A 144,179-nucleotide genomic window follows, 5' to 3' on the forward strand; every position below is an offset into this window, starting at 1 on the left:
ATCCACAAGGTACACGTTTTGTAAACGGCCATAGGAGCCGTATTTATTACCGGACAGACATAAAAAGCACTTCCACGCGTTCGGTAGAGTCCTGGGTCTCATACAAACGCCGTATTTTTTAGATAGCTGTTATAGTTTTTCGCTGGTTCCCATTTGTCTGAGGTGTGGATTCTGTGTAACTTGCTGCCATGTCTCCCCTTTTGCAGCCGCACAGGTGCGGTGTTGTCGTGGTTACGAGCACTCACACGCTGCAGGATCTGTCTGTGGCTCACAGCTGCTTCTATGACCTGATTAGTGGAGTCACATGACGCAGCTATGCTTTCTGTCAACAGACCAATATGATAAAGACACTGGCCCCCCCTCCCCCCTCCACCCTGACCTCTTCTCACTGTTAATCACTCAGTCAGTCAGTATGTCTAATTCTCCTCCTCTCTCTCTCCCTCTCTCTCTTCCTCACCACCATTCCCTTCCTCACCCTCTCACCCTCCCTCCCTCTATCTACACCCCCCCACCCCACCCAATCCAATAGGTGCGCCGTTGTCGTGGTTACTCGCTCACACGCTGCAGGATCTGTCTGTGACTCAAAGCTGCTCCTATGAGCTGATTAGTGGAGTCACATGACGCAGCTATGCTTTCTGTCAACAGACCAATATGATAAAGACACTCGCCCCCCTCCCCCCTCCACCCTGACCTCTTCTCAATGTTAATCACTCAGTCAGTCAGTCTGTCTAATTCTCCTCCCCTCTCCCTCTCTATCTCTTCCTCACCACCCCTCCCTTCCTCACCCTCTCACCCTCCCTCCCTCTATCTACACCCCCCCAACCCACCCAATCCAATAATTTCAAAATAAAAGCCCCATGGAGGGAATTTTTACTGTAATGTCTGTGATGAGGCCTATTAATTAAAAACTTTTAAGTGTGAATAACAAACATTCTGTCTCCCACTACGAATATTACTCGTACTTCTAGTACTACAACTGATACTTCTACTACCATACTACTAGTATTTCTACTGCTATTAATACTACAACTACTACTAATGTTATTACAAATACTACTATGGCTAATAGTATTACAGCTGTTTCTACTGCTATTGATACTAAACCTACTATTACTGCTTATACTGCTAGTACTACTAATACCACAATTATAACTAATACTACTACTAATATTACTACAAACAATTTTAAACAAATTTAAGCTCCTGCAACTTCTGTTTTTAGAAAATCTATTGAAATTCAGCTTCCCCACTTCCTGTATTTTCAGCAGTTCTTTAAAATAATTTCAGCTATTCTTATGCCTCTATCAACAGCAATTTCTTAATATTCATTTCTGTATTTTTTTGCAATATTTCAAATTTATTTCAGCTGTTTTCATTTCTGCTTTTTCAGCACATCTATTGAAATTCCTTTCAGCTTCTCCCATTTCTGTATTTTCAGCAATTTCAAATTCATTTCAGCTTTTCAGCAAATGTATTCAATTTCCCTTCAACTTTCTGTATTTTCAGCTATTTTTAAATATTCAGTGCAGCTTTCAGCTTTTTGCATTCCAACGCATTTTCAGCAGGAAATGCCTTTTCTAGTTCTTCAACTTCATCTTCTTCTATTTCTTCCGCGGCACCTTTCAACTCCTTCACACTTTCAGCTATTAAAATCCTTCAAATATTAAAATGTTCAGCTCCTTTCTGGCTTGAGGGCTATGACTTTTCAGCTTTCTACCTCTTAAGCTTGAATTTATATAAATCAATAATCACTAATATTTAAACATGGTTTTCAAATGGAGATTGTTTTCAAATCCTCCTTAAACTTCTTCAACTTTCAGATATTTCAGCTCCGCCAATCTTTCAGCTACAGACACCATTTCAACTTTCAAATGTTGACACAGGTCTCAACTATTTTATGAAAAAAACTGCTTCTTGATATCTATTGTACTTTTTTCATAATCACTGATTATGTTTCACTAGTTCTTCGCTCCGTTTCTGACTTTTACATGAGTGTGTATTGCGTCTGCTAGAGTGGAGAGCTCGCGGGCTAGAGTGTGGGGCATCGCAGGAATCTGGTTAAAAAAGTATGGAACTTCTGTCCTTGCAGCCAAAGTATACACTCTAGAGGCTTCATTTCTTCAGATTAATGAGGGTATGGTTGTGCTGATTGGATTAATGTGTTTATGGAATCCCAGAGTTTTTTAGTTTTGGCGCAAGGAGTGTTTGAGTGACACAACCTCTGCCAAAAGCCCCATAGGCTCCAATACAAATCTGCCGACATATTTCTCACAAAAATCCACAAGGTACACGTTTTGTAAACGGCCATAGGAGCCGTATTTATTACCGGACAGACATAAAAAGCACATCCACGCGTTCGGTAGAGTCTTGGGTCTCATACAAACGCCGTATTTTTTAGATAGCTGTTATAGTTTTGCGCTGGTTCTCATTTGTGTGAGGTGTGGATTCTGTGTAACTCGCTGCCATGTCTCTGTCTTTTGCAGCAGATCGTTAATGATCACAGGTGCAGCGTTGTCGTGGTTACGAGCACTCACACGCTGCAGGATCTGTCTGTGGCTCACAGCTGCTCGCTCCTATGACCTGATTAGTGGAGTCACATGACGCAGCTATGCTTTCTGTCAACAGACCAATATGATAAAGACACTCGCCCCCCCTCCCCCCTCCACCCTGACCTCTACTTACTGTTAATCACTCTCAGTCAGTCAGTCAGTCTAATTCTCCTCCCCTGTCCCTCTCTTCCTCACCACCATTCCCTTCCTCACCCTCTCACCCTCCCTCCCTCTATCTACACCCCCCCACCCCACCCAATGCAATAGGTGCGCCGTTGCCGTGGTTACTCGTAAACACGCTGCAGTATCTCTGTGTGTGACTCACAGCTGCTTCTATGACCTGATTAGTGGAGTCACATGACGCAGCTATGCTTTCTGTCAACAGACCAATATGATAAAGACACTCGCCCCCCCTCCCCCCTCCACCCTGACCTCTACTTACTGTTAATCACTCTCAGTCAGTCAGTCAGTCTAATTCTCCTCCCCTGTCCCTCTCTTCCTCACCACCATTCCCTTCCTCACCCTCTCACCCTCCCTCCCTCTATCTACACCCCCCCACCCCACCCAATGCAATAGGTGCGCCGTTGCCGTGGTTACTCGTAAACACGCTGCAGTATCTCTGTGTGTGACTCACAGCTGCTTCTATGACCTGATTAGTGGAGTCACATGACGCAGCTATGCTTTCTGTCAACAGACCAATATGATAAAGACACTCGCCCCCCCTCCCCCCTCCACCCTGACCTCTTCTCACTGTTAATCACTCAGTCAGTCAGTATGTCTATTTCTCCTCCTCTCCCTCTATCTCTTCCTCACCACCCCTCCCTTCCTCACCCTCTCACCCTCCCTCCCTCTATCTACACCCCCCCCAACCCACCCAATCCAATAATTTCAAAATAAAAGCCACATGGAGGGAATTTTTACTGTAATGTTTGTGATGAGGCCTATTAATTAAAAACTTCTTAGTTTGAATAACAAACATTCTGTCTCCCACTACGAATATTACTCGTACTTCTAGTACTACAACTGATACTTCTACTACCATACTACTAGTATTTCTACTGCTATTGATACTACAACTACTACTAATGTTATTACAAATACTACTATGGCTAATAGTATTCCAGCTGTTTCTACTGCTATTGATACTAAACCTACTATTACTGCTTATACTGCTAGTACTACTAATACCACAATTATAACTAATACTACTACTATTATTACTACAAACAATTTTAAACAAATTTAAGCTCCTGCAACTTCTGTTTTTAGAAAATCTATTGAAATTCAGCTTCCCCACTTCCTGTATTTTCAGCAGTTCTTTAAAATAATTTCAGCTATTCTTATGCCTCTATCAACAGCAATTTTTTAATTTTCATTTCTGTATTTTTTTGCAATATTTCAAATTTATTTCAGCTGTTTTCATTTCTGCTTTTTCAGCAAATCTATTGAAATTCCTTTCAGCTTCTCCCATTTCTGTATTTTCAGCAATTTCAAATTCATTTCAGCTTTTCTAATCTTTTCAGCAAATGTACTCAAATTCCCTTCAACTTTCTGTATTTTCAGCTATTTTTAAATACTCAGCAAATGTATTCAAATTCCCTTCAACTTTCTGTATTTTCAGCTATTTTTAAATATTCAGTGCAGCTTTCAGCTTTTTGCATTCCAACGCATTTTCAGCAGGAAATGCATTTTCTAGTTGTTGGAATGCATTAACGATGCATTCCAAGTATTGTTCTTCGAATCTTTATTGTTGGAATGCATTGAGATGCATTCCAAGTATTGTTCTTCGAATCTTTATTCCGACTTATTATGTTTCTTCTATTTCTTCCGCGCCGCCTTTCAACTCCTTCACACTTTCAGCTATTAAAACCATTCAAATATAAAATTATTCAGCTCCTTCAGGAGAGGGGTGCTATGACTTTTCAGCTTTTTAGCTCTTATGCTTGAATTTATATAAATCTATAATCATTAATATTTTAACATGGTTTTCCAATGGAGATCGTTTTTCAAATCCTCTTAAACTTCTTCAACTTTCAGATTCTTCAGCTTCGCCAATCTTTCAGCTACAGACACCATTTCAACTTTGAAATGTTGACACAGGTCTCAACTATTTTATGAAAAAAACTGCTTCTTGATATCTATTGTACTTTTTTCATAATCACTGATTATGTTTCACTAGTTCTTCGCTCCGTTTCTGACTTTTACATGAGTGTGTATTGCGTCTGCTAGAGTGGAGAGCTCGACGGCTAGAGTGTGGGGCATCGCAGGAATCTGGTTAAAAAAATATGGAACTTCTGTCCTTGCAGCCAAAGTATACACTCTAGAGGCTTCATTTCTTCAGATTAATGAGGGCATGGTTGTGCTGATTGGATTAATGTGTTCATGGAATCCCAGAGTTTTTTAGTTTTGGCGCAAGGAGTGTTTGAGTGACACAACCTCTGCCAAAAGCCCCATAGGCTCCAATACAAATCTGCCGACATATTTCTCACAAAAATCCACAAGGTACACGTTTTGTCAACGGCCATAGGAGCCGTATTTATTACCGGACAGACATAAAAACACATCCACGCGTTCGGTAGAGTCTTGGGTCTCATACAAACGCCGTATTTTTTAGATAGCTGTTATAGTTTTGCGCTGGTTCTCATTTGTTTGAGGTGTGGATTCTGTGTAACTCGCTGTCCTGTGTCTGCCCTCTTGCAGCCGCACAGGTGCGGCGTTGTCGTGGTTACGAGCACTCACATGCTGCAGGATCTGTATGTGGCTCACAGCTGCTTCAATGGCCTGATTAGTGGAGTCACATGACGCAGCTATGCTTTCTGTCAACAGACCAATATGATAAAGACACTCGCCCCCCCTCCCCCCTCCACCCTGACCTCTTCTCACTGTTAATCACTCTCAGTCAGTCAGTCAGTCTGTCTAATTCTCCTCCTCTCTCTCTCCCTCTCTATCTCTTCCTCACCACCATTCCCTTCCTCACCCTCTCACCCTCCCTCCCTCTATCTACACCCCCCACCCCACCCAATCCAATAATTTCAAAATAAAAGCCCCATGGAGGGAATTTTTACTGTATTGTCTGTGATGAGGCCTATTAATAAAAAACTTTTAAGTGTGAATAACAAACATTCTGTCTCCCACTACGAATATTACTCGTACTTCTAGTACTACAACTGATACTTCTACTACCATACTACTAGTATTTCTACTGCTATTAATACTACAACTACTACTAATGTTATTACAAATACTACTATGGCTAATAGTGTTCCAGCGGTTTCTACTGCTATTGATACTAAACCAACTTCTGCTAGTACTACTAATACCACAATTACAACTATAACTACTACTACTACTAATATTACTACAAACAATTTTAAACCTCTTTTTATTCATCTCAGCTTTTGTTATTTCTGTACTGTTTTAAATTAATTTAAGCTCCTGCAACTTCTGCTTTGCTTTGCAATATTTCAAATTTATTTCAGCTGTTTTCATTTCTGCTTTTTCAGCAAATCTATTGATTCCTTTCAGCTTCTCCCATTTCTGTATTTTCAGCAATTTCAAATTCATTTCAGCTTTTCAGCAAATGTATTCAAATTCCCTTCAACTTTCTGTATTTTCAGCTATTTTCAAATATTCAGTGCAGCTTTCAGCTTTTTGCATTCCAACGCATTTTCAGCAGGAAATGCCTTTTCTAGTTATTCTATTTCTTCCGCGCGACCTTTCAACTCCTTCACATTTTCAGCTATTTAAACCGTTCAAATATTAAAATGTTCAGCTCCTTTCTGGCTTTAAGGCTATGACTTTTAAGCTTTCTACCACTTATGCTTGAATTTATATAAATCAATAATCATAAATATTTTAACATGGTTTTCCAATGGAAATTGTTTTCAAATCCTCCTTAAACTTCTTCAACTTTCAGACTTTTCAGCTTCCCCAATCTTTCAGCTACAGACACCATTTAAACTTTCAAATGTTGACACAGGTCTCAACTATTTTATGAAAAAAACTGCTTCTTGATATCTATTGTACTTTTTTCATAATCACTGATTATGTTTCACTAGTTCTTCGCTCCGTTTCTGACTTTTACATGAGTGTGTATTGCGTCTGCCAGAGTGGAGACCTCGCAGGCTAGAGTGTGGGGCAGCGCGAAAATCTGGTTAAAAAAATATGGAACTTCTGTCCTTACAGCCAAAGTATACACTCTAGAGGCTTCATTTCTTCAGATTAATGAGGGTATGGTTGTGCTGATTGGATTAATGTGTTCATGGAATCCCAGAGTTTTTTAGTTTTGGCGCAAGGAGTGTTTGAGTGACACAACCTCTGGCAAAAGCCCCATAGGCTCCAATACAAATCTGCTGACATATTTCTCACAAAAATCCACAAGGTACACGTTTTGTCAACGGCCATAGGAGCCGTATTTATTACCGGACAGACATAAAAACACATCCACGCGTTCGGTAGAGTCTTGGGTCTCATACAAACGCCGTATTTTTTAGATAGCTGTTATAGTTTTGCGCTGGTTCCCATTTGTTTGAGGTGTGGATTCTGTGTAACTTGCAGCCATGTCTCTGCATTTTGCAGCCGCACAGGTGCGGCGTTGTCGTGGTTACGAGCACTCACATGCTGCAGGATCTGTCTGTGGCTCACAGCTGCTCCTTGTGACCTGATTAGTGGAGTCACATGACGCAGCTATGCTTTCTGTCAACAGACCAATATGATAAAGACACTCGCCCCCCCTTCCCCCTCCACCCTGACGTCTTCTCACTGTTAATCACTCTCAGTCAGTCAGTCTGTCTAATTCTCCTCCCTTCTCCCTCTCTCTCTTCCTCACCACCATTCCCTTCCTCACCCCCTCACCCTCCCTCCCTCTATCTACACCCCCCCACCCCACCCAATCCAATAGGTGCGCCGTTGTCGTGGTTACTCGCTCACACGCTGCAGGATCTCTGTCTGTGGCTCAAAGCTGCTCCTTGTGACCTGATTAGTGGAGTCACATGACGCAGCTATGCTTTCTGTCAACAGACCAATATGATAAAGACACTGGCCCCCCCTCCCCCCTCCACCCTGACCTCTTCTCACTGTTAATCACTCAGTCAGTCAGTATGTCTAATTTTCCTCCCCTCTCCCTCTCTATCTCTTCGTCACCACCATTCCCTTCCTCACCCTCTCACCCTCCCTCCCTCTATCTACACCCCCCCACCCCACCCAATCCAATAATTTCAAAATAAAAGCCCCATGGAGGGAATTTTTACTGTAATGTCTGTGATGAGGCCTATTAATTAAAAACTTTTAAGTGTGAATAACAAACATTCTGTCTCCCACTACGAATATTACTCGTACTTCTAGTACTACAACTGATACTTCTACTACCATACTACTAGTATTTCTACTGCTATTAATACTACAACTACTACTAATGTTATTACAAATACTACTATGGCTAATAGTGTTAGTATTACAGCTGTTTCTACTGCTATTGATAATAAACCGACTGCTACTGCTAGTACTACTAATACCAAAATTACAACTATAACTAATACTACTACTAATATTACTACAAACAATTTTAAACCTTTTTATTCATCTCAGCTTTTGTTATTTCTGTACTTTTTAAAATTGAATTAAGCTCCTGCAACTTCTGTATTTTTTAGAAAATCTGATGGAATTCAGCTTCCCCACTTCCTGTATTTTCAGCAATTCTTTAAAATAATTTTAGCTTTTCTCATGCCTCTATTAACAGCAATGTTTTAATATTCATTTCTGTATTCTTTTTTTGCAATATTTCACATTTATTTCAGCTGTTTTCATTTCTGCTTTTTCAGCAAATCTATTGAAATTCCTTTCAGCTTCTCCCATTTCTGTATTTTCAGCAATTTCAAATTAATTTCAGCTTTTCTAATATCTTTTATTTCAGCTAATGTATTCAAATTCCCTTCAACTTTCTGTATTTTCAGCTATTTTTAAATATTCATTTCAGCTTTCAGCTTTTTGCATTCCAACGCATTTTCAGCAGGAAATGCATTTTCTAGTTCTGATATGGATGACGTTTTGAAATACCAGCCCACGAAGACTATTATCAGAGTACTACATTATAAGGGTAGCGTATTAACATAACTATTATGTATGTACTGTATTATCTGAGTTTTTTATTCACAAGGTTTCCGCTTGATTGATAAGCAGTGCTTGATAACCCCTAAACAGAAGAATCCTCCCTCCGCTCAGTTTTCACAACGTCCGCTAGAGAGCAGCAGCGAGGCGGCAGGCGGGGATAGAGGATCCGGGCGGGCTGGAGCGCCGCTGCGGCGGGCGGAGACGACTGACACAGTGCTGAAGCGGTAGAGGGAGGAAGGCTGCCTCATGCCGCCGGGGTTCACCGGGAATTATTCACCTGATGTCCAGCGGGCTCTTTCTGTTCCGGAAAGGGGGAATTATAACACAAAACCAAAATAATGCATCTTTTGGGGATTTGGATGCTGATGGCGGCTCTGCAGGTAAAAAACTGTTTTTGCAGCGGATACGGATACGCAGCAGAACGCGGAGAGGGAGACAATGCCTCATGCTCAGTCCATTTGTACTACGTTATTTTTATGTATTTGCTGTCCGCAACTGTCGCGATGACAATGGGCCGACAGAATGAAATGGCGTGCTGCTTATCCAGACCTGCACGATGAGTAATTTATTAAACAAACAACGAGGACGGGATGGGCTTGTGGTATATTGCGTGATCCAATCCAACTAGATGCAGGCTGTATAGAAGGCCGATGTGAGGGAAGAAATGAACGTTAACCTACGATGAGCGAAGGCCATGCTATTCACGGGGCTTTTCAGCTCCAAACAGGTGCTTCACCTTTGGTCGCGATGTAGTCGACTTTAACCGAACTATGCGCAGCGCATTTGTCTCTTACGGTGTCCTCTGCCGACGTTAACCAGGGGGCACGCGGTGGTGAAACCCGTAGAAGTCGTGTCCGTTCTTCATTTGGACGTCTTGTGCGTGCAGCGCGTGTGCCCCGCTGTGGTTCCACAGTGCATAGAGAGACGGGGCCCTAAGAACCCTGCTGCAGGGGGTTGTGCCAACCTACTGGTGGCCCGTATTGAGCAAAACAGGTTTTTCTAACACTTGGTTTAAAAAAAGACAGCGACAATATTAAAAGCACAGTTCAGGCCCCAAAAGAAAAAAATAGTTTTCCTCAAACCGACATACATTTGAAAAACGTCAATGTCTCTTTCCATATATCTGACTCTGTTGGAGATAATCCATTGACCTCATTGTAAGCAGTTGGATGGAGGTAGGCTACTATCAGTAAGAGGGTATGTGAAGTTTGCCAGTACCATTTGCTGAAAAGCAGCCCCACACCATGAGTTCCCACCTCCAAACTTCACTGTTGGTATGGCGTTCTTAGGGTGATGTGCAGTGCCATTTCTCCTCCAAACATGGTGTGTATTATGGCATCCAAACAGTTCAATTTTGCTCTCGAATTTGAAACGGGCGGCGCGAATGACGCGGCGCGTGGGACACGAAAAAGCGAAACGAGCGAAGTGAATAAATCGCTCTTTCGCCTAACGCTGTCTAGTGAAAGCCAATCAGCGTTGAGATGCTCTGCTAGTCATCCCCGTCCTGTATGGCGTTATATTTGTGCCACAATCCCGAGCGCGTAATTTTAAGTTTTGAGCACAGAGAACTATATTTTAGCAAAGAAAAACATATTCCGTGCGCGCAGTTAACTCAGGTGCCCTCTCCACAAACTGGTTTTCTGCGCGCAGGCAGCCGTTGCTGCGCTCTCTCCACCCCATCACTCTGCGCTCGCTCGAAGGTTCACTCACGCGCTCGCTCGAAGGTTCACTCACGCGCTCGCTCGACGGTTCACTCACGCGCTCGCTCGACTTGCAGCAGCGTTACATTTGTGCCACAAAACCAACCAATCAGAGAATTAAAGAAGGTCAATTGTGATTGGCTGTTGGTCTCCAATCACAACGCTAGTAGAACTACCTACAGCATCGCGGAAGCTCAGCGAGTTGCTGAAGTTTGCAGCATTTGTGCTAAATGCTAATGGCCTGGATTAAAACACTTGCTGTTCTCATCATTTGCTTCGGTCATGTCTGATGGTGGCTAGCCGGACTTCTAATATCACTCGTTTTCGTCTTCTTTAGGAAGCGTTGTGATTGGAGACCAACAGCCAATCGCAATTGACCTTCTTTAATTCTCTGATTGGTTGGTTTTGTGGCACAAATGTAACGCTGCTGCAAGTCGAGCGAGTGCAGAGTGAAGAGGTGGAGAGAGCACAGCAACGGCTGCCTGCGCGCAGAAAACCAGTTTGTGGAGAAGGCACCTGAGTAAACTGCGTGCACGGAATGTTTTTCTTTGCTAAAATAAAGTTCTCTGTGCTCAACTTAAAATTACGCGCTCGGGATTGTGGCACAAATATAACGCCATAGTCCTGCTGCCACAGCGTGAATACACTTTATTAAAAGGCTGCCCAAGTTAGTTTGTGTCTAACCGAGAGACGCCGGCACCGAGCCAGCACAACAGGTCATCAGACCGGCAGCTGGTCCGCCTGAAGCAGCGCTGGAAGCCGCAGTCATCCAGACGCACTTCCTGGAGGAGTCAGTGAAATTCAAGCTGTGTGCGGCGACGGATGATGAATCAGAAAACAACGCCGTTTGCGGTTCCGAAGTTTGTGTAATTCACACAACATGAGCAGAAATTGTGGTTATTTATTGCCATGGTGGATAGCATAAATGATTATAACAGTCTTTACGGAGACACGTAAAAGGAGAGACAGTCGCGAATGAAGCAAAAAAAAATGGGACGCAAACTAGGCGAAATACTCGCGCGAGTAAAGCGGGGTGAAAATTAGCTTCGCTTTTGGTGTGAACGCACCATTACTGTTTTCTTTGAGACAACAGTACCTGCTAATTGCAGGTCTTTTTGAAGCTCTCCAAAAGTGGTCCTTGGCTCTTGAACAACTCTTCTGATTATTCTTTTCACTCTGTCAGAAATCTTGCGAGAAGCACCTTGTCGAAACAAATTTATGGTGAAATGATTGTCTTTCCACTTCAGTATTATGGCCCCAACAGTGCTCACTGTAACATTTATAAGCTTAGAAATGCGCCTATAACCAATGCCATCATTGTGTTTTGCAACAATTAGGTTGCGAAGGTCTTGAGACAGCTCTTTGCTTTTACCCATCATGGGATATGCCTTGTGGGACACCTTGGCAATGAGACCTTTTTGTAGGCCATCAGTTGGGACTGAACCAGCTGATATTAATTTGCACTGATAAGAGTCTGGATTGCTTTTTAATTACTGATAGTTTTCAGCTATTATCTTGGTTTTTCCATACCTTTTTGCACCTCCCTTTCTTCATGTGAATACTTTTTCCCCGTGTCATTATTACACATAACTTTATTTCTGAACTTCTTTGTTTTGGTTTCTTTGTATGTATGTATTACTCAGGTTGTTATCAACATCTGGTGAAAATATCATGTCAATAGCTCCTTTGGAAATATTATTTCCTGAGAAAAATGGTGACGTGTTCAATACTTATTTCACCCGCTGTATGGTCGATATATGTAAAATATTTTGGGTGATTGTCCACTTAAGGAGGCATTATTCCTATTCATCCAGAAAAAAAAATACAACAGAGGGTCTAAGTCAGGGATGCCCACACCGGCTCACAAGCTACTTTTTAACTGACCATGTCATGGCGATCTACATTAAATGCCTCCGTTAGTAAGCAAGGATCGCTAATTAGCATTGGTTTTCCATTAGCTCATGCGGTCGACTGCGCATGCGTGACGTGATCGGATTTAAAACAAATAATGGCAGGCGATCGACCGGTCAATCGCGATCAAACTATTGGGCACCCCTGGTGCCCCTCAAGTAGGATCCAAAGTCGACGGGTTATCCACACTTTGTGGAGGAATCAATGGGGAGGACAGCCCTTTGCCAGGGAGGGTCAAAGGCCAGGTGCTAGATAAATCCCATCACCAGTGCCCTACTATACCTCCAAAGTCAGCAGTCTTACAGGCCTACCTAAACTAGCTTTTACAATGGATTTTATTACAAGTTGTATACGTGTACCTGAAGGCACGGTTACCGTCTGCCACTGTATATGATTGTGGCTCGATTGCATTTCAGGTGTGGTGATAAGGTTAATGATTGTGCTCTGTATATCTGTATAATACAGAGCTTCTGTAGAGATAACAATCCCCCTGTCAAATATAGGGAGGATAATGGAAGTTGATTAGGTATGTTCACTATCCTCCCTTAGTCACGAAACGGTTGGAAAAACATTTCCCCCATTAGGTGGCGTTGATTTCTGTCATTTGTGTATCCTGTTCATGATATTAATGCCGATTTATATTGATCTCAGGAAAGTGACATTAATTTGTCTTACTGTAACAAATTTTAACATCTGTCCTTTTTTATTATGTCTGCTGCAATTGATCAGCCATATAAAGAAACATTACATGTCATTTAGCTGACGCTTTTGTCCAAAGCGACTTACAATGAGTGCATTTCAACCATAAAGATACAAATTCAAAAGATACGGATGAGGTCTGGGTATGCAGCTGGACCAGATGTCCAAGTGTGTTTAATTCACTCTCTGCATAAGGAATGCCCTTTTTATATAGTCAGAAGGAAAATCTGCTAGAGCTCTTGGCTTCCTCCGTAATATGTAGCACTAACAATGATATCAGTAGCTTTTGACATGAAAATCATTTGGTGAGTAGTTGTGATATATATCTTAAATTATCATAATATAGATTTTTTGAGGATATGAATATGATCATAGGCATTTCCATTCCATATAATGGCTGAAATATGATGTAGGAGCAGTTTTAGGGGGAATTTTATATAAGAAAACTGACACTTTTATCCAAAGCAACTTAGAATGCAGTTTTCACCCATGGTTTTTACATTTTTGCCCAGGGAGCAATTAGGGGTCAGATGTGACCGGTGTGACACTTCGGCATGGGACACAGCAGCCAGGGTTCGAACCGCTAACCTTGCGGTTCCCGTCGCACCCTCTCTGCTCCATGCGCCACCGTCTACATTCTTAATGGATTGAAGTGTAAAAAATAACAAAGCATGTTCCAGATCATTTTTTAAGTAAACAGTTAAAGGAAGGCCTTCCTTTAACTTTCAGCGACAGATTCAGGTTTTTACACAAGCCATGGTATAATTTATAGATTTTAAAATGTTATGGTATTTTAATGGATTATATCCATGGTTATAAAGATGTAAAATCCCTCGAGATTGACCATGATTTTCACCTAATTGAAATTAGTGTTGCACGGTGTACTAGAAAGGTATCGCGGTACCCATACGTTGAAAGCAACACAGTTTTGAATATTTTTAGTACCAGTACTTTAACAAAAAGCATGTAATTGGAGTGCACTCACTGTTCCGCTTCATGTCAGGCTGCCTGCACACATTGACTGCGCAGCTCTCACACATGCATAACTATCAGATAACCTGATAACTATCAGGGGAGACGCGCCCTCATGTAGCAGGCTGCTCACCCATATACAGCCTAACACGATTAGCCTTAGCCTAGCTTAGCTCGGGTGACCAGACGTCCTCTTTTACCCGGGCACATTTTTTAGGTCTCGAAAAGAGGAAATGTCCTTGGTATAAGAGGACGTCTGCTTTGTCTTGTGTTGCACTTGCTTGATGTTTGACTGTGTTTGGAAAATTGTTGACTTGCTAGTTTGTCATAAACAAAGTAAGTTTAGCCGCTAGCAGACATCTCGTTAGCAATGTTAGCAAGCTTGTTATAAAACGCTTGCATATTAATGCTAGTATTAAGTGCTCTCGAGTCGGCTTCTTTGTGATGTTATAGGGATACTTTTCACTAAACCTTGGAGTTAGACGTTGGGGGTGAAGCTACGGCTGACGGGGGGTGTAAGTTACGCTACGTGCAGCAAATCGGGTTATAGATGAACCAGCGCAGATTTTTTAGATATTTTTTTTTTTTAGCGTAATAAATTGGATATGTGGCGCGAGTGCGTGTGAAAACATGGAAACACGCGTGTCACACGGGGAAACCGTGAGAGTTGGCAGCCCTGTAGCTTTGTTGGCTAGCTTGACAACAACTTTCCTAACACAGTCAAACATCAAGCAACACAAGACAAAGCAAGACCCCAAGTTAGTTCCTGAATAGTCCAGCAGAAATATATACATGCAAAATAACCTACAATTTCACTCAATGTGGGCCTATATGATCATGAGGTCAGAATGCACACAAAATTGTACCAAATAATACACACTTGATGCAATAGACTACATGCTTGTGGACCCTGAGGGTGGATCTTCACCTAATCCTTTTTATTTTTAGTTAAGGAAATATGAATGTGAGAATATCAAACTATCAAAGTAAATAAAGCATTGTTCATCCCAGACAGTCAGATACCAGGTAAAAAAATGAACCTTACAGATGTTTTATTTATTACTATCATAGATAAATATATTCCATTATCCTATTTGTGGTATCGTATCGTAAGTATCGGGTACCGTAATATTTTGGCAGGTATAGTATCAAAGTCATAATTTTGGTATTGTGACAACCCTAATCTAAATATTAAAGGTGCGAACCGCAGGGTTGGTGGTTCAAACCCTGGCTGCTCCATCTCCCATGTTGAAGTCTCCCTGAGCAAGACACCTAACCCCTAATTGCTCCCAGGGCAAAATGTAAAAACCATGGGTTAAAAAATGCAATGTAAGTTGTTTTGGATAAAAGTGTCAGCTAAATTACCTGTAATGTAATAAAGGAGGATTAGTACAAACCCTGTAGCGAAGAAGCATGGGTCTGGGAGAGGCGGCTCTCACAGTATTTCAACACTGGCTCATAGTTTACTGTGGAACTGAACTGGTGTTTGGTTTGTCCCCTCTGTGCTCCTGTAGAAATATGGCGCACATCACTTCATGCTCCCGGAAACACTTCAAACTATTCTTAGTTTTAGTAAATAAATGTGAAAATGATATTCTATTCCAGACATTTTATCTTCTTTCTGACATTTCATGCTGAAACTATTAATCTTTTGATCAAAAGAAAGGCATCAACATTATAGATAGTAAATAACAATTTTACTTTCACTAACTTAATTCTACAAAAACAATGTTTTACCGCATATGTAAAATTATGACTTCCTCTTCTATTCTAATAGATCAGAATAAATAAAAAGCGTAGGGATTGGGTTAGTCCAACACTCCTTAGTTATACAGTACACAGTGACAGTACATGTAGATCATTGTGAGTCATGAGCCTAGTCATTGTGGAACTCCGTCCTCTTGGATCAATGGGACTGCCTGTGTGAGGATTTGTTTGTGGAACGTCTTCCCAAACTGTTCTCCCTGGCTGTGTGTGTGTGTGTGTGTGTGTGTGTGTGTGTGTGTGTGTGTGTGTGTGCGCGCGCTCCATCAGCTGTACCAGGAGCGGGGTCAGGGTGGGATTCTCAAGTCATGCACAAGGGCCCCCTCCCCCTGTTCATTCTCTTATCAGGGCATGTTGGTGGGAACCTTTTCTTTTTAAAGAAGAGGTCAGGCCAAAGCTCTGTAATCTGTGTTTTCCTCTCCACTCCTTCTGCTAATAGGGGAAGAGATGAAAACCAGACGTGCTAAGCCACCCATCCCCCTCCCCCTTTCCCAATGCCCTCCACCCCACCTCCATCCAAACATGTCAGACTGGGCTGCTTTTTTTTAGGTTAAGTAGAAGCAAATCACAGCACCCCCTTTGCTTCATTACTTTAATCACTGGATCTCCCTCCATATCCACTCATCCCTTCCACCCAACAACACACACACACACACACTAACAAATTGCAAGAAGATGTCTTCATAAGGAGCTGGACTAGTGCATGATGGTAAGTGATTTGACCCAGTTGTCTGCTGCTCCTCGTGGTGATTAATAATGCCCATGTGGTTGGTATTTTAGCGTTCCTTTTTTTTTTCCCCTTATCTCTTTGTCTTCTGCTTCACACATTGCAAAGTTTGTACAACAAACACAGCAGACTAAATCAGTGAGTCGGATTACTGCTCTTGTCCTTGTGTTAAGCTGCGATAATATCCAGCCCTCAACCATGAAATCAGTTTACAAGGATTCATTGACAAAGGCGAAATGTTATTAATGGAGGCTTAAAAAAGCCTCAACAATCAAACAGTCTCAAAAACATCCAAATCAAGTGAAAAAGGGTCATCAGGTCGCTCTCTAACACATGGATATCGTCTCTCTCTCCTCCAGCTCACTGCTCTGGACAGAGTAGCCCAGCACCAGTCAGGCGAGCAGGGGTTATTGCCATGCACAAGAGGCTTCCCTAAGGAGGAATACGTCATCAAAGTGGACCAGGAGCTGGCAAAGGGACAGCCAGTCTTCAACGGTCAGTTCACACACACACACACACGTAGTAATCCCCTGCTGTTCGGTGGGGGTTGTTAAAAAGGCTTCCCGATATCTGAACATTAATGGAGTTTTTCTGAGTCTGCGTTGACCCCCCCGGTCGCCGCAACGTCCGCGCCGTAGCGTCCACCACACCCCCGTGTAGGATAGTCAGCGCCACCCCTGATCAAAGTGGGCAGGATCTGGCCCAAACCTGAAATGAGTTTGACACCCCTACTTTAGATATTTCAGTGACACATAAGATTCACCTAGAGTTAGGGGTGTAATGATTCATTTTAACGATTCGAATCGCGATTGATGGTTGCTGATTCGATTCATTGACGATCTGGGTTAATTTAGAACGATTCGATTCAGTGACTTTACTGGACAGTGCAGGCAAAGTTTCTGATATCCCTGTTGTAAGTGTGTCTTGTAAGGAAATCAGGTTTAAATTAATTATGGATATTATAAATAAGCAAACAATTAATGGCAAATGTATTAACCTTTTATTTGAATCAAGTGCAATTTTCAATGTAAACATTACACAATTACACAATGTTCGGATCAATTCACAGAACCCCGGATTTTCAACCACATTGTAGGGTTGCATTTCTTTACAGATAAACTTTGCAATTGTTACTGTGAGGAGTTTCGTGCTGGCGAGGCCTGAGGTGCCTGCAGAGCTGGAGCTACCTTCTGCTGCTGCAGCGGTGACGCTGCCTGACTGTCGGCGTTGTTTAATCCCATGGTGCCTTAGTAGATGGCCGGAAAGATTCGCCGTGTTTCCGTAGTTTTTTTATTTGGCTTCTACATATTCTACAAACAGCGACCGACTTATTTAGAACACCTCAGTGTTTGCAAAAGCCAAAATGTTTCCACGCGCTAGATCGATAAGTTGGTTTGTAAATGTCTTGCTCGCAGTAGTCTCCTCCATGCGGTGTTTTGTTCTAGTTAAACAACGCTCGCGCGGCTGCGTACTGATGACGTCACAGACAGGCAGACTGAATCGAGTAATGTTTAACGTGTCTAAAGTGCTAACAAACACATATCCATACCGTTGCTGTGCTTAAATCCAAATGTGCAGTTTCCAAGTATCGATACAAATCGATTCAGTTGGATCGCAGGAATATAAATCGATTAAGTGGATGAATCGTTACACCCCTACCTAGAGTGTCTTTGGCAAAACCGCTGATGAATTCAGTCGGTATCAGCAGCACGCCGATCAAGCAATAGGTCTGTAGATACACACACCAGGATTTTACTTTTTTGCTGTTATTGTACCTACACAGTAATAGAGCAAACCACATGGACAAGAAACTATTAACAATTCAATAAATTTTATTTTGTATTGCCCAAAATCAAAATGACCTCATAGGGGTTTACAGTTTGTACACGAGACATCCTCTGTCCCATAACCCTCACATGGGCACAGGATAAAATCCCCCAAAACTGAAGGGTAGAAACTTTATGGAGAATGGCAGAGGACGATCCCTCGCCCGGGATGGACTGCAATGGATGTCATGTGTACAAAATGAATAATGTTCATTCGAAGATGTACAACACTTGCAATGCATGACAGATTATTCAGATATTGTGAGTAGTAAGCCAGGTATGAGGCAGGGCCACTGTAGGGACAACGGCTATCAGATGTAACCACCATCAAATAGAGCCACCATCACCCGGACTGAAAGTGGAAGCCTTAAGATGACAGTGCCTGGCCAGCTAGTGCCTTGTAGATAAGGAGAAGCACCTTAAATTCTATTCTTGCATTAACAGGGAGCAAGTGCAGAAAAGCTAATACAGGAGTAATACGATTCTTAGTTCTTATAAATACACGTGCTGCAGCATTTTGAATCCACTGAAGAGGCTTAAGGGACTTCTAAGAGCAGCCCAATATTAAGACATTGCAAAAATAGTCTAGAAGTACCAAATGCATAAACTAACTTTTCTGCAACACTTACAGACAGACAACATAATAATGTAGCGGCAGGTTAATAACTACTATATATAAAGAGTGTGGGTACCCAAACAGTTGTCCGCTGACGTTGCAGGCCTGTTTGCAGCTGGATTGGCGAATGGGTCCTTGGGAACAAAAAACGGCGGCTTCGCGCTAAAGCGGCAAAAAAAAAAAAAAAAAAACACTCGTCATCCTCACGGTGTTGGCGAGGTGGGCGTGGGGCTGTCGTGCCGGCCGTTTCCCGCTGGGTTGTGTTCTCGAAGTCTGGGAACCGATACGGACTGAGTGGCCGGTTTGGCTATTCGCTGGCGGGGCGTCGTCCCCGCAGCCCACCGCTGTGTTGAGTTATCAGAGTCCGGGGACCGAGTTGGCTACTCGCCCACTCTCTATATCCTCGCTTTTCTCCGCTCCACCAAACTCTTTTTCTCGCTCTTCACGTCCCGCGTCTTTTTTCGTCCCCCGGACCCCTCTCCCAGTCCCGTCCTCCCCCCAAAGTCACTTCCCCTCCTGTTTGATTGGACTATGGTACCAACAAAACGTTTTTTCAGGGAACTTAAATGTTAAATGTAGTTGAGAAAGAGAATATGCAAGCCTAGCTCCTTTGTACTTGATGCAGCTAGTTGGTTGGGTTAGCCCCTAGCAATGCTCGTTTAAGGGGATATCTCCATAACGAGTACAAAAGGTATTTAAGAACTGAAGTGTACAATGAACATTTTAATTAAAAAAAAAAAAAAACACGAATGCGTTTCCACCGCAGTTGGAGCTCGTTCGAGGTGGGGAACGTAAACGCCTGTGCTTGCTCACCCAGTGTAACCAGCGGTGGACGGTGAAGTAGTGGGGTGCAGCTGACCAAAAATAAAGAGGCATGACAGCCGAAACTCACTTTTGGTCCTGGTGGGACATTTAGTTAAACAAAAAGACAAAACACAAAAAAGTACACACACCCAAGGAAGGGAGGAGATGGGGGTTTAGGGACTGGGGTAAAAGTAATGCAATAAACAAAAGGTCCCTTTTCTTCTACACACCTATCCCTAACCAGCTTACCTCTCTATGGCCAAAACTACAGGGGTGACCCCCACCCAGCTGTGTGTGTAACAAAGATTTACCTACGTGATGCAAATGTACACCCGTGGGCAGAACTACCTACCCCTTCTCCAGAACTCCGGTAGAGCATAATGGGATCTCACCCGACAGGATTCAACACAAAACGTCTTTGACAGGCCATACAAAACACAAGGCCTCTCTCCCTCCTTTCTCTTTTTTCTCTCCAGCAACCAGGCTGGTTTATATAGGCAATCAGCTCGTTAGCCGATTACTCCCCAGGTCTTCACCGGCCACGCCTCCTCGCCAACAACCAACCAGCACCGCACACCTGTGAACCGAGAAAGGGGCACTCTCCCCCACTCACACAGTTAAAGGCACAGAACAAAACATGGGACATGTAACACAGCTGTAGACTATAAAATCCGTGAAAATTCTTGATAGATCAGACTTTGCATGAGGTAAAGATATCAGAAATCTAGCTTGTTTTTAATTGCTGGTTTTGTAATGTGTTTTCCGGGGAAATAGTATTTTACTCTCGCTCCATAATACTTAAAAGCGGATGGTGTGTTTTGATCATGGGGTCTCTCTGTAACGGGATGTGAAGGAGTCAGAGCCGCTTCAAGATCATCAGGGGACGGGCACGGGCTGTTTTAGCAGGGTTACAATCTGATGGCTGTGGGCGCTGATAATTATTTAATTGGCGCAGAGGAAGATTGAATAATTAGTGAGGATGGGGAGGAGATTGACCTGTCTTCTCCATGCAGTCTTTCCTCCTTGCCTTTTTGTACCACCCTTGAGAAGATGAGGTCCAAGTGTGTCTCCTGGCACATCTGTTCTTGATTCCCCAGGGTGTACGTACGGGGTGGGTACGTCCGAGCGAGAGAGAGAGCGGTGAAGAAGGTGGTGGGAGGTTTTTGAATGGTGTGACCGGAGAAAAACCTTGTACTGAAACAGTGTTAACCAGTGTGTAAATAAATCCTCAGGAAATAATAGTGGGCATTTATTTGCTAACCAGCAGCAGGAAAGAAAGGGGATCAACCCCGAAGTTACGAACAGGTAAGAGTTCGGCCCTGGAGCATAGAACGAAATCTCCAACTACGGTCAGAGACGGACAAGCAGGAAAGGTCAACAAAGGCCTTTGGCTGGAACATGTAATATTTATGTGGCACATGAACAGAAAGTAACATGTAATATGATGGTTGCCTCCCACTGAATACTTCTCTGCTCACTCAGAGGTAAAGCCAAAGGAAACTTGTGGAAGAGAACATGAAGGACTACTCTGGTATAAGAGGCATTCAATTCCAATTCAGCAAGGTCCATTTAGAGAAAAATGAACTCCAACCAAAGGTCCAGAACATCACAAGAATGTCCAACTTGCACCACGGCTTAGTCTCTTCTCTACATATTAAAGTTGCAAGAAAACACAATTTTTTGATTAACATAATCATTGCCATATTGCACTTGATAAATAATTATTCGTAGAAGTGTGCGCATGCTCCCTCTGTAGATATAAAGCGCTTTTTCAAAATGTCTAAGCAATTATGAAGCTACTTCCACCCATTTAAAAGTAGAACTTTGGCTAAAAGAAAAATATAAATGCTTTTTCAAAAAACGTTTTATTCTTCAAAATATTTGGACATTAGAAATTGAAAAAATGTGTTCACTTCGAGACGCTGCCCAAGCCTCGCCTCCGTTTTTAACAAAGAAAGACAAGAGGCACAGCGATCGACTAATGTGGGTAACATTTACATATAAAATTAATATATTGCGGCAACAAAAATTAAGTGAAAATAACGATTAACACGTTATATAAACTATATTAGCCTATGAACATCCTTAAAGCGGAAAAGGTTTGTGTTTGGACCCAAATGCACTCACACGACATCACGACTCTGAAGACAGTTGTACGTTGTAAACAGGTTTATTGATGTAAGAAAGCATGAACTGATTTAACAATTGTAACGAAACAGTAAGACAAAGGGTGGGTAGGTTTACCAGGAGTTGGGCTGGCAGGTTAAACAGGGACAGGCAGGATCGGCAACAGGCGCTCCATCTGAAAATAAGCACTCGATAATCTGGCATGGAAGCAGAAGACGAATCTGGCAGTGTGTGAATAAGGCAGGAGACTAAATAGGACTTGAGTAGTGATCACAGGCAGGTGTGTGAATAGGTAAAGGGTTAGCAGGGCTCAATGCTCTGCCCTTCCTATTTTCCCATTCACGAACCCGGCCGTCAAAAATCCTGATGTCGATTGACGAAGAGTGCAGTCCTTCCCCACGTCGCCTAAATCCCCCTCTTGTTTCTCCCTCCCATTTTGTACTCTTCTCATGTAATGCAGGGGATTGCCCTACTTTATTCTCATATATCACGGTCTCACCACGCTGCCGCAGTCAGTAAAAGAGAGGCCAATATCTCTCTCTCTAACACCCACCCACCATCTGAATCAGTTGCACTTATTTCCCCCTGTCAATTGTCTACTGCTGTTGCATTTTTCTCAGAGGGGCTTAGCAGTGGGATGTTCGTTGCTACTATGTTTCCCATTCTGCATCTAATGGAATTTTCTAGCAGAGAATACTCAATTTGCTCTCCAAGGTGGCAAATCATTCATTTGATTGATTGATGTATGTTCTACGTCAACACTCTTTCAGGTCAAAAGTATCTTGACTACTAGTTTAGTGGTGGGCAGTAGGGATAACAGGTTACAGTTTATTTTTTACAGTTTGGCAATTCTGTGGATTTATAGGTAATGTAACCAGATATACATCATATCTGATACAGGTGGTATATCACGTAGATGCTTTTAATCCAGTAGTCAAAAAGGTCCAACTCAATAATCTATATATGTGATCAAACATTACTCACACAACTTGTAACTGGCTCTACTCTCCCCAGTCTGTATCTGAGCCGGCACACCGTAAAGACATCCTAGAGTCTAGGATGGGCAAATTAAATGGTGCAGGGGGCCACCATTTTTTATCAGCGCTACCAGGGGGCCACACAGGACAGCGCACTTCCTAACCAGATTTATAACAATAATAAATAAATAAGACCAAAATATGTGTATGTAGCCGGTCTGGAGCTACCACCGTCGCGTTCCTTCAAGGACGCACGGACACACGTTGTCAGCAAATTGTCTTTTATTTTGTCAGAGGGGGGAGAGAGCAAGATTGAGGCCACTCGTTGTTTCGCTCGGCTTGGCTTAGTTCAGCTCAGCACAGCACAGCACAGGTCCGATCCGATCTGGTCTGGTCTGGTCTGATCTGATCTGCTCAGCTCGGATCAGCTCTGCTCCCGTCATCTCCCCTCCAGATCTTGCTCACCGTTTTTAACAGAGAGACAATCAGTCCAAATCACATCCTCACGCACCTGCCGGCACCGTCCCCTGAACCACTCCCCCGCTCCCCCCCTGCAGCTGAGCTAACCGCACCCCGTTACCAGTGTATATGTCTGTATGTTTATTGAACCAACATAATCACAGCATCTTAATATATGTCATGCTCAAATGCAATAAATAACCAGATACTATTTTTTTTCAGTGCAAAGTGCTGTCATACATAAAAATCCAACTCCATTTTAACATTTTCCCTGCATACCTGCTCTACCTCACCCCATTAGCATGACTGGTTCTCCTTTAATGAGGAACTCAGCTTTGCCTTTTGGCGCACAATAGAGTGGATATCATATCAATGTCAATCTTTGTGCATCCAATTCGCATCAGATAAAAAAAGTGTCATCCGTGAGCCTGTTTCTCTCTTTCGACTTGATGTGTTTCATTGTCGAAAAACTGCTCTCACAAATGTATGTGCTCCCAAACATACTGGTAAATTGAGAGAGCAAAATTCTCAGAGGAGTGGGAAGCGGCATTCAGGCAGCAGACCCCAAAACGTAATTCCCTTCTCATTGTGCATCGCCTGAAAAAACGCAGGACAAAGTTCAAGCCGTAATTCAGAAGGTTGCTCGCTGACAGCAGCGGAGAGGGGGTCCACATAGAGCTCTATGTGGCTGCATTGCGTGAAAATATTGGAAACGATGCTTGAACTGCTCCTGCAGTTTCTCGATATCGGTCTTATATTTGTGAAGTACGCATTTGCACTCTGGGACACTTTTTCCCATCTCCTCACAAGCAGGAAAGTATGTCAAATTCGGAAGATGGGATGAAAATCCCTCTTTGAATAGGTCTAATTTGCGCTGAAATGCGTTGATGTGTGCACACAGGTCACACACAGTTTGGTCTCTCCCCTGTAACTTTGTGTTCAGGTCATTGAGGTGTGCAGTAATGTCAGTAAGGAATGCCATGTCGCACAGAAACGTTGTGTCTTTGAGTTTCCTGCAGTTAGCACTGGAATTTCGGAGCGCAGCGCAAAGAAACACTCAAGACACGACTCATCCATGGGACTTCGGTGTGCATTTGTAAATCCCCATATGCAGCGTCCACATCTCCTGTGACTGAGGGATCTTTTCCCTCCTCGGATGAGAAGTTCAGTGTCTTGGCGCAGAGGGATAAATAAAGTAACCGTTAAAATGTCCCTATGTTTGTCGTGCATGTCACCCAAAATCAATAGGACTACTCACGCACCTGGTGTATGATACAGGGCAGTATAGGGCAGTTCACTCCGCTTTGTTGAAGGAGCCCTGCGAATCCGGCGTGTCTCCCCTGCATCGCTGGTGCGCCATCCTTAACAACAGCCGATAGTTTGTCCACGCCACCATAAGCGTTTGCAACACTATTAACGGCGTTGAATATATCCGTGCCCTTGGTGGTATCATGCAAAGACACTATCTTTAGTAACTCCTCGTGCACTTCAAACGAACTGTCAATGGTTCTTGTGAAAATCAGCAGCTGACTGACATCCATCACATCTGTACTTTCATCCAAGGCCAGGGAGAAGTACTTGCAGTTATGCATAACTTCTTTCATCTTCTCCTCGACATGATCATTAATGTCAAAAATTCTACGAGTCACTGTGCGACGAGACAAAGAGACCGTATCAAAATTTGTAACCAGGTTAGCATCACCCAACGCTCTGGCCGTTTCCACGGCACATCTCTTCACAATCTCGCCATCGGACAAGGGCTTCTTTGCTTTAGCACGCTCAAGTGCAACAGCATACGACAACATGAGTGCAGCCTCCTGTGTGGTTGTGGCTCTGGTAAAAAATTGTGGCAATTTAGGGTGAAATCTTTCATGGCTGATAATGTCTCCAAGCAAACTAGGCACATGGGTTTGCCTTTAAATTCAGTGAACAGATAATCCACTTCCCATTTCACCTGAAAGACACGTTTTTCTTGATAGGGTTTTCTCTTCGCGTTGCTTTTTGCCATGGCTTGACCTCTCTTCCTCGTTGATGGAGAAGACCCGGCGGAAGCACGTAGGAAGCTGCGTCTGCATAGGAAGCGCCATCTGGCGGTGGACTCTGATATTACAACTTGAAAGTGATCGGGCGCTGTAGAGCAGTGGTCCCCAGCCACTGGTCCGCGGACCGATACCGGGCCGCACCACAGAAAGCTTATATATTTTTTTTTCTGAAAAATGTTTTATTTTGAAAATTGACCGGATTTTCTCCTACTTATGTGCGCTCTTCCCTCTGACATATTCCCCACGCGGCGTACCAGGCGTTTTTCTTGTCCTTTCGCCGACCAGCGGACACAGACTACTACCCACCCCCCGTCGGTCGTTCCGCCCGCAACGACTACTACTACGGTCCGCAAAATATTGTCTGACATGAAACCGGTCCGTGACGGAAAAAAGGTTGGGGACCACTGCTGTAGAGGACACGCTTATAATTTTCAGAAAAGAATCTAGGGGCCACTCCGAATGAGAGCGAGGGCCTGCCAGTTGCCCATCCCTGTCCTAGACCGATATTCTGAACGTCCCAATCTATGAGGAAGGAGCACCCCATGTTTCATATCGTTTTGATACTCATCCATTCACTGTTTCCTATTTAATTTGCGCTTGATGGGGGTGGGAGGTTGACATCTCAAGTAAAACAGGAAGATTTAAGTGGACACTTCTGCCAAAGCATGACAAAAGGATAGAGTAAGTCAAAGTGAGTGACATGTTTCTCCACTGATCCCTCTGGATGTTTAAAACCGCAGTGAGAGGTCAGTACAGGTCCGAGAGGATGTGTGTGTGATGGAGCATTGTGGCAACCCGAGGGACGTGGAGGCAAGATTGCAGAATAAAGTGAGAGCGCCAATGAGAGGGGTGAGGTGATGGTGTTACCTCCTATTTACAGGTACTACTCTTAATCCCTTGAGCGATCCCAGCGTTCTATCTAGCTTCCCCCATGGTTCCCTCTAACCGCCCCCCTCCTCCTCTTTCTTCTTGGTGGATTACAGCGATAGTAGCGTATACCGCCACCTACTATTCAGGAGTGTGCAAAGGGATTTATGGCAAGGCTAGACTATTGTTCACTATATATATATATATATATATAAAAATAAATAAATAACTTAAATTATTCATTAGGCCTGATTCATTCAGAAACATAACTAAAGCTTTGATTCTGTCTCTTTGCATCCCTTGTTCCTCTAAAATATCGTTTATCAGCCTATCATTTCCAGCTTCGAACTCTTGCCATTTCATTCTGAACTTATTATTTTTATTACAGTTAAAAAGAACATGTTCAACATCTTCTTTAACTACATTCAGTACATAATCCATCACCTTTTCCTATCATTTTTAGTGTGGAATTGAGACGTGTATGACCTAGTCTTTTTCTGGGATATACCACTTCCTCTCTTCTGTTAAGACCCAGTGCGGAGACTCTTTTCCCTCCAACCTGGCTTTGTACTTTATGGTATTGTCTAGCTTTAGGGTCAGATTCCCATTCACCTTGCCACTTTTGCATGGTCTCGATCTTTATTAAACTTTTAGCTTCCCCTTTTCCTAATAGAACCTTAATGCCTATATGTTCTTTCTCCAAAGCCTTTTTTGCTATTTTATCAGCCATTTCATTTCCTTTTAATGCAATATGTGCTGGGACCCAGCAAAACTGAGCTATGATCCCTAGGTTTCTAATATTTGCTAACAGGTATTTTATTTCTAGTATAAGGTCATCTCGTGAGGATGTCCCCTCAAAACTTTGCAATACTGACATGGAGTCGGTACATATAATTGATTTAAGGGGTTTTATTTCTTCGATTCACCTCAATGTGGTTATAATTCCAACCATTTCACTTGAATAAACAGATAAATAATTAGTTATTCTAATGTCATACTTTATTTTGAATTTGGGATATAGATTCCTATACTAAAGTGACCGCTGCTTGGGTCTTTGGATCCATCTGTGAAAATTTTAAGGAATCCATAGTATGAAGAATTCAGATAATTTTGGGAATACGCTGCAAAAAAACATTCACCTGGAAGTGCTTTCTTTTGATTTAACAGTTAATGTCCATGGAGGAACACTACTCAGTGTGGCTCCCTTTCGACGCCCATCTCCCGCCCAACAGACATAGACCGGTTGCAGGATCAGTTTAATGGTGTGTTCTCCCCCCTGCCAGGTTGCACAGATCTCACAGTGCATCACATTGAGACGTCCCCGGGCGTGACGGTGCGGTCGCGGCCCTACAGGTAGACTATTGCAGGGTGAATGCGGTGTCACGCTTTGACGCGTACTCGATGCCCCGGGTCGACAAACTCCTGGACCGCGTTTTGGGATTTGACCGAGGGCTACTGGCAGATTCCCTTGTCACCAGAGTCCAGGGAAAAGACTGCTTTCTCCACTCCGTTTGGGTTATACCAATTCACCATGCTTCCCTTTGGGTTGTTTGGTGCCCCGGCCACTTTCCAACGCCTCATGGACCGGGTGCTGCATCCGCATGCTGCATACGCTGCCGCCTACCTGGATGACGTCCTTTGACGAAACCCAATGGTGGTAGCTCCATCTCGGCTACAATTTTCTTTTGACCCGTTTTTGTTTTGCAATTTTTTGACTGTCCTAACACCATAAATATTTGCATGGGTTTGGAAAAAAGAAATAAACAGACTTTCGTAGACAACCTGCATCTTCCCTGACTCCGCCATCGGTCATCTTTCTTTCCACAAACATTAGTTTGATTCTTTTTACTCAGACTAATTGGGATACTTTGTCTTGCTGCCATAAGTATAAAATTGCTTACATTATTGTTAATTTCGTCAACAGTTTGATCTGGCTCAGGAACCTGGTTTACCATACCATCACAAATTTCTATATATTTCTCCCAGTTAGCTTTTTTGAGGGCCCATTTCTGATGAATGTACTTTTGTTCAGTCTTAAATTCAATATCTACTTTACACAAGAATGATCACTTCCAATGATTGTGTTATGATATATTTCCCATTCACATCTACTAGCTATTTTCCTGTCAACTATAAAATCAATGCAGGACGTTTTAATTTAATTATAGTACCAGCCCCATTGTTCAAACATACCAGGATCTCATCAGCTTGTGTTCTAAATCCTAGTGTGGTGGCGGGCGTGGTTTGGCTCAGCTGCAGAGGGGACAGAGAAGGGAGTGGCTTGGGGAACGGTGCCTGGAGGAGGCATGATTGGCCTCAGGTGGAGCTAATCAGTGTGTGCGTGTTCTGCATCAAGTAGGGGAGATCCAGCGAGAGACTGAGCAAGGCTAAGAAGCTGGAGCTGGATGCATACTGTACGAGAGCGTAAAATAAAGACTATTACCTGAACCTATTCGCTGTTTCCTCGTCATTCCGCGTCCCCCCAGAGGACTGCACGTTACACCTAGTAAGTCATTTGCAATGTCCACAATTAATTTAATTTATCACTTAGGATATTCAATTGTTCTATTGATCACTGTACAGATACAGGCAATGAAGCAATTTTTCTTAACCAACAGTGTTTCCTCTGAGATCTTGACTTTTAGAAGTCAGGGATACTAGGTCTACTGACCTGAGTTCTTGCTTTGATGGGATTCCTATCATTCATTCTGCTTGTTCTTGACTTGCTGGTGTATGGTTTCAGTGTAGATTGCTCTGGTAAACAGGAAGCAACATCTAGCCTTATTTATTCTCAATTATCTTTAGGAGCCTCAGCACAAGACACTTTGTTTGTTATCTTATATTTCTCAGCTTCCCCGGCTTCTTTTTGTTTCTCACATCCACCATATGCTATGATCACCTCCGCAGTTGCGGGATTTTAACGCAGCATCATTCCCACATTTCCGATATTTGTGTTCTCCACATCTAGCTTTTCCTCTGCATTGAGCCGCTACATGTCCAAATCTTTGGCATTTGTAACATCTTAGTGAAGGTGGGACATACCGTCATACCAGGATATACTGTATAACCATCTGGACTCTTAATAGGCAGCTCCTTTATAACCAGGAATCAGGACACATTTATTGCCAAAATATGTCATACATACAAGGAATTTGGCGGTTGGTGCGTGACAGTAGACAGTGTAACAATAGACAACAGCAGTGCACAAGTAATAAAATAAAATGAAACGCTAATGCTAGGGGTTAGTAGAATAAAACTATGGGTTAGTATAAAGTAAGATAATAAAGTTAAAAAACATTAAAAAATAAAGTGCACTAGCGAACAAGTGACAAAAGACAGTAACGTGATGTGTGCAGCATGAAAGAAAGTGACCGGTGGAACGTCCGAGTCAGTCAGTGGGGGCCCGGGCTCTGTTGATGAGCCAGACGGCCGACGGGAAGAAACTGTTCGCGTGGCGGGAGGTCTTAGTCCTGATGGACCTCAGCCTCCTGCCAGATGGAAGGGGCACAAACAGATTTTGTCCGGGGTGAGAGGGGTCGACTACGCTCTTTTTAGCTCGCTTCAGAGACCTGGAAGCTAACAAGTCCTGCAGGGACAGCAGATTGCAGCCGATCACCCTCTCTGCAGAGCGGATGACACGCTGCAGCCTGCCCTTGTCCTTTGCTGTGGCTGCAGCGTACCTGACGGTGATGGAGGAGCAGAGGATGGACTCGATGATGGTCGTGTAAAAGTGGACCATCATCGTCTTGGCAGGTTGAATTTCTTCAGCTGCCTCAGGAAGAACAACCTCTGCTGAGCCCTCTTGGTGATAGAGCTGACATCCAGCTCCCACTTGAGGTCCTGGGTGATGATGGAGCCCAGGAAATGGAAGGAATCCACAATAGTGACGGGGGCACCTTCCCCCATTACAGGGTAATGGGGGAAGGTGGGGCTCTGTTCCTCCGGAAATCCACAACCATCTCCACTGTCTTTAGAGCGTTGAGCTCCAGCTTGTTCTCGCTGCACCACAACACCAGATGGTCAGACTCCCACCTGTAGGCGGACTCATCCCCACCAGAGATCAGTCCAATGAGGGTGGTGTCATCCGCAAACTTCAGGAGCTTGACGGACTGGTGACTGGAGGTGCAGCTGTTGGTGTACAGGGAGAAGAGCGCAGCCATGGGGGGGACCGGTTCTGATGATCCGAGAGGCTGAGACATGTTTCCCCAGCTTCACGTGCTGCTTCCTGTCAGACAGGAAGTCTGTGATCCACTTGCAGGTGGAGTCGGGCACGTGTAGCTGAGAGAGTTTGTCCTGCAGCAGAGACGGGATGATGGTGTTGAAGGCAGAGCTGAAGTCCACAAACAGGATCCTGGCGTAGGTTCCTGGGGAGTCCAGATGCTGGAGGATGTAGTGGAGGGCCATATTGACAGCATCGTCCACCGACCTGTTGGCTCTGTAGGCGAACTGCAGGGGGTCCAGGAGGGGGTCAGTGAGGGTCTTCAGGTGGGACAGGACTAGCCGTTCAAAAGACTTCATGACTACAGAGGTCAGGGCGACGGGCCTGTAGTCATTCAGTCCTGTGATCCTGGGCTTCTTGGGAACAGGGATGATGGTGGAGGCCTTGAAGCAGGCTGGTACGTGGCATGTCTCCAGGGAGGTGTTAAAGATGTCAGTGAACAGCTGGTCAGCACAATGCTTCAGGGTGTGAGGGTAGACGGAGTCTGGGCCGGCTGCCTTACGGGGGTTTTGTCTTTTAAAGAGCCGGTTAACGTCTCTCTCCCGAATAGAGAGGGTCGTTGCTGGTGGGGGAGGGGGAGGTGATATAGATGTAGAAGCGTGAGCCCCTGATGGGCTAGGGGAGGGAGGTGTGGGGAGCTGGTGCAGGTTGGTGGAGCTGTGGGGGATGGGATTAGGACATTGTCTATCGAATCTGCAGTAGAACTCATTCAACTTGTCTGCCAGGCGGAGATCATTCATGAGTGGTAGGTTTTTGGCTTGTAGTTTGTGAGGTGTTTGAGGCCTCTCCAAACCGAAGCAGAGTCACTTGCTGAGAACTGTTGATGGAGTTTCTCAGAGTACAGTCATTTAGGCACGAGACAGAGATTTGCTCGGGGATGTTTGATTTACGAGCGCGCATCAACCTGATTTGCGCTCCGAATTTTGACAGTGATTTGCCGCCATACACGGACCCCTCTGTTATTATTTGTTATTTGTTGAAATTTGTGGCTAAATACAATACACACACAACTCCATCTCACACACACATGTACACATGCTGTGGCAAACCGGGGGGGGGGGGGTAAACCAATGCTGCCTAAGTTGGCCCAAGGCCAAGTCGGGGAAAGTAACATTACATGTCATTTAGCTGACGCTTTTATCCAAAGCGACTTGGTATAAGTAATATGTGCATTCAACCATTGGGTACAGACTCAGAAGAACAAGAAACAAGAAAGTGCATTTTCCTCAAATAAGCCAATTTACAATTTGCTATAGATGAGTGCCGTTATAAGTACAATTTAAGTGCTACAATTTGTTAGTCTTTTAGTCGTGGTAGAGTCTGAAGAGGTGTGTCTTTAGTTTGCGGCGGAAGATGTAAAGGCTCTCTGCAGTCCTGGTGTCTTCAGAGAGCTCGTTCCACCATTTCGGAGCAAGGACAGCAAAGAGTCATGATCTAGTCGAGTGTTTGGCTCTCAGTGAAGGAGGGACGAGCAGTTTTGCAGGGAGACCCGCCAGGAGGGAGTTGCAGTAGTCCAGGCGTGAGATGACAAGAGCCTGAATCAGTACCTGGGCAGCCTTCGGAGTGAGAAGAGGACGTATTCTCCTGAGGTTGTAGAGCGTGTATCTACAGGATTGTGTTGTCGCAGTAATGTTGGGAGTCAGGGAGAGTTGGCTGTCGAGTGTGACGCCGAGGTTCCTAGCGGTTAAAGTGGGCGTTATCACAGAGATCTTAAACTCGGCCAAACTGCAGGAGCTCATGCCTCACCTAGTGCAACACGGTTTATCACTGGGTTGACACCCGGGACGGCAATTGATTTCCTCCAAAAACTGGACTAGTCATTAAATCCTCCAGGGTCGTTCTCTATGAAAGACCACACAGAGTTTTATACCAGACCGCTTAAACGCCTCGCTATCTACCTCAGAGATCTCCTGCGGGTCGTGTCCCCCCCAATATTGAGAAAATACCAATCTGTCCCCCCCAATATACAGCAGAAAATGTGTGTTTTCGACCGTAGCGTCCAGCGGACCCCCCCAATGTCTACACCATGGTTACACCCTTGCCCAGCTCTTTATGCAGGGCCATGTAGAAATTCAGGAGGTGCTTCAGGGGCCTTCTGTAGGGGAGTAGAGGGAGCAGACATGTGAATAGCTTTATTAACACAGACAGCTTCATTAACACGCTCATGCCCTGCTGAAAAGGACAACCCCACTGTTAGACTTGAGAGGAACACGGCCTGGTACGTGTATGTGTGTATTTTGGCAGCTGAAGTAGGTGATAATTGGTTGTTGTCATTTGTTGGCCCAGGCACAAATGTAAAAGTTGAGCTCTTCACGGTCTCATTGGCTTTGAGATCCCACATCCCCCCTTGACTGCCTGTGTGTGGTTTTCTTTTTTTTTAATCTCTTCGTGTCTCTTTTGCTCTTGTGTTCCAATGGCTTAGTTTGTCTCTCTGCTGGGGGCTCCAGGGACTTGTGGGCTGCATTATAACTGCTAGTATGTGGCATGGTCACAAAGCCGAGTTGATTAGTCCATGAAAAAAGCCAAAGAATTGCAACAATTTTGATTTTAGATTAATTTTTTGAAGCCATTAATGAGTTGACGGTTTGCAAATAAATGTGGGGCTGTAATTTGAGTCTACAGTAGGGCTGTCAAAATTGCTGGAAAAAAGGACGTTCGAATATTTGCTTTAAAAAAAAGACAGATATTCGAATATATTCGGTTGCGCATTAGACATAACTACTTGTATAGGTAATTTATTTAAAGTTTAAACCTATTTAACAACATATACACATATGTGCACAAAAATAAATAAATGAACTAATGGACACGACCGCAGATCTCTCTCTCACATTTAAAGGGGTTTAAATGAACAACAACAATAAACAAATGCTAAACAAGAGTTTTGTGCAAGCAATTTAATGTCGCGATTCTTGTCCCAAATATGGCAGGCTTCATTCAGTGATTGAAACTGAAAGTTTTACCGTACCGGCATTGCACGCTCCGACCGAACTTTTCCTTGGCATGAAACGGCGAATAAGCAGGGCATGAAGCTGTTGTAGCCGAATATAGAATATTCGTTGACAAAAAGATAAAAATATTTGCGTAATCTGTTTCAGAGTAATTTATTTATTCATTGATATGAAGGAAGGTTTGGTTGCACCCTCGTTGCATTGCGATTCATACTGTAAAAACTCTAAAGCTATCAAATGATTTAACATCAGAGTCGTGATGCATATGCTTTTTTTATACTCAGGAAATATTTAAGTTGTTACCAAGAAGTGTTGTGTATTTTTTGATCCTGAACCTTAATTCTTCTTTTTATTCGTAAACCAGATCCCTTTGATCCTTCCTTGCATCTGTGTGTTTGGGCTTCAGGTATGCCAGCTACATAAATAAGGGGAAAACAATCATAATATATATTAGTCCTAATTAAAGGACAAGAATAACAGTGCTTTATATGATTATACACTAAATTTCCTGTGCTAGTGTCTTGTGCTTACACATTACAACACTATAGAGGTGTGATTGGCATTTCTGCAGATCTGATGAGTGGTGAGCGGACACCACTGAGAGCTGTCAGTGGGACAGGCAGAGATCCGTGCCGCCACCTGAGTGTCCGAATGAGGGAAGGAGAGAATTAGTTGGGTGTCATAGCTTTGGTAGGAGAAGCCATGCAAGCAAATGACAGACCGAGAGAGTTGGTGCAGAGAGAGAAGAGGAGGAGACCGAGGACGGAACCCTGAAGAACTCCAGTAGTAAGAGGACATGGTTCCAACACAGATCCTCTCCAGATTACCCGGTAGGTGCGGCCGTCAAGGTAGGATGAAAGAAGGGAGAGAGCAGAACCTGAGATACGAAATTCCTGAAGGAGGAAATAAGGATCTTATTCGATGGTAGTGCAAGGATTCACTAAAATGCAAATCAACTTTTATGCTTGCTTGAGTTTTTTTTTTACCTCTGTCAAAAAACTGTCAATTTGCTATATGGAATATGGAAATTTCTGTGCTAAATAAGTTCTGTAGCAAACATAAGTCCCATGACTGATCAGCTGTTTCTGGTGTGGATATTCCCATAACTAGGGAATGTTTCCTTTCGTCGTGACATGGCCAACACTAACACAATTGAAACAAATGCTGAAACAAATGATGTCTAAAGTCTGCTAAGCACACTTTAGACATCCTCTTCCTCGACTTTGTTTACTGTTGTATTATAGCGATGTGTTGCATATAGCTCCAACTTATGACCGAACTGCACAGCAGCAAGGTGATTTGCGCTATCATGCACTGTCTACTTTGCATTTCCTTTTTGCTAAATTGCTATAATGACCTCATAATAAACATGTGATTACGATGGGTATTTTTCTGAATGCTCCGTCAGACTTGGGTTGGAACTGTTTAAAAAAGAAAACAAATGGGTGTTATTCAAGGTAAATAAAATCCAAATGTGAAAAATTTATTGTTATATTCTTAATATAGACTATTGAAGAAAGAAAACCTGCGGCAGCAATATTGAGGCAAAATGAGCATTTATTTTGCTTGACCTGGCTGGAGCCTCTTATTTAAATTTAAATTCATGCAAAATGATCTGCACTATTTTCTGTCTGCTTGGGTTGGGTTGTCAGAGGGAAGAAGGCCTGTGGCTTTGCTACTAGACAGGAGTTTATCTAGCACCCAGCTGTCTCTGTGAGACACACACACCTTATAAATACAAATAGTGACACGTTTGTTTAAATGAAAAATGCCGGAAGCCTTAAGGTGCGTTCACACCAAAAGCGAAGCAAATTTTCGCCCCGCTTTAAAGCGGGTTATTACGCTTCAATTGCGTCCCATTTTTTTCGCTTTATTCGCACCTGGAAGGGGGCGTGGCTTATCCCTGTTACGTGTCTTCGTAAAGACAGTTATCGTGTCCGCTATCCACCATGGCAATAAATAACCACAATTTCTGCCCTTTATTTGTTGTGTGAATTAAACAAAGGTCGGAACCGCAAACGTTGTGTTTGGGTTCATGACCTCATCCGTCGCCGCACACATCTTGAATTTCACCGACTCTTCCAGGAAGTGCGTCTGGATGACTGTGGCTTCCAGCGCTGCTTCAGGCGGACCAGCAGTCGGTCTAATGACCTGTTGTGTCGGCTCGGTGCGTCTCTCGGTTACACTCAAACTAACTTACAGGCGTTCAGTCTCAGCTGTGTGCGTGTCTCCGGTGAGCGGCCGTTTGATAAAGCGTATTCACGCTGTGGCAGCAGGACGGCGGTGATGACGAGCGGAGCATCTCAACGCTGATTGGGTTTCGGGCGAGTTCTTTGCCAAAGTTGAAATATTTCAAAAGAGCGATTTATATCTAAATTGTTATACAGCCTTGTACAATTTTCAAAGGAAAAATAAATGCTGAATATGTTGTGGGTCCACAGTGATGTCAGCACTTCATATTCTACATACATAAGAAAACATATTTTAGTACAGATCACTTTTCAAAGAAACTAACACATCATGTTGCAGTGGCAGCATTAGTCAAAACACCCCAATAAGTCATTTTCTTCAAAATTGCTCAGCATTTACGCACACCATCCATTGAAGTATCCCATAATCCAAAGCCAAAAGGAGATACTTCAGATCCGAAGTTTGAATAATTTATAAGGTCAGTCTCTCTGGGTGTGGCATGTTATAGATAAGATTCCTTTCAGCAGTTAATCAAGTAAAGATTTATTAGTGATTTAAATGAAATGGGCAGAGAAATGGAAGAGCTTTCTAGAGCTTTGAGAAAGTCCGTTGTATAAAAGATCTGACCGTTTAATTGTCATGATTCTGTCAGCTCATGTCTTTGAGGAAAGTAGAAGCGGGGCTTCACACATGCTTCTCCGAGGCTTTGCTGAACTGACACAGAATTGGAGCTAGCTTTTGTTCTTTCTGCGTGGAGCCGGCAGAGTATTTGTGTCCATCCTCTCATACTCATCAGAAGAAGCGGTTGGACAGAAACCAAGCTGCATCCCTGTCCGGCTCCAGCTTCTCGGCCAGACTCTGCCCTCTCGCTGTCGCCGGATCTCTCCTTCTTAAGAGGCAGAACAAACACACACTGATTAATATCAGCTGAGGCTGATTATGCCTCCCCCAGCACCATTCCCCGAACCACTCCCTTCTCCGTCCCCTCTGCAGCCGAGCCAAACCACGCCCGCCACCACATACCCCACCGCCCGACTTGGCCAGGGAGCCATCTGGCCGAACCTACTCCCCCCCCTTTCAGGAGCGGGAGAGGAAATCGGCCACAGCCATCTGCGCCCCCGGCCTATGGACCACCTTGAAATTAAAAGGCTGTAGAGCCAGATACCACCGAGTGATCTGGGCGTTGGCATCTTTCATTCATAGGTCAAGTATCAGCGCTGCGTTTGCAAAGGCAGGAGCAGTTCAGGCAGCACACAGGCCGGAAGAACAACTAACTAACATCAGCAAGAACATCATGTTTTATAACCCTTGAAAGTGTCACACCGCGGTGAAATTGTCTGTTTTACTCTGTGGGGCATTTTGTCTTGTCATTTACGGTTTTATTTTGAAATAATAACTCCTCTCGTTTCAGGTCACTTACCCTTCCTCATGTGTCACCAGTCTGATTGTCTTCCCTGATTCCTGATTGTGTCCACCTGTTCCCCATTCCCCTCCATGTGTATTAATAGTCTGCGTCTCCCTTTGTCCTGTGCCAGTGTGTTCGTCATTACCCATGTGTTCTACCTCGTTCTGCCACGTCACAGGTTCCTTTTTGTTGTTATTCAGGATCTTCGATCGGCCCAGTGCCTTCACCTCCACGCAGGTTGTTTTTTGGTTTTGCTTAAGTTTTGTATTCCTAGGTTAGATGCAACATTAATCTTTCATAGTTCTTTGTTTTTCCTCCTATAAGGAGTGATTTTGTTTTGAGACGTTGCCTCCGTCAATAGAGTGCGTTGGTTACTTTGATAAATTTAAAAGCCTTTTGTTTTCCTCCTAGAGCGGAGTGATTTTGTTTTTTGATAGTTTTATAGCCACACTTCTTCCTGGTTTATTTTATCGGAAGAAGTGTGACCTAGGATAATTTCATAGCCCGCTTTAGACTCTGTCTGGAGGACCTTCGCTGCATAAATAAAGATCTCCTTTCCTACCTGAGAACCCTGCGCCTGCTTCCTATCTTCCTCTCGGGCTGACAGTACACACTGGCCAGTATGGAAGCAGCAGGGGAGGACCTTCTCGCGCAGGCCCTAGCCTCTCAGGGGGAGCGTCTCTTCCAGCAGGAAGAGCAGATGACTTCACTGAGCCAGGGACTCAGAGGCCTGGCCCGTAGTCAGGAGGACTTCAAGGCTGCTGTTTTTGACCAGATAGGGGGTCTCGCGGGTCAGCTTCAGCAGCTTCTCAGAGGTTCTGAGAGGAGGGACCCGGCACCTCCTGCACCTGAACCTTCGCCCCCTCCCACCTTCCCCTACGCAGGAACTGGGGTTCGGCTGGCACCTCCCGAGCGATATACGGGAGACCATGGACAATGTAAGGCATTTCTCATAGACTGCGACATGCATTTTGAACTCTCGCCTCAACACTTCCCCACAGATCGAGCCAAGGTGGCTTACGTAATCTCCCACCTGTCGGGAAGGGCGAAGGCGTGGGCCGTCGCAGAATGGGAAAGCGGATCCTCAATCTGCGACTCCATTCAGGATTTTAAAGAAGGGCTCCGAAAAACTTTTGATCCGGTCACAACAGAGCGAGAACGGGCAAGAGAGCTCAGTGGGCTGAAGCAGACAAGAGAATCCGTCTGTGACTACGCCATTCGCTTCAGGACTTTGGCGGTGCAGAGCGGCTGGAATACCACAGCGCTTTATGACGTCTTTCTTAAAGGATTGGCTGCGCCCATCCAAGAGCGATTGCTGCCTCTGGACCTTCCTCCAGACCTGGACTCCCTCATCGCCCTCGCTATCCGAACGGATAATCGGCTCCTGGAATTTAGGGCTCTCCAGGGACAACGCCTGGACGCTCCACATCGCTCACAGCACTACCCCGCCCCCTCCGGGTGGGCTCCCGGCCGGGCGCCACCAGATCAGCGCCGGTCTTCTTCCCCGGTTGGCGGAGACGAACCTATGCAGCTGGGTGGTGCTCGGCTCACCCCGGAAGAACGGCAGCGCCGATTGAGGGAAGGTCGGTGTTTCTACTGCGGGGAGCTCGGTCACCTGGTAGCCGCATGTACGGCCAAGACGCCGTGGTTAGGCAACCGACCCACGGCTCCAGGCTCATCGACACGGGTTTTGACCTCCATTAAGGTACAACACAACACCACAGTCATGACGTTGGATGTTTTAATTGACTCAGGGGCTGACGAGAGCTTAATGGACTGGGGACTAGCAAACAGACTGGGGTTAAAGACAAAGACTCTCGCACGTCCCATCAGGGCTAGTGCTTTAAGTGGGGAAGCATTATTCACCATCACACATGTCACTGAGCCTGCTGTACTTTCCATAGACAATCACACAGAACTGATGAATTTTTTTTTGTTTCACTCACCGACAAGCACCCTAGTACTGGGGTTCCCATGGCTTGTTCGCCACAACCCCCACTTAGACTGGCCTACGGGCAAGATCATGGGATGGGGAAAAGACTGTGAAGGGAATTGTTTGCGGGAGAAGCCTCACCGACCCATCACCACTTTAATAAACACTGTTTCTGCTCACCCCGTCACAGAGCCCCAGTACCCAGATCTGACCTCCGTTCCCCCCTGCTACCATCATCTCAAGGAGGTCTTTAATAAAACAAAGGCCACGTCTCTCCCTCCACATCGACCGTATGACTGCGTCATCGAGCTCATCCCCGGCTCCACCATTCCTAAGGGTCGCTTGTATTCTGTGTCGGGACCCGAACGTCAGGCGATGACTGAGTACATTGATGCATCTCTGAAATCGGGGCTCATCCGGCCGTCATCGTCACCTGCGGGTGCCGGGTTCTTTTTTGTTAAAAAAAAGGATGGGTCTTTGAGACCATGTATAGACTATAGTCCACTTAACAACATCACAATAAAGAATCGCTACCCACTTCCCTTGATGACCTCTGTTTTTGATCAGCTCCAGCAGGCCACAGTCTTCACAAAACTGGACTTGCGCAACGCGTACCATCTGGTCCGAATAAGAGAAGGAGACGAGTGGAAGACTGGGTTCAATACACCGAGCGGTCATTACGAATACTTAGTCATGCCTTTCGGCCTCACCAATGCTCCTGCCGTATTCCAAGCCATGATTAACGATGTCCTCAGAGATTTTCTTGACCACTTTGTTTATGTTTACCTCGACGACATTTTAATCTACTCACCAGATCTAGACACACACAAACGCCATGTACACCAAGTCCTTGAACGTCTTCTCTACAATCACCTGTATGTGAAAGCAGAGAAGAGTGAGTTTCATGCCGACACCATCTCCTTCCTGGGTTTTATTGTAGCCCCTGGAAGAGTCCAGATGGATCCGGCTAAAGTAAGCGCGGTGGCTGAGTGGCCTACGCCCGATAGCCGCAAGAAGGTTCAGCAATTCCTGGGGTTTGCTAACTTTTACAGGCGGTTTATCAGAGGCTTCAGCGCGATAGCTGGTCCCCTTCACGCCCTGACATCCCCCCAGGTGCGGTTCAACTGGTCCCCAGATGCAGAGGAGGCGTTTCAGAACCTCAAGTGTCGCTTCACCTCGGCGCCCATCCTTACTCTGCCAGACCCACAGCGCCAGTTCGTGGTAGAGGTTGACGCTTCCAATGAGGGGATCGGGGCCGTCTTATCGCAACGGTCAGCGGCCGATGGCAAGATGCACCCCTGCGCCTTCTTGTCCCGGCGACTAAACTCTGCACAGCGGAATTATGACGTGGGCAACCGGGAGCTGCTAGCGGTCAAGGTGGCCTTGGAGGAGTGGAGACATTGGCTGGAGGGGGCACAACATCCGTTTATCGTGTGGACAGACCATAGGAACCTCGAGTACATCAAACAAGCGAAGAGACTAAATTCACGCCAGGCCAGGTGGGCATTGTTTTTCAACCGCTTTTGCTTCACCTTGTCTTACAGGCCGGGGTCCCGGAATGTTAAACCAGATGCCCTGTCACGCATCTACGACCCGGAACCAGTGGCCAAAAAACCAGAACCCATCCTTCCACAGAACTGTGTGGTTGGAACAGTTTCCTGGCCGATAGAACAAGAGGTGAAGCGTGCGAATGGGGGGGCGCCTCCACCTCGTGGGTGCCCAGAGCATTGTTTGTTCCAGTGGAATTGCGCCCAAACGTGATTCGGTGGGCCCACACCTCGCTGCTCACCTGTCATCCAGGAGTCCGGAGAACAATGTTCGCCATATCTCAGCGGTTCTGGTGGCCATCCATGGAATCAGGGGTCCGGGAATACGTCGACGCATGTCCGGTCTGTGCTCGGAACAAAACGGCCACCGGGGCACGCATGGGACTGCTGCAACCCCTACCCATCCCATCCAGGCCGTGGTCGAACATTTCGATGGACTTCATCACGGGGCTCCCGGCTTCAAAAGGTAACACCACGATTTTAACCGTGGTGGATCGCTTTTCCAAGATGACACATTACATTGCCTTGCCTAAGCTACCTTCAGCTAAAGAGACTGCCCAAATCATGATGCAACACATCTTTAGAATTCACGGATTTCCCAAGGACATCGTGTCAGACCGGGGGCCCCAGTTCATCTCACGGTTCTGGAGGGAGTTCTGTCAGCTCATCGGTGCCACAGCCAGCCTGACTTCAGGTTACCACCCGGAGGCCAACGGCCAGACCGAACGTCTCAACCAACAGCTGGAGACAAGCCTCCGATGCCTGGTGTCACAAAGACCGACGGCGTGGAGCTCCTATCTGGCCTGGGCGGAATATGCCCACAACACGCTGCCCACCTCTGCCACAGGTCTCTCACCCTTCAAGTGTGTATACGGTTACGAGGCTCCTGTATTTTTTTACTCTGAGCAGGAAGTTGTAGTTCCCTCCGCCCATGCCCTGGTTCGTCGCTGTCATCGCATCTGGGCCGCCGCCCGTCAAGTGCTCATCAGACAGGGGGACAGAGTAAAGAAGGCAGCCGACCGAAGACGCCGTCCCGCACCAGAATACAAACCGGGACAACGGGTTTGGTTATCAGCCAAGGATCTGCACCTCAAAGTCCCTTCCAAAAAACTAGCACCGCGGTTCGTTGGGCCCTTCCCCATTTCCAAAGTAATTGGCCCCGCTGCCGTCCGTCTCCGTTTGCCCAGGTCAATTCGGGCGTACCCCACATTCCACGTCAGTCAGGTCAAACCCACCAAGGAAAGCCCCATGGTTCCTATCGCTGAGCCCCCGCCGCCACTGGAAGCAGCCGACGGAGGCTTACTCTATAAAGTCAAGAGACTATTGGCCGTACGCAATAGAGGCAGGGGTAAACAGTATTTAGTGGACTGGGAGGGATACGGTCCTGAGCACAGACAGTGGGTCCCGCGGCGCCACATAGATGACCCTTCCCTTATTCAGGACTTTTACAGAGACCACCCTGAGCTGCCTGGACCGTCAGGTGTCGGTCCTAGAGGGGGGGGTTCTGTCACACCGCGGTGAAATTGTCTGTTTTACTCTGTGGGGCATTTTGTCTTGTCATTTACGGTTTTATTTTGAAATAATAACTCCTCTCGTTTCAGGTCACTTACCCTTCCTCATGTGTCACCAGTCTGATTGTCTTCCCTGATTCCTGATTGTGTCCACCTGTTCCCCATTCCCCTCCATGTGTATTAATAGTCTGCGTCTCCCTTTGTCCTGTGCCAGTGTGTTCGTCATTACCCATGTGTTCTACCTCGTTCTGCCACGTCACAGGTTCCTTTTTGTTGTTATTCAGGATCTTCGATCGGCCCAGTGCCTTCACCTCCACGCAGGTTGTTTTTTGGTTTTGCTTAAGTTTTGTATTCCTAGGTTAGATGCAACATTAATCTTTCATAGTTCTTTGTTTTTCCTCCTATAAGGAGTGATTTTGTTTTGAGACGTTGCCTCCGTCAATAGAGTGCGTTGGTTACTTTGATAAATTTAAAAGCCTTTTGTTTTCCTCCTAGAGCGGAGTGATTTTGTTTTTTGATAGTTTTATAGCCACACTTCTTCCTGGTTTATTTTATCGGAAGAAGTGTGACCTAGGATAATTTCATAGCCCGCTTTAGACTCTGTCTGGAGGACCTTCGCTGCATAAATAAAGATCTCCTTTCCTACCTGAGAACCCTGCGCCTGCTTCCTATCTTCCTCTCGGGCTGACAGAAAGACAGAGAAGGAAAGATTTCTATTGGCCCTAAACTGGCGTAGAGGAGGACCTTCCACCCCCCGCATCTAAAGATCCGGTCATATCCAATGTCCGGACTCCTGACTTAACGTAAACATCAACGAACAGAGTGTGTATGTTGAATAGTGTTGGTGTGTCTCTAAACCCCCCTTTGGCTGGCACATCTTCTAGTTGACCCGCAGACCTTGCATTCCTCAGCCAGGACAGAAACTGAAACCATCCTGTCAGACTCGTGTCTGCCTGCTCGGCACATCCTACTTCCCCCCCCTTACCTAACTCTTAAATCAAGACAAGACAGCGAACCCCCAACTAAGCCCATGAAAAGAATTTTTGATTATCAAAACGGCCCCCAGCCCCCTGTTTGACGCATCGGTCTGCAGAATAAAGGGGAGAGAGAAGTATGAAGGTATGATTATGAAGGTGTGGTTCCCCACAGAGAGCCTGCCATACCTTCTCAAACGCCTGCTGGCACTGCTCCGACCACTGGACCGGATCTGACGCACCTTTCCGGGTCAGGTCGGTCAAGGGGCTGGTAAGGTCCGCGGGCCTGCACTATGAGGTTGGTCCGGCCTGGCAAGGGAGAGAACACATTAGCAAAACGCTCCTGCAACCTGGCAACGTCCGCCCTCTGGCTCTCGGAGAGATGAGACTCTCGAGGGAGCGAGGTATGATTACCTGCTTTTGGAACCTCCGGCCCCAGCTCCTCCCTTTCCGATACCGTAGAGACGGACTCCACCCCCGTCCAGGCTTTCAGGAGGTTCAGGTGGTATATTTGTTTACCCCCACCCCTGTCAGACCGCACCACCTCGTAGTAGACGTCCTCCACCTGCCGTGTGACCTCAAAGGGCCCTTGACACTTGGCTAGGAGTTTAGAGTTGGAAGAAGGAAGCAATACAAGTACCTTTTCTCCCGGTGTGAATCGCAGCCTGGCCCTCTGTCGTACAGCCGTTGTTGTCGCTCCTGGGCCTGCAGCAAATTCTCTCGTGACATCCGGCCCAGTGTGTGGAGTTTTGCTCGCAGGTCCAGGACGGACTGGATCTCATTCTTGCAGGGACTTGGACCTTGCAGGACGCCCACTCGGGCGTCCTGCCAAACAAAAGTTCAAAGGGAGAAAATGGCGTGTACCCCCCTGGATTCTTACTGGAAGGCGGTACGTCGCTCCCGGACCGGGGGAGGGTGCCGGAACGCCGGCAACTCGGATCACCTGTCCCACCTCCATCAGCGGACACTCTCTCCGGAGGAGACCGAGCCGCCCGCACCTCCAACACTCCTGCCCCGGCGCTTGAGAACCTCTCTGTGGGTTGGGAAGGGTGCCTGGGTTCCCCGGGGTCGGTGGGTCAGGGACTGGGGGAAAAGGCGCCAGCCGTGGAGGCGGTATGGGTTACTCTCCCGGTCCCTCTGCCCGCTGGGATGCACCGGCAGGTGGTCCTCCGCCAGGGTGATGGCCGTCTCCAGGATCGTTGGTCGGTGGCACCGGACCCACACTGCTGTCCAGGCCGGGAGCCCCTCCCCGAACTGCTCCAGTACCACCTTCGCCATCACGCCGTGGGCCCCTTCTGCGCCGTCCGGCTGCAACCACCTTGCGGCGGCGTCCTTCAGCCGCTGGCCGTACGCGAATGGTCGGTCTCCAGGGCCCAGCCTGGCCTCGCAGAATCTCCGGCGGTGGTCCTCCGGCAACAGCCCCAGTCTATCCACCACGGCCCTTTTTACGTCGCCGTACTCACGGCGTGCCGCAGGAGGCAGCCCCATGGCTGCGGTCTGTGCCTCACCGGCCAGTAGAGGCAAAAGCCCGGTGCCACTCCCCCGCCGGCCAGCCGCACGCCTCCGCTGTCGCCTCGAAGGCCTCCAAAAATGCCTGGATGTCATCCCCTGCTGACATTTGGTGGAGCGTGAGACCGGCGGGCCCCTGCGTCGGCGGCACAGCCACGGGCCGTGCGGCCAGCTGTTCCAACGCCTGGGCTTGTCTCCCCACCTGGGCCTGGAGCGCCCCCAGGAACTGCCGGTTGGTGTCCGCCTGCTCCCTCAGAATGGCCGCCAGGTCGCCGATCATCCGACCAAGCGCCACGATCGGCTGGGCTGTCATCCCCTGCTGATGGTTGTCGTCCGCCGTTTCCATCCCCCCAGGTGCCACTGTAACGTGCGGTCCTTTGGGGGAACGTGGAAGGACGAGGATACAGGTAGCATTTTAACAGATTTTTTTGTACACTCTTATTTAACACGCGTCCAGCTCCAGCTTCTCCGCCAGACTCTGCCCTCTCGCTGTCGCCGGAGCTTTTAGGCGTAGGCTTTGTTCTGCTTGGGTGTGCTGCCTCTGCCCAAATCATACCACAGGAAATCCACAAGAGATCCTATATGCTTTCTGGGAATGCAGTTGCAGTGCTGCAGTCCTCCAACCCCTCCCGGCACCAAAAGATATTTCTGCGATCCACTGCGATTGGTGGAAACAAGGAAAGAGGAGAATGTCAGGTTTAAAATACTTTTTTCTTCATCAAATTCTTTTTGCTTATAACCATTTAAAAGCCTTTTTAGAACCCTTAAATGTCCCCATAAGCAGCTTTAGAAACTAAAACTCGTGACTGCTGCACACATTTCATCATGCATCTGTGCATTCCATGATGGCATTCTTGGATTCTGTCTCTGTTGATTTAAAAAGCCAGCATGGGATGCTAAATACAGCGGTAGCATGACTGCATCCAGCTAGCCAAACCTTCAGTGTGAACCAGTCTGTACAAAAGCTCTGCTTGTGTGGCTTCCCTTTCACGCCAGTCCATTGTCTGATTGTGATATCAGGTGGATCTGGGCCTAGTTGCTTTACTTGTAGTTTCTCCGCCAAAGTTCTTCTCTCAACTTTACTCTCAACGGGTGAGTGAGACTTTACCAAGTTCGGGTTGGGTCTTCTTGGAAGACTACTGCTCGCCTTTCCAGTGCCATGTCGCTAAAACGCCACCTCGCAAGACTAGCCCTGACGAGAATGCAAACTGGCGCCAGCCCTATGATGAGTAGGGCTGAGTAATGGGCTAAAATGCTTCTTAGACCTGCCTGTTTTGGGCCTGGCCAGAGCACAGCTGAGGTATGCAGACGGGCAAAAAGGACGTGCAGGAAAAGCATATATTTTGCTCAAATATCTTATTTTACAAATATTACTGGGTTTATTCCATATTTTCAGAACAGAAATATTGACTACTTGTAAAATGTATTTTTGATGATAATACTATTTTTATTTTTTGTGGCTCAAGGTTGGGCCAGGCTCCATAAGAGACTTAAAGCAAGTCCAGTACCCTTCAACTTCATAACTCTAGACAGACAATAGAGAATCTCCACAGGTTGATGAAATGTTAATCCCACTGCATCCAATGCCATTTCTTTGTGAAACGGTCTTTTCTTTAATTTCTTCGGAATGAAACAAAAGAATGCACGATGATCCATCCATGATGCGTTGAATTATTGAAACCATAATTTGAATTGTTAATGGCACAGCTGTGAATATTAAAACCGTCTTTGTATCACTAGCAACTCCGTTCACATAAATGTAGCCTCACATGAGTTAAATCTCGACAAGTTTTAGTCAGATAAATGAAAAACACATGAGGCAGGGTATTGTTGGATTGAAACCCACTCGTTCTGATCTGTCTCCATCTCTTCTCTCTCAGTGAGCTTCACGGACTGCGGCAGAGGGAAGGTATGGTTCCGCGTTCGCAACTCTACTGATTTCAGGGTGAGTGAGGAGGGTGCGGTCTACACTCTTCGTCGCCTCGCTCTGGTGGGAAGTGAAGAAGCTGTGGATGTGGTGTACGCCAGAGACCCGCGTACCAAACAGGTCTGGAAGACCAGAGTGCACCTCTACGCCCGTTCAACTGGAAACAGCATGGCACCTGATCAGGTAGAGCAGCAGCAGCTGTACAGAGTAGATCTCTCAAGGTACACATAGTATGGTCTTTTGACTCTTTTTATATATTTTATACTGTGGATTAAATTAATAATTGGGCCTGAGCCGACTGAAAATTGGGCGAAGCCCTATTGTGTTTCAAAGACTTATTATTTTGCCACTTCAATCGCACTTTTGAAGCCTTTATCATATTCAAAAACCCTTGAATTTGGGTGTACGCCTCAGAAGTGTAAAAAATTGATATTTTAGGGGTTGCGCATTTCGGGATAAAAAAATGGCTCTCTAGCGCCCCCTGGAAGTGCTCCCTCTGTGGAGATTTTTGCCCAGGTTCACCAATTAACTTTATTTTGCACACCGGTGCTCTTGGATATGCTCTACAAAATAATTCAATCATGGTATGCAAATGCGTCTGTAGCAGGCTCGAGGTACCACCTTCGGGGTTCGCTTTACGGACACACGGTTCTTCTGGGCAATAGGTTTTATTTTATTTTCTCGCAGTGAGTAGGTTTCAGTTGGTTGTCTTCCTCGGCTCCACTCCTCGGCCTTGCCCCTGAGCGTCTGCTGCCAAGTCTCCCTCTCCAGGTCCTGCTCACTGCTTTTCAAGAGATACACAATCAGTCCTCATCACTTCTACCTGTGCTCCTTACTCACCTGCCGGCACCGTCCCCTGAACCACTCCCCCGCTCTCCCCCCTGCAGCTGAGCTAACCACACCCCGCCACCACAGCGTCTAACTAGATTTTGCACGTTTTTGCAAACTCGCTGGATCCAATTCTCAGTTTTCAGGGAATGACTATTGGCTCAAAGTCATCTAAAGTCATTTATCAAAGTTGAGAACCAATGAAGTTTGTAAGGGGTGTGATTCTAATAGTTAAAGACCTATAACTTTAAAAGCAGTTGCCATGTCGTCATCAAATCACTAGGATATGTTGGGTCCCTGAAGATACCTCATTTTTTTTAAACATTTGAACATTAGGGGGCGCAGCAGTCAATTGCTGAATATTTGCTTGTTTTTTTTAATTCCCATCGGATTTTGGATTCATAAATGAACAAACTCCTGATCTATCCGATCAATTTCAAGTTCGGTCAAATTGATCCTGATAACCTGTGTTGTCAAAAGACTTCGTTTTCGTGCAACTACCCGGCCGAGGCCCGGCATCCATTTTGGTTGATTTTCTTAAAAATGCAAAAAAGTATAGCGCCACCTATTGGCGAAGGGAAATGCAAAGGTTTTACAGCCTTAAGACCTGACTTGATTGTTCATGGTGAATTTTGGGAGTTTTTGAAAAACTTACCATGAGAATGCGGTCTTCGCATGAAGGTTCAAGGAGATATTTCGGTGACTTGGCAAACTCAAACTCATAAATGTATGTCAAGTGTCCTAATTAATGATATTACAGAGCGCATGTGTTGGCTCAAAAGTGGTAAATTGCCTCCATAACGCCCCCTGGCAGTTTTCAACTAAGTAGCCCCAGCGCCGTTTGACCTACATGTATGATGATTTTTGGACATATGTACAACAGGGAGACTTAAAATGGTCTTGGGACCATGCTGTAAAATTAAATTTTAGTGGAACTAGAGCTAGGCGGTGTGGCCAAAAATCCATATCATGCTATTTAGAAAGATTCTGGCGGTATCCCGGTATATGACTGTAGGCATATGTCCATTTTTGGACATATGTATAACAGGGAGACTTAAAATAAAGTATCCTGGGACCACGCTCTAAAATAAACAGGAAGTCATAATTTTCTTTTGTGTGAATATTCCCTCCATTTTTTGCACTTTCTAGACGCTAAATTTGAAAAACTCCTCACTGGGACTTTGTCACTGCCACTACACATTTTGGTGGAAAACACATTTACAGTTAAAGATGTAGTTACTTCATATGATTTCAATGCTTCCAAATATCTTTTTGGCTCTATAGCGCCCCCTACACGTATTCATAAAGCAGCCCCAGCAACTGCTTTGATCCAGGTGTGCAGATTTCTCCCCCATATCAGCAGAGTAGGCTTGAGAATAATGAATGAAGTTGGTAGAAGCATTTATGAACAGCAAGGCCAGTAGCCTAGTGGTAAGATTTTCCCTTTATGATGCGACAGTCTCGTGTTCGAATCCCACACCCACCACCACCATTTTTTTGTCTTTTGTCTTTTGTCTTCCGGTCGGTAGCCGGACGGCGACCGGCTGCCCCCCCCCCACCCCCCGACATGGAAGGGGAGGCAAAGGCCTGTTCATCGCTGCTTGCACCTTTATTTTATTTTTTATTAATCTATATATACATATGTGGAAGTTGCGTTTGGAATGAAAGGCAATTCCGTGAGTTAAGAACAGCAGTGTGTGTCTCGTTTATTTTTACCAAAACAACCAACTCTCAAGATGGCGCAGCCCTGTAACCTCACAAGCAAGGGTCTCTACGTCACAACATAACAAAACATTTAAAAGGGACCGTGATCCCGGAACAGTCGCAATTGCGTGTACAACAAAACAAGAACAAAGGTGAATTATGCAGTCACATTCACTACACATACATTAATAAATAACAATACAAATCCGTGGTTCCAGTTCTGAATGTGGTCATTACTTTCTATTATACTTATTGTTGTTGTATGTAATGACTATGTTTATAATGACTATGTTGCTTTTAATAAAAGCTAGGCATTGTGACTCTCTCACACTCCCAGGTTAAGATGGATAGTCCAAAGGCGCTGAATACTCCTAAAGCCATATATCAATATATCCCACAAATTTACACATCGTGTATCCATCTGAATCGAGTGTGCGTGTCTCTTAGTAAATATACAACACACACACACATCAAGTGGCTACAGTAAATATATAGGGCACGCACATCTAGTGTCTGCAGTGAATATACAGTGCATCCGGAAAGTATTCACAGCGCTTCACTTTTTCCACATTTTGTTATGTTACAGCCTTATTCTAAAATGGATTGAATTCATTATTTTCCTCAACATTCTACACACAACAACCCATAATGACAAAGTGAAAACTGTTTTTTGCAAATTTTTGCAATTCCGCCTTTTTTTCATTGAGCAAGGCCCGCCTTTGTTGAGCCTGCGAGCGGGTCACAGTAGGTGAAAAGGTCGTCTGGCTGGTGTTGGAGGTTGAATCTGGCTTCTCTCCTGGTGGGCTGTTGTCAAGCCGAGGAAGGTTTGCTTGCTGCTTCCTGCGTGCATGCTGAGCTGCATTGTTCTTCTCCTTTTCCCTCAGTTGCAATTCCAACTGTTCCAAGTGATTCTCAAACTCTCTTTGAAGGAAACTCCAATTCGACCCATTTCTGTATTTGATTCAAACTGCCAGGATAACACTCTGACATAAATTTACACAATAGTGGCAGGATATTAGTCTCATGGTTATCACCCGTCTCCCCTTTACTCTGAACACTACCCATTTAGTTATCTGTATACCCGGAGTGTGCGCGCCTATAAAGGTGCATACAAACAAAGAAATACCACATGCATAACTAAGGCAAGTCAGTGACCGTTGCTTTCTCTGGTCACTCAGTCTACTGCATTTAAGTTGGCCTGTGAATTTTCAGGAGACACAGGATATGCAACTCGAGAAAATACTACAGGTGACCCAGATACGTCTGCCTACAACACTCGTTGTGAGATAGGCCTAAAACCCTTTTGTCATGAGTCTGTCTGCCTTAAAATAATTTTGATCTCTCACCGCGTGTTCTTTGTTTCTTTTCTTGAACTGGATGGATTGGCAATCCGGGTCTCACCTTCAGGGAGGAATCACCTATACTATATGGCCTTCTGTCCGTCCGTCAAGTCCAGATCACGCAGCCATCCCATCCTCGTCGCCAAGTTTGTGGTGGAAATTTGTGGATTTAGCCCTTGTGAGAAATCAAAAGTATCTTGAGCTTGCTTTGTGATTAAGTATTTGTTACTAACTAGAATATAGAAAAATGATAGAATGAAAGAATACATAAATCATCAGCACAAGCCATAAGCACAGACAGAAGCACTGATCCAAGATGGCGCCGTTGATGGCCGCCTCGGTGCTTCGGTGCGCTTCGTTTTCTGGTTGTGGATTTCCGGCGGAACAGAGCCCCACCCTCCCCCATCACCCTGTGTGACTCCCCCGTCACTATTGTGGATTCCTTCCGTTTCCTGGGCTCCATCATCACCCAGGACCTCAAGTGGGGGCTGAACATCAGCTCCATCACTAAGAAGGCTCAGCAGAGGTTGTTCTTCCTAAGGCAGCTGAAGAAACTCAACCTGCCAAAGACGATGATGGTCCACTTCTACACGGCTATCATCGAGTCCATCCTCTGCTCCTCCATCACCGTCTGGTACGCTGCAGCCACAGCCAAGGACAAGGGCAGGCTGCAGCGTGTCATCCGCTCTGCAGAGAGGGTGATCGGCTGCAATCTGCCGTCCCTGCAGGACCTGTTCGCTTCCAGGTCTCTGAAGCGAGCTAAAAAGATCGCGGCCGACCCCTCCCACCCCGGACAAAAACTGTTTGTGCCCCTTCCATCTGGCAGGAGGCTGAGGTCCATCAGGACTACGACCTCCCGCCACACGAACAGTTTCTTCCCGTCGGCAGTCGGGCTCATCAACAGAGCCCGGTCCCCCACTGCCTGACTATAACACTCCACCGGTCACTCCCCTTCATATTGCACACGTCACTTTAACTGCAATTCATCACTTTGTCACTTGTCACTTTGTCTCTTGTCTGTTACTTGTTTGTTAGTGCACTTTATGCTTAATATTTTTCTTTCTAACGTTTTAATATTTAAATTGTTTTAACTTTATTCCCTTGTTTTATACTAACCCATAGCCTTTGCCTTATTCTACTAACCCATTGCATTAGCATTTCATCCCACTTTATTTTATTACTTGTGCACTGTTGTCTTATCTGTCTACTGTCGCGCACTAACCGCCAAGACAAATTCCTTGTATGTTTGACATATTTTGGCTAATAAATGTTTCCTGATTCCTGATTCCTGAGAAGTCAAATGACTACAATTCAGCCGAAAAGGGACAGAATGTTCCTTCCCCCAAAAGGAGCAGGAAGATCTGACAACGTTTCTAGAGGAGACCAGGAGCTTTTATACATCTCTGAAGGTTCGAGAAATGGTAACCAGTTGTCGTTTGTGAACCTCCGTGACCCTCTCTTAGTGGGACCTAGTCAATCATATTTGACAGATAGACACAGACGGAAAAGGAGAAGAACATAATACAGTCTGTCCAGGCCTCATTCGGAAACCTGGATCGTGGACAAGGTCAGGTCAGAGTTTCCCAAGAAAGGTCACATAAGAGTTCTTGAGACACTCAAAACATGCAACTCAACAAATTCTCCCCCAACAATAACATGTACATAAGTATTCACAGCCTTTGCTCAATACTTTGTTGAAGCACCTTTGGCAGCAATTACAGCCTCAAGTCTTCTTGGGTATGATTCCACAAGCGTGGCACACCTATTTCTGGGCAGTTTCTCCCATTCTTCTTTGCAGAACCTCTCAAGTTTCATCAGGTTGGATGGGGAGCGTCAGTGCACAGCCATTTTCAGATCTCTCCAGAGATGTTCAATCGGGTTCAAGTCAGGGCTCTGGCTGGGCCACTCAAGGAAATTCACAGAGTTGTGCTGAAGCCACTCCTCTGTTATCTTGGCTGTGTGCTTCGGGTCGTTGTCCTGTTGGAAGATGAACCGTCGCCCCAGTCTGAGGTCCAGAGCGCTTTGGAGCATGTTTTCATCGAGGATGTCTCTGTACATTGCTGCATTCATCTTTCCCTCAATCCTGACTAGTCTCCCCGTTCCTCCCGCTGAAAAACATCCCCACAGCATGATGCTGCCACCACCATGCTTCACTGTAGGGATGGTATTGGCCAGGTGATGAGCAGTGCCTGGTTTCCTCCAGACATGTCGCTTGGCATTCAGGCCAAAGAGTTCAATCTTTGTTTCATCAGACCAGAGAATTTTTTGTTTCTCATGGTCTGAGAGTCCTTCAGGTGCTTTTTTGCAAACTCCAGACGGGGTGTCATGTGCTTTTTTACTTTAGTGGCTTCCGTCTGGCCACTCTACCAAACAGGCCTGATTTGTAGCGTGCTGCAGAGATGGTTGTCCTTCTGGAAGGTTCTCCTCTCTTCATAGAGCAACGCTGGAGCTCTGTCAGAGTGACCATCGGGTTCCTGGTCACCTCCCTGACTAAGGCCCTGACTGATACCTTATATAGACAGGTGTGTTCCTTTCTCAATCATGTCCAATCAACTGAATTTAGCACAAGTGGACTCCAATCAAGTTGTAGAAACATCTCAAGGATGATCAGTGGAAACAGGATGCCCCTGAGCTAAAGTTTGAGTGTCATGGCAAAGGCTGTGAATACTTATCTACATGTTATGCTTTCGTTCTTTATTTTTAACAGATTTGCAAAAATTTGCAAAAAACAGTTTTCACCTTGTCATTATGGGTTGTTGTCTGTAGAATGTTGAGGAAAATAATGAATTTAATCCATTTGGAATAAGGCTGTAACATAACAAAATGTGGGAAAAGTGAAGCGCTGTGAATACTTTCCGGATGCACTGTACAGTGCACACACATCTAGTGGCTGCAGTAAATATATAGTGTACAAACATCTAGTGTATCTTAGTAAATATACAGTGCACACACATCCAGTGTCTGTAGTGAATATACAGTGCACACACATCCAGTGTCTGTAGTGAATATACAGTGCACACACATCCAGTGTCTGTAGTGAATATACGGTGCACACACATCTAGTGTCTGTAGTGAATATACGGTGCACACACATCTAATGGTTGCAGTGAATATAAAGTGCACACAGATATGTTCATGAATCACTATATATTTGAATAATCGTGGGTTCATTAACACATAGAAAACCTGACCACGTTAGCACATACATGAATCTGTGTTTGAGGAGGACGTGATGTGTGACGTAATTCTCTGACAAGCTGAATCATGAGCCAGGCTGAGCCTGACTGGCTGTTATTCCCCCTGAGGTTTTAGTAATGTTGGATGAACTATGTGCAGATATAAAATCGGCTTTTCCAGCCCAGCAGGCGTCTATGGTTGGCCAAGCGCTGATTGCAGAGACAAAGTGAGTCGAACAGCAATCTGCTAGTTTATTTCATGTTCGTCTGCGATAATAAGGCCCTCTGCATGTATTCAGACGAGACGCTGGCCTTTTGATTGGCTGTTCCTCAAAACGCGGCCGAGAAACAGCCAGCTGGCAGATGCTTTTGCTGCTCTCAACCGTCAGCAAGGCGGAGAATCCCTGAGAGTGAAAGAAACTGTCAGTGATCCTTCATGAGGGGAAGTTATTTGCAACTGAAAGGCACAGCCAGGGTTATTATCAAATGAGGCCAGGCGACATATTTTCATCTCATCTCAACAGATTACCTTCTTCTACATCAGTGTTTACCCTAGGTTTACAACTTCAGGGGGGGGGTGCTATGTAACAAACACTGAGGCCTTCACAGAACAGGTGTATCTATACTGAGATTAGATAAATTGACAGGTGGCCCCATTTTCAAATGATGTGACTTGCAAATGTGACTTGTGAAGGTGATTGGTCACACCAGATGATGACTTTAAATTCTTATTTGTACATAATATTAAAATACATGTAAACTTTCAGAGATGATGGAATATTTTGTGTTAGTCCATTACATAAAATCCCAATGAAATACATTTGAATCCGTGGTTATACCATGACAATGTGGAAAAGTCTGCAAGGGTGGTAAATACTTCACCAAGGTACTGTATATATTTCGGACTTACCAGCATCTAACGGTAGAGCCACGGGATGGACCAGAAATATTATTAATATTATTATTAACGTGTGTGTTGTTTGTGTGTAGTCCGCTGAAATCCTCTTCAATTTGTTGTATTGTTGGAGGAGTGCCAGAAATCTTGGGAAACGAGCATTAAAACAATCCAACCACCCAGCATAGTGTTGCAGATTCTTTTCAAAAGTAGCAGTAGTTGATCAAAAAGGTTCTGAATCTAACATGGAAGTAGTCATGTCGGCAACACTATCAACCCTTTCCTTTGGGGCTCTCTCCAAAGCTCCACATCAGATATTATTTATTCACAGCAAAAAAGATGAAATTTGATGACAATGACTACTTCCTATAGAATTGAGTCAAACAGAAATACAACGTGGTGAAGGTACTCAGCCTGTCCCCTAAAGGTCAGGGACTGAACTCAGAGAGCCAAGTAAATGACAACCTCTTCCTTTTTCTTATTGTCCTATGTGGACCCTGCAGTGTAACTGCTCACTGACCAGACATGCAGATCTGTGGCTGCATACTACACACACACTGACAGGTTGTGGTCATTTACCAGACAGGCTATAATGGGAGCATTAATCCAAGTCAGTGGAATGGAGTCGAAAAAAGTGAGTGAGTCACCCAGCCTACCCGGCCAGGCTGGCTCTATATCACAGCTGTGTGTGGATGTGTGTGTATCTTTAGCCCAGTGCATAATGCTTGTTTACTGTCTCTGCAGGTGAAGCCCAGTGATGCAATGCTGACTCAGCAGGTACCAGAGATCTTGTTTCCATGGCGCAGCTTGGATGTCAGGGGTGATGGCACTGTAAGGCGGGTGAAGAGGGACTGGGTCATTCCACCCATCAACGTCCCCGAGAACTCACGAGGACAGTTCCCAGAGGAACTAGTCAGAGTAAGCCACACACACACAACACTCACAAAAGCAAGTACACCAGCTCTGAGGACTTTTTGCTGACTAGCCCCAAAGCACGGAAATAAGAATGCTGATTCCAATGGAAATACAATGAGCTTCACACAAGAGCAGATAGAATTAAAGCATCAACTGTAGTGATCGGCCACAACAAGACAAAGCTTATCAAATGAACAGGAGATAAGTAGGATCTCGCCGGCCTGCTTTTAAATGTTAACAGCGAGGCGGAGCGGTTTTAGTCTGATCCAACTTTACATTTAAACTTCACAAAACCCCCAAAGCCTGCACAGGATGAGCTCTAGTCTCACAAAGCCTGTCAGTGGTGTGTTGGGAGCAGAAGGCCATCCAGGTCTTTTTGAGACAAAAAAAAAATACAAATAAAAAAATGGCCTTGTGAAGTCTTGCCTCTGAGAAGCCGTATAAATCAAGGACATGTTTTCTCTCTTGTTGAGACGCCACAAGTGTCATTCTGAAAGATTTGTCGTAGTTTGAAAAGTGCAATAGAAACTAAGGCATATATTCTGATACAATCCATAATGAATGTAGTCCTGGCGATCAACGTGTGAGTTCGTAACTGCATAGTTATTAAAAAAACACTGTTTTTGGATGATCATATAACTTAAATGAACTAAAGAAGTAGATGAAGCATCGCCCCCACATATGATAGTTTATGTCAGGTGTGTATGCTAACCTCCACTGATACGAAACCGTCAGTTTCACTTAGCTCTTACCTCTGTTTACTATATCAACTCTGTGAGCCATTGGCTCTGTTCCCCAAACATACCACCCGGGACTCTAACCACTTACTAGCTCTCCTTTCCACCCTCATAAGAAAATGTGCTCCATTAAAGATAGCGCTCAGTTGTTTGTCATTAGCAAACGACAGTTATGACAATAAAACACATAACACATTTTACACACATAAAAAGATGCAATTGTCATACCCCGTAGCAAGAGACTAAACAGAAGCTTTTGTTGATTATCAGAGTGAGAACCGTTTACCCATTGGCCGCTTCAAATAAGTGAGGAGTCAACAATCCTCACCATATTAAACAGTCACTAGAATATTATTTCCAGAAGTTTGAATAGCTGTATGATCAAGGATCTCTTGTGGTTTTAGTCATAAATGAACACTCAAAATATCAAGTCTTTTTTTCTGCAGATCTGTCCATAGTAGTGGTAGACAGACGCAGAGACACACACATGACCAGATACTTGGTCTACCCAACGATGTAGCAACTCATTTTTAACATGAAAATGGAATTTCATTCCAAACCTCAGTGAACGGTATACAGGTATGTAACAAGATGATCCAGCAACTAGCTTTTTGAGCTCTAGAAGTGAGCTTACATTATTTAGGTGGACAGACTCCTCCCACATAATGACACACTGAAATACGGTATTGCAACTAAAATACTATTCTTAGTTAACAGGTGCAACCTCCACTGTCTGTTTTGTTGTGTTTGTGTGGAGCCCCACCCTGCATCACTGCAATCATATGGACAGCCCATGGGATATTAACGGTGCACCAGACATCCCAGTTTATTTTCGATTACTTCTGTAATCTTATAGCAGTACCCCCAAGCCTTTGCTGAATGTTTCCTGGGGACCTAAAGTCCAACTGACGTACAAGACACATCCATTTCAGTTTAGATTCTCTTGTATATTATAATATTTTTAAACAGGCAACTACATGTACTACTAATGAGTTACCACTTTCCTTGTTTCAGCTGCTTTTTTAAGATACTTTTCCTACGCCGTTTGTCATTCCTCAGATCCGCTCGGACCGGGATAAAAACCGGCTTCTGCGGTACAGCGTGACAGGCCCTGGGGCTGACCAGCCTCCTACCAGCATCTTCATCATCAACCCAATCTCGGGCCAGCTGTCCGTCACCAAGCCTCTGGACAGAGAGCACATCTTCAACTTCCATGTGAGATTCTTCAGAACGGTCACCGCTGCTGGCGGCAAACCTTTTTACGAGTGGTCACAATACAAACATTGGTTGAAATACTTCACTTTGAGCAAAGCATTATAATTCACGGTTTTCTTCCAATCATCACTGAACTGCTCACCTTATTGAATCAGAAATGGCTGAAAAGAATATGATCTTGAGCTCATCGACAGGAGGCTATACAGTACGATTAATCTATTCCTTGCAGTCCAATCTCTAAAAGCAATTTATTTTGGGTCCTTTCCGTTGTAATAAACCAGACGACATGTGTCTACCACAGTGAATTCTTCTGCACTAAACGAATGTCGATGATAGAATCACGTTTAGTCTCCTGACAGATCTGGGAACAGTTTCAAAAAAGGATTCCCCATTTCCAAAGTGACATTATGTTCATTGAAGCTGTATAAATCGCTGGAATATCCCAAAGCTTGTTTTCAGTGCTCTGCTCTTTTGCAATATATTTAATGATTTAAATATTCCAATCTGAGCTGAATTCAAAGGCAAACAATGTGTTACACTATATTGTTTTTTGTAGCACTCATGCTCTAACGTGCAAGGGTAGGTAACAACACACCACGAGGAACAGACAAGTCCAACTTGAAATATTTAACGCTTGCAGTGGATGAATCCTACTGAATATTGTTGCATTGGTGATCGCCTGACTCCAGCAGGTCTAAATACAAGGAGTGAAGGGGGTCACTACCACTGAAATCATGTACTCCATCTCATTGATATGTGTCTGTACCAGTGATACCGTTTGACTAAATATTACATTACAGGTCGTTTAGCTGACGCTTTTATCCAAAGCGACTTACATTACATTTTTAACCCATGGCTTTTTACATTTTGCGTGACTGAGATAGTGTTTGTGTGTGTGTATAGTTGCGAGCCCACGCGGTGGACTTGAATGGGAATCAGGTAGAGAACCCAATCGACATTGTCATCAACGTTATTGACCAAAACGACAACAGACCAGAGTTCACGCACACCATCTTCAACGGTTCTGTACCTGAGGGATCCAAGCCTGGTAAACCCACAAACACACACAAACATGCTTGTGTATTGAATCCTTTGCCACTGACATATCCGTGTTGGATTCCGCTTGCAGGGTCCTTTGTGATGACTGTGACAGCAGTCGATAAGGACGATCCAAAAACTGCTAATGGGATGCTGCGATACAAGATCCTCTCCCAGAATCCCCAAAGCCCCTCCTCCAGCATGTTCACCATTAACAACAAGACGGGTGACATCATCACCGTGGCAGCAGGCCTCGACAGGGAGGTGTGTTTGTCTGTGTGTGTGTGTGTGTGTGTGTGTGTGTGTGTGTTAGGTGGTCATTTTGTAAGGCTCATCCCTAAACATGGAGCAGCTGCTTCTCAGCCTATGAATGTCTTCCCAGTCTGCAGTGTTTCCTAGTTGTAGCACTAGTCTTAAGCTTACTCGTTTTTGCCAAGGAAATAATAGTGTTTTTCCTATTAAAGGTATTCAAAATGGCATTAAAAGACAGCGATAATTAATAAATAGGGTAGATCTAATAATAAGACTTTAAAGTGTGCCCACAATCTAAATGGCTGAGAAGAGGTATGGAGGAGATGGGCTCACTTGACGTTTGGCGGGATCTTCACCCATCAGAAAAATATTACACTTTCTACTCCGCACCTCACCCAGTTCTCTCAAGAATAGACTATATTTTTATGTTTCAGAATGATAGACACAGGATCCGGAAATGGGATTTAGGAACTAGAGATCTCTCTGATCACTCTCCAATATGTTTAGTACTTCATCTGGACGGTAGACCAAAGAAAATATCTGGAGACTTAATAATCAATCAGCAATACAACAAATTAAGACTTTTCTTTATCTTAACGACAATGTAAAAGAAAGCCCAAATTTCTTACGGGCACCTTAAGAGCAGTTAATAATATCTGTCAGCTCATCTATATAGGAGAAAGACATTTTTTTAAACAAAAACTACCTTGAAAGATCTAGAAGAAGCATATTATGAAATTACAAGAAACCCCAAATTTTGGAAATGTATAAAGAAGAAACAAAAAATATAGGTTTCTAAAGCAGACCTATTATGAAACAGGCCAGAAAGCTACAAAATGACTTGCTAAATAGGGAAAAAAACAGATCTCCCACTCAATATATAAAATAATTCACCCACAATCTGGCCAAATAAGAAATAATTTAGATGATATTGACTCCTTATTCCGGACATACTACAAGACCTTATATTCACAACCAGAGCAGGAATCTAAAGAGAATATAAGATTATAGCTCTTAAAGGCTATAGACCTAACCTCAATTAGAAAACATCAGAATCCCAACCTGACCGCAATGAAGAACTAAATACTGTAATGAAAAGATGAAAAAACAATAAGACACCAGGAACGGACTACCAGCAGAATGGTACAAAGCCTTTCGGAAAGAATCGACTCAGTACTCCTGAATTCCTTTAATTGGACACGCGAGAAAATGTCAAATCCACCCTCCTGGAACGAAGCTATTATCTCTGTCATCCCAAAAGAAGGCAAGGACAGAATACTTTGGCCTCAGACGGCAATTAAAAACTTAGGGATAGTGATCTGTATAAAAAAAACTACGACATTGTAAACTATGAAATCTAAGAAGATCTAACTAACTGGTCAACAAGCCTAGGGAGTTTACGTACAAGAATAAAAATCATAAAGATGTCCATTTTGCCTATGGCATTATCGTCAAAATTCCAGGACTGGGACAGACAAATATCCCAAACACAAATACAGCACAAATTTTGTAGCACTCATATAGGTAATGGTTTATGTGTTTGGTGTGTGTTTCCCCTCCCTGGTCTCTGCCAGAAGCGTTTTCTTGTAGAGGCCAAGGGAAGTCAGGCTTCCTCACTTTTTTCAGAATATAACTTGTTTAATCATCATTAATTGATCCCTCTGTGTTGTCCTCGTCTCTCTTCATTCATTATTGAGCGTTTTATGATGTGTAAAAAACAGCGCCCCTCTAAATGTTACGTGGTGAATGATTGTTGAAAACATGGTACCGCACCCTGTTTTCTCAGACAAGTTGCAGTTGTGTCCGTGAGGAAGCCAAGCGGAGTTGGCCTCCCTCGAATGAAAAAAAAAAAGATTAACCAATCTGGTGAGGCTATTGTGATGACACTGCTCCCCTGTGATTGCTCACAACAGTGTCAAGGGAAGTCAAGAAGTCGTTGGCATCACACCAATCAAATCACAGTATGTCATCAACGTCATTGAATGAAATAACAGAAGTTTTATGGTGATAGCTTGGTAAGCTAGCGAAAGTATTAAGCGCAATGATGGAGATTTGCAGTATTTAGTCAAAACTATACTTACTAAACTGCTTTTACAGCAGCAACTCCGAATTAAATCAGACTATACCAAAACTATAGCTCCTTAATGAGAGGAAGTAAGGTTCTCGGACTTTCAATGGAGGAGAATTAATGGCATAAATTAATGAGATGTTTAAGATGGCCGAGTGTGTGTGTGTGTGTGCGACAGAGAGAGAGAGAGAGATTTTTGATTTTTCAAGCATCTTTATTTCCACAAAACCCCACAAAGTACAATAAACCATCACGATGATGCCACAGTACAAAAAGAAAAAAAAGACGTAGATCATCTCTTCACATTGTCCCCGTGTTCACTATTGAAAGCCTGCATGGTGGTCATACTCAGGCCTTCAGCTCTAGAAAAATAATAACGTAGCATAAAAAACAACCACAAGCCAGAAACCGGTCGGTGGAGTCAGGAGTCTCTGCCCCTACGTTGTTTCTCCACCTCGGACAGCCTCTCCGTCCTCCCACTCAGGTCTCTCCCGTTCAGCCAGATAGATTCCCGCCCGAGAAGAGTCCACTTCAGGTCCAGGATTTCAGGGTGGAGCGGAGGAGGACGTCATGCCGCCGAGCCCAGCGGTCCGTGTGTTTCTCCTCTGGCCTTCAGTATCAGCTTCCGCAGCCTGAAGACCTCCCAATCAGTGAGACCTCCTCTCCCTGCACTGCTCATGTGTGATCTGACAGACTCGGGGAAGGTCTCTTTGTCAGAGAAGTAGTCCTCTACTCGAACACCTCTTATGCCTTTAGAGGTTTTCCGGAAACACTTTATTTTCTCCACACTGTAGACTCCAGAGTTCCTGCTACCTCCGTCTTCACAGGACTCACTTTCAGCAGGAGAGTCGTCCTCAATGCAGGACCTGGAGTCGCCCTCCTCACTAGAGTCAGATACGTCAGCATCTCGACCTTTTGTTGTAGCTTTCTTAGCTTTCAACTTGCCACCTTTTCCCCCCTTCTTCCTTTTCAGCTGAGGGTCTTTAAGCTGCTCCTCACAGCCCTCGATGTCCCCCCCACTGTCCGTCTCCACTGGCCCTTCAGCATTCACCCGGGCTGCATCTGTCCCCACCACCCCCACCTCCTCAACCACAACCCCTTCCCTCACCTCCTCCACCCTCACCCCTGGGACCACGCTCGACGCCTCCTCCCTCACCTCCTCTCGCGCCTCCTCTACACCTGATACCTGCTCTCTCGCCTTTTGGACTTCACCTGTCCCCCCCTGTGCCTCCTGTCTGTCTTCTGTGTCTACCCTGCCCTTCTCAGTTCCTAGCTGGTTCTGGTCTTTACAAGACCCTGTCCTCTCCGGACATACTTTATTCTGATGTCCCTCTTTTCCACAGTTAAAACACCTGAAGTCGTCAATTGACGCATAAACAACATAATCAAACCCGTCCACGTCGATTCTGAACATGACGTTAAGCTCCCTGCTGCTGTTGTTCAGAGTCATGAGGAGCTGTCTCCTGTGAGACACCACGTGTCTCAACAGGGGAGACTTACATCCGGAGGACACCTTGGTAACCCGAGAGACTACCTTACCGTACCGAGACAGTTCCCTAGTTAACACCTCGTCTCTGACGAACGGAGGAACGTTTGACACTGTGATCTTAACAGCTGATCTTGCGAGCGGTAGTACGGGAAAGATGTGGTAGTTCACCTCGACCCCGTTCTCTATGACGAGGTCTGCGTCTTCCACGCTGCCGACAAATATGACCACAGCCCCGTTCATCCGCGCTGCGGACTTCACGTTGCTGTGGCCGACCATCTCCCCTACCGCCAGGCCGCATTCCTCCGAGCACGGGAAGCGCGGCGGTATTTTGAAGCCGTGCTTCCTCGTTAGCTCCTTGAGCGTCATGTCAGCATGTAGCGCAAACTACCCACAATCACCCAAACCCCTTTAATGTGCACTAACACCACGAACCCTGCACCCCACAACACTCATGGTACACCACATTAGCAGCAAAAAATAACAAACGGACTATCAGACGCTCACAATCACGTTCCACAAGCTCAACACTCCTTCCACTCACACAGAGAGACAGAGAGTGGTGCTCAAAGTGTTTGTTAGATAACAAGCGTGTGTAAGTCCTGGTAAAACGATGTTGGGCGCTGAAATAATTGACCCGACTGAAATAGCAACATACGATTTTCTGCCCCCACCCCTGTAAAACATACAGCTTAGAAGTTGTGTCTTGGGTTCCTCGGAAATTTTCCCCACGGCACGCCACTGGTCCTCACCCTTTTGTTGTTTTTGTTTCCGTTTCCCTTTTTTTCTTTTCTTTGTTTTTTTTCCTAATGAAGTATTGTTTTCCCTCGATAACCCCCCCCACCCAATTAAAATGCTTAAGTATATAAAAAGAGAGCAGGAGGTGTGTTAAATGTAGCAGTGTTTAACTCTCTGAACACTGTGGTTAGCAAACATGATGGTAAGTCATCAGATGTAATATAAGACGTGCCACTTCTTTAATTACATTAACATCCAACTCCGATTTGTGCTCCAATACTGAAACTGTGCCCAGTTTGACATAGTTTGAGTTATTGGGTCAGCTGTTGATCAAATACTGTAAATTCCGGACTCTAAGGCGTTACTTTTTTCCCACGCTTTGAACCCTTGGAATGGTGCGGCTAATGTATCATTTTTTAGGGGCTAACACGCAAAAGCGAGACAGACAGGTGCAAGTTACGGGCAACCAATGGCTGCCGGAGAAGAAAACAGGGCGGCTGCACGTAAACTTGATATTAATAAATCAAAAGTGAGACGTTGGAGACGGCTATGTGAAGAACTCCAGCACGGACGACTCTCCGTCAGCAGTCGTTTTTCGGCTGCGTGAACCAGTGACGTGCGGTGAGCTTCGTGGCTGGGGAGGCACTGTCTCTTTCAAAGTAACATTCACAAATGTATTAATTCAACAAAGTAGCATACATTCACCATTCAACTGGCTCTTCGCACTTCGACTACTGGTTATGTTTCATATCCCGTTGAGCATATATTTTATTATACGGGGCAGATGAAATCAAGTGTTCTGATTGGTTGAGAGTGAGTCAGGGGGTGTACTGAATTGAGCCATAATGTAATATTACCTGTTTAAATTGACCTTAGCGTCTCTCTATTCTGGAGAGAGACGTTAACCGGCTCATTAAAAGACAATATCCCCGTAAGGCAGCCGGTCCGGGCTCCGTCTCCCCTCACACCCTGAAGCATTGTGCTGACCAGCTGTCTCCGGTGTTCACTGACATCTTCAACACCTCCCTGGAGACCTGCCACGTACCAGCCTGCTTCAAGGCCTCCACCATCATCCCTGTTCCCAAGAAGCCCAGGATCACAGGACTCAATGACTACAGGCCTGTCGCCCTGACCTCTGTAGTCATGAGGTCTTTTGAACGGCTAGTCCTGACCCACCTGAAGTCCCTCACCGACCCCCTCCTGGACCCCCGGCAGTTCGCCTACAGAGCCAACAGGTCTGTGGACGATGCTGTCAACATGGCCCTCCACTACATCCTCCAGGATCTGGACTCCCCAGGAACCTACGCCAGGATCCTGTTTGTGGACTTCAGCTCTGCCTTCAACACCATCATCCCGTCTCTGCTAACAAACTCTCCCAGCTGCACGAGCCGGACTCCACCTGCAAGTGTATCACAGACTTCCTGTCTGACAGGAAGCAGCACGTGAAGCTGGGGAAACATGTCTCAGCCTCTCGGACCATCAGCACCGGTTCCCCCCCAAGGCTGCGTTCTTTCCCCTCTGCTCTTCTCCCTGTACACCAACAGCTGCACCTCCAGTCACCAGTCCGTCAAGCTCCTGAAGTTTGCGGATGACACCACCCTCATTGGACTGATCTCTGGTGAGGATGAGTCACAGGTGGGAGTCTGAACATCTGGTGTCGTGGTGCAGCCAGAACAACCTGGAGCTCAACGCTAAAGACAGTGGAGATGGTTGTGGATTTCCGGCGGAACAGAGCCCCACCTTCCCCCATCACCCTGTGTGACTCCCCTGTCACTATTGTGGATTCCTTCCGTTTCCTGGGCTCCATCATCACCCAGGACCTCAAGTGGGAGCTGAACATCAGCTCCATCACAAAGACGGCTCAGCAGAGGTTGTTCTTCCTGAGGCAGCTGAAGAAATTCAACCGCTGCAGCCACAGCCAAGGACAAGGGCAGGCTACAGCGTGTCATCCGCTCTGCAGAGAGGGTGATTGGGTGCAATTTGCCGTCCCTGCAGGACTTGTTCGCTTCCAGGACTCTGAAGCGAGCTAAAAAGATCGTGGCCGACCCCTCTCACCCCGGACAAAAACTGTTTGTGCCCCTTCCATCTGGCAGGAGGCTGAGGTCCATCAGGACTAAGAACCTCCCGCCACACAAACAGTTTCTTCCCGTCAGCAGTCGGGCTCATCAACAGAGCCCGGTCCCCCACTGTCTGACTATAACATTCCAACGGTCACTCCCCTTCATACTGCACATGTCACTTTCACTCGTCACTTGTTCGCTAGTGCACTTTATGCTTAATATTTTTTAACTTTTTTAATATTTTAAATTTTGAACTTGTTTTATACTAACCCATTCTACTAACCCATTGCATTAGCATTTCATTTTGCTCTTTTTTATTACTTGTGCACTGCTGTCTTGTCTATTGTTACACTGTCTACTGTCACGCACCAACCGCCAAGACAAATTCCTTGTATGTTTGACATATTTTGGCAATAAATATTTCCTGATTCCTGATTCCTGATATCAGTGCGGTGGTCAAAATAAGTTAAAACATAATATTGTACGCGACCGTGGCGATCACTGAAAAACAGCATGAATGAATGAATGAATGAGGTGCACAAATTAATGTCGATCTCCTTGCTAATCATCAACTAACTTCTGGTGCTAGGCTAACAAACGTGAAGTTCCCAATGTTGTTTGTCTGTTGCTACTGAAATGCGATACAACATTTTGGTGGCTACAACTTTTTATGCTGAAAGGCAGCTATTTACTTACTAATAATGTCACGGACGGGCATTATTGACGTACAGCCTAACCCTAACCCCCTTAAATGGTTTTATATATTTTTTAAATTATTAAAAATAGAGCTGGTCTTTTATTTTCGGCATGTACAGCAGTGCATGCATGCTCTTACCTTTACCTTTTAAATTACGTTAAGTCCATTCGCCTATCCTTCTGGAAAAACATCTCTATGAAGTCCTCTTTATCTTCTTTTAGTTTCAACAGTCTCAATAGACATTGTTGCTCGGGGTCTTTGGTCGGTCCGATTCAGACCATATGTTTTCAGACTGATAATGTGCACTTGACATTTGCTACTTGACTGCTTTAGCTAGCACATGCTAACTATGCCATCATTTTGTAATACGTGAAAAAAAAACAATAGCAGAACGAGCCTGTGTGCTCACAGCCCCCTTCAGGCAGGCAGAGGTACTGCCTCTGCAGCAGTTACAAGCAGGAAGGGAGGCTGCCAGTCCATCTGCCCCCTTACCGCTGTTTAACTGCGCCATTGTGCGCAGCTGTGGGCTAATCTGCCATGTCAGATTAGCATGACTAACATACGTGAAATACAGGACCCAGATTATGTAATGTGAGGACATGTGATAAACAGATCAGATCAGTGGACAAATATACATACTGTATATGTATATTCAGGTGCGCTCTATAGTCCGGAATTTACGGTAAGAACTTTGTTCTCTGTTTCCAGAAAGTCACCCAGTACACCTTGATCATCCAAGCTACGGATATGGAGGGGAACCCCACCTACGGCCTGTCCAACACGGCCAGCACTGTCATCAGGATCACCGACATCAATGACAACCCGCCTGAGTTCACCACCGACACAGTAAGTCCGCACACCGGTACACACAAACAGACACATGCACAGAGGAGTGCTATGTGTGAGGGGTCAGGACTTCGACTCAGGTGCAGAGCAATAAGGCAACAGAAAATTCTTTCAAGGTTTGGAATCTTTTACTAGGAGAGTAAACTAATGCAAAACAAAGGGGGCACAGGCAAAGGCGGAATCCACACGCTCTTGTAGAAAACAAAAAGGAAGAGAGCCTGGCAACAAAGTAGAAACAAGATTACAAAAACAGCACTGGGAATTTAACAACAAACATGTACCTCTAGGAACGACAAAAGATAACCTGACACAGACAAGTGGGGAGCTGAGGCTTAAATACAGGTGGGGGTGATTACAAACTAAACTCAGCTGTGGGGGGAAACTAGATACAGGAAGTGCCGTGGTTACAAAAATAAAACAGGAAGTTAATCTTCAGTCTCTTCGAGTCGTCACACTATGGCTCCAAAACCAAGTGATTCTTCTTAACCCCGTGCAATAGGTTTAGGTTGGACAGCAAGAAGCAGGGGTTCTTGGAAGCAATCTTCACTTTTGACTTTGTTGGTCATATAAAATAATCTTTTATTAAACCCGCGACGGGAAAATGTGAAGGATTACGGCAGCACAGTGAGAGTGGAAAAAGAAAACAAAATCTAAACAAGTAAAATGTATTGTTATTGTGAATTGTTAGAACATGGATATAAACTCGGTCTTTTTGTCTGCGTTGCAGTTCTTCGGGGAGGTCCATGAGAACAGGGTGAACGTGATCGTGGCTAACCTGACTGTGACGGATAAAGACCAGCCTCATACTTCAGCCTGGAGCGCTGCGTACCGCATCATCACCGGAGACCCCACCGGACGCTTCTCCATCCCTACTGACCACACCACCAACGAAGGCCTGCTCACTGTGATCAAGGTGTGCTTTTCTTGATTTATTTAGTTTGCCATTTCACACCTTAGATGACTTGGGTTGTAGTGATTTCTCTGCTTCCGCCATGTGTTTCAGAACAACATTACGGGTCTCTGCAATAGTTTTATCTCTACCTCCTCTCTTTTTTCTTTTATCTGCTCTGTGCTCAACTCAACATTTTTTATACTTAAACATTGTGTGACTTATTCAGTGCCGTATTAGATAGGCGAGACAACAAATCAATAATTAAATTTGTTTCCAACTCTTCTAATAATCAAATTTGATTGATTTTACAGATTTGTTGCTGCGGCCCTAATATGCTTATGATGCTTCCCGGCTTCATGTTTTGGAGGTTCAAATTGTTTTTTGTAACTAATTATGGAAGCAGTACTCAATATTGGACTGATCCGAAAGTTCAGGGGTTCGCGATGAAATCTGGAGGGCAAAAATTGTATTGGAACAAATCTAGATCCATACCACTAATGTTTATCTGTTTTACATTTCCTAATTGTATATTTATATCTCTTGTAAGATCAAACTATATTTTTATAATTAGTAAAGGACTTAGACACCTAATTGTATTCAGCGTGACTCGTTCCCAAGGGGTCACATGTAGATTATTTTGGACATTCAGTGTATCATGTTACTACCATCCTGTCTCCCTCCCCTCTCCTGTCCAGCCCATAGATTTTGAGTTGACCCGTTCCTTCATGCTGACGGTGGAGGCAGAGAACGAGGTCCCGCTGGCCCGTGGAGTCCACCTTCCTCGGCAGTCCACGGCAACCGTCTCTGTGCGGATCTTGGACATCAACGAGAGTCCAGAGTTTAGCCCAAATCCCAAGTCCATCAAACTGGAGGAGGGTCTGCCTGCGGGATCACTGCTCACCACCTTCACTGCCCAGGATCCCGACCGCTTCTTGAGACAAACTGTGCGGTAAGCTAACACCCGTTGGAAACTGAGACCATAGTGAGTTCAATGTGTTAACGTTGTATGTCTCATTAATAAAAATAATTTAACTTTTAAAATGTTGAGCTGGGTTGAATTGAGGTTAATATATCTCTCACTTAATAAGAAGAAGAAAATTTGAAAATGTTGCTGTCACAACGGCTTTACTAGTCATCAATTCCTGTGTGTAACAAATGTTTGAGAAAATGTTTTATACCTACAATATCATCAGTGATGAAGAGCACAATGGCCATTAGGGCTGAAATTGATATTTACTATTTAATAAATCTTCTGAAGATTTCTCTTCACACACCTCTTTTATCATATATTATGTATCTGTACGTGTATGAGAAAGAAATCACTTTATGAAGTAAGGAAAAGGCAATGCAGAGGTCAATTTTGCACCTATGAATTTATTTTTCTATTACCACCGTGGAGGCGATACAATGATATCCTCGCACTGTGGTTCTCTTGAAATAAAAACCTGAGTCCTCTTTGTTCGAAACCAGGTGACTCAAAATGGTAAATGGACTGTACTTGTATAGCGCTTTTCTAGTCTTCCGACCACTCAAAGCGCTTTAACACTACATGACATCATTCACCCATTCACACCCATTCATACACTGATGACAGGAGAACCATACACAGTGACACCTGCCATCAGTAACTAACATCCACACACTGTAGTCGCAGCTACAGGAGCAATGTTGGTTTAAGTGTCTTGCCCAAGGACACAATGACATGCGGGCCTGGGATTGAACCGACAACCCTCTGATTGGAGGACGACCGTGCTCCCCACTCACCCACAGTCGCACTGTCGTAAAATTCTGTCTGTTCCATGCCAGGACAAAAAACTATCTTGATCACTGCAACCGCATCAAGCGAGTGTGATGTTGCATTGTCCGTTTTTTACAGAAGTGGTCAGTCTGATTAGTATTCTGCTCTATTAATATTTTCCCTTGGTAACAGCACAATTGTATTTTCTGAGCAGGGAGAATTTGTTGCCTTCTCAATTAGCGAGGGCAGCCTGTATTTCTCAGTCGCAACACCAATTCCAGCTAAAAAGCTTTAATGACAGTGTGGTGGAAGATTTTGCACAGACAATCGTTAAGTAAGAAACAAAGGCTCTGAGTCAAGTATGTCTTTTCTCCGTTTATTTCCTTGCAAGGGAAAAAGGGTCACAACAGCTACGTGGTCAGTAGACTGTCAAGAACCTCCTTTTCTTCCCCCAACACATCGAGGCAGTTCTTATACCTAAGTTTAGATATCGGTGGCGTCAACAGAAACCTTTGACCATCTTGTTGAGTATCTACAGCCAGGGTACTGGGAACATCTTATCCATGTAAAACACGTCAGTTCTTTGACCGTGTCCTTGCTCTCCCAACATGCTAAAACAAAGGTGGTCATAGACATAACAAACACTTTGTTCAATCTCTACAGCTATGACGCTGGAAACATCAAATCCAAGTGGGAGACAGCAGTTCTTATGTCAGGGCCTTCGTGATCTAAGCACTTGCAACTAATAAACTGGTTATACAAATGAAGCATTTAAAAGGGTTACATATCATTTTCCCATTACAACAGCTGTATATTTCTTCCCACAAACATCTTGACTTGTTCCTGCAGCACCTATAAGCCACCAGCACACACACTAGAGCGTCAGCCCAACTGCTGCTTCTTTTTGTTCTCGTTCCTTTCTTTTTACAACCCTGTATTTGCTTCCAAATGTAGTGCTGAAGTCTTCGTAGCCTAGCAACAAGCAATGCTGGATGCACTCTGTGTTCACAAAATGAAACAAACTTGGAGCAATCATTGCGGGCCGGGGAGAGCATTTTTTCCGTTGCTTTGTGTTCTGCGGTTGGGGATGTTAATAGCCATGCATTTCAACTCATTTCAACTTATCTCTCCAATTCGAAATATAACAAATTCCTCATTCAGGGAGAGGTTGTTGGTGGCTTGTGGGCAGCTCTGCTCACCTATGTGGGAAGCGGTGCTATTTTCCTGTTTATTAACAATATTTCTGGACTGTGTGCCCTGGTTGATACATGACCATCTGCTGTGGCAGCTATGCAGATTCTGGACTACATTATGTCAGATAAAAAATAAATATTGAATCAGCAACTCACAGGGATTTGCCAATCCTTATTCTCCTTCTAGTTTGTTTCCATGCCCAGAACATACAGTATAACACATTTCCACTGACCAATCACATTTTGAGGTAATTTTTGGATCTGTTAGAGGTAGAATCCTGCAAGAACAAATGAGTGACTTGTGGTTGCATCTTGAGAGTGCTGCAACCTCCATGAATCAGCTACCTAGTAGCTTCTTGGCCCAAAGCCAAGGAGACAGCTAAAGAAGTCTCTCCCTCTCTCTCTCTGAATCCAGGTACTCCAAGATGTATGACCCTGCTAACTGGCTGGAGATTGACCAGGTTAACGGTCGCATTTCCACCATCGCCATTCTTGACCGAGAGTCTCCCTATGTCAAGAACAACTTCTACAATGTCACCTTCATGGCATCTGATAACGGTGAGATGCTGGCGCTGCATAAGTGTCTTGCTGTATACGCATCACATTTTTGATAGTTTGCACACCATTGAAATTTTTTTTGGAGTGTTGGCAAAAAGTGGATCTACACCTGCTGATATGAATTATCAATGACACATGTATCCTGTTTCACACCAAGAGTCACTTCTGTGTCCTTGTTGCTGAACAATTATGAAATGAACTAATTTCTAATGATTTTTTTCCCTGAGAAAATTAAATATGGCGATGTAGCATTTAGCTAAGCTACCTGCTAAAATAGTTCACTACTGGAAACATGTTGCATAGGTATGGCTGCCACTTAAGCCTTGGATGATCTCAATACCCAATATTTACATTGTGGCTGCAAGAGAAATGCGTTCGGTGATCGCAGTGCAAAATACCTTTACTCATGAAACTATGACAGTTGTAAGTTGTACTGTGTCTCTTCAGGCTACTTCTTTGCCACACAATCCAAAGCTTCTAGAAAGGTCGTCGGCCAGATTTAATGATTGTTTACTGAGTAACTTGTCAGCTGCTCTGATTGACATAGAGATGGACAGTAGGGGTGTGCAGTATACCGTTTCAACCGGTATAAGATTTCATTACGGTATGAATTTTTCACGTACCATCATACCGATTAAGTTAACGTTAAATTCATTTTTGCACATTTAGCCCTAATGAGCACTATATCATTCATACAGCCACATACCGTTGGATAGCTAGTTTAGCAACATTTCTAATGATAATTGAGGTTAGCCAGAGCTGTAGAAAATGTGTGAAGATGGTGTTTCTGGAACAGCAATCATTCTGTGTAGTAGAACATTCATCACTGGCATCATAATTGTATTAACGGAGATGGATGGATAGATGGTTTTTAGAAAAATGGCTACCGTGGAGCGGTTGTAGCGGTAATAGACAGTATTATATCACCAACTCTGTGATGCACAACCTCCTAACAATGCTGCTAGTGTCACACACATCCTTTTCTTATAGAATCAAGAATGCCTTAGTTTTAGGGACCAACATGTTGGGCCTCAAGTCAATCTCTTATTTCACATATTGGAAAGAGGAAGACTGTTCCCGTAGACAACAAATTGTATTGTCCACCTTCAATTTAATTTAATTTAAATTACATTGTTGCATGGTTGCAAAATTGTCTTTGGGACACAGTACTTGCTAGTAGAGGTTTTTTCTGCTTTTTTTCTGCCAATACGTGTCTTTAGTTTTTCAGCGGTCATCATCTGTCACCCGTGGCCTACTATTGCTTAGAATAGAGTTCTTAACCAGGTAGCCAAAATGACCTGGCCCAGATTTAAGCTCACCACCCCGAAAGAAACACGTCGGGCCGAGTACGTTTGCCAACTCGGCTGAAATTTGGGATAAACAACGCCCTAGAATTGGGCCAAATAAACTGGCCAGATTCCGGGCGTACGACACTGCCGTCACTGGGCCATAATCAAAGATAACCGGGGCCAGCATTGGCCCAAACCTGGCAATACAAAAGAAACGCGTGGGCCGCGTTGTGGCCCGGCCCTGGGTCCGGTTGCCGACCCGCCGTGGTTCGGGTTGCCAACTAGACTCAGTATAAATTAATATATTCTTTATCACTGCATGAAAAGTGGGATTTTCGGCAGTATGCGGCACTGTAAATTGTCGTGGAATTTCAGGTTTGCGGCAATTTGCGGGCAACGCCGAAAACTGCCGTAAATTGTCAGAAATTGACGTGGGCCTCCCTTGGCAGTTGTCCCCCCATCACCCCCATCACCCCCCTCCTCCTAATTCTAGGGGAGGCTTTGACATGTAAATGAAAATGCTGTGAGCTATACAAATGCAAATCAGGGTCGCAGAGGGAGTTTTAGCCCAGGTGACATTTTTTTAAAAGGTAAGAAAATCTCTGGTACAAATAGATCAGGCTCAGTAGCCTAATTATAGACTCTTACATTTTAGCTTGAATTGATTTATTTAATTCAAATATGCTAGATTACTGTGTACGCCATTAGCAATGGCAAATGCTATGTAAAAAAGATACACAAAATAACTTCTTTAAAAAATTAGTTTTAATCAAGGTAAAATGAGCATTCCATGCAGACAACATTTGAATCAGCATGAGGGGTCTGCAGAGATCAGTCTTCTAGAGCTCAACTACAGTGCATAGTGGCAGGACTACAGTGACCTTTTCTTTGGTCCTACTTAAATGCACAGAGGATGTATTAACCACACATCTTCTAGCAATGCGCTCAACTGGCAGAAATGATGCTGGGTATGACGTGTCTGTTCCCTGCAAGCCCCAAATTTCTATTGGATTTCCATAAAAATGTCTGTCCGGGTGGAGATGAAGCCAGGAAACTTGTGCAAGAACATGTTTCAATGCCGTACCCCTTGACACAACATTAACAACTATAAACTGCTTTATAATGGCTGGTCGTAGTTCTGCTAGAGGGTCAAGGACGGGTTCCTCAAAACTGTTGTGTTTCCACACCACTTAGCATGAACATATGCTGACCTTTCTGCTCTGCATCTATCGATTGAGTAAGTTACATTCATATATGTTACCCGTTTACATGACATGGCAAAACATTCAACCTCAGTGACACAAGGGTACATGTGATGATACATTGTCAACATTGCATGTCTGTCAGACTCTAGATTGTCTGGTGGAATGGAGAAAGAGGCACCACTGTACAGTTTTCTAGGGAAAGTCGTTCTGCTGACACCAAAACACTGCTTTACATAAAGCATATCAGCTGTTTCAAAGTCCCAACCATTTGTCTTCCTAAAATACTGGTCCTTCCGTATAACAATAACCTCGTATGTGATTGGAGGACCCTTAGACTCCTCGTCCAATCACGTGTGAGGTCATAAGCATGACTGATACAGCAGTACTTGCAAGACGAGCATACAAACAGACACGTGTGTTACTATATTCAGAAGAACTGTATCTCCAGTTCCTTTGTTTGGTTTGTGCTGCTTCGTGAATAATGGCGGGACGACGTCTCGCGTTCAACTCCTCTCCGCGGTCACCAACTTTCGGCCAGTCCGCAGACAGACGAGAAGAAGCTGCTGAAAGCTCTCAGTGGATCGTCTCGTCAACTCCAACAACAAACCGCCGATATCAACGAGTGGTTCGCTCCACTGGAGCATTCGGGACTCTGCGGGTTTCTGTCCATGGAGGAGAGGAACCGACTCAAAGAAGAGGAGACGGGCGCACAATCCCACGATAGCGGTAAGAATACGATCGATGACTGCAAGCTAAGCTAAAAGTAGCGTAGCCTCAAGCTAAGCTAAGAGTAGCCTAGTAGCCTTACAAGTGAGCAGAAACAGCTTTATTAAAGTGTGTTTTCTTTGCCGTGTCGTTTACAGGAAGCGGTGCGCCGTCTTCACAACTCCGAGACGAATTACAGGCGCTACGAACCGGAGCAAGGGTCAGATTTACAGAATATGCTTTCATTCTGCGCTATAAGGGAATATATACGTATTGATACCGATCATAACTGTACATTTTGTTTTCACAGACTAATCTCGCCTCATAATGAGGCGGTGACCTCGTATTTGCTCCGGGAAAAGTCCAGATTTAGACGACGTCATTGTGTGTAAGTGACACTGTTTCTCCTTTCTTGTTAAATGTTACTGTGACTTGATTTTGATTTTTTTTGTATTCATATCACACTCATTTAATTGTTTTCCAGACGCCTGTGAGACGTATTTTGAGACGGGACGCAGGAGCTTCAGGTTCAGCCGGAACACTCATTGCGGAGTTCAGCGCGGAGTCGAGCGAGAAGCGGGTCAGAGTTTATTTGCTGACTTGTTTCAAGTGCATTGATCGATGTGTTGTGTCCGTACGCGTCGCATCGCACAGTACTGATTCATTATTGTTTTTACAGCTGCTGGAATCAAGACAAAGTGTGCTGGCTGATGACGAGGTGGAACTCCGCCACCGTGGAGCTCACGTCGGACGGAGGGGACGGCGTTGTTGGCGGGGTCTCGGGTGGATTGTACGGTCGCCACACGCACACGAGCCGCCTGCACAACAGACCTGCCTCGGAAAACACGGCGCCAGTGACGGTCAACAACCCCGAGGAGGCAAACGGACACTTTACTGAGCTGTAGTTTTCAAACCGCCGTTACCCAAGTGTGGGCAGATCCTCACTTTGTATGTAGTTGTTGTTTGTGTGTTGTTAATAAAGCTTTTTCTTTGCATAAACATGTGGCAAATGTTCATTTTCTCTATAAATTCATTGATGTCCTGGTTGGTATCCTAATAATAGTGTAGTAGCCTGCATAGGATAACCATGAAATGAATATACAGCATAATATGAATATATAAATATATATAAATAAAATGAGGCGGGTGACCAATAGCGACAGATCTGCCAACCAATCACGAGTGATTGAAAGTTGTGTTTTCATCCAATCATGAACAAGGAAACTCAAGCCTGGTCAGCCCACGTGTGGTTTTGCTGCCAATCACGAGTGATTTCATTTGTTAGTAAGTTGTGGTTTCATCCAATAAGAAGTAAGGATATTCAAGCCCGCTCCGCTCGGCCACCCGCGGCTTCGCTGCATTCATATGCTAATTCGGGCCATTCGCACCTCCGCCAGCTCTCCGCCTACGTCATGGTTCGTTTCCGACAATTTGTGGCACAGACAAACGCGACGTGCGCTGGTTGCAAATTGTCAGAAATTGTCGGAAATTAGGGAGATTTCCGGGCGTTTACGGGGACGAAAATCTCACTTTTCATGCAGTGTATGTCACAAAAAAAAATACAGGTTTTGTTTTTATGTCCAGAAAAGATAAAATAAAGAAAGGTACATTGTTTTTATTTTGAGTTATTAAAATAAACATTTGACGTTGCTGCAACTACAAACAAATGCCAAATAAGATGTAATAACATTATAATTTATGATTATAATAATTTTATATTATTAAAAAATAAGACAGACCAAAAAGTTAGTGAATTTGTAAAAAGCACACTGTTAAAGGGGTCAAATTATATTAAACTAAAATCATTTAAACTCAAACGGCCAAACATGACCAATGGTACCGACCTTTCACTCAGGCCAAAATATAGAGGTTGCAGCCTGGTAGAAACAGAGACAAGAAAGAGTTGTGACATCTCACAATTTACAAAACATAAATGGTAAATCTATAAATATTATTGCTAACCATTCTCAATCCTTTTGTCAACATCTGTCTTTTAGGTACACAGTAGTAGTGCTCTTCATACTGTGTGCCGCACTGGGTAGATGTTGAGATGGAAGTAGCCTAGCTGTGCACAGTGATTTTTTTGCGACTCATCCCCCTTCTGTTTGGCACGTGGAGGAAATCCTCTGCACAGTTCTCCGCTGTATGTCGCACCTGTTTGTTTTATTTTATGCTGTACTGTAATGTCATTCAGGAATCAGGAATCAGGAATCAGGAAACATTTATTAGCCAAAATATGTCAAACATACAAGGAATTTGTTTTGGCGATTAGTGCGCGACAGTAGACAGACAAGACAACAGTGCACAAGTAATAAAATAAAGTGGAATGAAATGCTAATGCAATGTGTTAGTAGAATAAGGCTAAGGCTATGGTTTAGTATAAAACAAGAGAATAAAGTTAAAAAAATTTAAATATTAAAAAGTAAAAAAGAAAAATATTAAGCATAAAGTGCACTAACAAACAAGTAACAGACAAGAGACAAAGTGACGAATTGCAGTTAAAGTGGCATGTGCAGTATGAAGGGGAGTGACCGGTGGAGTGTTATAGTCAGGCAGTGGGGGACCGGGCTCTGTTGATGAGCCCGACTGCCGACGGGAAGAAACTGTTCGTGTGGCGGGAGGTCGTAGTCCTGATGGACCTCAGCCTCCTGCCAGATGGAAGGGGCACAAACAGTTTTTGTCCGGGGTGGGAGGGGTCGGCCGCGATCTTTTTAGCTCGCTTCAGAGACCTGGAAGCGAACAGGTCCTGCAGGGACGGCAGATTTCAGCCGATCACCCTCTCTGCAGAGCGGATGACACGCTGCAGCCTGCCCTTGTCCTTGGCTGTGGCTGCAGCGTACCAGACGGTGATGGAGGAGCAGAGGATGGACTCGATGATGGCCGTGTAGAAGTGGACCATCATCGTCTTTGGCAGGTTGAATTTCTTCAGCTGCCTCAGGAAGAACAACCTCTGCTGAACCTTCTTGGTGATGGAGCTGATGTTCAGCTCCCACTTGAGGTCCTGGGTGATGATGGAGCCCAGGAAACGAAAGGAATCCACAATAGTGACGGGGGAGTCACACACGGTGATGGGGGAGGGTGGGGCTCTGTTCCGCCGGAAATCTACAATCATCTCCACTGTCTTTAGAGCGTTGAGCTCCAGGTTGTTCTGGCTGCACCACGACACCAGATGGTCAGACTCCCACCTGTAGGCGGACTCGTCCCCACCAGAGATTAGTCCAATGAGGGTGGTGTCATCCGCAAACCTCAGGAGCTTGACGGACTGGTGGCTGGAGGTGCAGCTGTTGGTGTACAGGGAGAAGAGCAGAGGGGAGAGAACGCAGCCTTGGGGGGAACCGGTGCTGATGGTCCGAGAGGCTGAGACATGTTTCCCCAGCTTCACATGCTGCTTCCTGTCAGACAGGAAGTCAGTGATCCACTTGCAGGTGGAGTCGGGCACGTGCAGTTGGGAGAGTTTGTCCTGCAGCAGAGACGGGATGATAGTGTTGAAAGCAGAGCTGAAGTCACTATCACTATCATTCGTTTAATATGTAATAAAATAAACTGGATTGAAATGGCTAGAACCGATCTTTGGAGATGAGGTGGGATTTCGTCAAGTCAAGTGGTTTTTATTGTCGTTCAACCATATACAGTGATTACAAGACACAGCAAAACGAGACAACATTCCTCCAGGACCGTAGTGCTACATAAAAACAACATAGGACAAACACAGGGCTACACAACTAAATATAATACCTTTATAAAATATCTATATACAAGATTGTACACAATAGTGCAAAAAGATGACAGTTTCTAAAAACATATACATAACATACTATGAGATAGTGTTCTATGTGCAAAGCAGTTTTGAGGTAGCAGACAGTTATAAAGTTACAGTTAATAAAGTGCAACTCTCTGATAGCCCGGGACAGTTTGGCCCTAGCTGTTCTCAGGGCTGCCTTATCTGTCTCGGGTCCTCAGCAGTGTGCGCAGCAAAGTCATCCACGGCTTCTGGTTGGAGCGTGTGGTGACGGTCTTGGAGAAAGTGACATTATTGATGCACTTGCAGATGTAGCTGATCACTGATGCTGTGTATTCCTCCAAGTTGGTAGAATCACCATATGTTGCAGCCTCCCTGAACATGTGCCAGTCAGTACACTCAAAACAATCCCGAAGAGCAGATATGGCACCTGCTGGCCAGGTTTTCACCTGCAGTTGCAGTTTTTTTGACAAAAAGGCAAGATTGAGATGGACCACAAGGTCCTCAGTCTAACAGGCTGGTATTTTGGGTTTTTTTCGGCCTGTTAGGCTGACGACCTTCTGGCCCATCCAGCCCAGAGAATGGAGGTCAACCTGGTGCGGTGATGGCTAGCAGAGACCAACCCAGGTTGGCTATCTAGACAGAAAGATCCCGGCATGGTAAACAGGTGGACTCTGCCTAGCAATGTGGCAGGCAGGTATGAGAAGACTGGCCGCTGTGGATCAAACCTGGTATTGTACTGTACTGGTAAAGTACTGTGGCTAGCGGCCTAAATACTCTCCCGAGCTCAGTTGTAAAAGCTTGTAGAGTGTTGAAAAGTTATTCCCTTGTGATTGCAACCAGAGAGCTAAAAATTTCTAAAAGCATAAAAAAAATACTAGACCGCAACATCTAAGATGCCATCCACAGTCATCTTAGATTCAAGAACAGTGCACACTGTACTCAAAAACAAAAATCTGTCCCTTAGCAACCCGACAGACAAAACATTTTCTTTTTCTCAAAATGTCTCGGCCAGTTTAGGCCCGCTTCTTCCAAGATTTGGACCAGAGTCAGCAGCCATCAACAGGCCAAAGCCTGTTTCAGTGCCGGTTGCCGATAAGCTAATCTCTACAGCTGGGGCCACAAGGACCTGGACTCAAAAGAGTCCAGGTCCTTGAGCCCAGAGTCAAGGCAAGGTAGTCAGGGTCAAAAAACAATGTCTTTACTTTAGGCAGGGGTTTGGTACACGGGTAGTCAGACAGAGCAGGCGGATTAATCCAAATAGGCGGCAGCCGGGGCTGCCCCATGTCAAAGTGTCCCCATATCCAAAGGATATGCGCTTATTTCACATAAGTAATCTTGTAATCTAATAATATGCAGTGCAGAAACGATGTGCATACTCTCTACACTTGAGTAATACTCATTGCGTTTTAATGTTTGGGAAGAATATCAAAGCCAGGGTTGGTTGGGTCATGTCATCGCCAAAGTAGGCTTTTAGCTATATGTAGTTAAAGACACGTTTTGTACATTTTCACTGTTAAAAAATTGTGAAATCATCAATATATAGAAAGAATAGAGAAAGAAGAAGAAAGAATATCTTCATTTTGTCTGTCCAGGTATCCCTCCTGCCAGCGGGATGGGCACCCTTCAGATGTACCTGCTGGACATAAATGACAATGCACCTCACGTGTTCCCCCCTGAGGTGGAAATGTGTGAGAAGCCAGATCCAAACGCCATCAACGTCACAGCCAGTGACCCTGACCTCACCCCTAACGCTGGACCCTTTGCCTTCGAACTCGCCAATCGTCCATCAGATGTACGCCGCAACTGGACGCTGAATCGCCTCAATGGTCAGTGTGGGATAATGTGTTCGCTTTGCTATTAATCTTGAATGAAAGGAGGCAGGAGTTCATCAAATAATTACGTTTTATTTCAGAAAAAAAGTTAATTTACATACAACTTCTATAATACAAATACGTGTGGATTTCATATTGACCACATTTTAAGATATAGTATGGTTTGTAAGTGCTGGCGCCTTTCGACTTGTACCCTATAAATAAAAGGAAGGCCCACTGGGATGTTCCTGGGGGTCCCTGAGTATTCATATACAGTCCGGTTTTAGTTTAAAAGATATTCTCATTCTCCACTCCTTGTACCCATTGGCTTGGAAGGCCCATCGGTTTTGCTACCTCCCCCATCCTCCTGACTTAAAGTAACTTACTTTAGTCATGTGATGTTACGCAAGATGCCGCAATGGGTGGCTGCCATGGTGTTTCACCAGAGAAGAGCTCCTAAACATAAGGGGAACAACGCTAGCAGATTTACACCCTACTTTTTTCTGTTCTCTTCAGTTGAAGTACTGGACATTTTATCAAAAGGTGCACTCAACTTTACATATGCAGTGAGTAAACAGGGCACTGCACTACAACTTACTGGCTTCCAGCCATTCAGAGGGGACCGCCACACGGATCTGTCCGGCAAAGCAAAGGTTGGAGGTATCGATTTTTACCAACCGCTGGTGCAGCGATGTGACAGTGGTCCTGCGGCACTGCTGTCTTAATCTGGAATAACTCATCATAAACTGCAAACCCTTTTACTCCCCACGTGAGTTTGCTTCATACATAATCGTTTGTTTAAGTGTCACTGCAGGGCAACGTGCAGCAGGCACAGCGCACACCCACCCACCAGATAATGTTTTTAGCAGACATACCCGTCTTCTTAGTTATAGTTTTCCAGTACAACAACTGGAGAGAAACGTCAATAGGGTCTTCTAATGTCTGAACCCCGGAAAGGCAGCCAGCCCTGACTCCGTCTCACCTCGTGGACTGAAGCCTCGTGCGGATCAGCTGTCTCCAATGCTCAGACATCTTCAACACCTTCCTGGAGACAAGTCGACGCCTGCTTTGAAGTCAATACCATCTCTATTTTTCGCTTCTAGGACCCTGAAGCAAGCAAAGGGGATTGTAGCCAACCCCTCCTTCCCTGGACACAATTGGTTTATGCCCATGAATGTGCAACATACTTGGCAATAAAGTTTAGTATGAAGTTTATGTTCCTGCATGTGATTCTATATAAAATATACCCATCAATACATTGCTTTCCACTGTTAAAGGGCTTTTTTGTGTGCGACAACCAGCATAACGGAGTGGATGAAGTCTATAAGTGAGGGATTACCATCTTTGTCCATCACTCTCTCCATGTTTTCTCCCCTTCCATCACACCCCAGGCGAATATGCCCAGCTAAGACTGAGGATTGGCTCCCTGGCCAGTGGGATCTATAAGGTTCCCATCATGATCACAGACTCCGGCAACCTTCCCATGTCCAACACGTCCTACCTGAAAGTCAAGGTCTGCCAGTGTGATCATCATGGCGACTGCGTTGACATGGAGCGAATCATCGCCGCTGGACTGGGGACCGGGGCCATCATTGCCATCCTCATCTGTATCATCATACTATTAGGTGAGCCTCATATAGATACTGTTTCGGTAGCACTTTGCTGACCTAACATAATGTAAGACATTTTACACATTATATAACATACCCTTTGAATTGAATCAACCGTACAAAACATAAATGCATAAATTATAGCTGTTTTATTGCAGTAATTTATACAAAACTTGCAGTGGCAGGGTCTGTGAACATGCTTTTCTCAGTAAAGTGTGAACCTACTGGACTGAAACTCTTTTATAAATGTAAATGAAGGTGGACAAAACAATAGAAACAACTCTTCCCATGGACAAATGACTCAGCAGTGATTTTACATGACACCCTGGTGGACATTTTCCAGCATCTCAGCAACAAAATCAGTCTAGATTTTTTATTCTTTATGTCCAGTGTGTCACAAGCGCTACAACAGCGGTTATAGTCGCGCGCTCTCTGTCCGCTGGTTGTCAGAACAACCGCGCACAGCGAGGAGTAGACAATTGTAAATGTGAAATAAAATAAAAACGTTTTTCAGAAACAAAAGTGAAATGACAAAATAAAAGTTATATATTCTTTCTGTGGTGCGGCCCGGAGTTCCTCGCTCATTTTTTGCATGATCATTTTGGTGGAACCAGAGTATAACTTTTGACTCAAAATTAGATCCAAATTGAAGTCACCACTGACTCAACAAACATCTATCCTGAGTTAAAATGACCGAAACCCTGTCGGTATGCTCCTGACAGCAAAATTATGGCCCAGAGTGCGTTAATACAGCCATGGCAAACTTTTCTGCCATCAGAAGCATTGTGTTGTTTTTCATTCAACGGGAAAAAAATCAACACTTTTAATCTCTTTGTAGCTCTGCCCATGAGTCTTTGTGAGTGTTTGTAATTGAAATTGAACTTGAATTGCATTTCAAATGTCAGCAAGTTTCACTCGTGATTTGCTTAATGAAGTGTTTGTGAAGTTTTACATTTATGTGTTTGCAAATTGGTTGAAAGATCAGTTTCTGAGAAATTGCTGAAATGGTCGAGACTCTTTATAGATATAATTGTTGAAATTGTGTGACTTTTTGAGTGTAAATGCTGAGGCAAGTTGTCAGCTGAAATCAAGGTGTTAAAAGGAGTACTACTGAAGGGAGTTGAAGTTTTATTTGAATTATTAGTGAAAGTGACATAGATGGGAAAGATTCAGTTTAGTAACTCTGGTTTGACGGATGAATTTCACCAAGGCTACGTAAATTCCTTCTTGAAAACACGTTTGGCACTACAAATAATCAAAATTCCTCATTCAGATTTTTAAGATGCTGTACAACAATTTGGAGCCGACTACAGTTTTTTTGGCAGTGTTTGACAGACTTACTTGGGCAGACGTTTTCAGAAAAGTAACAAAGCTGTATGTTTCATTAATGAGCTGTCAGCACAAATATTTGACACCACCATTAGCAGCTGTGTAGAAATGTTGAGTATTTGGGATAATGTACAGCTTGTGTAGGGGTCAGGAAGAGGAAAGAGAAGAGCAGCAGAAGTAGTGAGCTACCGGCCCTCGGCTCACTATGTGGCAAATTGACTAGCTTCTGGCATGATGCCAACTCTGGAGTCGGGCACCGTCGGTTTTACTGAGAAATGTTACTAATGGTGACAGGCCTTTTTCCAAATCGCTTTCTGTGGTTTTACTTAGGATTTCACTCTGCGTGCTAAGGTAGTTTGGCTCTTGCAGGTACAACAAACACACACACACACACACAGCATGAGCTCCCCTGTCTTGTAAATCCACCAGAATTCATTTGATCAAAAGGATAAATATTTACAACATGTTAATAAACCCACCAGTTGTCTGCAAAATAAGAGCTTTGGGTTCTTGTATCTCCTTAAAATACTTTGTCCCATATGAGGGGATTTCAGTTGCTGTTGAACTATAATCTTCTACAGGAGGCTGGAGATAATGGAGGCTTTGCAGCTGTGATACAAATCTTGCATTAATGACAGTGAACCAGATTTCTGGAAGAACTGTGAGTTGATTGAGTTTGAATGTAGAGTTCTGTAGCTCTAGAGAGATGCCATGTGTATTAGGGCTGCACGGTATGGCCAAAAATCCATATCACGGTATTTAGAATCATTCTGACGGTACACCGGTATCTGACAGTATTGCGTTTTCAGTAAAGACATTCATTCATTGACCCCGAAAAGGACCGCCGCCACCCAAACAGCTGTTCGCCGCCCACTGGCCATGTCGCTCCAACTGGCCGGCAAGTTAGCGTGTTAGCTTGTTGTGGCTGCTAGTGTTGCCACCAGAGAAAATACCAGCAGCTCAACCAACTTTGCAATAAATCGTTTTCTGATCTAGCGTAACTTACGTCGGATTTTCCAAAACCAAAAACCCTCCAAACAGACACAGCTCCTCTCTTGTGAAGTTGTGTTGGTCTCTCGTTGTTCCTCCTGTATCGCTCTTTTCCATGTTTTCATGTAGCAACAGAGTTACTTGTTGTTGTGAGCTGTACCCAGCATGCAGTTCGGCAGGGTAATTTTTATGAATATACCACTATTAGCATTACAAATTGTTTATGTGTCACAAGCTGTTGTGTCGTGGTGTTTTACCCTGTTAAAGAGTGTTTGTTGTGGGTTATTCATTGTCGTTATAAAGTGAGCATGACTCAATCTCAACACACGTAAGACAAGTAGCTCCGACCGCTGTAATAACGTGTAGAAAGAAATTCTGCTGCCGCTGAAGAGCAACGTCAGTTGTTATGGCTTAACACTTGTATGAACGGTGCGTGAGAAATTAATACCGTACGGAAATCTTATACTGGTATACAGTTACCATGCAGCCCTAATGTGTATTTAAAAAATGTGAAACATTATGACTTAATGAGGGAGCTGGGTTTCCAGATGTTCAGACTTTATTGGTTGTAAAGTTGGTTTTCTCCAGGCGTCACACGTTGTCGCCCTTAGGCAACACAACCAATTTGTTCAAGGTGAAAGACCCTAGTTTTGCATTACTAATGAAGAGTACTTTGTCTTTATCTTCTTTCGTTGGAACTTATCGCGCAGTGCTGGTGCTGCTGTTTGTGATGTGGATGAAGAGGAGGGACAAGGAGCGTCAGGCCAAGCAGCTCCTCATCGACCCAGAGGACGACGTACGAGACAACATCCTAAAATATGATGAAGAGGGGGGAGGAGAGGAGGATCAGGTACACGCACACACAGTAATACAAAGTAAAAGCTATTCACCAATACAGCCTTGTTTTCTCTTGATTGTTTTGTGTTATTTCTGATCTGAGCTGAGCTGAGCTGACCATACGTTGGCGCTACATTTCCTGCGATTGCTGGTTTTCGTTGTAGTTTCACATTAGTGATATTTGTGGTTGACAGAAACAGAAATCCCCTTTGATTTGCATGTGCGTTTTTTTACTCCCATACTCCCATCGAGTGTGACTACACTCGACCACACATATATGGACTGTACTTGTATAGCGCTTTTCTAGTCTTCCGACCACTCAAAGCGATTTAACACTACATGACATCATTCACCCATTCATACACTGATGACAGGAGAACCATACACAGTGACACCTGCCCACCAATAACTACCATTCACGCGCTGTAGTCGCAGCTACAGGAGCAACGTTGGGTTAAGTGTCTTGCCCAAGGACACATGCGACATGCGGGTTAGCCGGGCCTGGCATCGAACCGACAACCCTCTGATTGGAGGACGACCGTGCTCCCCACTCACCCGTCGTAAATATATCTTAACAGCAGCATTTTCTAAACTTTTTAGGCCATTTACCCCCTTCTACATCCCAACTGGGTTATTGCACCCCCAATCCATCCATCCATTGTCAAACCGCTTATCCTGCACACAGGGTCGCGGGGGGGCTGGAGTCCATCCCAGCCAACTTCGGGCGATAGACAGGGTACATCCTGGACCCCCAATCCCCAACACAAAAAAGAAACAGGGCCTAATTATAGCTGCTTTCAAATTGGGCCAATGACGGAACACGCTCATGCGTGGTATTTGTTTGCAATATTAAGTCCGCTGTTATATGTTGCAGTGTGAACACAAACTGAACAAACTAACATTGTATCGTGTTAATCGGAATGAAGAAACTACAGGTGTGAAAATGCCTTGAAACACTGCAATGTTTCAATAAATTCCAGCTACGTCCCTTTTAACAGCAATAAGGATGGTGAGGGCAGAGGCTAAGAGGCAGATTGCATTATATTTAATATATAATTAACCATAAATAGTGGTTACATTTTTTTTAAAGCTACACATTACACACAGACTGATTGTCAGAGTTAGGGGAATTTTATATTATCTAGGCAGAAAACTATGTAAAGAAAAAATAGTGGCACATGTATAGTCTCAAACAGATATGAATATAAAAGGGAGGAGTCCATCTGAGGATTTCACACGCAGCGCAGGGGGCTTAGGCTGCAGCGAGGGAGAGAAGAAAGGGTAACGAGTAAGAGGCACAAGTATTAAATCTCAGTTTCTATTGCCTCCCAATTGCTCACTCTATCATAACTGATTCAGATTTCCACAGTTTAGCATATTTGTATGAATGTTGCTGAAAGAAGTTAGCAAGTGTGTATATAAAAGGAGGAGCTGAAGTGCATTTATTCATTAAGTTGTAATCTTACAATGGGCATTTTTATGATTTATGTCTCTATTTTGTGTAAAAACCCACTTTATTTAATATGTCAGCATGCTAATATATTTATATATATATACTTTCTTTATAATATACTTAATGTTCATTATTAGTCCGTTAGATCACCATTACATTTATCCTCTCTCGCATCCCCCAGTGGTGCCCGCATAACACTTTGGGAATCAATGTTATACCGGAAACACAGTATTATACACATGACGTTGCCAAACAGACCCACTCTGCTTCCCTACAGTTTTCAATCATCTGTCCTCGGCTAAGATTAAGTGTACAACAAAAGAGGAGCGAACCAAGATTAATTTTTTGTTGAACAATTTCCTGTCTCTCCACACAACTCATCTGCTGGTCCCAGGCACATAAGCTGCTCTCGACTTCTGCAGGAAAACGTGGTTAGCTCTTTGTAACTTGCCCGGTTACAAACATACAAAAACAGGGTTACTGTAGGTAATACGATTTCAGGATTTTGGCAGCAGAATCACGCTTCTGTCCATCAAGCCTCTCGGCCTGGGCTCTCTCTCTCTGTGCATGCTGGGAGTGTGTGTGTGTGTGTGTGAGTCGTGAGATGTTGAGCGACTGGCGTTTTTTTTTTACTTTTGTTCTTTTCCCTAGTTTGTGTATTACTTTAATGTGGTTAGTTAGTTTGGTTTCACATTAAGTTTGGTTTAATCTTTTTTGGAGGAGTTTGGTTTGTTTATTGGCTGTTTTTTCTCCTGCCGGTCGGCGTCCTAGGACGCCATGGTAAATGGCGAAAATCTGTCCCACCTCACGCAAAAGCACGGCATCAAGATCAGTGCCGTCTTTCCGTGTAGCGTAGAGGACATCAAGCTGGCTGTGGGGGAAATAGTCGGGCACAGCAGCGTGAAATCGGCCGCTCGGATGAACAGGGCCGGAGTCATTTTTCTGGACCAGGTGGGGAAGTGAACAGTCGTCGTCGAGGAGGGCCTCGCGGTTAATGACATGTTGACAAAACTGGCCACAAAGGTGGTTCTATCAAACGTCCTTCCGTTCATCACCGACGAATTTCTCAGCAGAGAACTTTCTAGACACGGAAAGTTGGTGTCACCGATCAAAAAGCTCAGATCTGGATGCAGGTCTCAGTTGCTGAAGCACGTAGTGTCTTACCGCAGACACATCATATAGACCGGAATGTGGAGCTCAACCTCCGCTTCCATGTTAAGATAGATGATTATAAGTATGTGATTTTTGAATCATCCTCGGCGATGAAATGTTACGGTTGCGGCGAAGAGGGGCATATGGTGGCTGTCTGCCAGACGGATGGTTGAGGATGGAGGGGAAGAAATGAAAAAGGGTGGGGGGGGGGGGGTAGCGTGGAATAGGAGCCAGGTGCGATAGAGGCACAGTTGGGTGGAGCAGGCGGAAGAGGTTGAGATGGTGGAGGAGGAAGCAGGGGAACCAAAAGCTGCAACCAAAAAGAAAAATAGAAGCAAAATACAGGCAGCGAGGCAAAAGCCTGCAAGGTTGGGGAGGAAGAGGAGACCGGTGCGGGTCAGGGGCAATCTGACAGCAGCGAGAATGAGGACTGTGTCAGACAGCAGCGACATCCACAGTGCCTGTCTAACTCACAGCCAAAGGGAAAAGCTCTACTCTGCAGCGCAAATAAAAACGTTTTTACAAAAAGTTAAAAATAAGAGAAATCTTTTTCCCAGACCTGGTGTGTTTTTAAAACTCAACCAGACTCTGCATGACCCATAGGGAGGAGTCTGGCTTCACAGATCAAGAGGGTTTTAGACTGAAAAAACTGAAAAAAGCAAAACGAGCAATTAACAATGATCAGGAAAAAAGCTCCAATGTGTGTTTTGATTGATTCATTGGTTCTTATTTGTGTTTTAATTTTTTTTATTCATCATGAATACTTTTAAATTAGGAAGCCTAAACGTGAGTGGAGGCAGAGAGGCCCAACCTGTCTAGATATCCTGAGGCTCTGTCCAGGGTGCTGCGCCCGTGGGTTGCCACAGTATGCTCCAACAAACAGTACAGAGAGGAAGCTGTTTTACAGAAAGTTAATGATCTTCTAGATGGCTGTGCCTCAGAGGATTTTTTTTATTCTTGGGAGGGGATTTTAACTGTACAGAAAACGCGTGTACAGACCGCAACCACGCAGAGCCATATCCAGCTTCCCAGCACGCTCTGAGGCAGCTGGTCTAGTCTCACGGCCTGGTGGATGTGTGGAAAAGGATGCATGCAGACTGCCGGCAGTACACGTGGTCCCACCTTAGAGAAGGTAGATTCTCCTCAGCCAGGCTTGATCATTTTTATGTGTACCATTGTACCGGCTGTTTTCACAAATCATTCCCTGCTGGTGTGTAATGTTTTTGTTAGGAACATTCTGCCAAAAAGCGCATACTGGCATTTAATCATCTCAGTTTTAACCTTAGATAAGAATTTTATAGAGGTCCTTTTATATTTATGATATTTCTGAGTGTTTTTAGGCTGAGGAAGAGCAGAGGGGAAAGAACGCAGCCTTGGGGGGAACCGGTGCTGATGGTCCTGGAGGCTGAGACATGTTTCCCCAGCTTCACGTGCTGCTTCCTGCCAGACAGGAAGTCTGTGATTCACTTGCAGGTGGAGTCGGGCACGTGCAGCTGGGAGAGTTTGTCCTGCAGCAGAGACGGGATGATGGTGTTGAAGGCAGAGCTAAAGTCCACAAACAGGTCCACAAATATTTGCACCGGACATCCTGGAGGTTTTTAAGGAAAGTCTGGCCTTTTTAAGGAAAGTCTGGCCTGGTTCCATTTACTGCCAAAAAGGGGGAACCTGCAGGACATCGGCAACTGGCTCCCTGTGTCTCTACTGTGCGTGGTTTACAAGCTTCTGTCCAGGGTCTTTGCCTCCAGGCTGAGGGAAGCTATGGAGCAGCTCATCCATTGGGACCAGACCTACTGTGTGCGGGTTATTTTGGAGGACTCCAGCTCGTTGGGTATTATTACTGGTCTGATTTCTCTAGATCAGAAAAAGGCTTTTGACCGCGTTGAGCACAGCTTCCTCTGGAAGGTTATTGGGTTCAGCGCTGGTTTCATAGCTAAGTTCAAAGTGTTGCACAGGGACATTGAGAGTGTGCTGAAGATAAACTGTTGTCCGGCAGGGTTGTGCTCTGTCCGGGATGCTTTATGCACTCTCCCTGGAACCCCTTCTCCTCAGAATAGGCACTAGCCCAGAGGGCTTGGTTTTACCTGGTTTTAGTAGAAACATGAGCTTATGCAGATGACGCTATTGTTTTTATTAAGGACCAGAGGGATGTAGACCTTTTAAATATCATTGTGGAGGATTTTATCAGAGCACCAGCAGCAAGGGTGAACTGGAAGAAAAGTGAAGCCCTCGCTGTCAGTAAATGGTGTGACGGTGTCCCATTTCTTTCACAAAGATTAGTGTGGAGAAAAGACTGTTGTAAATATCTGGGGATTTATCTGGGACAAAGAGACATGGTCCAAAAGAAGTGGGAGGGCGTCACAGAGAAGATAGAGGGAGAACTTTTCAAATGGAAATGGATGCTCCCTGAGATGTCTTTTAAAGTGTGTTGGTTTTAAACAACCTCATAGCATCCCCAATTGTGGCACCACTTAACCTGTCTAGACCCTCCCTTGGGTTTTCTAGCCTACATACAGAGAAAGATAGTGGATTTCTTTTGGGAGGTTCGACACTGGGTGCCACAAGGGGTGATGTTTTTAGCCAGAGAGGAGGGGGGACAGGGCTTCGTCCACTTGGCCAGTTGGGGGAGAGTGTGAGAGGCTGGTGGTCTGCCTTGATGGCCACCTCTTGATTGTCCTTTTTGAAGCAGGCGTTGAAGCTGTTCAGCTTGTTAGGGGAGGAGGTCACTGCTTTGGGGGTAGAGTTGGTTGGGTTGTGGTCAGTGATGGCCTGGACGCCTTGCCACATGCGTTGGATGTTGGAGACACTCTTGAAGTGTCTTTTTGATGCCCCTTTTCAGGTCAGCCCTGGATGAGCTGTAGACCTGAGCATCACCTGATCTGAAAGCAGTGTCACGTGCCTACAGCAGTAGGCAAACCTCTCTATTCATCCACAGCTTCTGATTCTAAAAAAATCAAGGTCATCTGCCTTTGTTACGGTTACAGATTCAAGCATTGGATAAAGGGCACATTCTGACTTTTAGCATCATACACACACACATACTTTTATTGACAGTAGTGTTATCTCGCTTCTTGCATACATTACCATAACCTGTAACAAATACTTATTTAACTTTGCTGGTTTCTTGCAGCAGTCACATTGGTTGAAATTGGTCCAATATTGCTGACGTAAACTGACTTAGGTCATCCAAGCTCTAAATTGCCTTTTTTGGATTGATGCCGTATACAGCAACTAAATTGGGTGACCGTCTCTGGCCATTGAGCAAACAAAATATTTTGACCCTAGAAGGCAACCCTCTCAAGTTGTAAAAAGAAGTTGTATGGAGTTGTATTTGATTAATAATATGTGCGTTCTGACAAGACATAAACATTCACTTCAAGGATATTGATATATTCAATATATGTTTCTCATTGTCAAAAAAATCCAGAGACCGAAACGAAAGCATACATACATTCTAACTTCCATCTACAGACACAAGACATTGATTAATTGATGAATTAAATTTAGACCTATATATATATATATATATATATATATATATATATATACCTCAATCTCCCTCCTAAACCATCAGGGACTTAACTGACGTCACCTGATAAGTGGTTGCATGTGAGAAGCCTGTGAGGGCTTTAGATGACGTATTTATATGAATCCGACAGCACTTTGCCGTCCCATGTCACGTGACGCAGATGTAAAGTATTGTGATTTACAATTGAGGCTATTTATCTAATACCTTTTACTCTCCGAAATGAACGTCTTTCAGGCTCTTTCCGCATAAAATGAAAGTAGTGTAAGCCTCTCTCTTTGAAAAGTGTTCCGTTGGTCAGCCATTATTGTGAACAAAACTCAAGGTTAGGCTGTTGTTATTGTCTTACAAAAGGTTGCTTTAGTCAATTTCCCTAGAGACCAGACAGCACAACATTTTGTCAAGGTGGTTGCTGTGACGACTCTAACTACTAACGTTCAACGTGAAGAGATCGGGGCCGGGACCCCCCCTCTGCACTAACTGCACCGCGCTGCTTTGTGTGAGAGAGGGACTCCCTAAGCAGATGTTAATGAGAGAGGGAGACTGATACCCAAGTTTGTGGTACTGCAGAAGGAACTTGATTTGCTTACCACGATCCAAAAATGTGAGTGAGTTGTTTTGTGTTAAGGACTACGACCTGAGTCAGCTGCAGCAGCCTGACGCCCTGGAGCCAGAGTGCGTCAAGGTGGGGATCAGACGGATGGATGAGAGGCCTCTCCATCATGACCACCAGTACCCCCTCCGCTCTGCTGCACCGCACCCGGGAGACATCGGAGACTTCATCCACGAGGTACGGCAACACACAGGTCGTAGAAAATATCCATTCTTTGCCATCCTCCCTGATTGAGATTCAACCTGTTTGCCAGGATTAAATTACGGCAATCAGGCACACAAACTTTTCAGCGGTGTCGAGCTGCTCCGATTATTTTCGTTTTGTCTTTATTTTACAAAGCAAAGCATCAACTTAATATACAATTAATAGATTCTGTCACACGGTAGATAAAATATATGCTCTCGTGCCTAATGCAGCTCTTCTATGTTACACCTACTGCAATCATGAAGTCAATACATCGAGACACACAAGAAGCGTCAATCCAGCATGAATACTTTTAATATATGGTACATATCTTTAGTTCCTGCAAAATGAGCATGAATTAAATGATTAATATTCCCAAAATTCCAATGAAGTAATACATACACTTCCAGCTCTTACAGAGACTGTAAGTATATTGTAAACTGTTAACCGTTCATAAATTGTCCATAATTTGAAGTTAAAAAAAATTGGTTCAGGCACTCTTTAGGCATCGGGATGTTTTAAAAGTATCGTTTTAGCACTGGTATTAGGAAAAACCCAAACGACACTCATCCATAGTTGATAATTGTAAACATAAAAAACACTGTATGCCTTGGACTTGTCATTGTCAGTTCACTTTTTTATGTATACACCGAGATTTCATGAAATCTTTGGTCATGGAAATTTTGTTTGAAATCATGTGTTCCGGTGTTATTCTTAATTATCTTGGTGGGGACAACGGTGGGGATTAGCGGGTCCCCGAACTGGATGAAGCCTGTCCCTAATTAGTGCTAGTCACACAGACAGTCTGCCGGCCGTCCATGACCCCTTTAAAGGGGCTGTTGCTGGAATTATGTTCTATTTTCTGGAATTATGTTCTTATTGAACTATTGAACTATTTTCTTACACACTTGTTTGTTTTATGTTTTACTGTTCCAGCAGAAGAGTGGCATGTTTGGACTTGATGAAATGGATTCGATGAACCTAATAGTAAACAGCATTCGTCATATGCTTATCAACATCATTGGTGTGTTCTGTGTCCAGAAAATCATAAAGTTGCGGGCAACATATCTATAACTTTTTGATCCCAAATACCTAGTTTAGTGTAGGACCCAAGACAGAAACGAGAAAGGGGCCGGGCTGTCCTGTGTCAAAGAATTGAAGTTCACAGAACCACCAAGACACCACAGCTATGGCTCTTTAACTACGCCACATGAACTCCCCAAAAAAAGTCACCGTCTCTGAAAAGTTAAATAAGTCATATTCAGGCTTTGAACAAAACCCCTTTTTATTGGGGGAACAGTGCAGAGACAGTGTCAGTAATTTTGGCTGATACTCAGCCGCCAATATCTGCTATTTATCCTTTTATCAAATACTGTTGAGTAGTATATTGAGCATTGGTCAGACAGGAGCATTCAAGCCACGTTCAAGGTAACTCTTTCCTCTTTGTAAAACTGATGCAGTGATCTGAAGAAGTGTCAATATCAAAGGGCCACTCTCAAATTCAATTGAAATTCATCATTGTACACATACGTACGTAACTTTAGATGTATATCTCCCAAACCTCCAGACACCTGTGTCATACATGTGTGTGGGTGTCTGTTTGGAAAAGTTCATGTAGAAAACTGACTACACTGACATTATGATGTATAAAATTGCAGTAATGCCCCCAGGCATGGGTCCAGATACAATGGGGAAACTATGTTTAAATACTCATAAGTACCTCTAAATATTCCACTTCTTCAGGTGAATTAACATGACTCCCAGTTAATCACATACTGTAGATGCCTGAACTCTTGCTTTAACAGATCTGATAACTGTCATTGCATCTCAAGGCAGTGGGGGCACAAGAGTCACCCCTCATCGCTCTCTGAACCATATTCTTTGTGTGCCATGTCGTTTCCGGTCGGGCTGCCGTAAAGATATCTGCCAAGCATAGCTCCTAATAATGAGCGGGAGCTGTCAGACACGGCAAGCCGATCTAGACAGCTTAATCCAACAGACATGACAAGCTGATGCCTCTTCCTCTTAGTGTTAATTCCCTCAACCCATTGAGCTTTAGAGAGACGGGACTGTCTTCGGGGAGACAACAAGACGTGGGCCACAAAACATTTCCGCTGCTTGTGAGATTGAACATTCTGGAAGGCGAAAGTAAAAGCAAATTTTTCTGGAATGCTTGTTTGGTCAACACGTTTATAAAACGCATTTTGGCTTTAAATCCAGGCTACGCTGGGTAATCTGCTGAATCTCCTGGAGTTAGAGACAGCATTGGTCCAACCTGACCCAAATCCTCCTCTTCCACGCTCCTCCATAATCGATCCTTATCCATCTCAAACCATCTACCCACAGTGAAATGAGCACAAATTTTTACCTAACAAGCGGGGTCTTGCACTTCCTTATTCTCATCTTTCAGGGGATAAGGTAACATAAAGGTCAGAGAGGCCAGCTTGTGATGGAGAGGTTGACATTTTGAGCTGTTGAACTCTGATCCTTTCATACAGTCTGAATTGATGAACAAGGGTCTTCGACCAGGGTTACCTTGCTCAAAGCATGAACACAGGTTTCTATAATACCTCTTGCTTTATGATAGTTACTGTTAAAAAAAGAAAAAACGGCAGGATTACTATAATCCTGCAATAGATATCATCGCAGCTATACAGCTCTCTCCACATCTAATTCTGCTTTTCTCATTGTCAGGAGCGTCTTGCACCATCATGTGAAAAGGCTACAGTGTCCGTTTTTAATGAGCCAAAAGGTGACAGGTCTGCTTCGCCAGTATTTCACACAAGAGCGATCTGTTTTATGGGTGATGAGCACTGTACTCTAAGGATTACTGTGTAACTTGCAGTGTGAGCAGGCTCTTATCCCGAGTCAAACGCAGGTTTTGGGTCTGTAGGTTTTATCAGTCGTGCCCCTCATTAGTAGCCGCTGAGGAAGGGGTCGTCATGCAGCAAATGGAGCCCCCAGATGATCCGCAGGGGATGTGTGGTCACCAACACTAACCAACTGGTTATGGAAGGACTTTAAATGCCTCATTGGGCTTGCAAATCTAGAAAACAACTTTCTGGAGCTACTAGCTGAGGAGTGAGGCATCTCTCTTCCCTCTCATTTCTGCTGGGCATCTGGTAATGAGCTGAAACGCAAGCAAGCATTTCAGTAACCCCAGTGTGAAGTTTAGTTGGGAGGAGTAAGAGTAATTCTGAAAAACTAAATTAAAAAACAAAGTTTACTAAATAAATCAAACATGTCAATTAACTTTAGAATTGGAATCTTTTTATATGCGCAATTAAAAATCATACATCTCGTAGTGATTCACCATCAATTGTCTTTTTTTCCCAAACTTCTCTTTGCTCACACTCCGATCTGCAGGGCCTGAAGGCAGCGGACAACGACCCCACCGCTCCCCCCTATGACTCCCTGCTGGTGTTTGACTACGAGGGCAGCGGCTCCGACGCCGGCTCCCTCAGCTCCCTGCACTCTTTCTCGAGCAGCGGCGACCAGAACTATGACTACCTGGGAGAGTGGGGGCCGCGCTTCCGCAAGCTGGCCGACCTGTACGGTGGAGGGGACGACTAGACCTCCTCAACACCCTCCCCCACCCCACCGTTTATTGCTCCAGGGCTCAGTTGGGTTGGGTGGGGTTGAGCACACAAATATTATGGGGATATTGGATGGGCATCACCACGGTTTAGCTTGTAAAGAAACGGGCTGTCCACTTGACGACGGTTTGATGATAATGGAGACCATTTGGACTCCTGGCCTAGCAGTTCAGGCTAATGGACAACACTATCTGAGCGTTAGCCCCAGTGCTAACACGCGTGAGCAGTGTACTGAGGACTGGTTGTCTCCACGGCGGCAAAGAGCTACGACAGCCATGCTACACTCCTTTACACTTGAATCTCTCATTACAGGAGCACTGGGGTCAAATGTGCCTTTTTGTACATTATTTTGGTTGTGTTCAGTCTTGATTCTATGCGTTGCTTTAAAAGCTCCTGGTGTTTTGGGGACGGCGACTAGAGGAGGACTTTGCTATGATAATGAGCGCGCGTGTGTGTTTGGGCTCCACTTCATTAGCTGTATGTTTGATTGTGTGTGCGAGTCATTTCCAAAGTGACACAAAGGATGGACACTACAAAAGGGCAAAACCTACCGTAATTTCCGGACTATAGAGCACACCTGTCTATAAGCCGCACCACTTAAATTTTAAAAGAATGTGTACATATATAAGCCGCACCTGTCTATAAGCTGCAGGTGTCCACGTTGTAACATGAGATATTTACACAGAAAGATAATACACACAAAGAGTTTTTTTCCTCCTAACTTTTTCCTCGTAGTCAGGAGGGAGTTGCTGACAGAGTCGTGGACAGGCCTTTTCTTCTCATAAATCGGAGACACCACGATGGTCCCCCTTCTAAAATCTTCAATCTTTTTGGTGGCGATTGTTTTGACTTTCAGTCGGATCTGCACAGTGGAAACACCTCGGCCGTCTGCTCTCTGTGTTTACCCAGTCTTCAAGAACGTTTTCAAGTTCAAGCCATCTGCTTTTATTTCCTCTGAAAATGTTTGCCGTCTTTTTCGAGTAAGTTCTTCACATTGATTCATTGATGCCAAGTTAACGTGCAGCCGCTCTGTTTCCTTCTCCGACATCCAGATTGGTTGCCCGTAACTTAAATGCTGCATCATATGCATTCCTACGTATATTTTCCATGACGAGTGTTTGAATATGATGCGCAAAATGGCTGTTTGAAACATAATCAAGCCTCTTCCTCGGCGCATTATCTCTTGCACCCGTTTGTCTCGCTCTCGCGTGTTAGCCCTTATAAAATGATACATTGTTGTATAAACCGCAGGGTTCATGTGGGGGGAAAAAGTAGCGGCTTATAGTCCGGAATATACGGTATAATGAGACGCCTGTATGATCCTGCCGGCAAAAACATGACTTTACTTGTACAGCTCTGGGTGTTACCTTTTTTTACTGTCAATCGTAAAAATGGCAACTGCAATCCCAATCTCAGACGTTAGCAGAATTACATTTACATATTTAGGTTGGTCTTTTGATTAGTAACCTACTCACAAGACTTAGCTGATCATGGCCGGTGTCATCCCATATATAATATTTTAAAGACTGTGCAGGTGCAGCATAAACCCCAGGCTCATACAAATACATATCTGTTTTTAAACATCTGCAACATAGATAAAGCCTGCAGAAAGCAGGGGTCTTTTAGCAGCACCACCACATTTAAATACAATTCTCCCTGAATGTTGATTTGTTTTTTATGAGCCGAAATATTTGCCAGTGTAGTTTAAACATTGTAGTTATGTCGTTGGAGGACTTTGGAATTGGGAGTTAGAATATTATGTAGTTTAGTTTATTTGCAAGACGACAAAACAAGGGGAAGCAAGTGGCAAGGGGTGAAATATGAGATCCATGTAGAGCGAGAATCAGATCATTATCATTTCAAAGTGTAAGAGTTTCACTTGTATGAAAGAAAAAGAACAGAAAAACACAATATCTTCATACATGTGATGAAATCTGCAAAGAGTTTACATTGTCAAATCTTTTATATTATTCTCCTTGACTCTTTACCTTACATTTCAAATTGATAGTGTTTTGGGAGAATAGATGTAACCCTTTCTTTGTGTACATACCTCACCCGGTACCTTCAATGAGAACATCTGCTGAACTGAATACGCATTATTTCATAGTATGCATCCAGTAAAAACAATAAAACCGTAATATTTGTGCCAGTAGGTTACTTGTTATAACCACAAATTCACAATATTAGTAATAATTACCTATATGTTTGAAATAAATGGGTAATAAGCAATGCCAATGGTAAGGCCTTTGACAGTGTTGTGGTCAGTTTCCCTTGGTGGGAAGCAGACGTGGGTCAGACCCAGGACTGTACAAAGGAGCTGCATATTTTTGCCATTTCAGTGTTCCAAAGCTAGTAAGACATGCACAGTAATGGTAGACCTTGAATAGATTCCTTCAGTTTCAAGTTTTTGCTTTCATCACTATGTAACTTATGCAGCCAATTGTTAACTGAGGGAGATATTGGTTCTTGTTTTGTAGCAGCAATACTTCTTGATACTCTGCTGTGGTGGACAAAAAAGGCATTTCTTTTGCCTGCTGATAATTTTGCCTTAGTGTCATCTGGTACTCTCCAAATGGCTACTCACTGTAAACTGATATATGTACAGATTGTATTTTTCTCTCGTCGTTCTTTTGGCTGTGGTCTCTGAAAAATGACATGCTACTATCCTTATCCTTGTATATGTGTAATTTGGATCACAAATTAAAATGTTTTTGCATGTTTTTATCTTTTCATTATGGGAATACCGTATTTTTCTGATCTTTTGCAAACTAAGAACACGAGTCTCACACACATGCACAAACACTGAGTGAACGTTCCCAAATGGGTTATGTAGGCTTTTATGGTCTTATTTAAGACCAAGAAAAGAAGCAATTTTAATTCCTCACTACCCACAAATGGTGAAATGCACACCCACATGGACCACGTGGTCCAGATCAAGTATATGGATATTTTCCGTGGGGCGAGGGCTTCAACTACCGCTCTCTTTTTTTGACCATACATCCGTTTGCATCCCCGAACTATGGTGAGAACTAGATGGCGTCTTGCTGGGCCTGTGAGATTTGCACAGATTTCAAATAGGTAATATTCAGATATTTAGTGAAAGACTCGCCTATTTCTATAGAATTGATCCTCAATGCAAAACTAGTCCATATCACAAAGATCAGTGTTGATAACCACGCACTGTTACAGTGAAATTATTGGTGCCCTCAGAGTTGGTGGTAACTGAAGCACAAGCACTCAAAAAAAAATGATTTAAGAGTTCTGTTAATACGGGTTGAGCGGGAGGTGATCTCCACGAGTAGTTTTTGCAAAAGAAATTAGAAAAATAAAGATTTAAATAATAATTTGTTTCACACATGATTTACACATGTTTTCAGTAGCACTGTCACCTAATGTACATTCTTTGCAGTGAGGAGGGAGTGACACTGCCTTCACTAGGATATTTTGCTGCAGATATTTGTGTCCCACCAGTTGGCTCGAGCGAGAGCACTTCAGCTAGTGTGGAAACAGGCCAATAGCTGGTCCTTACAGTGAGAGGGGAACGAGGACACTCTCTTCACTAGGACAGTCGCTGTAGCCAATTGTGTCTCACAATTTAGCTTGAGCAAGGACACATAGCCAACTGACAGCTGCAATGCCTAAAAATCCTCAATCGACATTGACGTGGTGTCTACTGACTCCAGACCGCTCTTCCAGGCTCTAGCGTCCTCTTCCACGGGTGCGTACTGCCAAGAGTCTTTTAACAAGGTATACCGGTGGGGTGCAGATGCGGTAACCACAGGGCTCTCCTTAACCGGTTTGAGCTTTACTACATGAACGGTGGGGTGCACCCTCAGAGAGCTGGGGAGACTTGACAGAGACAGGGTTCATTACTTTGGACACAAGAAATGGACCCACGACCTTGGAAGCCAACTTTCTGAAAAGTGACATGGAGCAGGAAGTTCAGTGAAGTGAACCTGACTTTCTAGCCCGGCTGGTATGCTGGAGCTGGCCATCACCTCTGATCCGCAGCCCTCTTCATGCAGCTTCCACTTTCAGTCTGAGGGGAAGACACGGTCAGCTCATTTAAAATAAGGCTCAGGTTAGCCTGGACCAGCCCTTAGTTAAGCTGCTATAAGCCTAGACTGCCGAGGGACTTAGGACACACCAACCTCCTCTCTCTCACTCTCACTCTATAATAATTTGCATGTCATTGATGCACATCACTAATAAGCTTCTTTCCCTGAGATTTTATGCTTCCATAGATTGTGGTTCCGTCTGGATTCGGGTCCATTATTATTATTTTGATTTTCATGTCATCACAGCTGTTCTATGATGTAGTCGACAACAAAGCTGTTCTTTAAAATGATGACATCAAAGCTGTTGATGACATCACCGTTTCTCGGTGTAGATGACAACACAGCTGTTCTTTGAGGTTGATGACATTACAGTTTTTCTTTGATGTAGATGACATGGTAGCTGTTCCTTATTGTTGATAATCACATTACTATTACTGCCTTTATAAACCAACATGCCCTCTCCTAAAGTCTTTGTGCTTTCCTTCCCCACAGGCTTCTGTGGATGGTGGTTATATCTGATATTCAGTTGTCCCGCCGTACTACTCGAAATATTTGAATATATTTTCCAAAATTTAATGTATTGTACTGTATACATGATATCCATTGTAATCCATGTCATTGAATTGGAATCCAATTCAAACTCATCCCTCCCTCCAAAGCTACACTCTCAAAATGTACTATAATAAAGGTAATGAAGCAACAACAGCTTGTGGAAACCTACGGTGATGAGAAATTAGTTCATGGGCGGAATGCACATACAGTGCATCCGGAAAGTATTCACAGCGCTTCACTTTTTCCACATTTTGTTATGTTACAGCCATATTACAAAATGGATTAAATTCATTATTTTACTCAACATTCTACACACAACAACCCATAATGATAAAGTGAAAACAGTTTTTTGCAATTTTTTGAAAATCTGTTAAAAATAAAGAATGAAAACATTACTTGTATTCACAGCCTTTGCCATGACACTCAATATTGAGCTCAGGTGCATCCTGTTACCACTGATGTTTCTAGAACTTGATTGGAGTCCACCTGTGCTAAATTCAGTTGCTTAGACATGATTGAGAAAGGCACACACCTGTATATATACGGTATCACAGTTGACAGTGCATATCAGAGCATAAACCAAGCCATGAAGTCCAAGGAATTATCTGTAGACCTCCGAGACTTGTATCGAGGCATAGATCTGGCGAAGGGTACAGAAAGATTTCTGCAGCATTGAAATACCCAATGAGCACAGTGGCCTCCATCATCCGGAAATGGAAGAAGCTTGGAACCACCAAGACTCTTCCTAGAGCCCAGCCAGACTGAGCGATCGGGGGAGAAGGGCCTTAGTCAGGGAGGTGACCAGGAACCCGATGGTCACTCCGACAGAGCTCCAGCGTTGTTCTATGAAGAGAGGAGAACCTTCCAGAAGGACAACCATCTCTGCAGCACTCCACAAATCAGGCCTATTTGGTAGAGTGGCCAGACGGAAGCCACTCCTCAGTAAAAAGCACATGACAGCCCGCCTGGAGTTTGCAAAAAAGCACCTGAAGGACTCTCAGACCATGAGAAAAAAAATTCTCTGGTCTGATGAAACAAAGATTGAGCTCTTTGGCCTGAATGCCAAGTGACATGTCTGGAGGAAACCAGGCACTGGTCATCACCTGGCCAATACCATCCCTACAGTGAAGCATGGTGGTGGCAGCATCATGCCGTGGTGATGTTTTTCAGCGGGAGGAACTGGGAGACTAGTCAGGATTGAGGGAAAGATGAATGCAGCAATGTACAGAGACATCCTGGATGAAAACATGCTCCAAAGCGCTCTGGACCTCAGACTGGGGCGATGGTTCATCTTCCAACAGGACAACGACCCGAAGCACACAGCCAAGATAACAGAGGAGTGGCTTCAGCACAACTCTGTGAATTTCCTTGAGTGGCCCAGCCAGAGCCCTGACTTGAACCCGATTGAACATCTCTGGAGAGATCTGAAAATGGCTGTGCACCGACGCTCCCCATCCAACCTGATGGAACTTGAGAGGTTCTGCAAAGAAGAATGGGAGAAACTGCCCAGAAATAGGTGTGCCACGCATGTGGAATCATACCCAAGAAGACTTGAGGCTGTAATAAATATGTCCAAAGGCTCTGACTGTGGCCCCACATAGTCTTCTCCACATCTCCCTTGTTACACTTTTCAACTGTTTCCCTCCACCTCCCACCTCTGAGCAGTGATTTAGTCACCTTGTTAAATGCCTTCATAGACCCCTGCTTCACTAAGCAATCTGAAAAAGGCCTTTGCATCTCATCTGAATCTGAACAAACGATTCAATCTTCCTTTGGGAGTAGAGTGAATGCCTGTAATGATCTCCATATAGAGCTGAATGGATCCCGTTGCTTGGTAACCTCTTTTGAAATGCCATCCCAGGTTGTAATGTCTCCTCACTTCTCAAAAATCAGATGGTTATTAAATTGAAGCATAGGATGGTCTGCCAGCTGATCAGAGACTCTTTTTCCTGAATACTTAGTCATTTTAGGATTACACAAAAGTGTCAATCATTTTCAATCGTATTAAAAATACATGTGTTCTTTGATCCTATTTGTGTAATGCTCAAATACCTCAAATACAGATTCAAAGTTTGGATTTGGATCTTTGACAAGTTATAATTTAGATTTTGCAGAGTCCCGTTTTTCCTTCACAGAAATGTTACTCTGTTGAAGATCCTGTGTCTAGGGAGCTGATGTGCAGAGAGACCAGAAGGCAATGTCTGTGTTTTATTGTCTTCTGCAAGACCAAATAAATGCTGAGAAGATCAGTATCTGTGTCGACTTCTTCCATGCCCGAAACACATCTGTTTCATTAGCACGGTTATGTTCATTCCTTATGCAGTCAATTAACAATTTGTGAATTGGTGGAAATAAACATGAGTAATGATTATTATTTGTATCATTCAAACGGTTGTATCTGAGTTGAACTGTAAACATTAGTTCAATATGCCTCTTTGTTGAGTGGGATAGGTTTCAAATGCTTTATTTATTTATTCTTTTTTTAATTTATCAATCTATCCTTGTGGAATAGTGGAATATTTTTTGTTAACTTTTCAGCTTAAGTGTATTATTTAACCCTTTACATTATTGGTTGAACCATGGTATTAATAAAAAAAACTACAGGATAGTAAGAACTGAACTCTTGCTTCATTTATCCATAGAAAAAGTGGGTCGGTCTTGGGCCTGAAATTCACCGGCTGAAAAGTGGCCCCACGCCGTCCCTGAAGGTAACGTTATACTTAAACATATGGAATTCAAAGTCTTTTTGTCTTCTCATTAAAACGCTATTCCGTTGATTCATTTCTTTTAGGGGAGTTCATCAAAATCTCTGAAGTAATGGGTGTCATATCAGTCATATTGTGGCGGTGGTTAGTCTTCTTTGGGAGATAATGTAATTTATTAAATGCACTGCCGTTTAAGAGATAAATGTGTTGTGTTGTCTAGAGTGGTTAGAACACTATAAAACAGATACAAGTAGGGTCCATTCACCATTTACATGTACTTGTGGAAGTATGCATGCACACAGATCAAGTCTGGATGGATAGCCCTGCCTGGATTTTAAACATAATCAACATCTATAAAGGATAATATTCTAAGTCTTAACCTATTTATCTTGGTTAGTAGTCATTATATTTTTACGTGTACACCGCTCCCTCCTTGTCCAACCTCAGAACCCTCTCTCTCACTCTGAAGTCTTTACTGTGACTAAAGCATCCCTGACCCTTCTTATTAACACTCCTGGTCTAGTCTTTGACTTTCAAGTTCCTTCAAGTCACCAAACCTTGGAAGCTGTCTGAATCGTCTACTACCCATTTGCTAATGACTTTATATTCAATGTTCTCAGCCAGCATTCACCCTGCCTTTCTGTCAGTGTGTTTACATGATGGTATAATTCGAATCTTTGCTTAGTCGGACTATGCTATCTTTCGGGGCAAGTGCTATTATCCCAATATACATGGCAGTGAATAAATCGAATCATTGGCCGAAAGCATGTCATATCCGATACGATAGGTGGCGCTGTTTTCATTACAACTAGTTTTGATACAGCCATTTCCGCTTGACCTCTTCACCACTACCAACAACAACATCAACATTACGAGAAAGATGGCGAACGGAGAGCAAGGTGAAGCTACATCCCTACTATTTTTGCATGATGTTAATAGGATTACAGCGAATGCGATTGGCGCTATTGGCTGATTTGATAACGGAGAGAAGACGCCATCGGGATCTCAAGCATGCGCAAAGACGCAAAGTCCAGTTCCTTATCCAATTCACCGTTACATGCTGCAATAGTCGAACTATCAACTGGATCGGATCGAGTTATCCAGGGGTGTTAGTCGGATCGTAGTCGGACAAAGATGTTTACATGAAACGGATATTTTGATTTCAGTCCGACTAAGCCAGTTATTCGAATCCATGTAACCACGCTGTGTGTGTGTCACCTTTTTGCCTAAAGTGCTCCAGCCATTTCAACTTTATTCTTAATACCTGGCTGTTGATTTAAAATTGATTTAAAAGTCTAAAGCCTCACTACTATGAGTTCAGACTGACTACGAAGGGATTTTCAGACGTGGCCCAGCTGCAAACAAGTTATGGAAAGTGGAAGTAAACAAACATAAATAGTCCTTATATGGTCTTTAACGGCTATAGCGGTCTATATAAAGGAGCTGTGTGTTTAAATGTTTAACCTAGATCTTACTCTGAGGCCCCACTATCTGAAGGGTCGAGAGATTAAAGAAAAACAAGATGCCTGGCATTGAAGCAAATTTATACAAAGACTTTCGAAGGTTTCTGTTGAAGTTGAGGAACAGATTAAAAGAATAGCTGTGCAGGAACTAAACAACAACTGATCAGATATCAGATTATATATTGAGAAAAGAGCTCATTCTCCACGGTTGAGTACAGGCAGGAAGAAAATACAGATCAATAAGTATAGGCTATGATTACAATCCCTGCCAGCCGACAGGCAAACCAAGTACTCACATGATTCTGAAACAGAAACAGATAATAATCCAAATTTGACTACAAAGAAAGTCATTGGGAGAATTGGGCTACATTTGGATGTAATAGTCTATTGAGAGATGAACTTCAGCAGGTTGAAAGTTCCTTTGCCAGTCAAATATATCTCAATGACAATAACAAACAGCAACTAGTTTTGTCTTTTTTTGGTATGTGTAGCAACACGAAGGACGAGTTTGTCTTCTGACTTCCACAACTCAATGTTGGCTTTTGGCCTCACACTAGACATCAGGAAACATTTATTGCCAAAATATGTCAGACACACAAGGAATTTGTCTTGGCGGTTGGTGCCTGACAGTAGACTGTGTCTAGACAGTAGACGGTCCCCTGCGTGTTTTCTATAGGGCGCCATTTGTAAAATGTTCTAAAAATCCTGCTCAGTTATAGTACATCTAGCATAATCTCTGCAAGATGGCGCCGTTGATGGCCACCACGGTGCTTCGGTGCGCTTCGTTTTTTGTTGTTTTTGTTGTTAATTACGTTTGCTGCTGCGATTCCCGGGGCTCTTTCACCAGAGATGAGCTCTTGAACATCCGTGGAACAACTCCAGCGGAGTTACTTCTAACTTTCCTGCTTTCTTCCGTGGAATTACTGGACATTATAGTCAAAGGTGCGCTCACCTTTCGTCACCCAGTGAGACGCCGTAGGAGAGGAAAACGGGCCGGCTCGCTGGTGAGACTCCGCAAGCGTGGTTCTCGCACTCCGCTGCCCGGCATTTTTCTCTCCAACGTGCGCTCACTGTGCAACAAACTGGACGAAATTCAGCTGCTGATGAGGAGAGACAGAGACTTTTCTACATCCTCCGTCTTGTGCTTCGCAGAGACGTGGCTCTGCGGATCGATACCGGACTCCGCGCTCCAGCTGGCGGGATTCCAGCTGCTCCGAGCGGACCGCGACACGGAGCTCTCCGGCAAGACAAAGAGTGGAGGAATCTGCTTCTACTTCAACGACAGCTGGTGCAACGACGTAACGGTGATCCTACAACACTGTTCTCCTGATCCGTAAACTTTCTTCATCAACTGCAAACCCTTTTATTCCCCCTGTGAGTTTGCTTCATTCATCCTGGTCGGTGTTTACATGCCGCCGCCGGGCAACGTGCACGAGGCTCAGCGGACACTCGCCGACCAGATACGACGTGTGGAGCGGACCAACCCGGACTCTTTAGTTATTGTCCTCGGGGACTTTAACAAAGGAAATCTCACCCATGAACTTCCTAAATACAGTTTATTAAATGCCCCACCAGAGAGGAGAACACGCTGGATCACTGTTACACGACAGTAAGCAGGGCTTATCACGCCGTCCCTCGTGCTGCACTGGGACACTCTGACCACGTCATGGTCCATCTGATTCCTGCATACAGGCAGAAACTAAAGCTCTGCAAAACTGTGGTGAGGGAATTCAAGAAGTGGACCAGTGAGGCACTGGAGGATCTTCGGGCATGCTTTGACTGCACAGACTGGGATGTTTTCAGGACTGCTACTGACAGTCTGGATGAGTTCACCGAGGCTGTAACTTCCTACATCGGCTTCTGTGAGGACAGCTGTGTACCATCATGCACCAGGGTGAGTTACAACAACGACAAACCCTGGTTCACAGTGGAACTCAGAACACTACGCCTGCAAAAGGATCAGGCATTTAGGAGTGGGGACAAAGACTTGTACACAGAGGCAAAATACAAGTTTAGCAAGGCGGTGAGGATGCTAAATGACTGTACTCTGAGAAACTCCAACAACAGTTCTCAGCAAGTGACTCTGCTTCGGTTTGGAGAGGCCTCAAACACCTCACTAACTACAAGCCAAAAAAAACCCATTCCATGAATGACCTCCGCCTGGCAGACGAGCTGAATGAGTTCTACTGCAGATTTGAAAGACAATGTCCTGATCCCATCCCCCACAGCTCCACCAACCTGCTGCAGTCCCCCTCCCATCCCTCCCCCAGCCCATCAGGTGCTCACGCCTCTTCATCCATATCACCTTCCCCTCCCCCACCAGCAACGACCCTCTCTATTCTGGAGAGACGTTAACCGGCTCTTTAGAAGACAAAATCCCCGTAAGGCAGCCGGTCCGGACTCAGTCTCCCCTCACACCCTGAAGCATTGTGCTGACCAGCTGTCTCCGGTGTTCACTGACATCTTCAACACCTCCCTGGAGACATGCCACATACCAGCCTGCTTCAAGGCCTCCACCATCATCCCTGTTCCCAAGAAGCCCAGGGTCACAGGACTCAATGACTACAGGCCCGTCGCCCTAACCTCTGTAGTCATGAAGTCTTTTGAACGGCTAGTCCTGACCCACCTGAAGTCCCTCACCGTCCCCCTCCTGGACCCCCTGCAGTTCACCAACAGGTCTGTGGACGATGCTGTCAACATGGCCCTCCACTACATCCTACAGCATCTGGAATCCCCAGGAACCTACGCCAGGATCCTGTTTGTGGACTTCAGCTCTGCCTTCAACACCATCATCCCGTCTCTGCTGCAAGACAAACTCTCCCAGCTGCACGTGCCCGACTCCAACTGCAAGTGGATCACAGACTTCCTGTCTGACAGGAAGCAGCACCTGAAGCTGGGGAAACATGTCTCAGCCTCTCGGACCATCAGCACCGGTTCCCCCCAAGGCTGCGTTCTTTCCCCTCTGCTCTTCTCCCTGTACACCAACAGCTGCACCTCCAGTCACCAGTCCGTCAAGCTCCTGAAGTTTGCGGATGACACCACCCTCATTGAACTGATCTCTGGTGGTGATGAGTCCGCCTACAGGTGGGAGTCCGACCATCTGGTGTCGTGGTGCAGTCAGAACAACCTGGAGCTCAACGCTAAAGACAGTGGAGATGGTTGTGGATTTCCGGCGGAACAGATATTTTTCTTTTTAACATTTAAAATTTTTAACTAGCCTTATTCTACTAACCCATTGCATTAGCATTTCATTTTACTTTATTTTATTACTTGTGCACTGCGGTCTTGTCTGTCTACTGTCGCGCACTAACCGCCAAGACAAATTCCTTGTATGTTTGGCATATTTTGGTAAATAAATGTTTCCTGATTCCTGATAATCATATTGAAAAAAAGCTAAAAATGTCAACATTTAGAGAAAAAGCAAGTAAATTGATAATAACTTAATAATAATAACAGTAAATTTTCCAAGGTAATGTTTGGCAGTAACACAAAGTTGTTAAATGTAAATAGAACTATAAATGTTAATTAAAGCTGCAAGCAGCGATGAACGGGCCTTCACCTCCGCTTGCATGTCGGAGGGGCAGCGGTCAGCCAGACACGCGGTCAAAATGACAAAAAAAAAAATGAGTGCCTGGAGTGGGATTTGAAGTCTGGCTTCGTAAACAGAATACCTCACCACTTGGCTACTTGCCTTGCTGTACAAAGACCTGCAAAAGGTAAAACATTTTGTAGGATCACCGCCATTCACTCCATTCCTCCCTTCAGGAACTTGGTGTCACAGGCTCTGCCCTCTCCCTTCTCTCGTCCTACCTCGACGGCCGCACCTACCGGGTAACCTGGCGAGGATCTGTGTCGGAACCTTGTCCTCTTACTACTGGAGTTCCTCAGGGTTCCGTGCTGGGTCCCCTCCTGTTTTCGCTTTACACGAACTCTCTTGGCGCTGTCATTCGCTCGCATGGCTTCTCTTACCACAGCTATGCCGATGACACCCAACTAATTCTCTCCTTCCCTCACTCGGACACCCAGGTGGTGGCTCGGATCTCTGCCTGTCTAACTGACATCTCCCAGTGGATGTCCGCCCACCATCTGAAAATCAACCCCGACAAGACTGAACTACTTCTCTTACCCAGGACCTGACAGTCAACTTTGGGAACTCCGTACTAACGCCCACTTTGACCGCTAAGAACCTCGGCGTCACACTCGACAGCCAACTCTCCCTGACTCCCAACATCACAGAGACAACGCAATCCTGTAGATACACGCTCTACAACATCAGGAGAATACGTCCCCTTCTCACTCAGAAGGCAGCGCAGGTACTGATTCAGGCTCTTGTCATCTCTCGCCTGGACTACTGCAACTCCCTCCTGGCTGGTCTCCCTGCCACTGCCATTCGACCTCTGCAGCTCATTCAGAATGCAGCAGCTCGACTGGTCTTCAACCTTCCGAAATTCTCCCACACTACTCCACTCCTCCGCTCTCTTCACTGGCTACCGGTGGCCGCCCGCATCCAGTTCAAAACATTGGTGCTCACGTACCATGCTGTGAATGGATTGGGTCCAGCTTACATCCGGGACATGGTCAAACCCTACATCCCAACCCGCACTCTCCGCTCTGCATCTGCAAAACTACTCGTCCCTCCCTCACTGAGAGCAAAACACTCGACTAGATCTCGACTCTTCGCTGTCCTTGCGCCGAAATGGTGGAACGAGCTCTCTGAAGACACCAGGACCGCAGAGAGCCTTCACATCTTCCGCCGCAAACTAAAGACACACCTCTTCAGACTCTACCTCGACTAAAGACTAATGAATTGTAGCACTTAAATTGTACTTGTAACGTCACTCATCTATAGCAAATTGTAAATTGGCTTATTTGAGGAAATTGCACTTTCTTGTTTCTTGTTCTCCTGAGTTTGTACCCTATGGTTGAATGCACTTATTGTACGTCGCTTTGGACAAAAGCGTCCGCTAAATGACATGTAATGTAATGTAATGAGGCAAAGAACGTGAGCTAATCTCATCACTTCTGCTCCACCAGAAGTATTATGGTACGGCCGTTTAATAACGTGTATTCACGCTGTGGCTGCAGAGCTGCGGTGAGGACAGTGATTCTCTTGACAGCGTTGGGCGAATATAAAAAAAACAATTTATTTGCTTCGCTCGCTTTGCTTTTTCGCATCCCACGCACCACGTCTTTCACGTCATTCACGCCGCCCGTTTAAAATTCGCCTCATTCGCGACCAGCCGCGTCTGTGCATTGACTTTACATGGGATCGCGAATAATTCCCTTCGCTTTTGTTGTGAGTGTAATATAGATGTATTTTTAAGTTGCTTCATAACCATTGTTTTCGTTCGGCCAACTCTGCTGTAATGTTTAATTGTGTAGGGTCAAAGATGACCAGCAGGTGTCACCATCTCACCACTAGGGGGGTGTCTGTGCATCGTACGTGCGCTTCCGTGGGAAAGAAGAAGAACGGCTGACGGAGACTGACGTTGCACAGACACCACCACCATTAAAACGGTTTACGTGTCACACATACGCCCACATCATAGTTTATTTTTCATCTTCACTACATGTTCACTAACTCTCCTGTCATTTCAGATCCTCCCACCTCGTCACCTGATTTCCTGCACCTGGTTCTCCTCACCCTCACCTGTGGTGCCTCCCCTTGTCAGTCACTCACTATTAAAGCCCGTCACATTCTGTTGCTCACTGCCAGATTGTCTTGTGTGTTTAACCAAAAGTTTTCCAGCGTGTCCCTAGTTATCCTGTCTACCTCGATCCTGACCTGGTCTCTTCATTGTTGGGGGAAAATTGCTGAGCCTGCGTGGGGTGAGGCTCTCAGGAATGTAACCATTGATGTGAGCCGGTGACTTAAGGCAGTCCAGGGTGAGACAAGACACAGATGTAATTGTACGTGCCCTGACTGACCTTGTAGATGTTGTTGATTGTCTGGGTCCATAAAGGGAGGGTCACAGGGTCACCCCTACATCATCTGTTACTTTTCCAACACTCCTCTTGAGGGGTGGGCTCTCCTGTCCTGAGGCAGCACAAACCCCCCTAAGTATAAAACCTCCTGTTCTTCTCTTTAACTTTGTCAGATCTTCCTGCTCCTTTTGGGGGAAGGAACATCTGTCCCTTTTCAGCTGAATTGTAGTCATTTGACTTCTGTCTGTGCTTACGACTTGTGCTGATGATTTCTGTATTCTTTATATTTTTTCTATATTCTAGTTAGTAATAAATACTTAATCACAAAGCAAGCTCAAGGTACTTTTGATTTCTCACATGGGCTAAATCCACAAATTTCCACCACATTCATCGACCCCGATTTACCTGCCTGCCCCGTTTCGGATTTGTCTGCCTCTGTTTGCCATCTTGGTTCTGACCCTGCATGTCCTCGTCTGCGGATTACCTGCCTGCCCCTCTGGAATTGTTTGCCTCCCGACGGATCTCCCAGGTTTTGAACCCAGCCTGAACTTTCATTAAAACCCCTCTGTCTTGTCCATCGTGTTCAAGTCGTGCGTTTGGGTTCTCCTGTACCCCGGTACCAGTAACCGTGACAGTATGTTTATATGTATTTAAGGTGAGATTCTTTCGGTTGTGAAGCACTGTTCAAGAAAGCAAGTTGCGCTTCTTAGTTAATGGCAGTTATAGATTGAGGTTGTTGTTCTGTTGTAAATAGTGGTGTTATTAGATTCACTTTTTAGGCTAATGCTATGTGTTTGTCTGACTGTTGTGGAGAAGCCTGTGTATTGTCATGGATGTGTGGTTGGGAAAGAAGAACGGCTGACGGAGACTGATGTTACACAGACACCACCACCATTAAAACGGTTTACGTTTATATGTATTTAAGGTGTCTGCTGATGTTCTTTGATGCGCCACCGAGAGGGGGGCAACATATTTGCCGAGCTAGCCAGGAGGAAGGTGTCTTCGAGCAGCATTTCCTGATGTGAGAGGACAATCTTTCTCTCAAGAAGAACCTAGAAAAATAGAAACACAAACTGAACTACAGTGTCACCATGGAATTGGAGGGGCTTCTGGACAGAACCAGAATTATGATCCAAACCTGGATCATAATTCTGGTTCTGGCTATGGTTGCCTTGCCATAGCCTGCATAGCTTGCCAGGAAGGCAAGCTATGCAGGCTATGAGTGTCATGAGCGCAGCATGGAGTCTCTCCGTGATCATCTGCTGAGTCTCCCCGGTGCTACTCCGGTCCCAGGTGCCACAAGTGATACCAGACCTCCTCCTCACTCGGCTCCCGTGTCAGAAGCGTGCTTACCCCCCCCCCCAAAGCGCTGCTCTGGTGCTTCTGGTTCTTGCCGGCCATTCCTGGTTCAGTGTTCCCTCGCTTTCGAGTTTCAGCCCTCTGCCTTTCCCTTTCGAGAGATCCCGAGTTGCGTACATAGTCTCTCTCTCTCTCCTCACGGGACGAGCCAAGGACTGGGGAATTGCAGAGTGGCACCGACAGTCGTCAATCTTTTCGTCAGTTCAGCTGTTTTCTGAGAAGTTGCTGAAGGTCTTCGATCACGCCACACCGGGAAGAGAGGCTGCTCGGGGCTTATTGGAACTGAAGCAGGGAGGGAGGTCTGTGTCAGATTACTCCATCGAGTTCCCCACCAAAGCAGCTGACACGCTCCTTTACTCCTGGACGCCTTCTACCACAGCCTTTCGGACCACATCAAGGAGGAATTGGCAGCTCAAGATCTTCCTAATGGGCTGGATGAGCTGGTTGCCCTCTACATTCCTATGATGGTATCAGGTAATCACAATGAGACACTCACCATCCATCTCGTCCATTCACCACAGCAACCAGTCATTTTGGGCCATCCACGGCTTAGAAGGCACAATCCACACATTGACTGGGCTTCGGGAACTGTATTACAGTGGAGTGCCCATTACCATGCTGTGTGCCTGAGACCTGTGTCATTCCCGGCTCCCAGTCTGCAGGCCACCTCGGAAGTGACTGATAACTCCTGTGTTCCCAAAGAATACCATGATCTTAAGTTTTTTTTTTTTTTTGCAAAACCCGGGCCACATAGTTACCAACTCATCGTCCGTATGACTGTGCTATTGACCTCCTACCAGGAACAGCTCCTCCCCGAGGTAGACTCTCACTGTCTGCTCCCGAGACTAAAGCCATGAAGAAATACATACATACATACAATTACTCTCTGGCTGCGGGTCTCATTCGGCCCTCTTCGTCGCCTGCGGGAGCTGGGCTTTTCTTTGTCACTAAGAAAGACAAGACCCTGCATCGACTACAGGGGACTCAATAACATTACGATCAAGAACAGGTACCCTCTTCCCTTAATCTCTTCTGCATTTGAGCTGCTACAAGGTGCTACGATATTTTCCAAGCTCGGTCTCCGTAATGCTTACCATTTGGTAAGAATCCGAGAGGGAGATGAGTGGAAGACTGCCTTTAATACTCCTAGTGGACATTATGAGTATTTAGTCATGCCGTTTGGCCTCACGAATGCTCCTGCAGTTTTTCAAGGGTTGGTCAATGATTTTCTCCGGGATCTGCTCAATGTCAGTGTTTTTGTGTACCTGGATGAAATCCTTGTTTTTTCAAAATCTCTGCAGGAACATGTGGTGCACATACGCCAAGTCCTCCAAAGGCTTTTAAACAACCACCTTTTTGTAAAAGCAGAGAAGTGCAGGTTCCACACCACGGTGGGATTATTCCTGGGTTTTGTCATTAAGGCTGGTAACATCCAGATGGACCCTACTAAGACCGGAGCAGTCGCGACTGGCCTCCGCCTGACACATGAAGGGAACTTTAACGTTTCCTTGGTTTTGCCAACTTGTACCGGAGGTTCATCCGTAACTACAGTTCGGTGGCTGCCCCCCTCACAGCCTTCACCTCCCAACTTGTGCCCTTTCGATGGTCCCCTGCGGCGGCGGCGGCCTTCAGTGAGTTAAAATCTCGTTTTACCTCTGCCCCCATCCTCATATTCCCAGATCCAGCCCGGCAGTTTATTGTGGAGGTCGACGCCTCAGACACTGGTGTAGGAGCAGTCCTTTCTCAGCGGTCGGCTGAGGGTTCATCCTTGTGCATTCTTCTCCCGGAAGCTGTCCCCAGCAGAGAAGAATTACGACATTGGAAACCGGGAGTTGTTGGCAGTCAAACTGGCATTGGAGGAATGGAGACACTGGTTGGAGGGGGCGGAGCAGCCATTTGTGGTCTGGACAGATCACAAAAATCTGCAATAAATCCGCTCGGCCAAACGACTGACTGCCCGTCAAGCAAGGTGGGCTCTTTTTTAAAATCTGTTTGAATTCTTGCTCTCTTACAGACCAGGCTCCAAGAACATCAAACCCGACGCCTTGTCCCGGCAATTCCAGACTGAGAGCTCTCCTCCCCCTGGAGTGCGTTATTGGTGCGGTAACCTGGGAGGTGGAGGACAGGGTTAAACGCTCCAATGCCGAACATCCTGCTCCCAGTGCTTCTCCGGTTAACCGGCTGTTTGTTCCTGCCAACCTTCGTCTGCAGGTTCTCCAGTAGGTCACACGTCTCGCCTGGCTTGCCATCCCAGGATCCAACGCACTCTAGCAATGCTCAAACAACGCTTCTGTTGGCCTTCCATGGAGGAGGACGCATAAGAGTTTTCTCCCAGCATAAGAGCACACGCCAACCTCCGTTCGGACTTCTTCATCCTCTGCCTATTCCTAGACGCCCCTGGTCCCACATCACCTTGGATTTTGTAACCGGCCTGCCTCCCTCTGACGGTAACACAGTCATCCTCACGATCATTGATCGATTTTCAAAGTCTGCCATGTTAATACCACTACCAAAGCTACCCACTGCCCCGGAGACCGCTTGCCTTTTTTGCCGCCGCTTTTGTTGCAAAACATTTTCCGGCTACATGGTTTACCCATTGATGTGGTCTCTGACCAGGGACCACAATTCACCTCACGTTTTTGGTCAGAGTTTTGTAGATTGCTAGGAGCCACGGCCAGTCTCTCTTCAGGTTACCATCCCCAATCTAATGGGCAGGCTGAGCGGATGAACCAAGAGATGGAGAAAACGTTACGATGTCTCTCATCTCGCAACCCCTCCTCCTGGTCAGAGCAGCTCTTGTGGGCAGAGTATGCCCACAACACCCAACCCAGTTCAGCTACCGGGCTCTCACCATTCCAGTGTGCAAGAGCGTATGAACCACCACTGTTCCCTGAGCAGGAACGGGAGGCCAGTGTCCCCTTGGTGCAGGTATTTGTCCAGAGGTGCCGACGCACTTGGAAACAGGCCCGCTCCGCACTGCTGCGCTCCTCAAACCGCTACCAGAGGTCCGCCAACAGACGGCGTGTCGCTGCACCCCGTTATGCTCCAGGACAACGGGTCTGGCTATCAGCGCGAGACCTTCCACTCAAAGTGGAATCTAAGAAACTGGCTCCTCTCTTCGTGGGACCATTTCCTATCTCTCGGGTCATTGACCCTGCGGCCGTCAGTCTTAAACTACCATCATCCATGAAGATCCATCCCACCTTCCACGTTTCCAGGATTAAACCTGTCAAGAACAGCCGGCTTCAGCCCCCCACCCGACCCCCACCAACCCCCGGCTCATCGATGGGGGACCTGTCTACACGGTCAGTCTGCTCAAATCTCGGCGACGATGGGTAGGGGACTGCAACATCTGGTGGACTGGGAGGGTTATGGCCCCGAGGAGCGGGAATGGGTTCCCGCTCGCAACATTCTCGATCCCTCCCTGATCACGGACTTCCACCAAGCTAACCCAGACCAGCCCCGTGGGACGTCAAGAGCTATCCATAGAGGGGGAGGTTCTGTCACGAATTCTCCATCTTATTAGTTTTTTTCCTGCCTGCTTTCTTGTCAATTAACTCATCATTCCAGATCCTGTCATCAACAAGAAATCACCTCATTCTCTTCACCTGGTCCTCATGCCCTTCCCACCTGCAGCACATTCCCTCACTATATAGGTCCCCACACTTCCACTTATCTTTTGTGTATGCCAAGTTTTCCAGCGTTTTCCGATTACCTATATCCCGTCCTGACCTAGCCTGCCTTTTTATGACCACAAACTCTTTGCCTGCCCCTTTTTGCTTCACCTGTCGGATTGCCATCCTGGTTCTGAATCCTGCCTATCCTTGTTTACGGATTCCCCACCTGCCCCCCTGGATTTGTTTGCCCATTGGACTGCTATCCCGGTTTTGACCCTGCCTGTATGAGTAAAGAACTTTGATTGGATTTCTGTCTCAGAGTTGTGCTTTTGGTTTCCAATACCTGTAACCCTTACACTGTCGTTCTCAAGGAGCTCCACAAGTAAATGGGTCGCTTGGGGACAGAAAGGACAATTAATCTGATCAGAGACAGCTTCTTTTGGTCAAAAATGCAGCGTGATGTGGAGCATTTTGTGACAAATGTATCTGAATGCCAATCAAGAAGAGGAAACAAATCGAACAACACGCGCCCCAATGGGGAATATCAAAACTACGAACCCATTTGAGTTAGTTTCAGTGGAATTTTTAAACTTGGAAAAATCGAAAGGGGGATATGAATATATTCTGGTGGTTATAGACCATTACACAAACTTTTCCCAGGCTTATGCAACAACAAACAAATCAGCCAAAACTGTGGCTGACAAACTATTCAAAGATTTTGCCATGAAATTTGAGTTTCCTGGAAAAATCCAGACATGCAGGCAAGTCAGCCGACAGAGGAAAAAATAATAACAAAAGACTCTGGTCCAAATTTACAAGTGGGCAGCAGAGTTCTGGTGAGGAACAGAAAGAGGAAGGCCGGGAAAACTCAGATCGTATATCATCAGATGACGTAAAGGGGAGGGCAGCCCAGTGTTTGAGGTCCAGTCTGAGAGTGGAAGTAGGACAAAAGTCCTTCACAGAAATCTGTTGCTGCCATGTGACGTTCTGTCTATACCTGAAAGCACAAAACCAAAATCCCATCAGAACACAGGACCAGTAAGGACAAGAAGCCAAAATAGAATCAACCAGGGGCGCAAAACACAAATATACCCAGCAAACGGACACTGATGAAGAGTCCGATGAGTTTCCCACAGGAGTGCTCTCCTCATAATCCACAGAACAGCAGTCCCACAACACAGGAATTTTATCCTCAGAGCACATCTGATGTTTCAGATGGAGACCACTTACTCCATGGAAATGATGAGGAACAGGATGAAAATCCTGACTGCTCGGAATCTAATGTTGCAGACAAAGAGAAGGACACAATATAACATTTAGTTTATAAACATACACTTTGTATTATTTTGTATTGATTATTTATTAAATATATTTCATTAATTGTATTCCTTCTAAGGAACAAGGTTAAAAAAAATGAACCGTATTGACCTAAAATGTACGTTTAGTGTTGGATGAAAATGAACCGTGTGTGTTAATGTGATATAATTTTAAAAATCTATATTATAATAATATATTTAATAAAAATATTATTTTAGCAGAGATTTGGACTAAAGAATTATACATTTAATATTTGAAATGTTTACTTTGTCACACTCACACAACACACCATACTACCGATAACACTGATATTGATACACGACATCTCCCCATACCCCCTCAATGGGATAATTTCTCTCCAGTGAGGATGTGGAGGTCTAATCATGTCAGTCACAGTGGGACGTTTGACTAACTCGACTTATTATTTTCATGCCTATTCTGCTGGTATGCAGGAGGAATCTGTACTGCTGTATCAAAACTGTGGCCTCCAGGTGAGTGAACCTAGATCAAAACAGTTGCTGAAGCTGCTTAAATAAATACGTGTAGGGGACGCTATTGAGCCTAAATTACATTTAGAAGAGCTATAGCCTCTAGAAAGTGCAAACAATTGAGGGAATATTCACATAAATTATAACTGTTTAAGAGTTTGAGTTTGCCAAAGCACCGAAATATCTGCTTGAACTGTCATGCGAAGACAGTGTTGTCACGGCAACAAGGTTTTTCAAAAACTCCCAATATTCACTGAACTATCAACAAAGCCTTATATTATTCCTTATATAAGGATTAGAGGTTGATCAGATTAAATGGCGAGGAGATACACATTAAAGTGTAAAGCTTTTGCATTCAGCCAAGCTATAATTTATTTTAAATCACTGCATGGGAATACTTTAAGGCGTACAATAGCATCATGAATTAGATATTTTGGCCCGAAATAAAAATGTTCCTTGGAGTTACGTCTTACGTTTTCAAGAAAATCGACCGAAATCGACCAAAATAGAGGCCTTGCTCGAGTAGTTTCACGAAAACTCTTGATTTTAATAACTTTTCGCCACACAGTTGTCAGGATCAATATGTGAACATGAAGTCAATCGGGTTCAACTTCTTGGAAGAGTTTGTAAATCTAAAATACAATGGAAATTGCAAAAAACAAGCAAAATGTCAGAATGACTGCAGCGCCCCCTAATGTTCAAATATTCTGAAAAAAGTATCCTCAGGGACTCAATGTGAACATATCCTAGAAATTTGTTGAGGACAAGCCAATAACTACGTTATAAGTCTTTCACTTTTAGGCCACACCCCCCTACAACCTTCATTGGTCCATAACTAGGAAACCCAATGAGATATCAACAAGCTTTTAATGACTTTAATGAAATCTCCTTGAGAATCGGACATAGTGTCTGGGAGGAGTTTGCAAGAACGGGCTTTTCACAAAATTCAAAATGGCAGAAAATCTTGCTAAGAGCATTTGCATACCATGATTGACTTTTTTGTAGAGCATATCCATGTCAATCGGTGAAACTGGGCAAAAATTTCCCCAAAGGGAGAACTTCCAGGGGGCGCTAGAGAGACATTTTTTTATCCCCAAATGCGCAACCTCAAGAATATCTAAATTTTTCGGACTTCTGATTCGGACTGCAAAATTCAAGTTCGAGTTTTTGAATATGATAAAGGCCTCAAGTGGAGAAATAATAAAAAGAGGAATTCTGCGAAACAAAATAGGCCTTTCGCCCAACTTGCAGTCGGCTCTGGCACTAAATATCAAATGCTAGATGTAAATGCAAAAATATAGACTACACCACTGCTTACTAAAAGAATAATGATCTACTGATGTTTTCTAAGAACTGGTGAAAAGATTGGGGGGTAGAATACTCCGGTTGTGACCATTCCAAAACCGACAAGCAATACATAATAAACACGAAGCTACAAAAATTCCTTTTTTTTGTGTTCATGAAAATGGATTGAGTGATTTTAATCTTGCTTTCAGCTATCTTGGCTAGTGGAGGCAGGTGGATGTGATTCAGCAGGCCACCAGCATTACAAGCCCCCTGAGAAATGTTAAAAGAGAAAAGGTTGACTAGTGACAATCAAATAGGAAGTGCAGATAAAGTGAATAGAATGACCAAGAAAGGACGGTTTGGACCACGGATAGACTCTCAGTTTAGTATGCTAATAAGTGTGTTTCTAAAACCTTCCTCTCGATAGTGGGGAATGTGACCCAAATCCAAACAGCAGCCTCTGCATTTCCTGTTATCAGCCCCCTACTTCACAGGCGGCGGATGAGCAGTGATGAGATGAAGCGTCTGTTTCATCTCCCGCTGAACGACTTTCCCTACTTTGCATAGAGAGCCGCTGCCCTCCTCCCAAAAGGTGCAGTGGGTCAAACATTTATCTCTCTTGGACAAGAGAACGGCCTCTTGCATGCAGCTGTACAGACTGCAACATACTTGAACACTCACACAGGTTTACAAATATACGGACCCAGTGGAGCTCACCAGTGACCACACACACACACACACACACACACACACTTTGAACAGTTCCACTTCAGGAATTTCCATTTGTTCACTCCCATTATTTTTTTTTAGAAAATCTTCATGTGAAACAAAGCCAACCCAGGTAGCCAAAATGAGCTGGCCCAGATCTGGCTTAAGTTTGGGAGGCCAGAAGAAACATGTTGAGCGACTCAGGTGAGACTCGGGATGAATGAAGTCCCAGGATCGGGCTGAATACACTAGCCCAATTCCAGTGTACGACTGAGTGTTGGAAAAACTGCAATAATCTTCTACCTTAGTATAACAGAAAGTCTGCCTTTTCACTGAGCCACATGATGTTCTGGTTCATCTGTTCCAGGGTTAATTTCGTCAACGAAAACTATGACGAAAATGTTTCCATGACTAAGACGTGACGAAAACGATCTTAAAAAATAAAAACTATGACTAAATCTATTCTAACTTTCGTTAACGAGACTAACATGTTGGTGACAAAGTCACAATACTTTTTCCCCCTAAATTTGCACGCACGCAACAGACAGGAAAAGTACGGCGGATATTAACGCGTGATGATGACGTCATCCACGAACTCAGAACGCTCTCAGCGGTGCAGCGGTGGTTCTTGTGCACGACTACGGACCACAACGACTATTTTAGGCTTCGGCGAGTTTGAATGTGGCTTCTTTTAGCTCAGCTGTCTCAGTTTAGCTGCCTGTTAGCAGGCTGAAGCCGCGCTGCTTCACAGAAACATGAAGACCCGTTTAACAGACTGTCGGACCTTTCTGCTCTGTTCTCTGGCGACGGCGTTTCCTCGGTGGATGAGACGCTCCGTTACAAACGCGTCTAACGTAATAAACTCATTGTGGGTTCTGAAGCCAACAAAAACTATGTATTGCACCGATTGTAGGACGTTAGGGTCTCTTTTGTTGGGACAGTGGAAACAATAAAGGACCATGAAGTGTCAAAAGCATTGCAAGTAAACAGACAAAGACAACAAAGTGTTTAGATCCCTGGTCCTCATGAATTTGTTACACCTTTGCCAATTTGTTAAATTGCCTTGCAAATAAATGCTTTGCGATTTGTTAAAATCCAAATCCTTTCATGTAATGATGTTTCACATGTCATTTATATTAGCTCACATAAACACTTCAACCATTTGTTCTTGGCCCGGCTCCTCAGTCACATTTTACAACCCATTGTGGCCCGCGAGTCAAAAAGCTTGCCGACCCCTGCTATAGACCTGTCCTAGGAGGGACATCTAATGGACAACCAAGTATTGCAAGCGAGACTATTATGCAGTTGTAGACACAACACAGGGGGTCCTTGGGCCTGAGAAGGGAAGAAAAGGAGTTTAATATGGCTATTAAATGTGACTAAAACTAGACTAAAACTAATCACATTTTAGTCTAGTTTTTGTCGACGAAAACTAGACTAAAACTAAGAAGGATTAAAATGACTAAATGTGACTAAAACTAATATGTATTTTTTGTCTAAAGACTAAGACTAAATCAAAAATAGCTGCGAAAATTAACACTGATCTGTTCATCAAGATGTTTTGTGTGTTGATGTTTATAACTTTGTGGTGCCAAAGATGATTGTCTATATCCGAGGTAGACTACCAGCACTTGCACCCTGTTTTAGCATGTTTATCTTCCAACTATATATTGCGGCAAAGATGAAAACCTTTGAGTAGGATGTAGGCCCTGATACCTACTTGGATGGCTTCTCTTCCATCAACCTTAATCAACTGACCAACAATTTCCAAGTCTAAATTTTCTACCTGTCTTTTGGATCCAATTCTAACTGGGCTGCTTAAGAAATTTTTCCCCTTTGGTTAGCACTGGATATCATGAATCTGTCTTTGTTGACAGGATAGTTGGTTGATAGTTCGAGCAACAAGGCATCTGTGCCAGTCTATACTGACCATGTTCCAAGGCATACTCATGTAATTTCCACCACTGACATTATTTCCATTCAAATCCTGTGCAATGTGTGTTGATACTTAAACAACAACCAAACCGCTTCATCATCACCATCCACCGTGCTTCCACTATCATACAAGTTTCCATCATGGGACAATTAATCATAATATAATAATATTGCAAAGGGTTAATCTACCAGTATATCCAGATGAGCTGTGGCGAGCAGCTAATGCTGGCTCCTCCTGAGCAGCTTCCACTGATTTTCTCATCGCTCTTACTGGCTGCTCGGTCAGTTTACTGAGCAAAATCCAGGCAAGACGTTTTGAACATTTGAAGATAAAAAATGTATTACAAATAAGTGAAAAAATATTTTTAGGATTAAATATTATTTTTAATCAGTTAATCAGTTTAATGAGGTATAATATTAATCAGTTGCACATTTTATATTTCCTTATATCTTTTTTTTCACATTTGTATCCCTTATTTGGCTTAGGAGGCTTGGCATCAACTGAAAGGGGTAATCGTGAGTTACAGCTTAAGGCTGGAAACCTTCCTGAACCACGCTGCCTTTAGGAAACATAGCCACATGATTTGAAATTTTTAAAAAATAAGATTTTAATCTGAAAATATAAAACCTAAAAACCTAAAATATAAAATATACCAAAAAAGATTACATAACATACTTATATAGTGTATTATAATTAGGGGTGTAACGATTCATTCACTGAATCGATTAATTGATTTATTTTCCAGCGATCCAACTGAATCGATCTGTGCTCAGCAAATCGGCATTCCGGACGACATATATCGATTACAAATCGATTGAAATGGTACATCATCGATTTGTATTGATACTTGGAAACTGCACAAAAGCACAAAAACTGTATGGATGTGTTTGTTTTTGTTTTTTTTAGCACTTTAGACACGTTAAACGTTACTCGATTCAGTCTGCCTGTCTGTGACGTCATCAGTACGCAGCGGCAGCCGCGCGAAACTCGGAACAACAACAAAACACAGCGTGGAGGAGACGACTGCGAGCGAGACATTTACAAACTAACTTATCGATCCAGCGTGTGGAAACATTTGGGCTTTTGCAAACACGGAGGTGTTCTAAATAAGTCGGTCGCTGTTTGTAGAATATGTAGAAGCCAAATCAAAAACCACGGAAACACGACGAATCTTTCCGGCAATCTACTAAGGCGCCGTGGGATTAAACAACGGCGACAGTCAGGACCTCTAGCAGCGTTACCGCAGCAGCAGCAGCAGCAGGTAACTCCAGCTCTGCAGACACCTCAGGCCTACCCAGCACCAAACTCACAGTAACAATTCAAGTTTATCTGTAAAGACATGCGACCCTACAATGTGGTTGAAAATGCGGGGTTCTGTGAATTGATCCAAACATTGTGTAATGTTTACATTGAAAATGGCACTTGATTAAAATAAAAAGGTTAATACATTTGCCATCAATTGTTGTTTGCTTGTTTATAATATGCATAATTAATTTAAACCTGATTTCCTTAAAGAAACAACAGGGATCTCAGAAAAGTTGTCTGCATTGTCCAGTAACGTTACTGAATTGATTTCAAGTCACCGAATCGAATCGTTCTAAATTAACCCAGATCGTCCATGAATTGAATCGGCAACCATGAATCGTGATTTGAATCGAATCTTTCTTAAAATTAATAGTTACACCCCTAATTATAATATATATGTATTTTTACATATGTAATGAGTTGTGAGAAGCCCTCTGCTCAGCTGGTTTCAGACCAAACGTCATGTCTGCAGGAAGTGTGGGGTTCCTACCTTAGAGAAGGTAGTACAGGGCATATCCTGTTGATTTACTACGCATACAACTTTCTTCCGGTCTGGCTTCTTCTGTGAGATTTCTGAGCATCGAAAGAAGTGAGAAGTGATTAAACCTCTCCAGCGGACCATTTCCAGCCGGTTGATAAGTATGGTGCACCGTTTGTAAAATGTCGCACGTTCTAAAATTCTGCAGTTTTGCTACATTTAGCATTATCATATGAACAAAAAAGTACAATATTCATGTCACTTTTTCAAACATTTAGAGAGAAATTCATGTAAATTCATGCAATAACTTTTCCAAGGATAATGTTTGGCAGTAACAAAGTTGTTAAATAATATAAATGTTAAATCTAAATGTTAAATGTAGAACTAAATGTTCACTCTACATATCAGACTTGACAACTGAACATTACAACATTTATGCTAATTTACGCATGACAAGCTGGCAAGTCTGGATGAATTAGTTCTTGTTATAGAGCAGGGGTGTCAAACTCATTTTAGGTAGGGGGCCACTTACTGTCCACGTTGAAGTCATGCGGGGGGGTGGTTCACGGGCGCGGAACGTTGCGCAATCCCCCTTGACCGGACCATCGCCGAGGATTTGACCGTGCGCCCGTGCCCCTCCAACTCCGTCCCCCCCGTTGACCGCGACCATCCGCACCCGTGCCTCCCCGCCTTCACCGTCGTGGTCAAATCCTCGCCGATGGTCCGTTCAAGGGGGGGTTGCGTGACGTTCTGCGCCCGTGAACCCCTTCTCCACTGTGGACCGCATTTCAAAATGAAATGTGCCTCTATTTAAGGTGTTATGGTAAAATGGCGAACAGCCTTAAAGGCATTAATCGCCTATTTGTATCATATCTCTTCATGAAATCATCAAAGGAACTTGCAGTGATAATTTCAGATTTCTCTTGATATTGTCAACGTAACTGTTACGCCTCCACCCCGGCTCGGGAGAGGAGGAAGGCGTAACTACCCAAGACCACGCCCACTGGATGATTATGAACCTGTATGCGAAGGCACCAGCTTGCTACCACAATAGGTAAAGAACGCTGCTACAATGGATGGCTATGGTGGGTTTATTTCCCCTACAATAACAATGCAAACATTTCAACAAACAATTACACACAAGTACAAAAACACGGGATAGGAGGACTAAAAGGTAACAAGGCCTGTGGAGTAGGGCGGTGCCAGCAGTCTGTCAAAGCAAAGAAACAAAACAAAGGACCCTGAGCTTCCCTAATCCTCTAAACCTACCTACCACAATCTAACCTATCACACCACTTACCTTACTGCTACAATACACTGGGTGTCAGTCACTGGGTTCTAATCTAGAATGTAGACCACAGGGTATCTTACATAGCCCTGCTCCACAGCGCTCTTGGGGTAAGTACATAAACACAGACTTGGGTGTACACTAGACCACAGTTTAACAAACAACATAAACCATATATTCTTTCAATGTCTCATTCAATGTCAATCTCTCCCAAAACACAAGCCCACCCCAAGCTCTCACAAACAAACACTTTAAAGAGCAGAGCTGAGAGCTGGATTGGCTGGAGGAACAGCTGGCCACGCCTGCATCGTCAGCAGCAACTCACCACACCTGTGAAGAACAGACTGGAAACAAAGACATGGGGGAGGAGAAAACACTAATAGAGCAGCCGGACGTAACAGTAACTGGGAGTTATTATCTATAACTAGTAGACATCAATAAAAATGAACATTAATCATTTAAAAACCCATTGTGAAATCATCAGCGGTACTGGCACTGATCTCTCTAGAACTTTAAATGGCATCATCAAAGAAACAGTCTTTACTAATGTTAGAACTTTTAGTGACATATCAATGTAACTGCAAGTGATTTTTCATAACTCATGGTGACATCAATAAAGGATATCATGAACAGAAGTTTCTTTGATCCCTCTGGAACTCAAAACATAATTTGAGGAACCTTCAATAAACTTATTGTGATCTCTCTAGAACTCTTCATAACATCATTAACAGAACAGTCATTGATCATTTTGGAACTCATGACATCAGCAGTGGAACTAGCAGCAATCTCTAGATGACATCAAAGAAACTGGCCATGATCACTGAATGACATCATCCAAGGAGCTTGCAGTTTTCATTTAAGAACTCCTTGTGACATCACAGCCATTGATTTCTTTAGAACTTTAGATGAAATTTAAGGAACCGTCATTGACAATTGTAGAACTCATAGTGACCGCAGAACTGGCAGTGATATCTGTCAATACCTTCATGACATTGTTTTAGAACTCATTGTGTCTGGCAGTTATCACTAGAGAATTCTTTGTGACATCAACAGCACGTCTTGTGATTTCTCTAGAACTCTGAATGACAACATCAAAGAAACTTGAAGCAATCGTTTAACATCAACAGAACTGGGTTAGAACAGAGTTATTTCTCTTCAACACTTGGTAACGTGGACAAAGGAACTGAAATTGATCAATTTAGAACTCTTTGGGTCATCATCAACTCATCTCTCTACACATCTTAGTGACATCAATAAAGGAACTGGTAGTGATCATTTTAGAACTATTTTGATATCATGAAGAGAAAGGCCTGTGATCGCTCTCAAACTCTTCATAATATCATCAAAAGAACGTGCAGTGGTCATTTCAGAACTCATACATCACCGGGACGCAAAGATCTAAGAACTAGCAGTTATCATTTAATAACTCCTTGTGAAATCATCACGGAACTGGCCTTAATCTCTCTAGAACTTGACATCAAGGTGACATCATTAAAGGAACCGTTGTTGATCATTTTTAGCAAGACCATCAGCGGAACTGTCAGTGATAATTTGTTAACATCGTCGTTACTAGGAGAAATTATCTATGGCTCATAATGACATCGATAAAGGAATTTATAGTGGTATTTTTAAATTTCTTTTTGATACCATAAACAGAAGTTCCTTTGATTCCCCTAAACTCAAATCAGTTTGATGGACCTTCATTGATCCAATAGAAGTCATTGTGACATCATCAGTGTTACTGGCAGTGATCTCTCTAGAACTCTTAATGACATCAGAGAAACTTGCAGTGATCATTTAAATTTAGTTTAAGTCTAAAGTTAGTTGTGACATCATCAACGTAACTGGGAGTTCTCTCTTTAACGCTAGGTGACATCATCAGAGGAACTGAAATTGATCATTTTACAACTCTTTGTGACATCGTTAATGAAACTGGGAGTGATTATAACTCTTAATAAAATAAAGAAAGTGATTGATCATTTTGAACTATTTTTCATATCATAAACAGATGTTCCTTTGATCCCTCCAGAACTCAAATCATCATCAAAGGAACCTTTATTTATCACTTTAGAACTCATTTAGAACTCATCAGTGATACTGGCAGTGAGCTCTAGAAAAGTCTTTATGGCATCATCGACGGTTCTTGTGTCTCTCTAGAACTCTGAATGACATCATCAGTGATTATTTAAATGTTATTTGTGACTGTAAAGGTTTCCTTTGTTACCCCGTGTGCTTGATGGATTTGAATGATCTTGATTTCTCGATTTCTGTTTTCTTGCATGCTGAATCTATTTTTTTTACATTCACTAGCATTATATAATACGGTGTTACTAAAATAACAACATAACACATCAAATAATACTCCTAATACTTTATTTACACAATATAAATATTAAATATACAAATTTTGCATTAAGGTACTTTGGATAATGTTATTTTGGACGGAAACAAAATCGAAAATAATAATAAAAACCCTTAATACTGTAAAAATCGTCCTTCCAAAGCAAACTACTACAGTGGCTCACACACTGGCACTGCTGTATATGTATGTATCACTACAGCTGACATACACAGCTGCAGAGTGCAGTGCAGGCGAGCCCTAAACAAACGCATTTGCATCTCCGGTTGCAGCCTTTCTTGCAGAAACACTGGGTCAGTTCCTGACAGGTGGCTGCAATAGGTGGAAGCATTGTCCAACAGATCTGCCATATGTCTCCCTTTCGATTCCATCCCCAGTCAGCAGGACTAAATATGCACTAAATATAAATACTGTTTTACACAGTAGTGTAGTAGTAGTAGTAGTAGTGCAGTAGTAGTAAAAAGCAAAACACTCAGCAGGCAAGCGAACATGTCCATCTTGAAAAATGGCCGCCATCTTGGATTTTTGAATGGCACGTCAGGCAGATTTTCTAAGTACACACTCCTGGGCCTGGTTCATGTTCCTGAGCGCAGAGTGGGTCAGAAGGAGCAGTCGATAGCTCCATGGCGTCTGTCTGCCTACAGTTGGACATGCATCCCCCGCTTGCAAGTGCCTTCTTCAGGCGCATCCCCGCTCCTACTACCTTTTCTTTTCTGAGGGAACTGCATGCATGTTGGAGGGACACCAGAGCTCTGTCCTGTCATATGTCGGATGAACCAGTCCTAGTGGCTATGCAGGATGTGGCAAAATGCGGCCTTGCCCATATGCCATCCAACTATTGCATCCCTCATAGTTTTCAGCGGACTATTGATGCTAGCCAGAGCAGGCAACAATTCTGACCTTTACAGGCCCGCACTCCCTTACTTACTTAGGGTTCCAGCTTTCGCTCGCATAGGCCATTCTCAGCCTGCAGCTCGCCCAAGTAGCTGCTACAGGCCGGGGCATCCCGGTGGTCGGTCTTCTCTCCCAGCAGCACATCAGCTACTAGACAACATTACCAAGGAGTTAGCCGCACTTCTGGCCAAGGCTGCTATCGAGATGGTGGACCCCCTGTCACAATGCGGGGGCTTCTACTAAAACTAACTTTCTTGTAAACAAGAAGGTGTTACCATTTCACATGTTGAGCACAGCAGATTGCCAAAGGAGAGTGTCTCGCGTCTGTCGACCTGAAGGATTCCTATTTCCACATTCCCATTTGGCCTCGCCACCAGCAGTTTCTTTGTTTCGCCTTTCAAGGGCCTCACTAGGGTCGGTGCCATTCGGACTCTCCTTCTCTCCACGAGTGTTTACAAGGTATGTGGCCGATGAAATTCTGATTCTGACTTGGGCTGCCTGTCGCCTGATCAGCCTTCAGGCGATGTACCTCCCCGGGTCAGGAACCAGGTAGCAGATTTCCTGTCCCGTCAAAGTCCTCCCTCTGGGGGAGTGGCAGTTTCATCAGGACATCGTACTAAAGATATGGGATCTCTTCGGCAGGGGAGAAGTAGATTTATATGCTTCACTACACCTACTGGTTCTCCCTGATGGAGTGTAGCAGTCCTCTGGGTCAGGATGCTCTTGCTCACATGTGGCCAGAAGAGCTTCTTTACTCCTTTCCACCATTTTTCTCTGATACTGCCAATGCTCCTCAGAGTTCTCCAACAGGGCCACAGACTCTTGCTGGTGGCCCCTCTGTGGCCAGACAGGACTTTTCACTACTACGCAGGCTTTGCAGCAGTCACCCTGGCGCCGCCCCGACAGAAGGGACCTCCTTTCACAACTAGTAGGTCGGATCTGGCATCCCGATCCCAGCCGCCTTCAACTGTGGGCCTGGCCACTGGAGGGCCCGACCACCCTCTGACTGACTGCACAGAACCGCCAGAAGGAAACAGTAATCCTAAAGCTTGACATCTGTTCCACAACTGATAAATTCCATTACAAAATCATGCAGATTCACCAAAACATCTTACAGCTCAGAATCCAGGGGGGTCTCCAAAGGGACAAAGTGGGCAGACCCAAATCCGGCCTCAGCGACGGTGAGGACCACCTCATCAAGAAGAAGGGAGTGACTGTTCAGATAATCCCTGCTGATCAGTAAAATCTCCTCCGGATGAAATATTAAGTGGAGATTGGAGACGGCTAATATATTCTACCATCAGTTATCCAATATGTATGAAACCTCAAGCCCAACTGCCACAAAGAACACTGCTTATGATAAAGTGAATGTAGCCCAGACTTTATCTAACGGGGTCAAGTATATCTGTGCAGAAAAGACGTCATACTATCTGGAGATTTATGCCTAAACATAAATGATTTCTACTACTTTTGTTTCAAACAAGTAGATTGATTTATATGACTCTCTTTTTGTATTAAAACTATTCCCTCATATTACAATTTTGTTGGTGCTCAAAAACTATTAAACAATGTTTAATCCTTGCATTAGTCTATGAAGCAGAGCCTGATGTCGGAGCTGGAAAATGCTACACTGTGATTAGCCAGTCTGTGTTCCAAGACGGGACAGGACTCCCTCATTATGCATTAATTTACAGAATTAAATTAATGTTAACATTTCTAGGGTTTTAGCATATATAGATACATGTTTAATGTTATTTATTTATCACAAGTTCCATAGTTAACAAAGAGTCAATTTTGACGGTATGTTTTATTCAATTTTGAGAGGAGGCTAAAGTTGTGGAGACCTTTTCTGCTCTGTGGGACCAAAGTGGAGGTGTCTGAACGGATGGAGGAATGCTGCGAGGGAAGCAGCACTGCGGCTTTCCACTTTACAGGCTCAGACGACTCTGGCTCTATTCACAGCTCCAACACTTATCTTCCATGAGCAGGTGTGTGTGTGCAAGAAAGCATGGATTGAGCACTGACTTGTTTTTCTCAGAATTTAGATGGGTGCATTTGCAACTGTGGATTTGTGCGTGCGTGTGTCCGCGTGCGTGTATGATGAATGTATGGGTAAGTCATGTGTGCATTTTCATCACCGTTGCACGTTTATGTACGGGTATGTACATTCTACATAATGGTTATTTGGATGTGGTGGGTGTGTTATATAGCTTTAATTGTGTGTATGCAGATATGAATTGTATGCAGAATAGATTGGGCTGAATTGCTGGGAGGCTGACTGTGTTCTTATCCCAGTGGAAGAGGAGGAAAATGAGGCAAAAACAACAGCAACATTTGGAATGAGACAATTTTTCCAAAAAAAACACCTTCCGAAACGTTTAGTTTTTTTCCCCGGAAAGAAACTCAATTGTAATAGCACTTACAATTTTCCTCAGTGGACAATGCGGCACTGTGTTGGCAAAGTGAAGACAATATGAATAAAAAACATCTGGGGGCTCCTTCACAGCCGAGCGATGTGGAATTCAGGAGATTCTCTGCAACAACTGACATCACATAGAGAGATTGTCTGCGGTTCTTACTCCCACTGCTCATAGAAACTCCAAAAAGGTTGTCATGTATTATTCTCATTATTACAACCCCACCAATGTGTTGTTTTCTGTTTGAAGTAAACCTGATTGTAGCCGTGGATAACAGAGAAAGACCCAGTGGAGGTGAACAAATGGCTAAACATCGCCTATACTTATTTGATATCAACGCTCCCAAGCTGCTCATTACTAAACAATTTTGTTTTGGTTACTTGAAATTCCTCCCACAATGCTTGGGAATTTGTGCCTATAGACAGTACTTTACTTTGTATCTGCAAGGGATCTTCTCCTCTCTTGAGATTTATTCACGGCAGAACTATGTCTTTTCCACCATTTCGTAACTTTGTGTTTTTTTCTGCAAATCAATTCGGTTTCAAAGCTAATTTTGGCCTCATTACTGAGAGAAAATACTGAGTGAGTGTGATGATGTGGCATCAAACACATGACTTTTACCAAGGAGATTGCACACTATGAAATACAACCTACTGAATCTACTCAATAAATGTGAGGTAAGAATTTGCAGAAACAGTAGCGGCTGGTGGATTTGTTTTTTGGTAGGTCCAGCTTCAGTTTCAGTAAAAATCCCAGTACACGCATTATTACTTTGCAGTTAAATATTTAACATTATACGGACATCTTATTCAAACAATATATATTATATAATATACAAACAGTATATCAATGAAATATGGTAGTTATATATCCATCCATCTGCAAACTGCTTATCCTGCACACAGGGGAGCTGGAGTCTATCCCAGCGCACACCCTGGACTGGTCGCCAGCCAATCGCAGGGCTACACTGAGACATACAATCATTCACACACCGGGGAGAACCGGTGTGTGAATAGATGTGTATATATATATACGTATATATAAATATAAATATATATATACACACACACATACGTATATACGTATATATATATACATATATAGTATATGTATATACGTATATATACGTGTCCGGCCGTTTCAGTTTGCACCGAGAATCTCTCCATCACCCGACTGTCCCTGCCTTGGTCTCTGAGGTTCTTCAGGTGTGGCCCTTGAAATCAGGGATAGGAGATGTCGTGTAGCCTCTGTGGCTTCACGTGCATCATACTATAAAGGGATTTTAAATGTATGGACATGGTAAAATGACACTGTGTACTGCACAAGCTGTATTGGAAGAAATTAAGCTATTATCTGAGGTGGTGTTGGTGATCGTATCAATGTAATGTTTGAGTGTAATCATTTAATCAAAAAGAACAAGAAAATGATTAATAACTTTTGCCTCACCTTCCCTACAAGATACCACTAACTAAGCTAACATATCAATGTAGTTAGTAGCGAGTACGCCTTGGAGACACAACATGAGCCCACATGAAAGTGGTTTTCATGTCAACACAGCAGCCCTCAATGTCGTTCTTTAATAAAACACTCCGCGACACTGATGCTACGTTCACACCGAACGCAATGCAAATGTGTTGCGTCGCCTCAAACGTGCCGCGGGACTCTCGGAGTACATTTGGTGGTCAATTTGCGTGTATCGCATATTTGTGCCGACGCGACGGAGAGGGGGCGTGGCCTATCACCCTGAAACAGATCAACTTTCCACGATAGCTTTTCCCTCGCATCAACCTTTACTTGTACTTGTCATAGCAACTCTTTACTTTTTGTGAAAGATCTACTCGCGTCGCACCGCCAAACGGTTTTGTGTTTTTGTACTAAACAGCATCCGTAGGAGCAGACGGCTCGGTGAATTTCTACAGGAACTGCGTCTGGATGACTGCCGCTTCCAGCAGTACATGGCGCCAGCAGTTAGCTCGTTGGCTCTGATCGGTCACCGGACTTCAAATCCTTCACATCATACTTCCATGCCGACGGAACTGTCCGATGGAGAGACATTGTATGCTCAAGCACAACCAAAGGGCTCTATTAAGAGCAGTGGCGTTTTATTGCAGAGGCCAAGGGAAGTCAGGCTTCCTCACTTCTTTCAGAATATAACTGATTTAATCATCATTAATGATTAGTCATGCTACTCGGCGGGGAGATGCGCATAGCCCGACTTCACCACACACGCAGACCTTTCGAGGACGGTGTCCCGCAGCGTACACACAGAACACGAACATAAACATTCAACAGAATGATCTACATCCCTTTTCTTTAGTTCGTGCCTTTCATGGAGAACAATGGAAGGCCGGGCATTAACTCACAAGATAATAACATGGCTATAGTTGTTTTAACCTTACAACATTGTTATATAGCATAGAAATTAGCAGCAGTTTCAAACAACCATCTTTAAGTAAACTTGAACAGTAAGTAACCAACTTGTACATTCATACTGCAAGGCAGTCCAACATACATTGCACTTCAACTAGACATACAAAGTCCCATAGAGTCCAGTGCGGATTCAGCTCCCCTTAATTTCGTTTTCTTTCTCTTTTTTTTACACAGCTTATAGTAGCTCAATGTTTATTGTTCATACTTTGGGTTCGGCCTGCAAATGCGACCTGAGCGCGTCATATACAGTGAGTTACCCAGCGTGGCCTCGGTAGGAGAGTGAGCTGCAGGCCTCCGCTGCTCGCTAGTTGGTCGCTGAGGTTTTGCGTGAATTAGTTGAGGTGTTTGCGGCGTGGAGGGGGGACCGTCCGGTGCAGCTGAAGCGGCACATTGACGATCAAAGTCCGCAGCACCTTCCCCCGCTGATTCCCCCGCTGATGGCTCAGCGACAGGAAGGATATGACGGCGATTTCTCCTGTAGGTCCCTCCATCGGACTCGATGATGTAGGAGCGCGGCTTCTTGCACCTTTCCTTCACAGTGCCCAGACGGTCATGTCCCTTGTCGGTCTGAATCCTGACAACCCGTCCCTCCGCGAGCGGCTGTAGCAGGCGGCTGGACGAATCATAGTATCGCTTTTGGGAGAGTCTTTTACTCCGGAGATGGGCAGTGACCTGCTTTGTGATTTTTGGGGCTGGCTCTAACAGTCTGGTGCTGACAGGAAGAGCTGAGCGCGTCTGTCGTGACATCAGACGTTCTGCAGGTGAGCCCAAGGCTTGGTCACGGGGAATATTTCTGATGTTCAGCCGATTGAACCGAATTTCTGTGAGATTTCGTACAGTCTTTTGGCCGACGATGTCATCGTCGGCCAAAAGACTGTACTCCTGGTTCTGCGCTTGGTTGACTCCAAACCTGGGTGACCTCGGTGTATGATGTTAATGTATTCTCGTTGAAGAGAACTTGGAATCACAGTTCTGTGGCCCTTGATAACTATCCCCTCCTCCACTACCAACTGGTCTCTGTGAGGGAAGAATGGACGAATGGAAGGGTGGACGCTGCGTTCTTTGCCAGGCCATCCGCGGTGGATGACTGTGCTAAGAGTCTGTAGCACTTGGTCCCGTGCGGGTCCGCAGCTCCTGTTGGTCTGTTGGTTGAGATGTAGCTAACAGACATCACCTCAAATGTGTGGTCTGCAGCTGGACTTTGTGAGATGGTTTTGTTCAGAGCTCGTGATAGGGTATCAGCTAGGTACATGTGCTTACCCTTCTTATAGACCAGTGTGATGTCATACGCCTGTAACTGTAGTAACATCCTTTGCACTCGGGCAGGAGCAGTGTGGATGGGCTGCTTCAGGATTGCGACAAGGGGTTGGTGGTCAGTTTCAACCACTGTGGGCTTCCCATACACATAATCCTTGAATTTGATGCACGCAAACACCACTGCCAACAGCTCCTTTTCAATTTGAGCGTATCGTGTTTCTGTGTCTGTGAGCGTGCGAGACGCGTAGGCAACTGGTCTCCCATCCTGTAGACATGCAGCACCGAGTCCGTAACATGATGCATCACAGGTCAGTGTGACTGGTTTTCTTACGTTGTAGTGGGACAGAATTGGTGAACTGGATAAGCATGATTTGAGACGGTCAAACGCCTGCTGATGCTGTGGAGACCAACACCACACAGCGTCTTTGTGTGTGAGCTGTCTCAGGAATGGAATCTGTAGCATCCGAACGGCGTACTGAATGTGGTCAGCATTGATGACTGGTCGAGCTGTATTTTCCAGAATGAGCTCTTCGCATCTAGAACAGAGAACACTGTAGCACCTGACATCTCGGTAGCAACTTCCTCGACGCTGTGAATTGGATAGTGAGGTCTCTTTAGTGTGTTGAGGTCCCTTGGATTGATGCACAGCCGGATTTCCTGTTTGTCCTTTTTGTGTGCTGCAACCATGGACGAAATCCAGTCTGTAGGTTCAGCTACTGTGGTTATGACACCTTTGTTCTGCATGCTGTTGAGCTCCGCTTTGACCCGCGCTTGCATTGCCACCGGGATGCGGTGTGCTGGACGAACTACCGGTTGCACTGCTGGATCCAGTGTCATGGAGTATGTGATGGGGAGTTTTCCAAGCTCGTCACTGAACACGTCTTTGTATTGTAAGTGGATCTGTTCAGTGAATTCAGCATTGCTCTCTGTGCTGACCTGATGAACGTGTGGGCTCATTGTGACAATTCCAAAATGCACACATGCACGAAATCCCAATAGTGGCACTACGTCTCTGTCCACTATCAAAAAGAGCAGTGTGTGTTGCTGTCCATCTAGACAACAAGGCAGTCTAGCCATGCCTACGGTCTCTATTTTGCTGTCTCTATAGGCCACTAGATGTCTTTACTGTGTTCCACTGGTCGCTTGCCATTAGCCAGCTGTCGGAAAGTGTCTGTTGACATTACATTGCACTTTGCACCAGTATCAACCTTCATCTCGACTGGGCGGTCGTGTACATGGAGCGTAACAAATCCTTCATCTTGTCCTTCTTTTTGAGGATTGATGGTGTCCACTTTGACACCATCCACATAGAAAGTGTCACTAGCACTGTCATCAGGCTCTTGTAGCTCTAGTTGGTGCACCAATCTTTCGCTGTCCCTTCTCTTTACGTAGCCCTTCTTCTCATAGCCTTGTCCGTATGACATGGACTTGCAGCATTTTTTGAAGTGGTTGAATTTCCTGCAGATATGGCACTGCTGCCCGAAAGCAGGACATTTGTCTCTCTGTGCGGCGTGGTTGCCTCCACAGTTATTGCAGTTTGTAATGGATTTTGCATCACGTTGGCCTGCTTGAGGTTTAAGTCTCGACCTGTTGTGCCAACCATTGGAGTTTGGGTGGATTGCGTCAACAGTGGTGGCTGTTTGGGGCTAGGGCCTTATTACTCTCCTTAGTCATTTCATATATGCGGCAGATTGTAATAGCTTTGTTCAGGGTTAATTCACTGTTCACAGCAAAGCCTTTCTCATACAGTCATTTCTGATTCCACACACTATTCTGTCACAAATCAGTTCATCTGTCAGGTCTCCAAAGAGACAAATTTTAGCTTTGATCCTCACGTGCTTCTGATTTCGTGAGTGGAACTTGTGTCTCTCCATAGTTTTGTTTTGTTGAGGGTTGCATACTTCCCGAAATTTCCGTTTCAAGCACTCTTGATTTTCTCTGGATTCAGCTGGAACGATGACGGCTCCATCTTCACCAGGCGCTCTCACTTCTGCTGCGTAAACGAATGAACGCTCCCGTTAGATGGCCTCCGCTCCTGCGAGATTGAGGAGGATATATGCCTTCGTCCTATTAGTCTTGTCCGAGTGCGCCGCTGCTATGAAGATATCATATTCCTGTTCAAAAGTCTGCCAATTCTCGCCGATGTTCCCGTCACAAACGAGGGGGTCTGGTCTGAGAAATCCATCCGCCATCCTTTAGCTGAGACGTTAGCTTAATTGCCCGCTCCGCTGGAGACAAAAAATCACGTAGAACTCACAGGCGATAGCTTTATCCCACTTCTGACACCATGTCGAAATGAGTGAGGGGTCCGTACTTTGAATCCAAGCCGTTGGCCACCTCAGTCCCCAGACCTGAATATCATCGAAAATCTGTGGTCTGTTTTAAAGCGGGCTGTCCATGCTCGGAAACCATCAAACCTGACTGAACTGGAGATGTTTTGTAAAGAAGAATGGTCAAAAATACCTTCAACCAGAATCCAGACCGTCATTAGACGCTATAGGAAGCGTTAAGAGGCTGTTATCTCAGCAAAAGGAGGATCTACTAAATATTTTCTGTTGGGGTGCCCAAATTTATGCACCTGCCTACTTTTGTTTAATTAATTATTGCACACTTTCTGTAAATCCTATAAACTTAATTTCACTTCTTAAATATCACTGTGTTTGTCTGCTATATGATATATTTAATTGAAATTGCTGTTCCGAACAACCAATGATACATAAAAGGAAAATGGTAAAAATGATCAGGGGTGCCTAAACTTTTTCATAACACTGCATATAAGTATAAGTTCTAGAACAACATATGCTCCCATCCAGACGTCGTCTCTTCCAGGGAAGACCTTGCATTTTCCAACATGACAATGCCAGACCACATACTGCATCAATTACAACATCATGGCTGCGTAGAACTCATTCAACCCATACCATCAGAGATGCAGGCTTCTGTGAGCGCTGTCAACAACTTGGGTTGTCCTTGTCCTCTTTAGTACGGATGTCATGGCGTCACAGTTTTCCAAAAATAACTCTAAATTTTGATTCGTCTGACCACAGAACAGTTTGCCACAGTCCGTTTTAAATGAGCCTTGGCCCAGAGAAAACACCTGCGCTTCTGGATCATCTCTAGATACGGCTTCTTTTTTGACCTATAGAGTTTTAGCCAGCAACGGCGAATGGCACATTGGATTGTGTTCACCGACAATGTTTTCTGGTAGTATTCCTGAGCCCATTTTGTGATTTCCATTACAGTAGCACTCCTGTATGTGATGCAGTGTCGTCTAAGGGCCCAAAGATCAAGGGCATCCGGTATGGTTTTCCCGCCTTAACCCTAAGGAGATATTGTTCTAGATTCTCTGAATCTTTGGATGATATTATGCACTGTAGATGATAATAACTTCAAACTCCTTTCTGATATGTCTCTACTATTTTTCACCGCAGCATTGGGGGAATGCCCATCTTCACTTCTGAGAGATACTGCCACTCTGAGAGGCTCTATTTATGCCCAAGCATGTTGCCAGTTGACCTAATAAGTTGCAAATTGGTCCCCCAGCTGTTCCTTATGTGTACATTTAACTTTTCCGGCCTCTTATTGCTACCTGTCCCAACTTTTTTGGAATGTGTAGCGCTCATGAAATCCAAAATGAGCCAATATTTGGCATGACATTTCAAAATGTCTCACTTTCAACATTTAATATGTTATCTATATTCTATTGTGAATAAAATATAAGTTTATTTGATTTGTAAATTATTGCATTCTTTTATATTTACAATTTGTACAGTGTCCCGAATTTTTTGGAATCGGGTTTGTGTATTACTTCCTGATAAAGGGTGATTTAGAGCCTCAGAAACTCAAGGAATCATTAAGAACTGTGTGGCAGGAAAGTTGATAATGACTGATCCCCAAATATAGAACAAGTGCAATTTTTTGAGGAAATATAACAAAAATGATGGTTACAGAGGGAATGAGTTGACTAGCCTATAGAAGCAGACAATCACAACAACAAAATGTGGCCTAGACGTAAATGCTCCGATTTGAACCAGGACCTGACGTTGAGTGGAAAGAAAGCTGGGATAGATTAACTAAGATGACGTGCTGATTGCCAGGTGTGCTGGTAGGCTGGGGCCAAGTTAGAGACAGGAAGGGAACCAACATCTGACCTTGGTAATCTTGTTCTCGTTCCCTAGGAGAACGAATACGGAGGAGAGGAAAACTGACCAATCAGACTTTTCACAAGCGGTCAAGGTAAGGCATGAGCAACTGTCTTGGGTGAAGAGGTAAATATAAAATTACACTAAAAAGCTAAAAAACACAAGCTAAAAAACACACAGATCTTACACTTCACATAATGCACTTCTTACATTACTTTTCCATTTCCAGTTGAGATTATGTCTGTGCTCCAGCACCGCACAATATAAGCCAATAAGAATATTTTATTATTGTATAATTAGTAATTGTGTATATGCGCAACGTGTAAGTGGCATGTAAGGGCTATTTGAATTGTGTGACATATTTATCCAACTGCAATCTTTGTGTGTTTTCCCTCTAAAGTCTGCATTGTTTACTAATTTACATTTGTTACATGCTCATCTCTTTCTGAAAAAAACATCTGCCTTCACAGGAAGCCGAATATGATTAGGCAACATACCACACTAGTTAAGTTTAGGAAAAGTGTCCTAATCTTGCCTGTCCATTTATTGCTGTTATAAGTTTGTGTTTCAGATAATAATAATAGGACTGATAATCCATAGGAGTGACTTTAATAAATGCAGATTTCAAGGGAAGGGGACAAACGGGGGAGGACGCCGGAGGGATGCGAGACGGGTGGCACGGCAGGTCAGAGCGAGAACAGCGGGATCTGGACAGAGTAATCAGAGTTAGACAAATAGACAGTAGGACACTCAAAGTCTTGCGAGCCAGGATACAAGTTATCACCTAGGGGTGTGTAACGATCTGGCGCTGGAGAAGCGGACAGCCCGGGTTTAAAAACTGGAGGGGTGAATTGTGGAATGGGGATCAGCTGTGTGGGGACGGTTCAGGATGACTGGCCACACCTCTGGTAGGTGGGGATTAACAGCACAGACAGACACACCGGGGAAAAGGAAGATACGCCTCTTAGCTTTAATGGTTTTAGATTTTCCACTGACAATGAAACCAGAAATTGTAAAATGAGTTACGTAAAATAAATTGTAAAATTCAGTCAATGAGTTACCTTGATGTTTTTTTATTTGAAGCGATATTGTTTTGTTTACCAACGATCCGTAACCACATACACCAGTCCAAACATACTGATGCATATCAATCACAGCAGAGGTCTTCAACAGGGTGTCTGTGGAGGTACTGCAGGGGGGTTGCCAAAGTTTAAGTTTGTTTTTTTTAACCCATTATTTAAACGTCTTCAGAATCAGAACTGTATTTATTGTCTTTAAATACACATTGACATGAATCCAACAAATTGTAGAGAACGGATAAATTGGTGGAGAAGACGTTATCCACATGAGCTCTCTCAAGCTGGGCAACGGTTCATTCACACACCTTTCATGCAAATATGACAGCACAGGCACTAGGCAATCAGATCGCGTTTATAGTCACGTCATCAGTTTGGGGGACCTTAGCCTGAAACCTTAGCCTGAAGACCCCTGAATACAGGCTTTATGTCACATGCTGCCATTGAGACCTCCCTCATGTGTAATATTGTATAGAAGAACTCTCACACAGACACAGACCATTTATTTGGGTGTGTGTGTGGGTTTCATAATTTTGTCAATGAAGGCACAAGCTGTTCTTCTTGTACATCCCAATGCCATTTCTTGGCATCAAAAGTATGTGTGTGTGTGTGTGTTCTGATTGCCAGGATGTGTGTGTTTTATGGTGGAGTGAATATGTATTTCTGTGTACTTGTTTGTTGGGATTTTCTTTTGGACACATTTTTTGGAGGCTATCAAGTGTTTTCTTCCTCCCTCGCTCTCTCTCCCAAGCCCACTACATCACCATGGAAACTGGACCAATCAGTTTCACTGAATTTTTCAGATAAGTCTGACTTGAAAGAAAATCTCTCATCTCTTTTTCCTCTCTCCCTCAGACCATCATATATTCCTTGCATTCTCCATCCCTCCCTTTGCTCTCTCAATTAAATTTATTTTCCTTTCCTTCACTCTCCTTTCCTTGTCACTTATTTGTTGTCGTACACATCTTGCTGTTCTCTCTTTGGCTCACCTTCCTTGCATGACTTTCGTCCTTCCTCCTATCTCATTCTCCCTCGTCCTCTCTCCTCGTCTGCCCTACCTCCCCTTCCATGAATCCCATTTTCTTTTATTGCGTTAAACATCTCTCCCTCTTTCCCCCTGCCCTCTCCATGCATTTTATCTTCAGGCTTCCTCTCTTTTCCCGTCCTTCATTGGATTAAGAAGACACACCCGGACATTGTGCAAAAGCATCTCTCTCCATGGCAGAATCCTGTAGTGAGATATGAGGACTCACCATCTGTCCCTGAGACATAGGGACCCAGACAGAGAGGTTGGGGGACGGGCGATGGGGGAGGAACAGTGCAGGCTTATAGGAAGCCGCCAAGACAGGTTCTTAATTTGTGCCCATATGACTGCAGCTGTACTTACAGTATATGTAACAAAGCTTTACATATGGCTGTGAAAAAAGCCTCATCCTTCCACAAATATGCAAACTGATATGTAAAAATAAAAGCACGGCGGGTTTAGATGCCTGCCAGCAAGTTGTAAGACAGTTGTAAATGCTGGAATGGGTTCTTATCACTGGCCACAGGTGATCAAATATTTGCTTGGGCATCCAGAAGAGTGCATTTAATTTTTATTTTTTATTTTTTTATTTCCAGCTGTGCTGTGTAATCAAACAGCTTAACCGAAATAAAGTGCATTTCACCATTGTGTCCGCATCGTGTGCATATGTTTGTAATTCCGTGTATATAACCTTCAATTCACACCAATGTAAAGTACTCCCAGAAGCACTAACACTTTTAAAAACATTTAAAATGTACACACTTACACTCGCATGTGTGTTTGTGTATGACAGATTAAAAATACTCAAATTCCCAACAAGAAATTGGGACGCATATTGGGATTCATATTCAGGAGAAGAGGAAAGGATCAGGCTGTGGAAATGTCAGAATTAATTTGGCAATACCGGACAACAGAAACCCCTATGTGAAGCTGACAGGAATGAGAGAGAGAGTGTGTGTGTGTGTGTGTGTGTGTGTGTGTGCGTGTGCGTGTGTGCGCACGCACGCATTTTTGTGTGGGCGCGAAAGAGAGGGAGAGTGAGGACAGAGAAATAATTGCTTCAGCAATTTTTTTCAGAAAATCACTGATTAAAAAAAAGAGATCGTAATTACCTTCGCTGAGTTTGAAAGTAAGTGACAGAGAACATTCCTGATAGAGTGAGAATATAATACCAAGACCTTGCTTGCATGTCGGGGTCCCGATTTTGTAGTACTTTACTGCCCTCCACTGGACCAGTTCAGCCAGCAATTATTAAAACTAAAATCCGGTTGATACCTTACATGTGTTGATATTTGGGTCGTCGTGGCGCAGGGGTTAGAGAAGGTGTGCTGGGAAGCAGAAGGTTGGTGGTTTGATTCCAGGCTGCCCCATGTTGAAGGGTCCCTGAGCAAGACACCTACCCCTAATGGCTCCCTGGCCAAAAATGTGAAAAAGCCATGGGTTTAAAGTGTAATGTAAGTCGCTTTGGATAAAAGCGTCTGCTAAATGACCTGTAATTTAATTTAATTTATTTATTTAATTTATTTATTTGACATTGTATTATTGTTGGAATGCCATTTAAGCGAAACCACTTTGGCCCGAGCTGAATCTATTTAAGGACGTTGATTGGCTAAATTGTATGTCACACATTTATATCTTCAATCAGCAATTGGGCAAACTGTTATAGACCCGCCTAGACCATTTCTCCATGGCCCAAGCCACGCTGAGACATTCAGACAGGCGGAGAGGACAAGCAGGAAAAGCTTATATTTTAGGCAGATATCACATTTTACAAATTTTACTGGGTTCATTCCATATTCCAAAAATGAAATATTGGCAATCTCTATAATATTCACAATCTCTATAATTGAATATTATTATTATAGTTGTGTGGCTCAAGGAGTGGCGCTCAAGGTAGGACCATGCCCTATGGCCCTTTATTTGCCAGCGCCACTGCAGAGAGCCCTGACCATGATATGCATTCAATTGTATTCAATGTTCTTATTTATGTCTTAGATCCTCATATCTAATAGTGCAATTATTTTCTTGATATACATATTTGCAGAAAGCCTGAGAACAATTGTCGCACGGCGCAACCAAAATTTGTACGGGTGCGACTAAAATGTTTTAGTTTCGTGCACCTGTCCTCGCATCCGCTGCCTCTCCGCATTCCTTAAGGATGCATTTGTCGGCCGCATACATCACTTCCGCTGCAACTCGCCTGTCCTAATCTGTCGACTCCTCCGAACACGGTCGAGGAATGCAGTCCTCCGGGAGCCAATTTTGAGGACACATCTGATCTATCTTTTGAGGCTCAGCATATCCCTGCATGCAGTGCGGGCCGATGAAGATTTAATTTATTCAGAACGGAGGCGGGTGATCTGACAGCGCGGGTTCACTTTAAATGTAACGCTAAGTAATAGAATTCACTCGAATATCTACGATAGAAATGTTATGAAATAATATATAACTAGAGAGGAGAACACGCTGGATCACTGTTACACGACAGTAAGCAGGGCTTATCACGCCGTTCCTCATGCTGCACTGGGACGCTCTGACCACGTCATGGTCCACCAGATTCCTGCATACAGGCAGAAACTAAAGCTCTGCAAACCTGAGGTGAGGGAATTCAAGAATTGGACCAACGAGGTGCTGGAGGATCTTCGGGCATGCTCAGACTGCACAGACTGGGATGGTTTCAGGACTACTACTAACAGTCTGGATGAGTTCACAGAGGCTGTAAATTACATCGGCTTCTGTGAGGACAGCTGTGTTCCATTATGCACCAGGGTGAGTTTCAACAACGTCAAACCCTGGTTCACAGCGGACCTCAGAAAAATGTCTGCAGAAGGATCAGGCATTTAGGAGTGGGGACAAAGACTTGTATACAGAGTCAAAATGCAAGTTTAGCAAGGCGGTTAGAGATGCTAAACGTCTGTACTCTGAGAAACTCCAACAACAGTTCTCAGCAAGTGACTCTGCTTCGGTTTGGAGAGACCTTAAACACCTCACAAACTACAAGCCAACCCCCCCCCCCCCCCTCCCACTCCGTGAATGACCTCTACCTGGAGCTGAATGAGTTCTACTGCAGATTTGGTAGACAGTGTCCTGATTCCATGCCCCACAGCTCCACCAACCTGCTCCAGTCCCCCACAGGTATCACAGGACTCAATGACTACAGGCCCGTCGCCCTGTCCTCTGTAGTAATGAAGTCTTTTGAACGGCTAGCCCTGTCCCACCTAAAGACCCTCACCTCCAGTCACCAGTCCGTCAAGCTCCTGAAGTTTGCGGATGACACCACCCTCATTGGACTGATCTCTGGTCGGAATGAGATGGTGCACTTTTACACAGCTATCATCGAGTCCATCCTCTCCTCCTCCATCACTGTCTGGTACGCTGCAGCAACAGACTAGGACAAGGGCAGGCTGCTGCGTGTCATCCGCTCTGCAGAGAGGGTGATCGGCTGCAATCTGCAGTCCCTCCAGGACTTGTTCGCTTCTAAGAACCCTGAAGCGAGCTAAAAAGATCGTAGCCGACCCCTTTCACCCCAGACAAAAACTGTTTGTGCCCCTTCCATCTGGCAGGAGGCTGAGGTCCATCAGGAGTAAGACCTCCCGCCACGCGAACAGTTTCTTCCCGTCGGCAGTCGGGCTCATCAACAGAGCCCGGTCCCCCACTGTCTGACGCTATTTCACACCTACTCCGCTACCTTTGATTTATGGTTGAATGTGTACCTGCAAATGTCGTAATATTTCCTGTTGATCTGATACTGTGATACGTTTTGCTGCAAGGAATTGAAAGCGGCAACTGTATTACGCTGTTGAATGATATTTCATGGTCAGAATAGTTCTTATTTTTTTTTCGATCTTAGATGACTTTTCCCGGGTCTCCGCCGCGAGATCCGTTTGCCTGTGGTTTTATTTCGTATCGCGAGCCACATCGTTTTCTTCCGTAACTGCACACACATCGGTCCGACCATACTGATTCACATTGCCGATCTACGTTCCGCTGGTCGCGGTCCAGAATCTCCTCGTGTCCGTTAGTTGCGTCTAAGTATTTCCTCCCCCCTTTTTCTAAGCCGTAGTCTATAGCAACAGATAGTGTTGCCATAGCAGTTGTAACTTTGTCTCTGTAAAGTTTCGGTCCTTTGGGGGTCCCAGAATAACGAGGATACAGCGTGAAGTTTTAGGCAACAGTCTTTATGTTTGAGATTTACGCAACACGCGTCCGACTCACGCTTCCTCGCCTGGCTCAGTCCTTTCGCTGTCGCCGGATCTCTCCTACTGAAAGGCAGAACACACACACCTGATTAATTCCACCTGAGGCCAATTATGCCTCCTCCTGGCATCGTTTCCCGAGACACCCCCTTCTCCGTCCCCTCTGCAGCTGAGCCAAACCACGCCCACCACCACATACCCCACCGCCCAACTTAGGCCGGGGAGCCGTCCGGCCTAGCCTACTCCCCCCTCCTTTCAGGAGCGGGAGAGGAAATCAGCCACAGCCATCTGCGCCCCCGCCCTATGGACCCCCTTGACATTAAAAGGCTGTAGAGCCAGATACCACCGAGTGATCCGGGCGTTGGCATCTTTCTTGCGGTGGAGCCATTGGAGCGTGGTCCGAACAGAGGTGAATGAGCGTCCCAGGAGGAAGTGCCGCAGGGAGTCGACCGCCCACCGGATGGCCAGGCACTCCTTCTCCACCGTGCTGTACCTGGGCTCCCTCTCGGACAGCTTCCAGCTGATGTACACCACCGGGCGGTCCACTCCTCCCACCTCCTGAGACAAAACGGCCCCCAGCCCACTTTGACGCGTCAGTCTGCAGAATAAAGGGGAGAGAGAAGTTAGGGGTATGAAGGAGTGGTTCCCCACAGAGAGCCTGCTTTACCATCTCAAACGCCTGCTGGCACGGCTCCGACCACTGGACCGGATCTGACGCACCATCCGGGTCAGGTCGGTCAAGGGGCTGGTGAGGTCCGCGAAGCCGGGGATGAACCGCCTGTAGTAGCCCGCCAGCCCCAAGAACCACCTCACCTGTATTTTTGTCTTGGGTCGCAGGTAGGCCGCGATAGCTGCCGTCTTGTCCACCTGAGGGCGCACCTGCCCGCCCCCCAAATGGTACCCCAAATACCGTACCTCCACCCGTCCAACTGCACACTTCCCCGGGTTGGCAGTGAGCCCCATCCGTCCCAGCGCCTCCAGCACCGCGCCCACCTGCTGCACATGCTCCGCCCAGGTGGTGCTGTGGATAATGACGTCATCCAGGTAGGCGGCGGCATATGTAGCGTGCGGGCGCAGCACCCGATCCATGAGGTGCTGAAACGTGGGCGGGGCCCCAAACAACCCGAAGGAAAGCGTGGTAAATTGGTACAACCCGTACGGAGTGGAGAA

General features: G+C 44.6%; 1 protein-coding gene and 1 long non-coding RNA gene across 4 annotated transcripts; both read left to right on the top strand.

The window, feature by feature from the left end:
* The first annotated feature begins 8,824 nt into the window (after positions 1-8,824).
* On the top strand, positions 8,825-97,460 carry LOC120823703 (cadherin-2). 3 transcript variants are annotated; one of them, XM_040183922.2, is made up of 16 exons: positions 8,825-9,037; positions 16,790-16,925; positions 46,268-46,497; positions 55,002-55,175; positions 56,969-57,124; positions 58,028-58,172; positions 58,254-58,426; positions 66,172-66,309; positions 67,037-67,222; positions 67,897-68,150; positions 70,548-70,690; positions 79,224-79,457; positions 80,834-81,067; positions 84,082-84,221; positions 90,965-91,126; positions 94,499-97,460. In XM_040183922.2, exons 1-16 carry the CDS (start codon positions 8,996-8,998, stop codon positions 94,703-94,705), a joined length of 2,754 nt encoding a protein of 917 aa, XP_040039856.1. In that variant the 5' UTR covers positions 8,825-8,995; the 3' UTR covers positions 94,706-97,460. The 3 variants fall into 3 exon arrangements, with proteins under 3 accessions (XP_040039856.1, XP_077963991.1, XP_077963990.1); XM_078107865.1 differs by lacking the exon at positions 46,268-46,497 and having other exon boundaries at positions 8,833-9,037; XM_078107864.1 differs by lacking the exons at positions 8,825-9,037; positions 16,790-16,925 and adding an exon at positions 42,908-44,794.
* LOC144411381 (uncharacterized) lies at positions 74,009-74,888 on the top strand. The gene is made up of 4 exons (XR_013468543.1): positions 74,009-74,109; positions 74,200-74,277; positions 74,374-74,469; positions 74,569-74,888. It is a non-coding gene; the product is annotated as an uncharacterized LOC144411381 (long non-coding RNA).
* Positions 97,461-144,179: the final 46,719 nt, after the last annotated feature.

The sequence above is a fragment of the Gasterosteus aculeatus genome, chromosome 8 (genome assembly GCF_964276395.1).
Source record: "Gasterosteus aculeatus chromosome 8, fGasAcu3.hap1.1, whole genome shotgun sequence".
Lineage (NCBI taxonomy): Eukaryota > Metazoa > Chordata > Actinopteri > Perciformes > Gasterosteidae > Gasterosteus > Gasterosteus aculeatus.

Coding starts and splice junctions, on each gene's coding strand:
- LOC120823703 (XM_040183922.2), top strand. CDS start 8,996: ATGCATCTTTTGGGGATTTGGATGCTGATGGCGGCTCTGCAG. Junction 9,038..16,789: donor TGCTGATGGCGGCTCTGCAG/GTAAAAAACTGT, acceptor TCTCTCCTCCAG/CTCACTGCTCTGGACAGAGT. Junction 16,926..46,267: donor GGGACAGCCAGTCTTCAACG/GTCAGTTCACAC, acceptor CTTCTCTCTCAG/TGAGCTTCACGGACTGCGGC.